The 144,179-nt window shown below is 44.7% G+C and overlaps 3 protein-coding genes across 13 annotated transcripts; 1 reads left to right on the top strand and 2 right to left on the bottom strand.

Moving 5' to 3' along the window:
• Positions 1-27,784: 27,784 nt before the first annotated feature.
• SUPT7L (SPT7 like, STAGA complex subunit gamma) lies at positions 27,785-43,044 on the bottom strand. Of its 5 annotated transcripts, XM_028724425.2 has the most exons (6): positions 42,790-42,889; positions 40,101-40,318; positions 37,689-38,207; positions 33,770-34,094; positions 31,688-31,925; positions 27,785-29,852 (listed from the first exon to the last, which is right to left on the bottom strand). In XM_028724425.2, exons 3-6 carry the CDS (start codon positions 38,099-38,101, stop codon positions 29,590-29,592), a joined length of 1,239 nt encoding a protein of 412 aa, XP_028580258.1. In that variant the 5' UTR covers positions 38,102-38,207; positions 40,101-40,318; positions 42,790-42,889; the 3' UTR covers positions 27,785-29,589. The 5 variants fall into 5 exon arrangements, with proteins under 5 accessions (XP_028580258.1, XP_028580259.1, XP_028580257.1 ...); XM_028724426.2 differs by lacking the exons at positions 40,101-40,318; positions 42,790-42,889 and adding an exon at positions 42,955-43,044; XM_028724424.2 differs by lacking the exon at positions 40,101-40,318 and having other exon boundaries at positions 42,790-42,927.
• Positions 42,601-61,700, top strand: SLC4A1AP (solute carrier family 4 member 1 adaptor protein). 2 transcript variants are annotated; one of them, XM_028724422.2, is made up of 14 exons: positions 42,601-43,209; positions 45,076-45,265; positions 45,597-45,719; positions 47,792-47,852; positions 50,544-50,683; positions 51,049-51,209; positions 52,514-52,583; positions 53,206-53,395; positions 53,893-54,004; positions 54,464-54,698; positions 56,213-56,302; positions 57,151-57,206; positions 58,910-58,979; positions 61,373-61,700. In XM_028724422.2, exons 1-14 carry the CDS (start codon positions 42,601-42,603, stop codon positions 61,420-61,422), a joined length of 2,157 nt encoding a protein of 718 aa, XP_028580255.2. In that variant the 3' UTR covers positions 61,423-61,700. The 2 variants fall into 2 exon arrangements, with proteins under 2 accessions (XP_028580255.2, XP_028580254.2); XM_028724421.2 differs by having other exon boundaries at positions 56,213-56,311.
• Positions 61,701-76,981: 15,281 nt separating this feature from the next.
• Positions 76,982-143,979, bottom strand: LOC114594572 (uncharacterized). 6 transcript variants are annotated; one of them, XR_013392169.1, is made up of 7 exons: positions 143,234-143,979; positions 134,490-134,568; positions 132,416-132,460; positions 131,604-132,094; positions 112,564-112,614; positions 77,603-82,060; positions 76,982-77,139 (listed from the first exon to the last, which is right to left on the bottom strand). XR_013392169.1 is itself a non-coding variant. In XM_028724428.2 (6 exons), the coding sequence occupies exons 1-6, from the start codon at positions 143,402-143,404 to the stop codon at positions 93,044-93,046; spliced, it is 966 nt and encodes a 321-aa protein (XP_028580261.2). In that variant the 5' UTR covers positions 143,405-143,974; the 3' UTR covers positions 90,394-93,043. The 6 variants fall into 6 exon arrangements, 4 of the variants coding, with proteins under 4 accessions (XP_028580261.2, XP_028580260.2, XP_028580263.2 ...); XR_013392168.1 differs by having other exon boundaries at positions 112,564-112,617; positions 143,234-143,978; XM_028724428.2 differs by lacking the exons at positions 76,982-77,139; positions 77,603-82,060 and adding an exon at positions 90,394-93,172 and having other exon boundaries at positions 143,234-143,974.
• Between the last annotated feature and the right edge of the window lie 200 nt (positions 143,980-144,179).

Here is a 144,179-nt window from a genome sequence, read left to right as displayed (position 1 = left end):
AAAGGTGTCAGATGTCACCAACAGTGTCATGTAGATATTGAACAGGATGGGAACAAAATGGATCCCTGTGGTATGCCATATTATAGCTTTCATGAAAAGAACCACTGGATGAGGTCTCCAGTACCCATCCCAAATAGCTGACCCAGAAGGACAGCAAAGCTAATAAGTAGTCCATGAAAATGGACTCTCCCTGTCCTTCTCCTGCTATCAGGGTGACCAAAACTTTGTGTGCCAAATCCCAGTCTGAAATGGATCCAGATAATCAGTGTCATCCAACTAATGCTTGTGTTGCCTGACCTATTTGAGTTCCTCATCCAAAAATGGAAAATTTGCAGTTGATAGGTAGCTGGAGAAGTTGTGAGGGCTTTAAAAGCCTTATTTAGTAGTGGCCACAACCACCCCCTCTTAAATGCAATAAGTAAGGAAGGGAAAGGGTCAAGTAAACACGCGGCAGATTGTTGAGCAATGATCCCCTTGTAGTTTTGACCCTCCTGTGCAGAACTTTCCCTTGTTTACCTCTAACCTTTCTGTGAACTTTTGTTCCTCCTGTACAGAAGAGCCTCTACAACAAAAAGCAACCATTTTACAATAATCAAACCAAACACTAAATGGTGGGACCATTTCATTCCTTCACGGGTAAATACTTCCAAAGAAAACTTTAGGTACAGGGCTCTGCACAAATGCTCTCTTGTCATGTGATAAATGAACAAAGAACTAAAGCTATTCCTCTCCCATTTGGGGAACAAGGAGGAAAACCATCTCCCATCTCCTGTCTCTCTCCTTTACCAAATATCTCCCCTCAGGACAAGTGGGTATACATCAGTACGGAATTGCTCTGTAAAGTGCACTGGCCTTATCCAAATGTTTTCACCGCTGGCAAGGCAGGCCTTTCTTCCCATTCTGCTTAAAATTCCGTCCCATCTCCACACAAGGGTGATGGGAGATTGAAAGAGGAAAGAGTTCTGCTCTACTTAACTGTGGTTTTCAGGGTTTGGTTTTGGCTTTTGAAGAAAAGATGATTGCTCACTTGGATACACAGAGGGGATTTTGCTGAGCGCTCACTGAAGACGGCGGACTTAGTTTACTTTGTGCTGCCAACTGGAGGCAATCCAATGGGTCGGGAGTCTCACATATTTGATTTCAGCCACACAGGGCCTGACAGAGTGCCAGGTATAAAATTCTGGAGAGATCCTAGCCTCTCCAGAAGACTAATCCAAGACCTTCATCAACTTTCAGTGCCTGCTTAGCAGAGAACCCTCTATGACGAAACAGACAGTGGTCAGATTTAGTTGGAAGTACAACCTGTACTGTCTGTCAAGCGACAGACCCATGTATGCTGGCTAAAGGAACTTCAAAACTATCTGTGACTGGTGCCTTCTCTGCCTCCCTCACACCTACCACTTTCCCCTCTTCACAACAAGGGAAGGGATTGAGTATTCAGACCTGCCTTCCTCATATTTGCATTTTGATTTCCCGCTTTTTTGTCCCCCCCCCCCCAATTTTCTCTTTCCCTCTGGCCTCTCCTCGCCTACATGAAATTAGGCTGAGGGGCACAAGTGTTCCTCAAGCTGCTCCAGAGCTAGTTGAAGGACGAAGCCCCCAACATGGTTCCCTTCTGTCCCTCCCTAACCCCATGCTCTCGCCCACCATATTTAGGGTTGCCGCCTTTTCCCAACAGGGCTCCAACACCTTTAACAGAACTGAATGTCAGACAAAAACGTAGGGAGCATCAAGCCTGGCCTACTGGGACAGAGCCACGTGAGAAGTAGTATTCATACAGCCCTCTTGTTTTTGTTGCTTTCCCCATTTGATCAGCTTGAGCAGGGATGCAGAACTGCCTGTCAAGGCGACAGCTGAATGCCAAGCAGAATGTAGAAGGTAAGGCAGACACATATAGGCTGATATGCCTGTCACTGGCTGTTACAGGAGACATTTAAACAAGTCCCCTACACTTTCATTAGCCTGAGGCGCTGTATGTACCATACACAGCTGCCCATGTAATGGACAAGCCTCAGATATTCCCAACATGCCGGCTGTCAGTCAAAAGGAAGCAGATGTCAGGATGCCACACAAACCTTCCTCTTGGCATAAATCGCTGCCTAGAGCGGAAGCATGCTTTCTCTCTGCCAATAGCTCAGCACTGCTTTCAATTAAGGAGCATCAGGATGTGTTCCACGCATAAAGACCTCTCCCACTGTTACCAGACCTTTGGTCTGTGGGTATATAGGGCAGGGGTTGCCAACCTCTTTAGGCCAGTAGGCATATTTGATTTTTTGAGCAAGTGCCCTCTGGTCACTTCTCTCCTTCTGCCCTGCCCCATCTTGTGGGGTGGGGGCTGGAGATATTGTTTTACAGCGATTCCTTTCCTAACTGCATGGTTCATCTCTAGGGATGGGCAAACATGTCAATTTTCATTTCTATTCGTTTCTCATTTTTCCAGTCTTCGCTTTGGCTCTTCACATTTCTGCAGCAATATCTGATTATTTAAGGTCCTTGTCACAATTTGTTACGCTTTTGGTGTGAATTTCTCCCGATAAACACATTATTGTATGCCGTTTTGATTACTATGCACATGCTTGCAAGCATCCCCCCTCCAATGTAATGTATTTTTCATTCACATATGCATTTTTAATGCAAACCTTATCTTAATATAAGGTATACATTTTTGGTTAGATCAGAGTACAACAGTATCATAAAATTTGGAGAATTGTGGGTTTTGAAGGAAAGCTATGTGTTGGGTTGTATATTGGTGTGAAGTACAAATGAGGCTTTCCTTATGGCTGCTTTGGAGGGTCATGTGGCCAGCATGACTAAGCCGCTTCTGGTGAACCAGAGCAGCGCACGGAAACACCGTTTACCTTCCCGCCGGAGCGGTACCTATTTATCTACTTGCACTTTGACGTGCTTTCAAACTGCTAGGTTGGCAGGAGCAGGGACCGAGCAACGGGAGCTCACCCCGTCGTGGGGATTTGAACCACCAACCTTCCTATAGGCAAGCCCTAGGCTCTGTGGCTTAACTTACATATAAATCCCTAAACAACTCTGGACCAAGTTAGCTGGAAGACCATTTTCCCCTCCTATGCCTGGTATGGACATAAATCAGCAATGGAACCTGGTTGGTTTTGCCTTGGTCTGATGATTTTTGGCTTGTGGTAACACAGAGGTGATCTTCACGGGTAGAACCAGTGTTGTGAACTGCTCTCACGGTTGAAATATGAGAGGCCTCATCAGCATTGGCAATCTGACAGTCCAGCTTTAGACAAACATTCCCCTGATCTGATTTGAACCTCCTGTTTTAATTGTTGTCTTAACTGCTTTAATTGTCATGCTATTTTAATGGTGTTGTCTTATTGTACATTTTCACTGTGGATGTTTATTTTAACGTTTCGATGCAATTGCTTTATTGTGTATTTAAATTGTGTGTGTGTGTGTGTGTGTGTGTGTGGTTTTATTCTTGTAATAAAAGAAGCCACTCTGGAAATTAAGCAGTATAAATGATGGCGGTAGTGAATGATGGATCACTGTAGCTAAGCTATATACATAAAGAAGCATATTTGCTGCCCAAACCCTTTTCGGCATGGTCTGTACCACCTGCTGCAGGCAGGAATGTAGGAACTATTTACCATCACATGAAATATTCCCGCGCCGGAAGCAGCTGCCCAGCAATATGTGACAAATGTGAAGCCTTCCACTTGATTCAGTGGAGGAATGTAGCAAACCATTTATACCTTTACAGCACTACGCCAAAGCAGGTTTTGGTAGCAGTCGCATCATTGCAGGTGTGTGTGAACTGGACCTCAAAGGGATCCTTCAGAATGAAGGGGGAAACAGTATTATGACGAATTGCTAATCTTAAATGAATTCAGTACATTACTGAAGGAAAGAAGGAACGCTTTGCTGAACAACATACATTAAGCACCTATCAGATGTATCAAGCGCTTTTTGCTAGCGCCCAGCTAGCATAACTTCAGTTCCAAATACCAACAGTGGAAGAAAAGGGGAGAGACCACGTTGCACCAGCAACATGCTGCAATGAACAGAAGAACTCTCCATCTAGCAGACATGAGGACATGGCTGTAAGCTCTGTTGCTGGAGCTCCTTTGTAACTTGCACTTTATCCCTGACCTTGTAGGTTATCACACTTCTTGTTCTGTATCTCTTCAATATCCCCACCTGACTTTGCAGTCTTTGCCGTTACTCTTGGGCACAGGTAGGCAACTTAAGGCCCGGGGGCCGGATGCAGCCCAATCGCCTTCTAAATCTGGCCTGCGGACGGTCCGGGAATCAGCGTGTTTTTACATGAGTAGAATGTGTGCTTTTATTTAAAATGCATCTCTGGGTTATTTGTTGGGCATAGGAATTCGCTCATTTTTTTTTCTTCAAAAGATAGTCTGGCCTACCACATGGTCTGAGGGATGGTGGACCAGCCCACGGCTGAAAAAGGTTGCTGACCCCTGCTCTTGGGGATGAAGTGAAACTGTGTCCCAACAACTAATGTATGCCATGGGCATCAGCACTCACTGATTTCATCCTGTTCAACAACAGCAGTGAAACTACACATTACACATGTGTATCCTAAAGCCCAGTGCCCACATGCAGTGTGTCTGGAAGCCCCCCACCCTAGACTGCAGGGTGTTGCAGAGGGAAAGGCAAGCTGAAGAAAAGTTTAATCCCCACCACACCTCAGCTGCTCTTTCTAGGTCCCCCTAATGGAAGAACTGGACATCAGGGCTCTAGCACACTAGCAGTTGTACCCTGTGCAGGAAATTATTGTGTGGAGTTCATTGCTCATTTAGACTCTTGAGCTATGGCATATCCATGACTGCTGATTTCGGGCCACGATCCAAATCATTCCTTACTTTGAAAAAAAATCTCACTGAAATCAGTGGAAGTTAATTCTGAGTAATCATGCTTCAGATTAAGTTGCAAACTTATTTTGTGGATGACTTTGTGTGTGTGTAGCCAGACATACTGAGGAGCTATTTGACAACGCAAATCCACATGGTGTAAAACCTTGAGTCATACCACAGAATTGCTGACAGGACTGATGATTTTTAATAGTGAGTAAAACATCTCACAAGTCACACTAGAGTAAAAAATAAATAAATTACAAGGTTGGAGAGCAACTCTTGACATGGCCTAATTTGAGCACTAGCACCAAACAAGTCTGCATTAGATTGGAAATTTTCTTCACAGTAAAGATCAATAAATGCAATTATTTGGCCTTAAACCTCATGAATTCTGAAGAGGCTCTTGGATTACTTAGAGAATAAATGCTGTTTTATTCTATGTCAAAGCTGATTGGAATAACAGTCACCTCAAGACCATATCAACAAGAATTAAACCTTTCACAAACGCTTCAGGGCTTTGATTTATTAAAAGGGTGCCTCAGAGACAGAAAAAAAGAGTGTTTCCTGAAATACAGTAGTGGGTTGTGCTATAACTAAAAGCTTTGTGTGTATGTCAAGAATGGATGGAGGGGGCTGCATGCACAAAATATTTCTTTTCTTTCTTTAAAAACACACACTGACAACATTTTAAAATAACATGGTCTGAAGGACTGGAAATGAGCCTTGTGCTTGTTTGCTCCCTTTTCTCTTGCCTGGCTTAATGAACCACTTCCCAGTTTGATCAAGCCATAGTTTATCATTATGTGAACTGTGGTTTGAGTGAGCCTTCCAAACCAAGATTGCAAAACCACAGTTCGATCCTAGTTTGCAATTTTTGATTTGGACAGATCCTTGAAACAATAGTTTGCTGACTCTGTTATAACAGTGAACTACAGTTTGAGCAAGCAAACATGGAAGTTATTCATTATGATGAACATGCAGGGGGAGCAGAGATGTGGAAAGTGCAGAGGGGAGAAAGGAGCACACAAAGGAAAAGGTGAATACGTACCTCCTTTGCTAGACTTTTGAATGTGAGGAGGTGTAATCTTTTTTTTTCCCCCAACAACTTTTTATTGAGTTTTATAAACAAGGATCATAGGAATAATAAATGATACAAATAAATAGACAAATAAGTCTTCTCGTGTCATTTGTATATCACAAACGTAGCATAATAAATTTGCAGTAATACCTACAGAATATGGTTCATTATTAGTGGTCAATGTATAAGTTCTTGGTTCGTGAAATGGTTTAAACAAAAACAAAAAAAGAGGATAGAACAAAGTTGACAGATAATATTCAACATCACATAGCTAAAAATTTAATCAGAGTTTAATCAGTTGTGCTTAGATTTTGCATGAGTGTGAGAAAGTGTAATCTGTCTGAGGTTAGTTTTGCTATTTTCGGTTTTATGTTTGTTTGTTTTAGTTTATACTATGTTTATTTTCTATTGATGTTTTAATCAGTTTTAGAATATGTATTGATATAAACTGATGTGTGGCATAGTGGTTAGTGTGCCAGACTAGGACTTAGAAGGCCAAGGTTCAAATTCCGAATTGGTCATGTAGCTGACTGGGTGACCTTGGGCCAATCACTGCCTTTGATCCTCACCTTACTCTCAGGGTTGTTGTGGAGATTAAATGAGGGGTAGAACCATGAATGCCACATTGTGTTCCTTGAAGGAAAGGGTGGGAGAGAGAGAGAGAGAGAGAGAGAGAGAGAGAGAGAGAAAGGAAGGAAGGAAGGAAGGAAGGAAGGAAGGAAGGAAGGAAGGAAGGAAGGAAGGTTGTACACCACTTCATGGTTGTATCATGAAGCTTGCTATAGAAATAACACCTGCCAATGATACAATATTATCTCATGAGCTAAAGCTGTGCCCAAGCTGACATTTTGAACGCATGTAGTTCAGCAGTCTCATAATAGGACATTTTTATGACTGTCAGTCAAAACTTGGGACAAGATGTTAACTCATAATACAAGGCAGTACTCCATCCCAGAGTAAAAAAAAAACAGAAGGATGGATGGATAGACTGATATTTTCATCAGCAATCAGCCATTTCAATTTGTGTACCAAGTACAAACATATAAACACAACTAAGCAGATAAAATTGTCACATTTAAAAGCGTACGAAGTAAAACTCACACAGCATGGTCATGGGCCTTATTTTAACAGCAGCTACTAAATGTTGTGCACAGTGGCGGAGCTTTATGCTCCGGCACTGGAGGACGGAGAGCAAGCAGGGGCATGACTGGCACGCGTCCTGGGGGCGTGGTGCCCAGCGTGGGGGGGGGGAGCAGCCGCGATAGCACCCCACCAGGATCGCGCTGCCGGGGGCTATGCGCTCCCCCCCACCCCCCTCTTCCTCTGCCAGTGGTTGTGCAGTCTTTGCTGCAGCCAGCTTATTTTGGTCAGCAGTAATCAGCTGAATGCACAGGATGAGGTAATAGTATTAATTAAACACCACACAATATATCCCTATACAATATATAGGGCTACTATATCAAGACTTAAACCAGATAGAAATGTTTTGTTTTGGTTTTTGTACTTTAGGACCTGCTTTTGGTAGGTCCAGGTTGGCTGAATCTATTTGTGAAAAGATAAAACCACCCGGAATTGCATATGAGGTCAAATGCTACTTCATTGCATGAACGGTGCCCTTTTAAGACTGCGTCAGCAAAATCTAGTCTTTTGCCTGTAGCCATTTTTCTCCCTCTGCCTGTTGCTTCCTGCCATGCATACGGTGATACAGAATGGACACTCTCATTGCTTATGGAAACAGACCCTTCAACTGGCACGTGCAAATTCCTCCCCTTTTGAAGTAACGGGATCAAAGCATTGACACATGACAGTGCAGAGAGGATGCAGGAGGAATGTAAAATAGGCTCAAGGCACCAGCATCAGGGAAATGGCTTTTAAATGGACACCAGCTCTACGGAAGGTTGTGCGACAGAGCCAGGATGTTACTGTTATCTCTGCTTGTTGTATTAACTCCCCCTCTCACTCAGTAGCATCTTGCCCCCAGATGCATCTGAGGAGTGAAATGTTTATAGATGCTCGGTTCACCTGATCCATTAAGAATGGGGGAAGATATGTCACTCTGGCTGCAGATACACTATGCATTTAAAGCACAAATACACCCAAAAAAGACCTGTAGCCAGTGGTGGAGCTTCATGCTCCAGCACCAGGGGATGGAGAGCAGGCGGGGGGGGGGCATGGCTGGTGCGTGTCCCGAGGGCATGGTGCATGTCTCGGGGGTGTGGCATGCCGCCCACAAGGGCATGGCACATGTCTCGGGGGCATGGCGCACCACCGCAGGGGCATGGCGCACATCCTGGGGGCATGGAGCGCCGCCTGCGGGGGTGTGGTGCCCAGCACAGGTGGGGGAGCTGCCACGATGGCACCCCACCGGGATCCCCTCCGCACCCCTCTTCCTCCGCCAGTGCCTGTAGTTCTGTGAGGGGTATACTACATCTTTGTGGGGAAACGTGTGGTTACACCACACAACAAATCTGTCATGCAACATTTGTTGTTGATTTACTTCTAAATTTTTGAGCAGGTAGCTGGATGCAGGGCAAATACTCCTGCTCGTGAAACGTAGCATGAAGAGACAAGGGATCACATCCTCCGGAAAGCTGGTCTTACCGTATCTATCACACAGGTCTTCCTGAAACATGTGTCTGGGCCACTTCACACATTACATTTTTAGTGTACAGTGGTACCTCAGGTTACAGATGCTTCAGGTTACAGAGGCTTCAGGTTGCAGACTCCTCTAACCCAGAAATAGTACCTTGGGTTAAGAACTTTGATTCAAGATGAGAACAGAAATCGTGCGGCAGCAGCAGGAGGCCCCATTAGCTAAAGTGGTAGCTAAGGTTAAGAACAGTCACAGGTTAAGAACGGACCTCTGGAACGAATTAAGTACTTAACCCGAGGTACCCCTGTATTCCCAGGAATGGGCATACAGAGCCATACTGTCTCTGACACTGGAAGCTGAACATAGCCATCCTGACTAGTTTTGTGGGAGCCTGTCAGGGACTGGGCAGAGGAGGAATGGTGGAGGCCACCTCCCCATACTGACCCTTCCAGGGAGGTGGAAGAGGAAGACAGTATAAATTTACAACAGGGGTTTGCGGGAGAGGCAGATGAGGCGAAAAGATGGGAAATAATGGGAGAGCCAGAGCAGCAGCTAGCTGACACATTGTCATTAGAAAATATTCCACACCCACCATCTCCCAGAACCTGGTAAGCCCATGAAGAAGGTGGTGATGATGACGAATAAGGAAGTAGGAGAGACGGGGGTTGGAGATTCACTCAGGATGCCATTATCCAAAAGGCTGGGTTCTATAGCCTCTCTCTGTAAAGTCTGAAATAAAAAAGGACTGTAAGAAACTTTACCTCGTCTTTATACTTTCCTGGGCAACCAGCCAGGAGCCGCTGAAAGCATCCTGATGGAACCCTTGGCATGGGGTCTTCTGGAGGTCCACTCATATCAGTGTCTCCCATATAGGGGGGGCAGCCCCTCCCCTTCTCATCCTAGTTATTGGAAGAAGGTAGGTGGGCAGGCTTTCCAGAGCAGGAGGGCAGTCGAAAGAATGGGACCTGTCTGAGGGGTGCCATTATAATAGAATTGCTCCAAGATATGGTATCCGATCACAATGGCAACCACTGAGCATACACTGAAACACCAGAAAAAGGTATTCAGTGCACTGGCATCACCAACAGTGGTCCTTAACAGCTGCCAAGAAGAACCACCTGGTAATATACAACTTGATTTGAGGGTTAAGGTTAGTGTCACAAGCTACCTGTCTAGCAAAATCATAGCCTCCCAAGAAGTACCTTTGGGCACCGTTCCTTTGGAATTTGCATGTAAACAGTATAAATTCCGATCAGTGTGTCCATTCTAGGGTCTAGGTGTATCTCCTCATGATTTAGACCTGCTTTTCACTGGCCACGAGTTTGGTGTCAGCGTCGCAGTGCCATATTTGCGTACACATTCACACGCGTAGTACTTCCATCTGTAAATGCAAGACATGGAAGGGGCTCAAGTGAAGCCCCCGTTATGATTTCACGCCTTTTCTGAGGAGAGAAATTACTCACTTTTATTCGCCCACAGAGACTGAAATCGGAATTCATTGTCTCTTCAGTACTACCCATGCTAGAAAATTGATTTTGCAAAAATCCTAAACTTTACAAGGTGCTCTGTTGTCTACAGTTACCAGCACTAGTGAAGAATGGCATCTGGGCAGAATATTTTCCCACACCCACCCTCCAAGGATTTTTCTCTATTCTTTTCATCATTTCATTTTTTTTTCCCCTTCCAAACACGTAAATTGAGTTTTCCAGCAAATAATGACAGAGCATCTTTGGGGGATAGATGTCAGATGCTTCTGTGTCTGCCTGTGTCGTCCTCTTTTTTCTATTATTCCTCCTCTACATCTTCTATTTCAACCTGTCTGCATTACAGACAGATATTGCTTTCTGTTCTATGGAGGTCATTATATTTGTAATTGGAAACCTCACCATTTCCCCCTCCTCCCACCCCCTCCAGATACAACCAACAATAGAAACTTCAGTGTCAGACTCAAACTTCAACGAAAGAAAAGAAGTTATAGTCACAAAGGAAAATGGGTTTTTCCTCCTTTCTCTAAATCTTTAAAATAAATTGAAATGCTGGCTAAAGGGGTTGAATTAGATGGCCTAGATGTTAAGACTCTGGTGCAATGAGTTATGAAACCAAAAAGAAGGGTGGGTGTCTTTTAATGCATTGTACCTTTAAAGTATAAAGAAGGTGGTCTTCCTGGGGGAAGGGAAAGCTGCTATCTTGTTTTTTCTTCCTTACTTTACATCTCTGAAATAAACTGAAATGCTGGTTAAAAGGGATGAATTATTTGGCTTGGACACTATGATTCTGGTGTCCACCAAGGACAGCTTCCATACGTGTGTGTGAGTGAACTTCTTCAACAGATGCTGAAAGGACAACAGAAATGTGTGGTATATCTCTTTAAATCAGTGTTTCTCAAGCGGTGGGCTAGTACCCGCCAGTGGGCCTTGGTCACTTCCAGGTGGGTCTTCATATCCTTGTCTGCTCCACCTTCTAGCTGTGCCATATATCCCTTTAGCTGGATCAATGCCAGCACTAGTAATTCCTTACATGCAAAGTGAAGGTGGCTGGGAGATAAAGAAGGAGAAGAGGGAGGGAATGAGAGGGAGAGAGAAAAGGGAGTCTTCTTCATCTACAGGGAAAGGGCCAGACGAGGAGTTGAAAGAAATTAGAAAGTGGTATAAAGGGATTATTATTATTATTATTATTATTATTATTATTATTCTCATCATCCATCAATTACAGTGGACGTTCGGGTTGCGAACATGATCCGTTCACAACCCGCAGCATTCACAACCCGCAGCAGCGCGTCTGCGCACGTGCGGGCTGCGATTCAGCGCTTCTGCGCATGCGCAAAGTGTAGTTTAGCGCTTCTGCGCATGCACGGCCGCCAAAACCTGGAAGTAATTTATTCCGGTACTTCCGGGTTTCGGCAGATGCGTAACCCGAAAAAACGCAACCTGAAGCAGCTGTAACCTGAGGTATGACTGTAATTAAAGGAAAGGCCCCCATTTTGTGACTGGCTCTCACCCTGTTGCTGTGACTGGTAGTAAGAAGTCTGAGAACCCCTGAGTGAAACTATAGTCATTATTTCTATATATGCACGTCTATATATCATAGAATCATAGCGTCATAGAGCTGGAAGGTTCCCCAAGGTTCATCGAGTCCAGCCCCCGGCATTGCAGGCATCTCAGCTAAGCATCCATGAAAGTTGGCCATCCAACCTCTGCTTAAAAAACCTCTATGGAAGGAGAGGAAGGTTGTGCTAATATAATACTAATATGATATGCTGATATATATGCTGATATAAATTAGCATCTGCAAATATTACACAAAACTGTGTATTTTCTGCTCCTTCTGGTAGCTTCTGAAAGCTACTATAGGCAATCTGCTTCTCCAAGAGGAAAGATGCCAGAAAAAACGAATCCCCATTCCAACAGGCAAGAGCACGTGGTTCTTTTCATTACGGCGGTTTATTTGCTGTAAAAGCAGGTGTTAACTTGGCGCAAAAAAATACACACGCATAAAAGCCAGGTTTGGCATTGTTTGCTCCTTGTTAAGATGATCCAGGCCCCTGTGGGCATCTGTTTCCTTAATATCCTGGTGCCGAGAAGCGCGACATTTTCATAATATAAGCTGTTGTAGGAAAGCAATTCCAGCCCCAGATAAAAAAAAGAAGATTACACTTGCCACTCGAGTTACGGCATTAGAACAACCGATTTTTATTTATTTTCATTTCATTTTCCCTGTCAGCCGCTGCTGCACTTCTGCAAAATGTTCTTGGGAGACGTTAATTGTATTTTGCATGCCTGGATCCCCCTAAGAAATGACAAACCTTTTCACTCACAAATTAGATGTCTCTTTTCATTTAAACTCCAGAAAGGGAAGCTATAATTTGGAAAAGGAGAAAGTTGGGGGCTACCGTCTTCGCAAGGGTCCTTTGCGTACAATGGGAACTGACAGATGGGTTTAAGCAGCAGAGCTGCACCCTCTCTGCCAATCTCTGAGATCTTCATTTAATTTGGCCCCCAGCTGATGAACTTATTAAAATAAAAGTCACAGCTCATGCCTGTGTGAAAAAGCAATATAACAGAAAGACGGGAATAACAATGACTAAGCTTGGGTTCACGGGGCGCTGACAGGCAGATCAGGACCAGAGTTTAAGGGGCTTAGATTTGTTAATGAAACTACCTGTACTTTCCATGAGTAATATAGTTATGGCTGGCTTCCTAAAAAGGAATGGGGGAAGAAGTTCGATTCAGTTTGCATTTAAAGGAGAACCCACCTGACTGGCACCTTCCGAAACAGGACGTGAATCAAAACATAAGCACCCTTTGAAATTTGCACTCCTCCAAATTTTGCAATGCAGTTATCCAGTCAAGTAATGCGCACAAAGATGTGTATACTAGGGTGAAATATGCAAAAATGCATACGATAGACAAATGCATTATATTAGGGAAAGTTGCCTTGCAAAAAAATGTGTACAATAGGCAAATTTGTATAGAAAATGTACGTATTAGGAAAAATTCATACTAAAATGCTGGTGAATTTTCATGGGGACTTGTTTTAAATGCAAACTGTTGTGGGAATGTGGAGAACTGAACTTAAGAGTTAAGGAAAAAATGAAAAACAGAGAGAAACCAAAATTCACAGATTCACCCCTCTCTAGTTTTCATTATTGTTCTTCGCTTTTCCCTACACGGTGATCTCTTCAAGGATCTTTAAAGTCAACCAGTGAGATGCATTGAACTATGTAACATGGGGTAATGTAGAGGTCGGTCCATGTCTTCCCCAGGATGCTTTGCTACCTGAGGTGAAAGACAAGATGATGCCCCTCCAACCGTTCCACTTACAGGAGACAATTCAACTGGCCGTTGAATCTTACTTCAATGCTGGTGGAAGGCCCACATCCTCCATTGCACCTGAGGGCAGCAGGCTAGCTTAGGCCAGGTCAAATCACTGGGCATGCACAACTCAGTCCTTCTACAACTCCCTGCCCTCAGCACCTGTGGTGGCTGCCTCACTACTGTAGCCCTGGATCAACCTGGTCTGAATTCAAGCTTAATAGCTAATATAAGGCTATTATTCTAACTTGGAGAGCCTGTGTGCAAGGTAGAAGAAACTACAGAGAAGGATGACTTGCCAATCAGAAGGTCATCGGTTCGAATCCCCACGACAGGGTGAGCTCCCGTTGCTCGGTCCCTGCTCCTGCCAACCTAGCAGTTCGTAAGAATGTCAAAGTGCAAGTAGATAAATAGGTACCTCTCCAGCGGGAAGGTAAACCATGTTTCCGTGCACTGCTCTGGTTCACCAGAAGCGGCTTAGTCATGCTGGCCACATGACCCGGAAGCTGTACGCCGGCTCCCTCGGCCAATAAAGCCAGATGAGTGCCGCAACCCCAGAGTCGGCCACGACTGGACCTAATGATCAGGGGTCCATTTACAATTTACATTTACTAGCTTTTGGGCTTCCCACAGGCATCTTGTTGGCCACTATGGAGAAGAGGAAGCTGGAATAGATAGACGTTGAGTGTAATCCAACATGATCTTATGGGACTTTTTCAGATAATGGATATGGTCTTTCTCAGGTGTAAGGCAAAAGGTAAAGGACCCCTGGACAGTTAAGTCCAGTCAAAGGTGAATATGGAGTTGCATGCATGACCGCCGAAACCCCGAAGTAACCCATTCCGGTAGTTCCGGGTTTCGGCGGTCCGCAACCCAAAAAAATGCAACCTGGAGCGTCTGTAACCCAAGGTATGACTGTACATTTAACTTTTCAGTGCTTTTGTGGATAGTCACCTTTCAATAACTCTCCTTTCTGAGTGTGTAAAAGTCCGTGACCAGGAACAGGCAGGTACTGTGTTCATCAACCAGCTTCACACTGTGAACTCCAAGATGCCGTTCTCAGGCAAGCTGTTCCTGCTTCAGTAACAGACAAATAACCTCACACTATACTTGTTGTGGGGCTCTTTGTATCAATCAAGGCCACCAGAAGGAAGAGCATCTGCTCAGGGGGCTTCCAGAAGGTTGCTACCTCACCCCCAGCATTCTGCTGTGCTAATGTAATAAAATGGAAAGCCAAAAGCTACACTGGGTCTCTGCAAAGATTCTCGCTAGTCCAAACAGCAGGCTAAGCATCCTGAATGCCTCTTACTGGAAACCACAGGAAGAGAAGTACTCTTGTGTTCAAATCTTGCTTGCGCAGGCATTTGGTTGGCCACCGTGCAAACAGGATGCTGGACTAGATGGGCCAGTGGCCTGATCCAGCAGACTCTTATATTCTTAGAGATAAAAGGGGGGCCATTCTCAAACAGTGGCACCAACTATAGGGGCAGAAGGGGCTTTGGCATTCTCAATATTTGTGAGGAGGGGGGCGAGCCCCCACAATATTGAGGGGGCCCCAAACAGATCAGCCTCCCACCTGCAAACATGCCCTCCACATTCCCCATCCCGCGCTGCTGGTGCACTGGGCAGGGGTGGGGCACAGAGTGTGATCTTTACTCTCTGTGCCCTCCAGCCCCTGCCACCACCAGGGTGCAATGGGGATCTCTGCAGGGGGTGCCTGGATCGCTAAACCACTCTGGGAATTGTAGCTCTGAGAGGGAAATGCTAAGGGGGGGCCTAAAAACTCTTAACGCTTGTGGCGATCACACAGGGTCCCCGGACGTTTGGCGGTCTATTGATCCCTGTGCCACCACTGATTGCTTTCCCGCTGCCACCAACCCGTTTCTCTCGGGTACACACGGAGTCCAGATAGTTGTTAACATTAACAAATAATCAAGTTTATTTTTATAAGCATGAACAAGTTTAAGGTTTCAGTTAATTTTTCTTGTCAGTTACTTAATCTTAGTTTCTTTACTGACCTATATGTTTTAACAACTTCAAACTGATTATCCCAACTATCTATCTGACTCCACCTAACAGTTCCTCTCACTCTCTCACAACACAACTCAACCAACCCACAGACTTATCCTCTCTCTTCCTTCTCCAACTCCCAACTCTCAACTCTCAACTGACTTCCACACAACACCAACTCTAACCCTAACTCCTCCCCTTGGGTTCCCACTGGCCAATCACATTACACTCATTTAACCCTTTCCTTATGACCCACCTAGGAGGCAAACGCCACAACGCTCTTATCAAACTACAGCTCCCAGAATTCTTTGGGGCTACCATGACTGATTAAAGTCACATCACACTGCTTTAAATGTATGGTGTGAACATGGCCCTAGAAGGCAGGGCGAACCCAAAATCTCACATCCACATACAAAGCTTCCCTTGCTTCCATCTCCCCATTTTCCCTCTTCCTGCAAATACCTGTAAATATAACAGCATTCTGCTCAGAATGCTGCCCAAGCTATTGGCATGCTTATTGGATGTATCCTTCCAATTTTTAAGTTAACCAGTAACTAAATTTTTTATATTACTCCAACCAGAGTAATACAATGCTTTTTTAAAAAAACAAGGAATGATGGCAGAATCAAACTTGGGTGTTGAAAAGTCTAGCAAAAGAGTTAATTGGTTCCTATCTGCATAAAAAATGCAAACATGTCAAAGAGGGAAGTAGCGTATTTGAGCAGAAATGTAAGTCATCACCATTACTATGAATACATTGTTATTATGTTTATTGTTGCTGAAATACATTATCATTATCTTTTTAAAGAAATTTACATATGCACAATGGGACCCTTTTGTATCTGCCAAGCCATAAAGTAGACCAATTTTAGAAGTGGATGCAAATTAGGTTGTTGGAGGAAATGATGAAATCTTAGCCAGCAAATGTAGCTGTGTGTAAAGCTGCAAACCTCTGCACACTTACATGGGACCAAGTCCCATTGAACTCAGTCAGGCTTATTTCTTTAGTTATTATTTAATTTATCATCACATTTTTATCCCACCTTTTCTTCAAGGGGCCTCAATGTGATATACACCACACTAGCTGCATGTGCATACATAGGATTGCACAAAAGTTGTTAATCAGAGGCGAATTTTGCATTTAAAAACAACACGTTTATTTTTGTTTATCATGTTTAATAAAAGAGGATGCTTAAAGTGTTTTCCCTTTCTAGCCTTCGCATGGCACATGCTGCCAATGGGAAGCCACCCTGGAGCTAATGAAGGGTTAGGGCAGTGGCATAGCGTGGGTTGTCAGCACCCGAGTGGGTTGTTTGCGCCCCCTAACCCGTGGATTTTAGCACCCGAGTGCGAGCAAGCGCCCCCCCATGTTGCGCCCGGTGCGGTCGGCAGCCTTGGCACCCCCCACGCTACGCCACTGTTCCAACGTTCAGCTTCACTGGATGCCCACGAGTTATATTGTACGGAGAGAGGGATAAAAACTTTCCTCTCTGTCCACTCTCTCCTTGCCATGCCTAGTTTTGCAGGCTTCTCTCCTGTCGCCTCTTGCTTGCCTTTTCTCTAAACTAAAAACAAACCCAATGCTGCCGCCTTTCCTCAGGGCACCGGCTCCATCCCCTTGCTTAGATTCCCTCTACCAAAGCTGAAAGCAGCCTGAAGTTCCTCCTGATCGTGAATGGGAAACAGCTGGCAAAGCCGGCGGCCTGCCAGGGAAGGGATCTCTTCCTAACTCCTGCTCCATGGAGCCCGTTCCTTGCAAGCGCTCCCTGTCCCTCGGATGGCGAGCGCCTTTGGAAACGCAGAGCAGGCGCTTGCCGGCGAGCAGCCCCCCCCCCCCCGCCCCTTCCCAAGCTAATCCTTTTAAAACCGAAAGCCCCTTAACCCGCTGGCGAGAGGCTTAGCTGGGCCTCGCCCGCCCACCGGCTTCCTCTCGGAGGTTTTTGGGGAGCGCAGGGCGCGGCGAGGCCCCTCGGAGCTCTCCTCCCTCCCAGTCGGCAGAAGCAGCCGCCGCCTGTGGCTGGGCCGAGGGGATGGCGGCGCGTTGGGGTGTGGAGGCTGCCCGTGCCCGGCCAGGCGTCGGTGGCGGCGTCGGCGCTGCTGCAGTGGCTGCTCCTCCTGCGAGCAGTGAGTGGAGCGCAGCCGCAGCGGCGGCGGGGGGCGCGCAAGGGCGCAAGGCTGGCGGTGGCGGCGGGGAGCCCGGCGGAGGAAGGAACTTGTCCCTTCCCTCTGGACTCGCGCCCCCCCCCAGATGTTGCGCCCGGTGCAGCCGGCACCCTTGGCACCCCCCACACTACGCCACTGGGTTAGGGAATGGGATTTTTGTAAGACCAGAGTGGGGGGGAGAGAATTTAAAAACCTCACGTGTCACAGTCTTACTGAAAATCAGGGGGGTTGCACCTACGAACAAATGAAAACAAACAAAAGCTGCAACAGCAGGTGACGCACCAGACATCATGACTAGCTTGGCGCTCAACGAGGCTTCAGGCCTAGTTTTAAGGCTGCTTTGGTGTCTCTGGCCAAAGATATGTGACAGAACATTTATTTACATAGATTATTAAAGTTTCATTTTACATATGATGACGATGGACAGATTTATTAGTTGCCCAATACAAAAACTAATAGATTCAAGTATTTTTGGAAAGAGAGAGGCAAAAGGCTGAATCTTTGCTGGTGGGTGCAGTGGCGTACCGTGGGTTGCCAGCACCCAGGGTTGCACAGAGGGGGTTGGTGGGAAAAGGATGGAGTATGCATGTGCATTCAACAGCCTAACAGCATCCATGTCACCCAGGAGACGGCAGCAGCAGCAGAGATAAAAAAAAAAGAGTTGTTCCGTTGTCTGTAGAGGGCACTTCCTGGTCTGCATGGAGAATATGTTTTCAACAGAGCCCAGTGACAGAAGTGCGCAGCTGTATTGAGGCAGCACCCAGTGTTGAAATTTTGCACCCCTAACAATTTTGCACCACTGGGTGGATGGCACCTCTATGGACAGCTTTGGGCTGAACACAAATTGACAATAGTGAATGCCTTGCTGTGTAATGTGCAAAGCAAGAACTGGCCAAAAATCATCCATCATGAGAAGCACCACTTACCTTTTCAATATGAGAGATATGTGACGCATGTCCTCAGTTCTTATTTATTACGCCATGTAAATAGCACTTTACAAAGAATTAGCATGCAGGTCCCTGTTCTGAGGGTTTGACAAGGGAGGCAAAAGCGGGAGATGAGGGGAAGAGAGGCAGATTAAACAGAGGAAGAATATTTGTCTCTTTCAGTTACATGTGCTTAGGTTTAGTGACAATAGGCTTTTGGGACTCTGTTGCCACCTGCTTGTAACATCTAAAGCCTCCGGATTTCTTGCTCAGAACTGAGGAGCAACCAGGCGTTAATTCAAAGGCGCTCAGCCCTAGAATCCTTTTGTCAATACCAAGACCACATGTGAAGTGGTAACAGAGTAATTCACAATACTAGACCGATGACACTAAAGGCTCTGTTTCTCGTTTTCAAGGGAACCTCGTCAACTTGCAGAACAACCCACAATGCACTGAGGGCCTCAGTGACTGAAGTGGAATATAGGGGTTCAGGTGATCCCTGAGGTACTCTGGACTTGAGTTGTTCAGGGCTCTGTAAATTCATGCAAGCACCTGTTTTAACTATGGTGTTGCATGTTGTTGGCCAGATTCCCCCATCAGCAGTCTGGCTGCTGCAATCTGCACTAGCTTGAGCTTCCAAACCAGACCCAAGGACAGCCCCACATAAAGTGCATTACAGTAATCCAGCCTTGAGGTTACCAACACTCCTTCTTTGGCGATCACTGGTAGCCAAGTAAGATTGTCTTCCATGAACACGGTATTTAAAAGTGAGTCCATAAGTGACTGTGGAGGCCAATTCTGGATCCACATGTCCTTCCACAGTGGAGACACAGGTTTCCGGGTGGGAGTTGATCACGGTGAGGGTTTGCCAAGTATGCCTTCCTCTTAGCACGTTTCTCCCTTTCGTCCTGCGTGTGAGTGTCTTCAAAACCCATGATACCTTTGGTAAAGGCTGTTCTCCAATTGGAGCACTCACAGGCCAGTGTTTCCCAGTTCTCGGTGTTTATACTACAGTGGTACCTCAGGTTACATACGCTTCAGGTTACAGACTCCGCTAACCCAGAAATAGTGCTTCAGGTTAAGAACTTTGCTTCAGGTTGAGAACAGAAACCGTGCTCCGGCAGCGCGGCGACAGCGGGAGGCCCCATTAGCAAAAGTGGTGCTTCAGGTTAAGAACAGTTTCAGGTTAATACGGACCTCCAGAATGAATTAAATACTTAACCCAAGGTACCACTGTACTTTTTTTTTTTTTTTACCAACACATAGACTGCAGTGGACAGGCTATCGCTGCCCAGGAATGGTCATACCAGACAAAGTTGGTAAAAGGCCCTAAGCCACTCTTCATTCTTTCTTTTTATTAAACAACGGTAGCACTACCCAGAGCTTAATCTTACCTCTGATATTTTTAACTTGCTTATTTTGAAATGAAAACACTTAACAACACTCTATGGGGTTGCTTCGGCAGTGAGGGCATGCCCTCGGGGTATGACATTCTACTCCTTTGTACCCACTTCACTTTTAAGATGAATGTCGGGAGCTAAAACATGTCACGGAGAGATTAATTTTTACAAATGACTCTGTGTTCACAATATGCGTGTGTTTCATTGCGAATTCCACCCAGCCGTCCTGGAAAACCTTTCGCTCAGTCGGAGAAAAATAAGGCACCAGAGGTGGGGAGGAGCGGGTAAGATGCGGTGAATCATCTGAGGCAATAATGCCAGAGTACACATTTCCGAGGTAACTAAAAATGCACATTAACTCAAAGGCGGGATGGAGAAGTTCATTTGCAGTCACAAGTAATAGCTTTTTCCTCCCACCTCACCCTACAAGCATTTATTTGATATCAAAGCAAAACCCGGTAAGTGACTCCCAAGGAAGACCAAAGCAATTGTGAAGCCTTTCCTCCACAGGAAGAATCCCTCAAAAGAAGCATTTACTAATCAGAGCAAAAGCAAATAAAATAACCCTGTCCCCTCTTCCCACTCCCTCTGGGATTCTGACTAACCTTGAGTTCAGAGACACTGTTTGGGATCCTGCTTATCCAATTGAGGAGGCAATTTGTTTGTTTTCTTCCATTATAGTGTGAACAATTGTCCTCGGGCCCAGGCAATGAAATTTCAAGGACTGCAGTCGTGACCTCTTCTTTCCTAAAGGATTTGCCAATAGGCTTCATGCTGTGCGCCTAGTTGGACTTGGGGAATCCCAATACGCAGTAATGCTGAAAAACAATAATCTCAGCCATCCTTGTTGCTGAGCAGTTCTGCGTTTTCTTTCCGTTTCTGGACTGTCATTTCCCATTATTTCTTTTTCTGACATCGTCTCCATCAATCAACTTTGGCAAATCTCTTAATGCAAGCCTTGTTTCAGATGCCTTAGCACAGTGGTTCTCAAACACCCCCCCCACACACACACATGGACCACTTGAAGAATTGGCCCCCTCCCCCGCCTGTTTTAGCAATTGTAATGCGCTATGCTAGATGCCGTATGATTTTTAATTATATTTTTATTGCTTCTTGTATTTTTTAATAGATTGTACTTTGTCGTATTCCATAGAATTCAGAATGCAATACAATAATAAACAAGAAATAAAAGAAGCAATAAAAATACAATTAAATATCAATAAGAATATTTAATGTGATGGATGTGATGGGTCCCATTTTCATAGCCTAAATGATGGTGGTCATGGAGCACTGGTGGTCCACGAACCGGAGTTTGAGAACCCCAGATTCGGCATGCATCATTCTGTGTTTTACTAAATTTGTGACCCCCCACTTTGCAAATTGTCACTGAGGTGAATAATGACCTCAGTGGGAGGGGCAGGATTTGCTTGCCGGAAAGGTACAGTACCATCATATTATAAAAGGGGAGGGGCGGTTTCAAAAACTCAAAGAAGCACCAACAGTAGGGCTGTCCTGTCCATGAGGTGCAGTGAGGTTGCATCAGGGCAGCAAGGGGTTGCAAGGGGGCCACCACCACACTGACCCTGTTGCATGCCCGCTGCTCAATACTGCCAGGTGCTTGTCACCACCTCCTGCCCCTCTGCTGCTGTGGGCACACACACCATCAAGGCCATGCCCCTCTGCTGTGGCCTGAACGCCACCATGCCTCCTCCACTGACACCTAGCAGCGGCCCAGGTACCCCAGTACACTGTTGATGGTGGAGGGGGGTATGTGGAGCAGACCGGGGCTCTGTAAGTGTGGCCATGGGTGGATTACAGTGGCAGAGGGCTTGGCTGCAGCAATGGAGAAACAAGAGGAGGTAACCGCCCAGTAGTGGCAAGCAGCGGGCACTGGGCAGTGAATGTCCGGCAGTGATCAGTGGGCATGTGGTAAGGAGCACGAGGGAGTGGCACTGCCAGGGGTTTTGCCTCAGGCAGCAAAATGTCCCAGGCCAGTTCTGACCAACATAACAATAAAAGTGGGGGGTGAGCCCTTACCGTCATTGCAACCCAAAGATGCAAGACCCTTGTGTTGTTGTTGTTTGTTTGTTTATATGCCACCCATCTGACTGGGTTTCCCCAGCCACTCTGGGCAGCTTCCAACAAATTATAAAACCACAGGAAAGCACCAAACATCAGAAACTTCCCTATACAGGGCTGCCTTCAGATGCCTTCTCAAAGTCAGGTGGTTGTTTATTTCCTTGACATCTGACGGGTGGGCATTCCACAGGGCGGGCGCGACTGCCTTGTTCCCTATAAGATCACTTCTTGCAGCAGGCTGGCCTTACATCTTCCCTTCTCCAGCACCAATGCAAGGTGAGCTGGTTTGAGGAATGCCCTGTACAGCTGCAGCTCTTAGAGGAAGCTGCTTTTCACAAGGCGGGCAGGGGCCTGATATTAATCAGCACCTCTCCTCCTCTTCCAGATAGCTGCCTCCCTTCAGTGTACCTCCTTCTGCTGCCGCCTGCCCAATTTGGTTGGTCACCGTGCCAAAAAAAAAAAAAAAAAAAAGGCCTTCTCATGGTGGCCTTGCTGTACAACTCCACTGTGAAGTGATCCCAAAATGATTCCTCTGGCAGATTGCACTTTCTCCTCATCAATGGTAATGATAGCAATCGAGTGCTGAGCAGCTATTGAAGGGGCCTCATCAATATGAGTAATAATAACAGGGCAGTTTTCTCATTCTATGGGGAGTTTCCATAGCAACAAATGGCACCACTTCTAATCTCCAGTTTTAAAAACCCCATCGAAAATCACTTCTTCTTTTTTGTAATTAAAAAAAAAAAGACATGTGAGAAATACCTGTTACAAACACTGGTTTCCATTTGTTTAAATCTGTGCAACCAGCACCACAGTGTGGTCATAGCGGATAATTTCACTCCAGCTTCACAAATAATAGCTCTTAAAAGTAGACATTCCTTGCATTTAAATATATGTATATATGGTCTAAGATTAAGGTTCTTTTTCAGGAAATTGAAGAGCTCGTGAGCATGTCCAAATAATAATGAAACCAATGGACATTTCTTATTTATTGCAGGACATATAAACAGATTTCTTGACAGTGGCCTCATTTGGGTGTCAGTTTAAACCAGGAGTAGGGATATTTTTTTCAGCCCAAGGGCCACATTGCCTCATGCACAACCTTATGGGGGCCATGTGACAGTGGCCGGTGTGTCACCAGATGGGACACTTACATTTGCACAGTAGGCCACAGCCCAACAACGCAAAAGTCACTGGTTTCTACATGTACATCTCTCCATACAGACAAGCTGGAGGTATGATTGCAGTCCAAGGATACATTCCAGTCAGACCAAAAGTAAGATAAAGTGGAGCAGGTCCAGGGAGAGATGTGACCCAAGGAAAGTACAGAAGGCCATAGAGAGAGACCTGGAGGGCAACATTTCACCCCTTGGGCCTCAGGTTACCCTGGTCTGCTTTAAACTATAGTTTAAGCTATGGTTTGAAGGTGAACATGGCAGTATGCTGTTGCACACTGCCAAAATCGCCAGCATTTTGCTCTTCCCTGCACCTGATGCTGTCGGAAGCTAAGTCATAGTGTAGCTTCTTGGCACGTCCACAAAGACAGTTTTCCGGGTCATGTGGCCAGCATGACTAAACTGCTACTGGCCTTACTCCATCGCAGGGATTTGAACCGCCAACCTTCCGATCAGCAAGCCCAAGAAGCTCGGTGGTTTAGACCACAGCACCACCCATATCTATCTATCTATCTATCTATCTATCTATCTATCTATCTATCTATCTATCTATCTCCTGCCTTTTCCCCTGAACCAGGACTCAAGGCTGCTCACAAAAATGAAAACAAACATGTATAAAACACAGAAAGCCACAAACATATAAAAGATGATAGTAAAAAAAAAGTACTTAAATGATACCAGAATTAAAACACTATAAAAACAAATCTATAAAATCTAGTAAATGATAAGGAATAGCAAACCCAAACGATCAGGGAGCTGGAGCACTTCCACCTACGAAGACAGTTTACATTTGTGATTTTTAAAATTTATTTTAAAAAGGTCAGGGGAGGCACAATAGAGGCATATAAATTTAGGCATAGTGTGGAGAAAGTAAATAGAGATTAATTTGTCTCTTTTGTTAAAGCTAGACTTCAATGGCATTCAGTGAAACTGATTGGCAGGAAATTAAGGACAGAGAAAAGGAGGAGACACCTGTGACTCTTACTGACTCATCTCTTCCAAGGACTCAGCTATACAGCTGCAAATAAAACATTTTAAGTGTGTTGTAAAGTGCAATATACAAATGTGACACTTGATGATGAAGTTGAGTTATGGCAAATTTAATACATTTTTCAAAACGTTTTTTTAAAAAAGCATTTTCACAGCGTTTTTTTATATGTGTGTAGATTCCACCTTCGCCTCCCTCCTTCCACTCTCCTGCTTCAGCTTCTGATTCCGGACTTCTCTCTGCCACAGACTCTACCAGCTCACTAAGCCCTGTTCTCTCTTCAGCATCTGACACCCCCTCTTCAGTCTTCTCCCTCTTCTCCTTCTGACCACTTACTGTTGTCCCACCATCACTCCCCAGGCTTTGAGCCTTCTTCCCTTGATGGTTCATCAGCTGGTTCCTCCCACCATTCCTCTGCGTCCAACCAGTCCATGATGGTTTGCAGATCCCACATCTTCCAGTTCATTCATGGGTTTTCAGCTCTTTCACAAAAATGGTAGGTGTCTAAAATTTTCGGCAGCATTCACCTAACCAGCCCCACCACCAAAACTGACAGGGGGTGGTTGTTCCAGAACAGCTTGTGAAGATGGAACACTTGGAAGAATGCAATGTACCACCCTTTCAATTACCTATATAAAGCCAGCTGCCCTGGCCAGTTTATGAAGGAGAAAGATTTCATTTTGATCCATGAGATTTTATAGGGTCTACTAAGTGAACTCTAGTTTGGTTTGAAAATTCATCCCCCTGTGACCTACTAAATCAGGCTTGAAATGTGACTTTTGCTTGGAAATGTATGGAACATTACAAGGAATGTTTGAAAGCTTCCCTGTCCAAACACAGAAGCAACACAAAGCAGCACTTAGCAGAGTGGGAGGGAGATTTTTACTTTGCCAGTATTTTAAACAACATACATGCACAGTTGATGCATTTCCACTCTCTCTGCATAAACAGCCCTCTGAAAAAGAGAATCGATATTGCATCTCCCACTTACACTTCTGCTACATTGTGGGATCAATAGAGGTTGAATTTCCCACTTTATTTAAATGTAAACTTTAAAGCATTTGCAGAGTATTGTATGGTGGAAGGAAACACACGCAGAAGAACTTGCCCTAGGTTATATCCACACTGCAGCCTGAAACCAGTGTGACCATCATTTCCTAGTTCCTAGAGAACTAATGGAATTGTAGTTAAGAACATAAGAGCCTCCCGATACAGCATCCTGTTCTCACACTGGCTATTCAGATACCTGTGGGAAACCTACAAGCAGAACCTGAGTGCAAGAACTCTCTTCTCTCCTGTGGTTTTTAGTAAATGGTATTCAGAACCATACTGACTCCAAGTCTGGATACAGTTATATGATGTCCATTATGGCTGAAAGCCATTGATAGCCTTATCTTCCATGAATTTCTCTAATTCTCTTCTAAAGCCATCCAAGTTGGTGGCCATCATTTCTTCCTGTGGCAGCGAGTTCCATAGTTTAGCTGCGTACTTCCTGAACAAGTCTTTCTTTCATCTGTCCTGAACCTTCCACCATTCCTACAGGACCGCCTCTCCTGGTATGTCCCACAGAGAAACTTACGGTCTTCAAATAAAAACATCTTGAAGGTCCCAGGCCACAGAGAGGTTAGGCTGGCCTCAACTAGAGCCAGGGCATTTTTGGCTGTGGCTCTGATCTGGTAGAACACTCTGTCACAAGAGACTAGGGCCCTGCGGGACTTGACATCTTTCCGCAGGGCCTGCAAGACAGAGCTGTTCTACCAGGCCTTTGGCCAGGGCACAGCCTGACTCCCTCCCTCGGCAATCTTCGCGGAGCTCTGACCCAATGGTTGCCAGTGGCTTGATTTGAATTAATTTTATAATGAGTGATTTTAGAGTGTTGTTTGTGTTGTACTTTTGTACTGTTTTATTGTTGTTAGCCGCCCTGAGCCCAGCTTCGGCTGGGGAGGGCGGGATATAAATAAAATTATTATTATTATTATTATTATTATTATTATTATTATTATTATTATTATTATTATTCAGCTTCATTGAATGTCCACAACTTCTTGGAACCTCCTGCTCATCTTGTCTTTAACCTAAAAGTCCCAGATACGGCAACCTTTCCTTATAAGGGGAGTTGATCATTTGGGTTGCCCTTTTCTGAACATTTTCCAACTCTACAATATCCTGTTTGAGATGAAACGTCCGGAACTGCACACAGTATTCCAAATGCCTTCACACCATAGATTTGTATAATGGCATTATAATATCGGCAGTTTTATTTTCAGCTCCTTTCCTAATGATCCCTAGCATGGGATTTGCCTTTTTCCACCGCTGCCGCACACTTCATTAAGCTACCCACTACGAACCCAAGGCCTTGTTCCTCATCAGTCACCACCAGTTCAGACGCTGAATGAAATGAAATTAAAGGGTTCTGCCCCAACATGCATCACTTTGTTTGCCTTGAATTGCATTTGCCATTTACAACCCATTCACTCAGGTTGGAGAGGTCCTTTTGGAGCTGCTCTTAATCTCAATCTCTCCCTCTCCCTCTCTCTCCCTCTCTCTCTCTCACACACACACACACAACACTGAACAATTTAGTATTGACAGCAAACTTTACCACTTCTTTGCTTACTGCTAAGCTAGGGCTTGCTGATCAGAAGGTTGGCGGTTCTAATCCCCGCGACGGGGTGAGCTCCCGTTGCTCAGTCCCAGCTCCTCCCAACCTTGCAGTTCGAAAGCACATCAAAGTGCAAGTAGATAAATAGGTACCGCTCCGGCGGGAAGGTAAACGGCGTTTCCGTGCGCTGCTCTGGTTCACCAGAAGCAGCTTAGTCATGCTGGCCACATGACCCGGAAGCTGTACGCCGGCTCACTCAGCCAATAAAGCGAGATGAGTGCCGCAACCCCAGTCGGTCATGACTGGACCTAATGGTCAGGGGTCCCTTTACCTTACCTTTAACTCTAGATCAGTTATGAACAAGTTAAAAAGCCCAGGTCCCAATACCTATCCTTGGGGGCTTCTGATATCTTCATCTTTCCATTCAGAGAACTGTGAGTTCTGTGAGCAGAGCCTGAGAATGACTAAACGAATTCTCAGCCAGTGATATATCTTATAAAACTAATTCCCAGAGTTATTTGGAGGACACTATGACAATTAAGTGGTATAAAACAGATCTAAGTTAGTAGTGTGGAGCATAGCAAGTGCTAGGTAAGAAGAGAAAACTCATCTTTTGGTTCCCACATCACAAGCCTTGGAACTCAGCATTCAATGAGCAAGTTCTCAATAGTCTATCCTTGCAGAAGAAGTGCCTGGGACACTAGAGCTTTATAATCCAGCCAAGTGGGCCCCATGGAGCTGATTGACCAGGTGTAAGAGAGAGTAATGCAGAATGGTCAAAGTAAATTTCAGAGAATGGGAGACTATGGAGGAGAGTTAGCAAGATCAAAGGCAAAGATATAACCAAACAAGGTTTAGCACAGTGGTTCCCAATTAGCCAATTACTGAGGACCCCCTATTTTTCAAAAGCCAAGTGATGCACCCCGTTTTTCAGGAATTCTGGAAACAACCAAAGATTAAAGCAGTGCAACATCATTATTATAAAGTTCCTATGGACTCCCTCTCTATGTCTGCACCTTAAATTCCACCTACCCCAGCTAGAGGACCACATTATGTTTGTATTCTAAGATTTCAAATTCAGTAAGGACATTAACACTGCACTCCTGGTATCACAGGGGAATATTTATTATTTTTATAAACTAAGTTTGCCAGTTCATTTTTTAAAAAATGCACAGCTAGAGAACATGATTACCATTTTTCAATTCTGTTTTTTAACACTAACCACATTTTAAAACGTAAGTAGGTAAATGATGGGTCATGTGAAATCTTTAAGGTAGCTTTCTGGAGTCCAAAGGAAGTTTTCTAGAGAACCCTATAATCACACCTCTTATTTAAAGGAAATCTGATGGTAATATATGTAAATGTTTCAGAGAAAGGAGATCTGATTTAAGTAAGGCCAATTACACCTGAACATAGCATGCCAATTTCTGAAGTCCTCCAAGTGTTTCATCTTACAAAGCCATGAACGAAGCTTTTAAATCTGCAGGGTACCATCTAAATTGGTTTTTAAAAGTTCAGGTTCCATTCAGTTGTAGCAGAGGTATGTGCAGGACTGGGTGAATTCTGCAATTCTATACAACTGCATAGGGCCCAAAGGTTAGGGCAGGGCTCCAGGCCTCAGCAATTTATTGTTCCTCCATATGACTAGCAAAAGACAAAGAAATATTTAAAAACAGTGTGAAAATTTACTTAACCTGCATAATTAATAGAGGTCACACAATTCAGCTTTTTCTGATGCAGAATTTAGGTTATGCTTGTACTCTTTTTTTAAAGGGGAAAGTATACAAAGGCCAGCATGTATCTACATCTTATTTATCCAGCTTCGGCACAATGAAATTGAAACACAATTAGGAATAACAAAAATATCAACAGAAATACAACATCTGGAACTTGTTCTTCCAAAAGATAAAGTTATGGTAGTCCAAAGAACTCCATAAATTCCACTTAGGTTGTGTTACAGATTATGGTTTCCACACAGATTCATACTGAACTCAAAACAAAAAAAAATCCTTCCAGTAGCACCTTAAAGACCAACTAAGTTAGTTCTTGGTATGAGCTTTCGTGTGCATGCACACTTCTTCAGATACACTGAAACAGAAGTTGCCAGATCCTTCTATATAGTGAGAAGGTGGGGAGGGGTATTACTCAGAAGGGTGGTGGGAATGGGTGATTGGCAGATAGCTGTGATGAGCCTGTTGACGACTCTTAACGACTGCAATAGGTCTTACAGGGAAAAGCAAGGGGTGAGAAGGTGAAAAATGCCATTCCCACCACCCTTCTGAGTAATACCCCTCCCCACCTTCTCACTATATAGAAGGATCTGGCAACTTCTGTCTCAGTGTATCTGAAGAAGTGTGCATGCACACGAAAGCTCATACCAAGAACTAACTTAGTTGGTCTTTAAGGTGCTACTGGAAGGAATTTTTTTTTGTTTTGACTATGGCAGACCAACACGGCTACCTATCTGATACTGAACTCAAGTTTCTTCCAAATTTTCCATTTCTTAGAAAAGTCCATCTCAGATTCAGTTTAAACATTCTGTCAACTATTTGTTGCAGGGTTTGTTTGGGGTGTTTTTTTTAAAAAAAAAACCAAAACCATTATTGTCACTATTCAAGTTATATCACAAATAAATGCAAGCACCAAACAGCTGTCTTGCTTTGTTTTATTTTGTTTTGTTTTTAAAAGACACTAGCTGGATCACAAATTTCCATTAGAATTCACTATGGAATGAACCAAATGTTATTGTACTGACACGATAAAAAACCCAGCTGCCCTTTTCTCTGCATCCAACCTTCTTTGCCAAACCATCCAATGACACCACAATTGAGTTCAGGCTGAGGCTGCTCAGAGTCCTATGTGGCTCCTGGTTCCAATTCAGCAGGTTGCGCTGCCATCGCTTTCAAGCACAAATTCACATCTTCTTCATCTTTTTCTTGCTGCGTTGGTTAAAGACCGGTGATGATCCCATTAGGCTGTCAGGGGAAGGAGAAGCATAGCTGCTTTCAGAACCATCTGGGCTCTGCGGCATACCAGCTTCACTCATGCCTGACATGGGCTCCTCAAACACGTCGCTGCCCAGGACCCCGTGGTGCCCATGGACGTGGCCCTCCTCACTCTCTTGTGGCTCTATTTTCACCGGAAGGTTCCAGAGAGGGGAAGTGTTCACTTCGCCACCTAAAAGGCAGTTGGGAGGGGGGTAGAGAAAGAGAGAGACTTTACTCATCAGATGAGCAAAAGATACAAAACATAGATATGATGAAAACAAGAGACCAGGTAGACTAGCTAGTCTGCATAAATAACATGTTACGGAATAGGGAGTTGGCATACAGTGGTGCCTCGCAAGACGAAATTAATTCGTTCCGCGAGTGTTTTCATCTTGCTATTTTTTCCGTCTTGCGAAGCACGGTTTCGGAAAAGTTTTGGAAAAGCTTCAAAAATCACCAAAGTCTTCAAAAACCTCAAAAAAGGCTACCACACCACGTGCTATGAGTTGCTCCTCGAAGTCAAGTCGCAACTGTATTAACGGTTTTAAGAAAAAGGAAACAAACTTGCAAGATGTTTCCGTCTTGCGAAGCAAGCCCATAGGGAAAATCGTCTTGCGAAGCAGCTCAAAAAACCAAAAACCCTTTTGTCTAGCGAGTTTTCCATCTTGCGAGGCATTCGTCTTGCGAGGTACCACTGTATAAAAACTGCTAACACTTTACTCATGAAGTCTTATTTTTATATCAGGATTAGGCAACGTGTGATTGGACTGCAAATCCCATCTTCCATTGACCATGCTGGCTGGGGATGGTGGGAGCCCCACAACCTCTGGAGGGCCATCGGTTCCCCAGGCCTGGTATATATGGAAGGTTTCAGAAGTTTTGGGAAATTCTGAGGAGAAAGTGAACTAAGTGCTGTGAACTGTGCTGTGAACTAAGAAGAGTGAACTGTGCTGAACAAATGTACTCAATGGAGGCTGGGCTGCTAATCCTGGAGATGAGGAAACGTCCAACAAGAAAGGACAACCTGTTAAAAAGCCATTTTATCATCCTAAGACAGTGTAGCTTTAAGGCTCTAGGCAACAGTACCCACTGGATGCCTGGTGGGACACTCTTCAGCAACTTGGTGAACAGCCTACAGAACTTGTCAGGGAAAGAGCAGAATAATGGCATTTTTAATTGATAAGCAACAATCCACCATCAGAGAACCACAAGGCATTTTGTATACTATTAGAATGTTAGCCTCTTCCCTCAAGCAGTAAAGCACTAACGTTGAACTTTTCAGTGGAATCATTTGCATCCCCAAATGACTTAGGGATCCCTGGCTGCATTTCACATTTGAGAGGCCATACACAAGAGCAATGAGCCCCAGCAGAACAAACAGACTTGTGTTTTCAAAGCCCAGTCTTCTTCTTCTATTAGAAGTTAAAACAGAGCGGGATATCTAGACTCCTTTAGCTACATATGCAGCTAAGATTAAAGTTAATAGGAGAAAAGACATGAAATGTTTTGAGGGGGTTCAATTGGGTTTCTTAATTGCATGGCACAATGGATTCACACCAATGAAATGAAATAGGCTTCACAACCATCAAAGATGAAAAATTATAAAGACTATTGCCCTTTGTTTGCTTAGCCTTTAGAATGGATTAACATTCCGTTTTCAAACTTTATTTTAACTACTGCTAGGAACTTCACTAAATTTTATTGCAAATTTGAAGGCAGAAGGGTCCAGTTCATCACCAACAGTTCCCTTGATTGTAGCAACATTTCCCCCCCCCCCAGCTTTATTCACCACTTTTTAAAAATCAAGAGGCTCAATAGACAACCAAAAATGTGAAAAATGATGGAACTTCTAAACTAATATCCAAGTATCTCCCTTCTACTAGCACTGTTACAAAGGCTCTGCCTTCAGATGAGCCACACTTTGTAGCATTTACCATTTCAAAACAAGGATCAACACAGCACTTAGAAGCATCTTGGTTTCTTCTTTTATGAGTCAAGGGTCTACCATGCAAAGGAACCATGTACCTGAAGTCTGTGGAGACACTTCTGCTTCCAGGTTGGCTGAGAAGCGCTCACTCTGAGCTCCAAGCACTCCCACAGGCAAAGACTGGTCCCCAGATGCCAGATCCCCCTCCAGCTCCTCACTCATGGGAAACGTGATGTCACTAACTGGCTCCTCTTTGATCTTCACAGGTTTCATGTCTTCTGCTGCCTTCTCAGGGTTCACAAGCTTCTCATACTCTTCAGAAAGTTGCTTGCTTACCTGTCGGTAACCACATGGCAGAGATAAGAAGGTGTGGTTTGTGACAGAGGTGCTTCGCATCCATCTCCTTCATGACCAGCTCACCCCTACCAAGGCAAGTTGTCTATGATGGAAGATGGAGCCTGGGCTGGGCTATGGTGGAGACAGAAGGCCTTATCTTTCTCCCAGCATGGGCTTGCCTCCATCTATGCTCCTGCCTGACTGGCTTGGATTGTGCAGAGTGGGGAGGCAATGTGTCTCTGTGCATGGAGTGCTTGGCTACATCTACACTATGCATTCAAAGCAGACTCATGCCTCATGCCACTTTAAACAGTCATGGCTTCCCTCAAAGAATCCACAGAACTGTGGTTTGTTAAGGGTGCCGAGTTACTCGGAGACCCCTATTCCTGTCTGAGAGCTAAAATACCCAGGCTTCCCTGGGAAAAAGGATTGACTGTTAAACTATTCTGAAAATTGTTGCCCTGTGAGTAGGTCTCTGAAGAACACTGAGCCCCTTAAAAACAATCAGATCCCAAAATTCTTTGAGGAATCCCCTTGCAGGAATCACATCTGAGAGGCGAGGCAAATGTCTTAAGTCTGTGTCCCAGCATTATCTCAGTAGACAAGAACATGTGAAGAATAACCATCTTCCACTCTGATGGCGCTGTGGTCTAAATCACTGAGCCTCTTGGGCTTTCCGATTGGAAGGTCGGCGGTTCGAATCCACACAACGGAGTGAGCTCCCAGCTCCCATTGCTCTGTCCCAGCTCCTAGCAGTTCAAAAGCATACCAGTACAAATAGATAAATAGGTACCGCTGTGGTGGGAAGGAAAACGGAATTTCTGTGCACTCTGGTTTCTGTCACAGTGTTCCATTGCCCCAGAAGCAGTTTAGTCATGCTGGCCACATGACCCAGAAAGCTGTCTGTGGACAAACACCGGCTCCTTCGACCTGAAAGTGAGATGAGCACCGCAACCCTATAGTCACCTTTGACTGGACTTAACCGTCCAGGGGTCCTTTACCTTTTACCACTAATATAAGAACACCAAGGTCACACCAGAGGTTCACTGGTGCTGACTGGAATGGTAAGGAGCTCCAAAACTGTGACCTTGAGGTTCTTACAGTGAGGAAGGAGCCTTGGCCCTGTGTACCTGAAGGAGTGTCTCTACCTCCATCATCCAGCCCAGGCAGCAAGGTGAGGACCTTCTGGAGGTTTCCTTACTGTGAGACATGATGCTACAGGGAACCAGGCAGAGGGCTTACTTGGTAGTGGTGCCCACCCCATGGAATACCCTCCCATCAGATGTCAAACAGATAAACTATTTGACTTTTAGAAGACCTCTGAAGGGAAGCTTTTAATGGTTGAGGTTGTTTGTATTTTTAATATTTTGTTGGGAGCCGCTCAGAGTGGCTGGGGCAACCCAGCCAAGATGGGCAGCATATAAATAATAAAATTATTGTTATTATTGTTATTATTAGCAATATTGCCATGGCTCCTGTAACCCTGGAGAATTATAGGAAGCAGCTTTCAAGCAGCTGTTATTTTCACTCTCCCATTGGCTTCATAAATCTACACCTCTTTAGGAGAACTCCAGGAATCTCTGCAAACAGATATATTGCAATCTGCAGGAACGTACCCATTTGAGATAAAGCAATGGGAAGCCCCTCCAGGCTAGACATTTTCCCCAACAGAGAGCAATTCTTGCAGGTGTGCAGTGCAATCTATCCCCCAAGCTCCCAGAGCAATGAACAGCTTCGCCTTTATCGATACAGAAAACACATTCACGATTTCCCTGTACTATGAGAACCATGGGAATTAGTTCTCTTGCCTTGCTGTGAGCATACTGCTTCCTTTCCCTTCTCACCTGCAGCATATAGCTATGATAATCCTTGATCCGGTGTTGCCAGAACTTCTGCAGAGAGAGCACACTGCCAATGCCCACTTCGTGGAAGACCTGCTCCATGACATCCGGGAAAGGGCTCTGCCCAAGCCGGGCTTCTCGGTCCACAGCAAAGCGCAGCAGCTTAGTGAACTTCAGGCAGTATTCGTGGGCGATGTCTGTCAAGGTTTCCAAGACACTCTCGTTGGCACACTCGAAGCCCGCGTGGGCCAAAATGGTGGCAATGGACTGGTAGAGAAGCTGGCGGCAAGAGGTCCAACTCAGCTCCATCACTGGCTCTCCTTTGCCTCTGAAAGCAGACAAGGCAGAACCCAAAAGACTTGGTGAAAATGGGGCTCCTCCTGCTAGCATCGCCTGGGACAATCATTTCAAGCATGCTTAACATTCTAGCTAGCTTGAGATGGCTGGCATAAGACAAAGGAAACTTTTCTCCCCTGAGAAAAACGGTTTGGTGCTACTTCACAGTTAGCTTCTTTGAAGTATATATATATATATATATATATATATATATATATATATATATATAGCAAAGAGAACACGGCTGCAAATTTCTCACGAGTTCAAAGTAAAGTGTTTGCTTTGAGGTATGATATGTAACTCCTGCAACTTTACCTCAAGGCAACACATTCATGTTAATTACAGTGAGGTTCAAAGCACCCTACTTTTTAAGGGGGTCTACACAGCTTAAGAATCTAGAGCTGAATTCTTTGTGCCATTTTAATCCATGGATGACTAAATGTTTTGGGGGCAAGGGCTGCATTCACCCGTGAGACACCCTCCATGAGCTGTTCGACAGCAATGCTACAGCCACCACACACTCTTACATGCAATCACACACCCACAGACAACACGCACCAAGCACACACAGGATACTGAGAAACACACACACCAAGCCACCATGAAAACACACCCAGTTCATCAAGTGATCAATTTTATGACTAGGGATGGGCTGATCTGCATCCCCAGCAGGGTGTTGGGATGGGCAGAAGTTTGAACAGTGTCTGCTTATTATTATTATTATTATTATTATTATTATTATTATTATTATTATTATTGTTATTATTATTATTATTTGCAACTGCTACACAAATCACAGGTGTCTTGGGAAGCCAGAAACAAATGCTGTTAGAAGGCCACATAGTCCCCCCAACTTAATCTGAAGTATTTCTAGACCAAACCTATTTTAGACTTTCAGCTCTAGTATCTTAACTATTTATTTATTTTATCTATTTATAGAAGTATTTCTATACTGCTATATCATAAAACAGCAGGGCAGTGCAAAGCAGTAAAGCCTTAAACACCATCAAAACAATACATGCAATCATTAAAGTGGCTGGTTCATCCATTTAAACACCAGCAAAGGCCCGTCAGGATTTTTTAAAAAGATTTCTTCAAAGAGACGCCTGAAAGTCAAAAGTGAGGATGCCTGCCAAATCTCTGCAGGAAGACTGAACCACAGCATGGAACCGGCAACACTAAATACCTGGCTTCTAGTGGAGACCAGCTGGACCTCTGTAACACATGGGACAACTAACAGCACTCCTCTGGATGATCTCAGCGGTCGAGCTGGGATGTAAGGGCTCATGCGGTCCTTAAGGTATCCTGGACCCAAGTTGCTCAGAGCTTTGTATATCAACACAATAACCTTCAATCTGGCCCAGTATTTATGTATTCCTCCATGTTTCCACACTAGTGTTGCCAATGATTACGACGCCTGGTCCAGATTTTTTGACATTTACGGCGTGGCAGAGGAAGCCTTCCTGCCTGGCTGAAGTCGGGTACGGACTATTACCTACTCAAGTATTTTTTAAAAAATTCTGTACCATGCAAGCTCATGATCTGAAATGAGTTGGGCATCATCCAGGTCTGGCACTAACACATGACATACTGGGGTTCATGACAGGGCCTACCCATTATGGGAGACAGGAAATGTGCTGATGGGAGCTGCATTCCATGTTCTTGAAATAGCCAGTTTCAAAAACCAATGGGGCTGGGTAACTGGGCACACAGCCCATAATTCCAGATCAGGCCTGCCACCATGCCAACCCTCCAATTCTTACTACGGGACACAGTGCCTGCAGCAAGGGCTTGGGGAAGGTGGTATATGATTGGCATGGACTGGATCCCCCTTGTACTGCCAGCTTAACTGTACCATCCCACGTAAGTATATTGGGGGAGTGCTGTAGCTCAGTGGTAGAGCATCTGCTTTGCATGCAGAAGGTCCAAAGTTCAATCCCCGGCATCTCCAGGTAAGGCTGGCAAAAAATCCCGTCCAAGACCCTGGAGAGCCACTGCAAAGTCTGGGTAGACCAGGGGGCTCCCAAACTGTGGTCCATGGACCACCAGTGGTCTGTGAGCTTCATTCAGGTGGTCTGCAACATGTCCATATTCATATTTGTATAGTATTGCTGTTGCTTCTCTTATTTTATACACTGTATTTTATGGTTTTGCCATTTGAATTCCATGTAAAGCATGTGCTCTATCACTGATCAAATTTTGGCTGGCTGGGGACATTACTGGATAATGGAATTCCGCCATCTTCTCATTCTCATCTGGTTCTAAGATGTATAGACTACCCCTCTCAATAGAGTACAGTGACAAATCTGCCAAGCCTTATAAATCAGAGTTCAGGTTAATGAAGTTTCAGGCATCATAAACTGGGTCATTTTCTGTTTCGATCGCTGAACATGACAGGCAGGCTATCTGTCAAATGCCCCCAGCTGAAGTGATGAGAAGCGTTATTTAACATGAGGCAAGGCCTTCCCTTTTCTAAATAGAGAGATCCTGTGGCCCATTTCCTGTTTAACCAGCATGTCAAGGTAAAAGAATTTGGTGCATCTGGAAGCGGTGGAGGTTCACTCACATAAAATAATGGGCTGAAATGATAGGCCTTTCCAAAGATGAGCAGAATGCTCAACTTAAGAAGGCGAAGATTGCCTTCTCGCAATTGCCCCAATTTTATGAAACATTACACTGCTGAGCTGCATTTTCTAACCAGTGAATTACTGCAGAATTCTGTTATATGACCAACGTGTCCTTCCAGGTAAAATAAAAGGTGGATGTTTGTGGATTTAAAGCAAGATTAAATTAGTTACTGATCCTGGTGGTGACGGGTGACCTCCAATGATTCAAAAAGATGGGGAGCTTTTTCTTTATTTCCCTTTTCTGATGTTGGCTCAGCTGTGCCAACTTCCCTCCTAATAATGCCTGAATTCTTCTCTGCATTGTGCCTCCCTTCCTTGGCCTGCCAGTGTAAAACAGCAGCAATGTCAGCTGGACCTTAACCATCAGCACTTGTGTAAAACTGACAGCCCCTATGAGCGAGTGGTCAACAAGCCTTGCCTTTAGCATTGCCAATTCACATCTGCAAAACAGGAGGGGTTTTCACATGCAAAACGGGAGGGGTGGTCACAGGATATAACTAACCACCTTCATATCTGAGGCCCTGGGGCTCTAGGTAGGAATGGAACTCTTGGCAGGAAATCTTAACCCAACCCGATTGCCCATACAGAAAATAACCAAGGCTAGATACTTCTGAATAAATGCCCAGGAATATTGTTAATTATTTATACCACGATGGGAAAGCTGTAGCATTCCATATATTTTTTAGCTGCAATTCCCATTACCCATGACCATTGGCATGTGTGCATGATGGGAGCTAGACTCTGACAACATCTGAGGAGTCACAGGTTGGCCATGGTTTAAAATGTGGTAACACCGAGGGCCTATTCCACTAAACAGAGGGCTCACTCAGCAGTTTAAAAGAAGAAAATATTGAGCAGTGTAGAACACAGTAACAAGAAAGAAACCTCACATTTGTGTGGCTCAAAGCCAAAGCTCACATGGCCAACCCCCAACCCCCCAAAGACCCCACATCACGCACCTGTAAAAGTCGCTTTCTGGATCGCTGTGCCGCAACTGAAACGGCATCTTGGGAATCTTGCTGTCGAGAGGCAGCAAGTCATCGGGGAGAGGTGGGGAGCCAGGGCAGGTGGGCAAAGGCTCGCTTTCTTCCATCTTGATGCCCTCCGCTTGCTGCTGGCTCTGACTCTGAGCCAGGGCAATGAGGCTGCGCAGCCGTCGGTTGTGCTGCATCAGCTGGATGGTGTGAATGGTGAGGCTGCATGGCTCCGAGGGGATGTCCAGCATGGTGGTGGGCTTGGGCTTGTTGGCAGAAGGCTGGTGCAGCAGGGGATCCTGGACCTCCACAGTGCGGAACTCTCGCTGGAGCAAGTCAAAGGAGCTGCGGTTGGCTTGGCTGGACGAGACGGGGATCTCGCCCCAGTAGCGCAGCATCTTGCTTGCTTCTTAGCACGAAAGCTGTTGAGATCACTTAAGGGACTCTCGCCGGAAGAGCAGCTACTCAGCAGGTCCTTTGCAGAAACAGGGTGGGCATTTTAACCTGGTTCGAAAGACAGGAAGAAAAATCCAAAGGTGTGTCATTAATAATAATAATAATAATTTATTATTTATCCCCCGCCCATCTGGCTGGGCTTCCCCAGCCACTCTGGGCGGCTTCCCAAAAAATATTAAAATACTGTAATACATCAAACATTAAAAGCTTCCCTAAACAGGGCTGCCTTCTGATGTCTTCTAAAAGTCTGGTAGTTGTTGTTCTCTTTGACATCTGGTGGGAGGACGTTCCACAGGGCGGGCACCACTACTGAGAAGGCCCTCTGCCTGGTTCCCTGTAACTTGGCTTCTCGCAGTGAGGGAACCGCCAGAAGGCCCTCGGTGCTGGACCTCAGTGTCCGGGTAGAACGATGAGGGTGGAGACGCTCCTTCAGGTATACTGGACCTCTAATGGGGTGCCTGCTTTTAACATTAAGAAAGTATTGGGTAACAAGCCCAAACCCTCTCTACACACGTTCTCTTTCACCATCCAAAAGCTCAACTGAGTAATAATGCAGCCTTCATCAGAAGCTGAGCAACATATTCTTTAGGAAGTTATATACATACCCTAGAAAAACATAAATTGCTGTGAAAGTAGCCTTGCAGAGGATCTATAGATTCCAATTAGTGCTAGAGAGGGAGTTGGTGGCAAAGGCTGGGATGAACTCAGGTTCCCCAATACTAGTGTGAGAACCAAATCATAACTGAAAAAGCCATGACTCTGGTCACATTTAAAACTCCGGGAGGTCTAATGGGGTGCCTGCTTTTAACATTAAGAAAGCTTTGGGTAAGAAGCCTAAACCCTCTCTACACACTGCTGTTTTAGGCACCATGGCTTCCTCCACCCACCTATTTTGATAGTAAAAACGCTCCTGGGGGGACATCAGACCCCCAGTACCTCCGAGCATCTCCTGCCAAGGAGTGTGGTGGAGTCTCCTTCTTTGGAGGTCTTTAAGCAGAGGCTTGACAACCATATGTCAGGAGTGCTCTGATGGTGTTTCCTGCTTGGCAGGGGGTTGGACTCGATGGCCCTTGTGGTCTATTCCAACTCTATGATTCTATGATTCTATGGTAGGCACGTCTCTAGAATGGAATGTCGCTTTACTCCAAAGTGCCCATCTGCAACACTTCTCTTATGAAAAGTGCACACAAATCTTCTGGCATCACGCAGCAAGAAGATAGAGAGATTCGTAGATCTAAACTACGTTTTATTCACAATATATACAGAGAGTCCATAATCATGTCTGTGCCCTCCAAACTCTGGCAGAAAACAGAAAGCACACAGCAAAAGCGAAAGTACAGTCGAATAACACTCTCAGACAGAAGAGGTAAGACAGTCTTCCATTCCCACACTCTTCTCAGACATCTCATGTGATTTATACTAATCACACTAACCAGCATGGGATTGGGGAAAGGGGTGGCAGGCTAAAAGCTTGGAGGTGGGATTTCCCCCCATTGTCCAAAATGCTGAGCTGAGTTTCCCCAAGACACTGAGGTGCTTGCAGGATGGAGAGGAGGAGGGGGGGAAAGAGGATTACAGACGCAGCAGCTTCCAAATCTATTGTGCAAATTAAATACTGCAAATCTCTTGTTTTTCAACAGAGTGCAAATTGGATTCAGGTTACACCATCCATGGCTCACAGACTAAAAAAAAGTCTCAAAACAATTGATATGACAGTAGATTTCAATTTATTCATGCTCTATGTAAACTATTCAATTCAAGACAGCTCCAAGATTAAGTCCCACAAACAGCTTCTGTTATTTAGGTTAAGGCAGAAAAGAACAGAAGAGGAATTTGATTGTGTGTAAATCATTCCTTGGGTGTAGTTACTGAATCCCTTTGGCAATTCCCCTTACAGGTTTCCCCTGCATGTAAGCCCCAAAGGAATACAGTAGGACTTACATCTGAATTACAAGGCATAGGATTTCACTGTTAGGCTATCATACAGAGGTTGGTATCAAACAGCTCAAACAAGGCAGAAGTAACTTCTAAGGGTTGTCTCAAGATTTGCAAGTAGTTTTTGTGGATAACTGCAGGATTCTATTGATTCAATTCCGTCACAGCAAACTTCAATCTCCTTTGTATCCAAATAGGGCTGTGGAAGACTCCTGCCTGAAACCCTGAAAAACCAAAGCCAATACAATACTGAGTTGGCTGGACCAGTAGTCAGACTCAGCATAAGCCAGCTTCCTATGTTCCTAGCTTTAATAAATGCTCACAAGCATCTGCTATGCAATGCAGCCGCTGCCAAAGCCATGCTAAATAGCTGAGAGGACGCTATTTCTATGTTTCATTGGTTTGGAATGTGGGTTTTGCCAAGGTTTTTTTTTTGGGGGGGGGGGCGGTTGGATGCATTTTTTGAGCATCACTTTTCCCCCCTGTGAAACTGACATTTCATTGTGCTTGATGTAAACAAAATCTGCCCTTTTTCCCTTATGGGGTATCCAAGAGCCCGTATGGAGTCCTCTATCGGTAGGAGAAAATAACAGAAGCCAACAAGAGAATATTGAGAAGCAAAGCAGCTAGTAAGCCTGATCTTTATTAAACTGTTGCAACAGGGTCCTCACTCACCAGATGCAGGGAGGAGGAACCCAGAACAATGGTGTGCAAGCCCTTATATGGACTTTTGAAAGTGCCAGCCTGTAGCCCAAGACCACCCCCAAAACATCAAACATATATCACAAAAAGAGGTGGTCCCCAGCAGAAATACATCACAGGGGGCAGTCTAGAGAAGAATCCTGTCTGGCAGGAAACCTGTTAATGGTCACTGATTGGATTACCTGGGCATCCATACTTCATTCCTGAGTCCAGGTCACAGCCTCACCCTATTCATATCTTAAATGTGCCCTTAAGGCAGGATTTGTGAGCACAGAGACAATGGGAAGGTTTTTCCATTTCCTCCCTCCGTGCAGAGAAACATTTGGTCAGTTGGGGAAAGTCAAAATGGTTTCAGGACTGTCTTCCTGTACTGTTTCAGACATGTGATTTATATATTTATGTACGTGTTTGCCTTGTACATTTAATTTATATATTTGAGACCTTAAACTCTTATAACATGCTCATTACCATTTCTTAGATTTCCAAATGTGTCCCCAGGCCCCAAAATGGTGGGGACCCCTGGTTTAGACTGCTTGGGGAACACCAGACAGAAAGAGTAGGTGGGGGCGCAGATTCTCCTCACTGGCACATTTACATTTGAAAATGTTGCTGTGTGGCAGCAGGGTGCGTCTTTATTCGAATAAAGGTAAAGGTAAAGGGACCCCTGACCATTAGGTCCAGTTGTGACAGACTCTGGGGTTGCAGCGCTCATCTTGCTTTATTGCCCGAGGGAGCCAGTGTACAGCTTCCGGGTGATGTGGGCAGCATGACTAAGCCACTTCCGGCGAACCAGAGCAGCGCACGGATTCAAACCGCCAACCTTCTGATCGGCAAGTCCTAGGCTCTGTGGTTTAACCCACAGCGCCACCTGCGTCCCTTTTTAGTCGGCTACATATGTACTAAAGGCAAATCGTTTTAAAAACTGCTTCACATATGAGAGCCGGTACGTAGGTATCTGCACACTTCAAGTATTCACCGTGTCCCTGTATTGCAAAAGTTGTGTCCTCAGCTGAACAACACACACTGAAGGAGGCTCAGAGGGAAAGTGGGCTGACTTTTAATATAGAGGCAGGCTGCAAGAACGTTGAGGGTTCAGACAAAATCAACAACACGTGCAAAGTGAAGCACACCTGCCCCATGGTGGGAGTTACTCCAGATGAAAAGGAGAGGTCGTTTGAGCGTGCCCAATAAATTTCCACACAGGTAAAGGGTGCACAGGTTTTCTGTACACAGAGAGAGACGGTCTTTCAAGGGCAGTCAGGAAAGCCTTCTGGCCCCTTCTCAGTCTCTCGGATGACCACCCTCCAAATCATAGAACTGCAGAGTTGGAAGCGGTCCTAACGGAGGGGCCATCTAGTCTGACCCCTGCCATGCAAGGAAACTGCTTTGACCGGGATGCCCACCACCTAGAGCCCTCCGCAAGAGCAGTAAGGAGCCCTGTTGAATCAAGTCAAAGGCCAGCGGCGAGCTGGATGCCCCCTAGGGTAGCCCACAAGGGCGACCTGAGTGAAGCGGCGGCGGAGCTCTCTCCCAGCAGCTGGCATCCAGAAGCATCTCGCTTCCGACCCTCCATCCTTCTCTCCCCCTCGCTTGTAATAATAAAAATGCCACATGGCTTTCCAGCCTTTAGGTAGCAGAGCGCGCACAGGCACACACGCGAACATGCAAACTCGGGACCCACTTACCCCCCCGGGAGGGCGCGTGCAAAGGCCGAGCCCTCGAGGACGGTGACTCCCTTCCCGGAACCAAGGTGCCAGGGCGGTGGTTTCCGCGGGGGGACGGTTTGAGAACCGGACGCGCTAAAATGGCGGATCCCGCAAAGGAGGGCTGCGAAGGGATGGGGGATTTCAAGAAGCCGACTCTGCCGCCTCCGTTGCCGCCGCCGCCGCTGCCGCCTCCAACTGGGGCAGAAGACCCCAAGAAGGCAGCGGTTCCCAAAACCCCGCGAGGCCCCGCTCCTCGCCCTTGCCCCCCTCCCGACCTCCCGCAGTACCAGGAGCCTCCGTGGGGAGGGTGCCCTGCCAAGGAAGAGGAGGCCTCGTCCGGCTACAGCCTGGAGGTGGTGAAAGGCGGCTCCGTGCTGGAAAGCGTCCGCTTGGCGGGCCGCAGCTGGCTGCTGGTGGGCCGCGCGCCGGGCTGCGACCTCTCCCTGGCTCACCCGTGTGTGTCCCGCCACCACGCCGTGCTTCAGCGCCGCCCGCCTCCCGCCGGGGATGAGGAGGAGGAGGAGCGAGGCCAGGTCGGGGAGGAAGGGGAAGAGCAGGGCCCCGAGCCCGGGCTCTACGTCTACGACCTGGACAGCGCGCACGGCACCTTCCTCAACAAAGCTCGGATCCCGCCACGCACCTACTGCCGGGTTCGGGTGGGCCACGTCCTGCGCTTCGGGGGCAGCAGCCGCCTCTTCGTCTTGCAGGTAAGGAGAGGGTAATCATGATGATTTATAAGAATAATTTACTATTTATACTCCGCCTGGTTTCCCCAGCCACTCTGGGCGGCTTCCATCAAAATATTAATAACAATAAAACATCAAACATGAAAAACTTCTCTAAACAGGGCTGCCTTCAGATGACTTCTAAAAGTCCGATAATTATTTCCTTGGCATCTGATGGGAGGGCGTTCCACAAAGCGGGCGCCACTACCAAGAAGGCCCTCTACGCCCACCTGTACCTTTGGGTGCAGGTTGTGGTGTTAGTTTCTGTACTGGCCAAGGTGGTGTCTGCGGTGCAATCCTACACACTTTTACCCAGAAGTCCCGACTGCATTCAGGAAGACTTAGAATTGTGGAGCTGGAAGAGTCCACAAGGGTCATCTAGTCCAACCCCATCTTTTGCCCAACATGGGGCACTTACCCACAACCCTGAGATTAAGAGTCCCATGCTCTACCAAGAGTCCCATGCTCTGTCCACTGCCTGGACAGCCTTTCATAAGGGAAAGTGAGGGTAGCATGCCAGATTTAAGATGCTGTGAGCACCTTCAAGCAGGGCATCCAACACCTAATTCCTGCCTGTGGTCCTCCTTCTCAAGGGAAAGAATGGCTGGTGGAGCACCTTCAGACATGGACAAATAACACACACACTGCCTCAGCTTGCTATGGCAAGCAGAATTATTGAAGGCTGGATATAACAAGAGAGTTCTCTGATCAACTAACACAGAAAATAAGAGTGTCTCTCTAGATCAAATGTATTTGCTGTCTTGGTTTGTATTTGGAATTGGAGTTGTTTTTAAGATGTATTCCTTGTTTTATCACTTGCTGTTTGCCACCCTGGGCTCATTGTGGACAAAAGGCAGGATATAAATTTAATAATTGAACAGGTGGCTGCATATTCAAAGAGCAATGCTGTTCACTGTCTATTATACTTGTAACAGGTAATGATGCTGAACTGCACTTGCAGATGTCCCAATTCAAAGTGATGCTTTTGACCTATAAAACCTTAAATGGCTCAGCACCACAATACCTCAAGGACCACCTCTCCCCATATGAACCGACCCAGACCTGTGATAATCATTGGAGGCCCTTCTTTATGTGCCTCCTCCATGAGAGGTCTAGAGGGTGGCAACATGAGAATGGGCCTTTTGTCTGTGGCTCACCTTATGTGAAATGCTCTCCCCAGAGAGACTCGCATTTTCTAGCTGTTTCACCTTATGGTGTAGAAATGTTCTTGGTTCTTCCTTTTAGCGAAGGGAGAGGCTCTGTGTTTCACAGCAACCAATTTAAAGATGAATTAAGAATCTACCTAGCAGCTCATTTATACATATCGCCGAAAAATTGATGCTTTTGAATTATGGTGCTGGAGGAGACTCTTGAGAGTCCCATAGACTACAAGATCTATCCATTCTTAAGGAAATCAGCCCTGAGTGCTCACTGGAAGGACAGATCCTGAAGCTGAGGCTCCAATACTTTGGCCACCTCATGAGAAGAGAAGACTCCCTGGAAAAGACCCTGATGTTGGGAAAGATGGAGGGCACAAGGAGAAGGGGACGACAGAGGACGAGATGGTTGGACAGTGTTCTCGAAGCTACTGCGGGAAGCAGTGGAAGACAGGAGTGCCTGGCGTGCTCTGGTCCATGGGGTCACGAAGAGTCAGACACGACTAAACGACTAAACAACAACACCATTCTATAATAGTTAAGAAACTTGAACTTTAATCCTAACTACATTTGTTAGAGAGTAAATCCCACTGAACTCAATGGGACTTATTTCTGGTAAAGAAACTAAGGTTATAGCTATCATAACTTTTTAACTGGCATTCAGTTTTGTATGTTGTAACTTAATCTGCAGGGACCAGAGGAGGATCAAGAACCGGAATCAGAGCTGACTGTAACCCAGTTGAAAGAACTCCGTAAGCAGCAGCAGGCCAAGTTAGAGAAGACCATGCTGGGTGATGATTCTGATGAAGATCAAAAGGAAAAGGATGAACACAGAAATGAAAATAGTCGGAGTACTGATTTCACTTGTTCCTGGGGACTGGGTAAGTTACAGTATATTGCTGGTAGACTCTTAACACTTACCTATGCTTCATCTTCCACCACTGAAACTTGTGCGGTGTTAGTTCATGGAGCTTGTTTCTGTCTTCTGTTTTCATTGCAATAAAATTATATGTGAATTCCATGTTTACTGAGGACTGGGATTATTTCCTACCAAAAAGGCTGTTCAAAGGCTTTGTACATGTGGCTTTCTTCCACCTGTAGGTATCTGGGCAAGGTTTATCTTGCCACACTCCTAGATCATAAAATGAGACTGTATTTTATTCTCTTCTATACCTACTCTCATTTATAATTTTATTTGCATTTGTTTTTCAGGGGAAGATGCAGAGGAAGAGGAGGGTGAAGAAAACCCTATCGCCATCGAGTTTCAGGAAGATCAAGAAGCCTTTTATTTGAAAGATCCCAAGAAGGCATTGCAAGGTTTTTTTGACAGAGAAGGTATGTGTGTTACCTGTCATGCTTGTCTACTAGTGGTAGGTCTGCTTAGCAGAGCCACTCAAGAAGTTAGTGTGTATACATATAATGCACTGCTTTTAGCATAAAAGCCCTCAAAGCAGCTCTCAACAAAACCATTAAAGCCACAACATATAGAAGAGTGGCAAAAATACTGTACTTCAGATTAAGAAATGAGGAAGTAAGTAATTTCTGGGTGATCCGAAAGGGCAAGCAGGTCATTCTTTAAATATCCTCACCCCAGACCAGCAGTTTGAATTGGTCCCAGAAACAAATGGGGAGCCAATGTAGAGAGGCCAGCTGTTGTGTAAAATATTTCAAATGAGAGGCCCCAGTCAGCAGCCTGGCTACAACCTTCTGCAGCAGCTGCAGTTTCCAGGCACTCTTCAAAGGCAGGCTACTCTGAACTTGTTGCAGTAGTCTGATTAGAATACACCTAAGTCATTTGATTTTGACAAAATCTGTATTTTCAAGTAAAGGTCACAGCTGGTTCACAGGTCAAAAGCTGATTCTTCAGAGGGAGAACTACACTCCCCCAAACAGCATTCCTACTGTCTAAAAGTACTTTTGTCTCAATTTGTTAGCCCAGTCAGCTACATATCCTAGACTCTGGTTCAGGTGTTCCATTTCCTCTCTGGAATCAGATGGAGTTATAAGCCCCATTAAATGTTCCTCACCTGAGGAAAAGGTGGGTACAAAGCAGCTATGGGCCCATCCCTCCAGACCTGCCTTTGCCAACACAAAGTTCCTGCACATTAGCATGGACATTTGAGATAGAGAAGCCTTTTGCCAAATCCCTCTGTGCATCCAAGAATCATGCACAACCCAGGGTTCAGGGTAGGCTATGCATATAGAGGTCTACAACCAAAAGGGTCCCCCTCTCAAATGCCCATGAGTTAGGCCACAGGCAGAGCAGTACAGACCTTTAGGCATTAAATTCAGGAGTAGAGGGCTGGCACACTCCTGCACCCTCTACACAGTCTCCCCCCCCCCCCCCCCCGGTTCAGCTGAACACCTGAATAGAGCTTTACTTTGCTTCTTGATCTTTTAACCTCTTCTGTGTTGCTTACAGTCATCCTGCTTTCTGCAGGAGAAATAAGAAAGAAGCAGATTGGACAGATCTGTCTAGTTATATCCTGGTTTAACTTGAAAGTATTAGTCCCTCCATGGCAATTCTGCTTTGCTCTTGGGGGGTTTTCCACACACACCTTTGTAACCTAGAGTGGTACTAGAAACAAATTAAAGTGATCAACCTATTGTGCTGAAGAACTTCAGGGTGCAGAAGAGGATGGCTGCAGTCCCAAACAAACTTACTAGGAATAAGCCCCATGGAACACAGTGGGACTTATTTCTCAGTAAAAATGAATAGGTTTGTGCTGGCTATTTGGTTTTAGGCTGAGCATGGGATATTATACTTTAATGAAATTCTACTTATTCTATGAGCTACTGCAGCTCATAAAAAAATGTGAGTGCCAATTCATCTTCGGCATTGGTGGGAGACCACTAATTTCCAACATTTAAATTACTTTGTCAGCTTAAGCTCCTTTATGGAAATGAAGCTTAACTGCAGCATTATCTTTGATCTGTACAAAGAAATGTCTGAGAAGTTTGTTAAAGCTTTGATCTAGCAGTGATATATTCACCAGTCTAGATTTCTCTAAATGTGTCTGATTATAGATGTGTCTGAACCACTTACAGATGCAGGAATATCTGTGGAGTTAGAGTGATGGATCATTTTAAGACCCTATTGCTAATTGATAAATGAATCAATATTAAATATAGCATTGCCTTAGGAAGGATTTTTACAGATACTGTGCAGTTAAATTTTAATCCATGTAATTAAACTGCTCCAATTGCTGAAATAACAATGATTCCAAATACTTAGCCAGTTAATAGTTTAATACTGTTACCATTCATAAAAAATTAAAATAATTACAAAGGAGTAAAGAGCAAGAATTTAGGTTAAATGTAATTCAGGCTATCTATTTCACTACAAAACAAAGCTGCTGATAATGTATGCAAGTAAATCAGCTCCTCTCCCTCTCTTTTCTTCCTAGGTGAAGAGTTAGAGTATGAATTTGATGCACAAGGAACTGGCACTTGGCTCTGTAGGGTGAAGTATGTATGTAATAATTTTGTATAGTTATGTCTTTCTGTATGTCAGAGAGGCAAAGAAAGCTGTTATGTCTTGTACATCTAGAATTGGTTTAGAGCAGTTAAATGGAAATGTAAAAATATTGATTCCAATCTCATTTATTGTCTACACCAGAGCTTTCTAAACTGTGTGCCGCCACATGTTAGTGTGTCGGCTGCAATGTGTAGATGCATTGCACAAATGCACCCCAAGCTCCTTTTGGGTCTGGAAAGGGGTTAGTTTAACCTCTGGTTTGCTAGTAAAACTGACTTACTGTGTCACAAAATGATGCATGTCTAAAAAGTGCGTCACCAACATGAAAAGTTTAGAAAGCTCTGGTCTACACTGTATTCTTGTCAAACGATGAGTGGTGTCCAACATCAGTCATACTTAGAGTTGACCTATTGAAATGAATGGATTTAAGTGACTTAACTCAATGGATCTACTCTATGACTAATGTTGGAGGTTGCCAAATGCCTGTTGATTGCAATGGCTCTTACGTTGCCTCTATACTGAGTGTGCTAGAATGGGGGAAATAACTCTGAAAGAAATGAGTGCTTTGTCTTTCAAATAAGCATAGAAGGGATTTGTCATACTATTTTCACTAAAATATTTGATTGTGGTGATAGAGTTCAGGTGTCAACCCCACGAATATTCAAATGCCTTTTTTCCAAAGGTTCACTTGGTTGTATTGGGAAACAAGGATGGCAATAGTCACACAAGGGTTGGCTGAAGAGGTCCGTGCCCTCAACTGGAGTACCCTTTCCAGTTCTGTGCACCATACTTAGAAAGGATGCAGGCAAATTGCAAAGGGCAGCAAAGGCAGTCAGTGTTGTGGAAAACAGATCCAATAAGAAAGGTGGATGGGGAAACCCAGCTAGATGGGTGGGGTATAAATATTAGTAGTAGTAGTAGTAGTAGTACAACTACTACTACTACTACAATAACTGGGTATTATTATCCTGGAAGAAAGAATCCTGAAAAGGGGCATGATAGCACTTGTCAAATCCTCAATGGGCTGTCACAAAAAAAGAGGCCAAAAACATGTTCTGCTACCTGAGATGGCGAGACTAGATCTGATGGCCAAGCCCCAGGAGGGTAGATTTTAGTTAAATTATGAGAAAAAATTGTAAGAGCAAGTCAACAATACAGTCGTACCTTGGTTTTCGAACAGCTAAGTTCTCAGATGTTGTGGCTCCCAAACGCTGCAAACCCAGAAGTGACTGTGCTTCCACGGCTTCTGATTGGCTGCAGGAGCTTCCTGAAGCCAAGCAGAAGCCACGCTTTGGTTTCTGAACGTTTTGGAAGTCGAATGGACTTCTGAAACGGACTCCGTTCGACTTCTGTGGTACGACTGTACTGCCATTTACTTAGAGGTGTGGTAGGTTCCCACTTCCTAGAGGTCTTCAAGTTACACGAGAGTAGATTTCAAGGTGAACATTAAGAAAAGCTCCTTAATAAAAATAGCAGTGTAGGTGATGGAAACAAGCTGGGGGGGGGGGCTTAAACTCACTGCAGGTTTCCAGAAAGAGGCTGAGCAGCCAGCTCTGGATTTCCTGTATTGAGAAGTGAGTTGGACTAGCTGCTGTACAAGGCCGCATCTATGATTCTTTATTTATGGCACTTGATAAGGTTATGTGGCCTTCACCTTATGAAAGCAACGTGCTTCAAATAGCTGGGAAGATTGCTGTCTTTTAGAAAACTGTTTAAAGGATGAAAATTGGGAGTGGCTGCCTGGACCATATAACACCGGTCCTAAAAGATCTTCACAATTCAAAGTGTTGTTGCTGACGATTAAAGCATAGCTGTCAGCTTTTCCCTTTTCTTGCGAGGAATCCTATTTGGAATGAGGGAATTTCCCTTTAAAAAAGGGAAACGTTGACAGCTATGGATTAAAGCCCTAATGGCTCAGCCCAGTATACCTGAAGGAGTGTCTCTACCCCCATTGTTCAGTCTGGACACTGAGGTCCTCGTCTGAGGGTCTTCTGCTGGTTCCCTCACTGCGAGAAGCAAAGTTACAGGTAACCAGGCAGAGGGCCTTCTTGGTAGCGGCACCCTCCCTATGGAATGCCCTTCCTTCAGATATCAAGCTGATTAAGAACTACATAACTTTTAGAAGACATCTGAAGGCAGCCCTGTATCAGGAAGTTTTTAATGTTTGATATTTTATTATGTTTTATATATGCTGTAAGCTGCCCAGCATGGCTGGGACAGGGTATAAATAATAAAATTATTATTGTTACTGTTGTTAAGGAAAAGAGATGAGGCAATGAGATTTCAGTTGAGATTAATAGAAATTGTTACCCATTATCTTCCCGCGAGTGCTCAGTTGATTATATAGTCTACTTCCTATTTTACTATGGGAAGGTCTCCACTGCAACCTGCATGCTTGGCCTTCTCAAGCTGAAAGTTTAAGGCCTAAAGCACTGAAACAGAATGCGTCCAACTTTCGAAAATTCTCCCTCCAGACTGAGACATAATAAGTGGCCGTGGGTGGAAGGCCGTCTCCAACTCCGATTCTAAACCTTGTATAATTAATGTTGAGGTGTTTTATAACCAAAGAGGCCAAGGTTATTTGAAAGAACAGTTCTGAGCAGTACACAAGCTGACACTGAGCAGACATGTCAGGCCATTTGTTGATCTTTCCTTGAACTGCAACCTTCTGAATTCAATAGGCTGCCTATAGATGATGCTTCAGGGAAGCAACTTGTGGCAGAGGCTATTCATACAGGGAAGAAAAAGGAAGCAATGATCCAATGTTCATTGGAAGCCTGCAGGATACTGGATGCAAGGGGTGTGTTGCGGCAAGAGGCAGGTAGGTGGACTAGCCAGAGGCTTTGGCCGCGCAGAATTCTTTTTGGAAATAGTCTTATTGACAAAAGCTTTGAAAGAATTTATTTCTGTAAAATGTGGTGTAACCCTAAGCATTTTTATCTTACTAACTTACTGTACCTCTTATTACCGTGCTTGTATCTTGCTCACCTACAAGGATTGCTGGCATGCCACTGTTTGCATTTTATTTTCACAACTATTGGATGTGGTAACTTCACCATTTGCATACTTGCTTGTTTTTTGAAATGTGCATTAGATCACCTGTCACTAAATCAGAAGTACAGGTGCATAACTGGCTTCAAGCTTTTCTAGTTTTCTTTATGTGTTTTTGTCTTCATTCTTTCTTAGTATCCAGAAAAAGAAAAGCGAAGAATTGGGAAGAGGAAGACTTTTACGATAGTGATGATGACACATTCCTTGATCGGACAGGAGTTATTGAACAGAAACGTCTGAGCAGAATGAAGAAAGCAGGAAAGATCAATGAGAAGCCAGAAACCTTTGATTCATTGGTAGGAACAACTTCAGCCAGGGATTCGTGGTAGTTAGTCGAAATTTGTGCCTGCTGCTGACCCTGTCCCTCCAGGCCAAGATATGGGATATTGACTGATGTTACTGTTGACTTTTGGAGGTTCCCTGAGCGTCTTCAGGGTTCAGAACAAGTGCAGGGGCAAGCTTCCCCCCTCCACCTCAATTTTGAGCTGGGGGCAGGGAAGGTGGAGCTGAGAAATCAGAGGGTCATCTTGCTGTTTCTCTAATATCTCTTAAATCCCAGTGGAAGGCCACCTAGATTCCTCACCTGAGAAGAGAAGATCTTATGCAGAGGCATGGAAGACACCTTTTTGCTTTCTGATTTTTTCCAAAGTCAGTGCAAAGTCTAATAGATTCCTCAGCATTTTCCCACGCTCAGGAGAAGGGATTGTAGCCAACTCGACCACTGTTCACGCGGAATGACTTCCATGAGCACAACGGCATTTGACCTCTCCCCTGCACTTACCTCAGATCTGCTCCAAAGGATTAGGGGAATCCCCAGTGCAGATTTGGAGGAGTGCAAGGGTAAGTCCCATTGCACTTTCAGAAATCGTCTGGTGTGCACAGTGATTTAGTTGGATAGAACCCAAAGCATCTTGCCAGAATTTTAAAAATGCTGCCACCTGAATTATGCTCTCATAAATAATCATTCCTAAGAGTGCTGCTGCAGAGGAATATAAACCACTTTCCACTATCATGTTACTTGTCTGGTATCAAATTTCAGAGGGGTAGCCATGTTGGCATGTTTATTTGTCCAGAAGGAATCATTTTTTGGTCTTCTAAACTGAAGTAGCACAGAAGGAAAACACTTGATTCAGTGTAACAAAAGAACTTAATAATGAGCCAGTGGTGATTATTTAAAATGCTTTCATACCACTGTATAGCCAAAGATTTCTAGGCATTTTACATAAGTTCTCTCTCTCTCTCTCTCTCTCTCTCTCTCTCTCTCACACACACACACACACACACACCCCAATTGCAGGTGGAAAAGTGACAGATAAAAAGCGAAGTTAAAAGACTGAGTTAAAAGTTTCAAGATATTTTGAATGTCTGGTTAAATTTCTTTTAATGGTTTTGTCTGACTTCCATAAGACAAGAAAGTTGCAGCTGGGTCAACCTCCCTTGGGAGAGCATTCCACAATTGGGTTGTTGCTACACTTCCTTGTATTTCTAGGCATTTCACTTTGCCAGCATTTGGGAACACAAAAGGTTGCTACATTTTTATTTTAAAGTTTTGTAAAGCTATTACAGATGCTCATCACTTTTCAATTGTCTCTCTCTGTAGAGTGCAAAATTAGCCGCAACTGAAAGAGAGCTCTCTGAGATAGCAGAGAAGCTGAAATCTTCAAAGACAAGTAAGGCCACATACTTTATTCAAATGTTGGGGTTGTCTGCGTGAGAATAAGGCATAATTAATTTGTCATATTAAGGGTATTTTGTTTCTGTCTTCCACAAATGAAAGACTAAGCCAAGTGTAACAGCATGTTTAAAATTATTTAAAATGCCTAATACCTGCCTTTCTAAAGAAGCTGATCAAGTTAAAACTCTCAAATTCAGTTCTGTGGAAACCATGTTACATTTAGTGGAAGGAAAACAAATTTCATTCTGGGATAAGGAACTTCAATATGGGCAAGTGATAACACACTTTTGGCATAACCTTCAACCTTCTTGCAAGTCCTTTTCCGATCAGCAGTCCTCAAGATGTCCTTGAAAGTTAGTTATACATGCCTAGCAGTATGCCAAAGGAACCAACTGGATCAGGCCCTTCATTTCTTTGTTTAATAGTAAGTCAATTTTTGCACAGATAAACCCTGCATTTTCCCAAATACAGTTACTAGATCAAAGAATTCGAGCACATCTGTAGTCAGAAAGTTGTATTGGGCATCTGTTCCGTGTCGGCTACTAATATTTGGGACCACTACTACCCATAACTATATTGTGATGGCATGATTTTTTCTGTATTTGTATTTCCTTTAGCACAATCGCATTCAGCAGCACAAGATTCTTTGGACGAATTCATGACGGAAATAAAATCAGGATGTGCTTTAGACAGTGTGGCACGCAGAAAGCTTCATTTGCGGACTTTTGAGCTGAGGAAAGAGCAGCAGCGATTGAAAGGATTGATTAAGATTGTTACACCGGCTTCATTGCCGGAGCTGAAATCCCAGTGAGTCTTCATTTTATGGCGTGGTAATCATTTTATATTTTCCTTGTTGAGCTATAGTTCTCTGATGACTACCCAAATGTACATGCAGAGAAGTATGGAGATAGTGGGAGGCAGGTTTTGGCACTGGAACTTCCCAAAGAACTGGTTTCCAAGTCTATTTTGATGTACAACCCTGGTGAGCATTAATTGTGATTAATGGCAGTGCCAACACATAACCTTCAGTCCCCATGGATAGCGGCAGGGGAGAAAGGAATTCTTGTTTGAGAAGGGAGCCTGCAATTCTGTTATCTGTCCCTGATGGGCTTCATTGTCTCTGCACGAGCCCAAGGCCACACCGTGAGGTTTGCAATGAGAAGGAACTTTTTAATGTGGAATCTCCACATGAGAGAGAGAGAGCGCACACAGCAATAGTTCTAGTGCTGGCCCTTCAGAATTTGATACTAAAGCTGTGTGTACGCTACTTATTCTCTTCCCCTCCCTCCCCAAATGTTCTGTAGGCTTGAGAGTCAAGATTCGGAAACTCAGAACAAACCCAAAAAGCTGACTTTACCCATGTTTGGTGCCATGAAAGGAGGAAGCAAGTTCAGACTGAAAACTGGTACTGTGGGGGTAAGTAAAGAAAGCAGAAGCTATGGGTTGTATCAAAACGGGTCCTTCAGCTGACAGGAAGGCTTCTTAGCAGAACAGGAAGGGAAGCCATTTTGACCATGTTCCATCTCCCCTGCTGGATATTGCTTCCCTCCCCATTTTGCTGATTTTATTTATTTATTTTGTCTAGTCAAAGCCAGTGCAAAAGATAGGCTCTATTTAGAAGTTGGATCCATTAGGATGGGCATTCAAAGATAGCTGGATCACATCACTTCTGTGGGCACTAGGAGAAACTATTGTAGAAACAGTTCAGCTTTGGACTTGCTTAGTGAGCTTGTTTATGTTTCGACAAATCTCAGTAAGTACTTAATAACTGCTGTTCAAAGGCACTTTGCCTCATAGCATGGCATATTCTGTTCCACATATCAGTGGCAGATGATATAACAACTACGTTCATGGCAATTTTTGTTTGCCCCACAGAAGTTGCCTGTCAAGCGTCCAGATATACCTGTAAACCTACTAAAGATGAAAGATGAGGGGCCAGAGGAGGAGGAAGAGGAGGAGGAGGAAGAAGAAGAAGAAGAAATGAAGACTGTAAATCAAGGAACACAAAATCCAATGATGCAGATACCAGCACAAGAAACAGTTAGACAGCATAAACGGCCTACCAGTTCTTATGATTGCAGCAGTGAGGAAATGGAATTTGTTCATGGAGGTTAGTCTACTTCTGTTCCCCTTCATTTTGAGGCTCTTAAGAGCAGTAGCGGGGACTGCTGGAATGCTGCTGGAATGCAGTTAGGTTCAGCTATGTTCATTTCCTTAAGTGCCTCTGAAAACCCTGCCCTGAATTCTTTTGAAGAAGTATGGACGTCAAGAGCTTGGTACAGAAGTGCACATTGATGGGGTAAATTTCTTCCTTTGGGCTAAATGGTCTTAAGGCCTTGGGATAAATTGTTCTAGAGAACCTGTGGGACACTGCTGTCTTGGAGTGTTGGGTGCAGGTCTTTCGGACCAGCTCCCTTTCTCCTCAGCTGGCCAGGAGCTAGCATTTGTATGCTAACCACTGCTGTTGGGACTGTACCCTGTGACTTGCACCTAGTGCACATATCTGTGCGGCTGGTTGCAAAAATGGCTGCCCCCATCTCAACATTTCAGGCCATTTCAGAGGACTCTAGTGATGATAGAAAGCATAGGCTGCTCTATTCAGTCTCTCAAATAGTTGCTAATGGTATGTGTAGGCCAGGCTTCCTCAACCTCGGCCCTCCAGATGTTTTTGAGACTACAATTCCCATCATCCCTGACCACTGGTCCTGCTAGCAAGGGATCGTGGGAGTTGTAGGCCAAAAACATCTGGAGGGCCGAGGTTGATGAAGCCTGGTGTAGGCTATGAAGAACTCAGAGATATATTAGTAGCATTGCTATTTTATAAATGTTAGGTTCATTTTGAATAGGAATATTTTCCTTGCAAGGGTCTCTTTAAATTCAAAGTAATAAATTTCACAGGCATCTCCAAAGACAGGAATAATTATTGCATAAATTTCAAGGTAAATTTTCTTAGGTGATGGGGATTTTAGGTTCAGTCTAGTGGGCACAGCACCTTCACACACCAAAATATTGTCCTGAGGCTTTACAGAGCCCTTACGTTCCCACCTTAATCCCTCACCCTTTGGGGAATGCACAGATCCTGCATTAGTTGATTTTGGGAGAAAGGATGAGAAACATGGACAGATCTTCCATTTTGCTTAATGGCCTGATACAGTGCCTGTGCTCAGAAGGTAGCAGGGTTGCTGTGGGTACTGTGTTTTTACTTGACTGGCTCAAACTTTCTGTGTTTTTGTGTAGCACAGTATACCTTCTTTGATAGCTCAAAGCAAGTGAAGTAGCAGGACTCTGAACATTTCTGATCCTCTGGCATTTTGCAGCATCGTTGCTGTGTAAGCCTGTTTTTAGATAGATGATAGATAGATAGATAGATAGATAGATAGATAGATAGATAGATAGATGATACACACATACATACATACATACCTACATAGATACATAGATAGATATGAAAACTAATTTCATTGGATAAAAGCTATTATAGTATAGCATTGCTCAGCTTTTTAAAAGAAATAAAGGCAGTTTAATTGTAAGTTGTTAGAATTTGTTAAGATTTAATCTGCTAGTTCTGTGTTCATTAAAGAATCTGGTTGGCTAAGTCTGCGGGGTTCCATTTTTCTTTTACAGGAGCTCAGCCACAATCACAGCCTTTGAGCAAAGATACAGTGACGCCAGAGTGCAGCTCCCCACTGAATAAATCACAGAAGAAGCCACAAGGTGAGCCAGGTGAGCACGAGAGAAAAATGGATGACAGCACTGGTAGATACAATCATATTCTGTTGGTTTGTACAATTGGAGTGGGAAAATATATTTTAATACTTGGAACATCTTGCAATATAAGATAGCAGTTCCTTCGGCTTGTTTTCTGAACATCTAATCTGTTGTAACAAATAAAGCCACAATGCTTAAATAAAATAATAATCCTGATGAGATACTTTCTTTTTGGCAAAATGCATAAAGGAATTATTTAAATGATCATTGTGTGAAGTTTCCTAGTGTGTTAAAAAAGTTGAGAAAAAGGTTTTTTTAATAGTAATCATATTTTTAAAGGATGAATACTTTTCATTTAAAAACAAGTAACAACAAAATTTAGAAGCATTAAATTTAGAAGGATTAAAATGTATTAAATTTAAATAAGTTGGATGGAATTGTTAAAATTTGGAAAACTAAATATATTTTTAAAAATTAGAAGGAGAATGGAGGAACAGCGCATTTGGAATGTCTCCTTTGTAGTGCTAGGCACATAACTAAAATATTCAGGATTTTCTGGAGAAAGGGGGGAAATAGCAAGCAATACTTGGTTTAATATAGCACTGCTACAGGTATCAAAATTGCTAACCTTTACTTTGTGAGATGCACCCCAAAAGCAGTTTTGCAGTCCTGGCTCTGGCTTGTGTGCATTTTGTTGGTGGGGCCTAAGGAGCCGCGGTGCTTGGTTTTTACAGCTCCCAGGCCCCTTTTTTTTTTTTTTTACACAGGGGATTTATTTGTCTGAAATTTGTTCTGAATAATTTCTCTAAATAGAGTCGGCAGCATTAACATAGTTTTTCTTATTTTTTTCCTAGCACCTGAGACATCTGCAGGAAAGTCCAAGAATAAGAAAACGAACATTGCAAATACGGTGAGTTGGAGGAACTAAAGCATATAGTGTGCACTGTAAGATACTGCATTCCCTACCTGGTGCATTCACAGAATTGCTTGATGCCGGCATTTATGGGAGATGGCGTCCATAAGAGGATAAGGAAAAGATAAGACAGTGCTAGTGCTGTGTTGTCTGGCACCCGTGCAGTCCTCCTGACTTGGCAGAAGGAACTGCTGTCTTCTTGTGCACGGTAGCTGGCCCTTGTGTGGCATAAGTATTCAGGCTGCTAGTAGTGTGGGTGGGCACTGTTGCCTTCTTGTGCTATTGCTGGGCGGGGGGGCAGGTCAACCGCCAAGTCAAAAGCAGCTTGGAGGACCGTTCTCTGTTCCCACTGGCCACGTGCAGCAGCGGTTCAGTTCATTGGTGAGGCCGTGATCGTATAGTGGTTAGTACTCTCTCTGCATTGTGTCTCATGTCAGGCTGATAGATACTGTGCTAGTACAGGGGCGTCCAACTCCCAAGAGACTGTGATCTCCTAGAATAAAAAGCTGGCAGTGATCTACTCTTTTTTGGGGGGACCAAAGATGTTGACCTTTCTTTAGGGGGGCAAGTCAGAGTTGTTGAGCTTTTGGGGGGGGGCAGGTCGAAATTGTTTAGCTTTTTGGGGGTGGCAGGTCAAAAAGTCTCTCACCGGAAGATAGCTCCATCTGCTGCTTTTGCGATCGTATGCAAATGAAGGAGGGGGCAGGGCCAGATGTTGCAGCCGCCGCCCCCCCCCCCCCCGCACACGGAGGAAATAGAGCCCGCAATCAACCGCTAGCTGCTGGGGATCAACCAGTCAATCGCAGTCTACCGGATGGACATCCCTGTGCTAGTATTACCGCTAGATAAGACACAGTTGTGAAAAGATATAGCTGCTGATTATTTTGGAATGGTAGCACAACTCAAGTTGCAGGAAGCTACGCCACTTAATTATAATGCAAATAATTTTGAGTTTTCTTAATACTAAACTGGCAGTGCTTTAACTTTCTCATCTAATAGAAATCATTGGCAGGGCATTGCAGCCAACAAGACTATATGCAGCCGGGCAACAACTGTTGTAGGGGGAGCAGGCTTGTCAACCCCAATTTGCAATGCTGCAATAATGCTTTTTTCTAGCAGCTTATACCTCCCAGTACTTTGTGCCAACAGTATCGTTCTGTTTTATTGTAAGTAACATTAGATTCTCCGCTATAGCATCAAGTATAACCATATGGTGTTTATGTTTGTTAAACTCTTGTTTGTCTTTTGTCACAAACTATGCTCTTTAGAAAGTCTAAGAAAACCCTCTTTGCATAAAGAAAGTGGGGGAAATGGTTTCAAACTTAACACGTCATTCTTTGGCCTAAATAGCCCCTCAAAGCAGTTTACAATCCAATCATAAAATAGAATCTGTCTAAAGCAATTTGAGTTCATGTTCTCAAGATATTCACATTAAGATATTTCCCCAAGTTTAATAATAATAATAATTAATTAATAATTTATTATTTATACCCTACCCATCTGACTGGGTTTCCCCAGCCACTCTGGGCAAAATATTAAAATACATTAATTCATCAAATATTAAAAGCTAGTAGTAATAATAATTTATTATTCAAACAAGTGCTGGTAGAACCTTTTTAAGGGGGTGCATGAAGTTGTGCAGCAGAAAGGGAAGGGAAATGTTAGAATTACAAAGCATCTTTTTTTAATCTATTCTGCAGTCTCAACGCACTCTGTCCTCAGAATATCCAGAAGATGACCCAGACTACTGTGTGTGGATGCCACCTGAAGGTAATTTATAATTTTCCAAAATCATATTTGACCTGATCTATTGGACCTGATCATATTTGACCTGATCTATTGGAAGACAATGCAAAATAGGGGACTTGGGTTGCTGAGAATCAGAAGGGGGTGCATGAAGCTGTGCAGCTGAGCAGAAGGCAGCATAGAGACAGCCACTGGAAATGTCTTGCGTATGGAGTAGTCTAAATAATTTTGCACGACAGAGTCTCTAAATCTGCTCACCTTTGTCTTGCTGAAGTATAGGGCAAGCAGGACAACATCAGGACTAGTCTTGTACACTGATACTACAGTTTCTTTGCTATCCTATGTAATGAGGACGTGGAAGAGCAAGCACAAGCAAATAAAGGATCTAAGCTTGCTCTGTCTGAAGGAAGATTGACATTAGACCTCAGTTCTCCAGATCCCAGAACATTTCCGACTATGTTATTGCTGTTTCTCCCTGCCTGCCTTCCCACCATCCTACTCGGGTCATGCTTTTGCCCTTGTCCCAGCTTGGCCAGAGATAAAGGCAGCAGCGGTGGCACCTGAGGTTTAGGGAGGACACAAGTGTACAAAGGTATCCAGTGTGCCGGCAGAGTACCCTGTGCAAATATGTGCTGCAAAGTTCTATCCTTAAGTCATGCTGATGTACCTGCTGGTGGTAGATGTTCCTCAAGCATAGAACGTCCTCTGTCAGGGCTTGAAGTACTGTTTTGGGGGGACAGGGGGTGGGCTGGTGTGGATGACCACCTGGTCCTGAATGTGGTAACTGTGCCCCTGAAGGACCAGGTTCACAGCCTGGGAGTCATTTTGGACTCACAGCTGTCCATAGAGTCAGGTTAATTCTGTGTCCAGGGCTTCTGTCTACCAGCTCCATCTGGTATGCAAGCTGAGACCCTACCTGCCTGCAGACTGTCTCGCCAGAGTGGTGCATGCTCTAGGTATCTCCCGCTCTACGTGGGGCTACCTTTGAAGGTGACCCGGAAACTACAATTAATCCAGAATGCGGCAGCTAGACTGGTGACTGGGAGTGGCCACCAAGACCATATAACACCAGTCCTGAAAGACCTACATTGGCTCCCAGTATGTTTCTGTGCACAATTCAAAGTGTTGGTGCTGACCTTTAAAGCCCTAAATGGCCTCGGCCCAGTATACCTGAAGGAGCGTCTCCACCTCCATCATTCAGCCCGGATGCTGAGGTCCAGCGCCGAGGACCTTCTGGCAGTTCCCTCACTGCAAGAAGTGAGGTTACAGGGAACCAGGCAGAGGGCCTTCTTGGTAGTGGCGCCCGCCCTGTGGAACGCCCTCCCATCAGATGTCAAAGAGATAAACAATTACCTGACATTCAGAAGACATCTTAAGGCAGCCCTGTTCAGGGAAGTTTTTAATGTTGATGCTTTGTTGCTTTTTTATTCTGTTGGGAGCCACCCAGAGTGGCTAGGGAAGCCCAGCCAAATGGGCAGGGTATAAATAATAATAATTATTATTATTATTATTATTATTATTATTATTATTATTATTACTTAGAATGACTTAAGCGGTCAGGTAGAAAGAGAGGGGAGTTTGTATGTTCCAAGGTCTCCAACTGGAATGCATAGTTATCAAGAATGCTCATCAATCAATTGAAGTAAACAAATGAAACTTAGAATCGTTACAAACTGTTATGGTTTCTTAATCAGCAAAACTCTCTTGTCCCATCTCCCCCCACATCTAAAGGGGGACTCGCTATTGCCTTTATCCACAGGTCCAGCCAACCATTTCACTCCCTTTTTTGGCTTTGCAAATGTCCTTTTGCTTCTCACATACTTGCTCTGTGTCCCCATGAATATTCCTACACCTTTAGTTACTTCCAACCTCTGCAGAATAATGTAAAAAAACAAAAACAAGCCATCGACCATTAGTGGAGGTCACACCTGGATGATGTCTAATATAAGTCCCTATCTCCCTCTCCTTGAAATGGACATTGACCTGTTGCATAACCAAAATATTGCACCTCTGCTGAATCCCATGTCAGGAAAGCTTTTCCAGTGGTACCTTGGGTTAAGAACTTAATTCGTTCTGGAGGTCCATTCTTAACATGAAACTGTTCTTAACCTGAGGTGCCACTTTAGCTAATGGGGCCTCCCGCTGCCGTGCGATTTCTGTTCTCACCCTGAAGCAAAGTTCTTAACCTGAGGTATTATTTCTGGGTTATTGGAGTCTGTAACCTGAAGTGTCTGTAACCCGAGGTACCACTGTACACTGCTTGTGATTCACTTAACACACTGCCCAGTATGTAGGGTCTAGGTGACTGTGACTTGCCGACTATTTCTGTTTCTCTGTATATTGTTTTTACTCCTGGGCACAAGGGAGTTTTTTGAAAAGGGAAAAAGAAACGCTCTAATCTTCCTCTTTTGATGCAGGTCAAAGTGGTGATGGTAGAACTCATCTGAATGCAAAATACGGCTATTAAACTTCAGGTGTTGGCTTTGAGAAGTGAAGGACTATAGTACCACAATCACTACAGAGTAGAAGACTCCATTTACATGGCAAGCAACAAACTTTTGCTCATTGTGTTTAAATTCCTTTTAATGATTCCTGAGCCTTGCCACACATGCTTCTTCCCCCACTGAACGTGAATTTGTGTATATTGTGCATCAAAGTGTGTATATAGTAGTGAAAGCTATGTATTTACAAAGCAAACTTGTCTATAACAAGGCTGGCTTTTTACAATAAAAACTAAGAATCCAAGTGCTTTTCTTTCCATTGCAAGTATTGGGGTGGGAAGAAAGAAATCACACACTGGAGAGATCCAGGCTCAAACTTCTGTTTAGCCAAGAAACTCACTATAGGACTGCTTTATTTATTATGAGTTTCCTATGCAGAAGGCAGTCAAGTGACGCTCATTTTGTTGTGTATGGCAATCCTGCATATGTGTATTTTGTTACATGTACATAGCTGATTTTAGGAGGGTTTCTCCCTTTTTATTCCAACATAGACCTCTGCTCCGCTTCCCGATTCCCTCAAAAATACAATTGCAAACAGTAGCCTCCAGATGGAGCTGCTCAAAGCCAAGCTATGTTTAGTTTTATTCTCCCTTTTATAACTTTGGTGTTGGGTTTCTGTGAAGGTTTCTCCCTTTCGCCTCTCATCACCAAGTGAAATGCGAACACATTCATATAATATAACTTTATTATATTCACAACCTGCAAGGAAGAAATGCCTTCATCATTAGAAGTTTAGACAATTTCAATCCTACCGTTTACCATTTATAAAATGCTCTTTCTTGTTCAGAAGTATATAATTTTCGTATAGTCCACTTTATACACATGTGCACCTATGCTCTTTTTAACTTCTAGTTGCCTGGGAAATGCACTCTTTTTTGCAGAGCTCTTGCGTTTCCCCTAGGGGTAGAGCAGCAAAGATCGTGTCTTAGGATATGTAAGTTGAGAGTGTGTGGCTCAGAAAGAGTATATGCCTTTCTGTATAATGTATAATGTCACAGCTTCAATCTTCAGCACATCTAGTAAAATAATAATATTGATAACCTGGGTGTAGGAGGGATGAGGAAGATATCTGTACGTTTAGGGGTACTCTCATTTTCCTACTCATATTGAAATACTGCCCCTCAATGAGGCCAAACTTAGATTCACAAAATGTTTAGGGGTATGAGTACCCCCAGAAAAAAAAGCATTGTGTGACATATGAGTCACTGTGAAAGATGCCTTATCAGTTCTTAAAGGTATAATCTTGGTACTGTTAGCAGTGGAACTTAGCTGAAGGGAGCTTTCACAAATACATATTTGTCCATCCCCAACTAACCAGTCCAGACCAGTTAAGATTTACAAGATCACTCGCATAGTTTATAGTAACATGCTTCAACCACCTTAAATGGTAAATACATATCACATGACCTTGACCAACCCATATATTGGCGGCAGTGCATCTGAATTTCGCACAATATTGGGAATTCCATGTGGTCAGAAATCTTAAGACCTAAGTTAAAAGAACATTCAAAATACGTTGCTTTAGCTTTCCCTCCCCAGTTCCAGTCAAAGCACGGTATGAACATGGCTCACAGAAGATACTCTAGCACTGGTTTAGCTCATAGTATTGAAGCAGTTACAATGTGTAGGTGTGATTTGGTATGGGGAAACTGGCTTCAGGTGAAGCACGTCCTCTCGGCCCAATTCTTTAAGTTAGAGGTGAGACAATCGCAGCAATCCAGACATTGGGCTCCAACTCCATCTGACCCAGCCAGCATGACCAATTGCCAGTGCGGACAGGAGTTGTAGTTCAGCAGCATTTGGAAGGCCCAAGATTCCCTGCTTCTGCACTAAGTGAATATCAGACACTGTCTTTTCGGTGCCTACTGAAGACCCTGTTCTTTCAATAAACCTTGTAAGTCGAGATCTTTGCCTGCCTTTGTCTGTATTGGAATTGTTTTTGAGAAGTTTGATTACTTCTTGTGTGCTGCCCTGGACTCATTTGGGAGGAAGGGTGGGATGCAAATGTAATGACTAAATAACACATCCCATTCCTGGATGGCTTAGCATTCTGTTATCCTCCTGCTTCACTTACACAACAGGGGCTGCCAGATACCTTTGTCTTTCTGCCTTCTGTGAGCTCTGCTTCTGCTAACTCGCCCACTTCCAGGCCACAATTGTAGCCGGAAGCTGTGTAACGAGAGCACAGAGTTAAATGAAAAGGAGACGGAGCTCCTGGTCGCCTATAGCTCAACTCTGCACAGTATTACTCAGCAACCTCATCCATCAGGAAGGAAATGGAAGCCACCTGGAGCCCCACAGTAGAGGAGGAGGAGAAAAAGTTAGTGGCTGAACATTAACATGGGGTAAGAGGACCAGGACTGAGATTAATCCAGACAGCAGTGTCCCTGGGTTAAATAATACCCACTGATCATTCCAGACTTTGTTTACTTAAATATTTATAAAATACTATCCTGTACCAAAGATGATAGATTAGAACTGTGCTTTTGGAAGGGTCCTTTTTAAAATGAGTACTGGGGAAATTCATGTTTAGGAAAGAAGATACTTGTCTCGAGCCAGAAGGGTTGGATCATTAAAGGCAGAGCAAGCAGGAACAGACAAATGTAGCAGACCCCTTTATTTGTGAAGGTACTTAAGTCAATAATGTGTAATATCTTGCCTGTTAGTGGCAAATTGCCATCCAGACACTTTTCAGGCCTATTGATACTCTGCTGTAAGTAAAATGGTACTTTGCTGTTCATACTAACTGCTACCCATTAAACTCAGATCACATGGGCTTTGTTTGTCCTTTTGCATACAAACTTCTGAAATCTTCTGAAACCTAAAAGTGTGTGTTTCATAGCTCTGCTTTTTCCTCCCATGTGAGTGGGTGGGAAGCTGTTATTTCAGAACCCTTTAAACAACCAGTGTGAATTTCACCCTCATAAATTTTCATCTCCCTCTGTTAATAAAATAAGCATATATTTTTCTTAAAAACAATTTGGCTTTACTGCTTTGACCTTTCCACAAACCATGAAGGATTTATCGTTGACTCAAAACACATCTCCCCAACCCAGAAGGGAAGCTAACTTCTAAAATGCTGTTTTTGTAAGGCTAGGTTTGGAAATGTCAAGTGGGCAACCAAATAGCATGAATCACAGGAACCAGTTCAGCAAGCAGAGAGCAATGTGTGTGCAATTAACACTAAAAGAGGTAGAATTTCATTGTATACTGAACAAATCCTTTTATCAGCTGGCATCTGATCTTCAGTTTAGCTTAGTGTTATTAGGCTTTTATACGTCTGAGTTTAATTCTGCCCTTCCTGTTAAAACTCTGCTGTTCAAAGTATGAAACATATTTGCTACAGCAGTGTGAAGGGCAACTAGGAGATGCATGAGCTCATGGCTGACCAGCAACCCTGCCCTCCTGAAGCTCATGTTTGGTGTAAGTCTTGATAGGCTAGTTTTACCTTCCCTTGTCCAAATAGAAAGGGCTGCATGCATTTCCATCTTTACAGACTGATGGGGTAGTTCAACAATTCCCTGTATGCTAAGGGTATATCCCCTCTCCCCATCAAAGTCACACTTGTGAAACAGTGAAGCACTATAATTGACCCAAACAACTCCTTTTCCTAAAATAAAAATTTGGTACAAAACTACAAAAATGGAGAGAAAATAATTATCCATAATGTAATCAGGTTCAAAGTTGTATGGAAAGTTCATCAATTGACCTTCATTCAACCCAGAATACACGGCCACAGTTCTCTGTATGTGACCAGAGGATTTCTAGCATTCCCTTCTTCAGTAGTGTATATATAAAGGTAAAACATGGGTGGTGCTGTGGTCTAAACCACTGAGCCTCTTGGGCTTGTCGACAGGGTGAGCTCCTGTTGCTCTGCCCCAGCACCTTCCAACCTAGCAGTTCAAAAGCATGCCAGTGCAAGTAGATAAATAAGTATTGTAGTGGGAAGGTAAACGGCGTTTCCGTGCGCTTTGGCACTCGTTGCGCCAGAAGCAGTTTAGTCATGCTAGCCACATGATCCGGAAAGCTGTCTGTGGACAAACGCCGGCTCCCTCAGCCTGAAAGCAACATGAGCGCTGATTCCCATAGTCGCCTTTGACTAGACTTAACCGTCCAGGGGTCCTTTACCTTTTTTATAATAAAGGTATGTCACGAATCCTGGAAATCCAGGAATTTGTCTTGATTCAGATCCTTTCTTTAGTGCCTTGATTCTGTGTGCTCGCTTTTCCATGAGTGCTAGATTCCAAACCTCATGATACCAGCAATGGAAGAAACTGACTGCAGGAGATCTCCAGTTCTTGGTGATCCCAAGTCATGGAGCAACAAAAAGAAAGGCTGCAAGATCTTTATAAATTACTGATTTAGGCTGCCCGTCAAAGATGAGCAGCGGTGCCATCTATGGGTCAGAGAGTAGGAGTTGGCAGGTCATTTTATCGATTTCTTGGAAGACATCCATCCAAAATGGAGACGTATCTTCACACAACCACCACATGGGACAAATGGGTCCCACTCCCCACAGTCCCTCCAGCATCATGGTGAGAGCGTACTATTTTTTCTGTGGAGGGCGAGGAGATTGATGTGATGGCAGTACTTCTTGATAAGGGTGGCTGTTCTTCAATTAATAAGAAAGCAACCGTAGAACTGTGCAGGAGAAAAACTGTGACTTGACAAACACACACAGCTGCTGTGTTGAAACATCAATCCATAGGATCAAATATATGGAGCCCAAGTTGTCCTCCCGTGCAGAATCTGACATCTGGCCACTCCAGAGCAACCATTGGTGCTACTTCATATGCATCCCAGATCATGTGTGGTTCTGCTGATGAACTGCACAAAGAACTTTTCCAGCAGAAAGCTAATGGTGGCATATCCATATGGCATCCTGTTGGTTAACCCTGTAGCTAGCAGTCCCGGTGCAACTGTGTAGAGGGAATATATGGGACTGAACTGGATACCTTTGCCTGCATTCTGCAAGCAGAATGGCCTGCTTTAGTTACTACAGCGCAGATGAAACTGATTGTCCCTGAAGTAGCTAAAGTCAGTTGACAAGGATCAGGGTGCCGAGCTATGGGCTGAAAAATGAGTTGTTAGAGACCGCAAGATAGGACTGCCATATGTCTGGATTTTCCCAGACATTACTGGTATTACTGGGGGGAATTTCCGAAAGGCGGCGCTTTGTCCTGGACTTAGGCAAGTCAATCAAAAAATCACGATTGCTCAATAACTTTTGGGTTTTCCTTTAAAAAGCTCAACACATGGCTTGCTTCTCTTAGGAGAGCACATTCCTGCTACCTCCAGATAATCTGCCCTGTGTCTGAAGGCTGCCACAAATAAATAACCATGTCAATGTGACATGACAAGAAATTTACAAAAGGCTGATTTTAAAAAGGCATGTATTACAGAGCCAATGATTCGCACAGGGTATTTATATCGGGATTCTGAACATGCTTACAGAGAATAAGTTCCATGGATTCCAAAAGAGCAAAGAGCCATCTACCAGAAGCACACAATGTCCCACTGGTTTGTGCAAAACACCTTCATGAAGCAGTGAAGTCTGAGTAAGGGAAAGAATTTAGAGTTTGTTGAGAGAGTGAGAGGTGGCAGCTGGGCAGTTAAGGAGACAGTTGAGGATAGGCGTTGCAGAAAGTAAAACCTAGTGAGCCAGGAATGTGGGGATTTTCCTCATAAATGAATTTAATGAGAAATAATGGGTTTGTATAGCTGATGAATAGAAAGGATGCAAGTTACCTCTGCGAGAACAACTGGATGACCAGTTGATGGAAAAGACTAGTAGGCAACATCCTGTCCACCTGTGGATATAAATTTCATCTGACTGCTAATTTCCTGGGCTTTCAGACCTTTGGTAGAGAAAACCAAAAAGAGAAGCTCAGACTTAGAATGTCTGTATAATACTGGGTTGTGGGAAACTGGGTTGTTGTAAACTTACACTGCAGGGTCTGTTATTTTTCACAATGGAGAGATATCAAATTCTGCATCCAAAATGGCAGAATTTTGCGGCATGTGTATCTTGCACGTTTGTAAGCCTAGGAAACTTATTTAACCCTCATGTTAAATCCTGCAGAGAGCTCTCCGAGGTCTCAGGCGGAGAAGGGATTTTGAGATCCTTTTCACTGGGATGGCAGGGCTAGAACTGGAAATCTTCTCCCATGCAAAACATGAGCTCTTCCTCTACCACTGAGACCTTTCCCGTATGTTAACCCTTCATCATCTGTTTTGTTGCTGTTGTCCAATTAGAAAGGGACAAGTCATAAGGGATGATACTGAACCCCTCGACCACAAACCCTCACAGCTAGAAATCCTAAGCATCCATTCCTGTCTACACTGAGATTTATTTCTTACAGCTCACTAGCAGTTCTCTGTTGGTGCACTGTTTAGGGATTCCTGGCCTAGCAAAAAGTTTATTTGGCCAGCAACTGGGACAGAAATAGGGCACTGAACATTTCCTGCCAATCAGGTGAGCAATGAAGGAATCCTGAGTCCTCCATGTCAGCCCAATGATAAGCTCAGAATGTGTTAAAGGAAGGGGAAATTCAGAAGGTTTCTACAACAAGCAGAAGCTGTTGGAGCTGCAAGACTGTTAGCATTTTGCAAAAGCCCCAAAAGGAGCAGCTTGTTGTAAACCAGCTGGTTCCACAACATAACACTCATAGACAAGATGAACACAATCTCTTCTGCTGGGCCTATAAAATACTTAGGACTCAGCTATACAACTGCAAATAAAACATTTTAAATGTGTTGGAAACACATTAAAAAAAATTTTCACAGCGTTTTTTATTATGTGTGCAGATTCCACCTTAGAATCTACTCTGTGTCAAAGTTTTCAGGTTTATCGTACTCAGGCAAACGTATTCCTTTCATAGTCTTTTTGCCCATACTCCTTGCTAGAATAGATACACTGTTTTGGATTGAAAGCTTGAACCTTTTAAGCCTCTAATCACTCCTTAGGTGTGTAAACAAATGCAGAGGTTGGAGCAAGGTCAGTGGGGTTGTTGGGAATCTCCGAACAGACTCAAATAAAATCCGCTAATCAAGGAATAAAAATAGAGATGGTCAAGGTAGCAATTGGGGCATATTGCTCCAAGCGTATTTGCTGTTTCTCTATCCCACTCCTGCCCACTTAGCCCACAATGGCTAAGGTGATACACGAGGTGTACAAGAAGAAGGGTTGGGGAGGGAGTTAATTTCATGCAATCAAAGGTCAGGCAGAGTAGAAATGAAGGGAGTTTGAGGAGGCAAGAGATAAAGGCAATAGCGAGTCCCCCTTTAGATGTGGGGGGAGATGGGACAAGAGAGTTTTGCTGATTAAGAAACCATAACAGTTTGTAACGATCTCCAGCTGCAGGAATGAAAGGGCTGCTCTGGGATTCATTAATATGAGGAAAGGCCTCCAGTCCTTTCACGGAAAGCACAGACAAATGCGGAGATCAATTAAAAACCGGGGAGAGGGCACAAGCAGAGGAGATTATTTTAACATCTGGCCTGTGTGAAATACATTCTTTGGAACAATGGCTGGCCCCATCTGACAGCACATGCTCATCGTCTGAGCCTTCTCCACGCCCTGGTTGCTATGTCAGAGGCCGAGTTCTTAGAGAGGTAGCAAACCTGTGTCGTACTGCTCAAAACTCTACACGTGTAACTGAGTGCCTCCAATCTGCCAGTATTTTGTGAGAGGTGTTCAAGAGCATACCAGAAGTTTTGATTTGCACGATTAGAGTCGATTATGAAGGAACATTCCCTTCTCTGAATCCCCCCCCCCCCCCGGCAGTCTGATGTGGTACAGTCCAGACACAGGTTTTGCTGCCGCAGAAAGAGCCACTTGCTCCTATACAGGGGAGCTGATGTGTAAAGATCCATGTCAGTGGCCTTGCTCTCAATGCTATCTAGAGATATTTGGTGGGTTCTGATCTACCTGTAGTTCCTGATCTACCTTTTCCTCACTCCTGGTCTGAGGGGACTGAATTTGAAGCCTAGTCTCAGCCATGAAGTTCACTAGGTAGTCATCACGGTGTCCTATTGCTCCAGAAGCGGTTTAGTCATGCTGGCCACATGACCCGGAAAGCTGTCTGTGGACAAACGCCGGCTCCCTTGGCCTGAAAGCGAGATGAGCACCACAACCCCATAGTCGCCTTTGACTGGACTTAACCATCCAGGGGTCATTTACCTTTTATTCTCAAATTAATCTACCTTAAAGATGTTGTGAGAATAAAATTGAATGGTCCCACATATGCTACCCAAGAACTCCTTTCAGGAACTGTAGGATACAGATGTGTTGACTGAATTTCTGATGTCAGCCTAGATGGTGTGGTTCAAGCTTATGAAAGTTCCGGATTGTCTCCATGCCTATAAGGTTTGCATGCATACAATTCAACAAAGCCCCCCAAGGTTTGAAAGGTAGGGCTCGATAAGAGCTCAGAGGAGCCTTAACAAGAAAGCTGGGGGTCTCAGCACTTTGAAAAGGGCCACATAATTCTCCGGGAACTCCCTTGTTGTCATTTGTACATTCAAGATGCCAAGTGAGTTCATCCGAAGACTTCCTGGAGCCTTGTAGCTGGGTTCAGAACCTCTGCCTGCAGGAATCCTGGCAGATCTCAAGATAGCCCCAAGAAGGGAATGTTAATGCAACTTCGACTGAAATATTTCAAAGGGGAGTTGGCTAAAGAAACATGTATCCGCTAAGTTGCCTGGGTTTATCGTTTGCATCTCTCATATCTCTGGCCAGAGAGGAAGTTTCCTCTATTTTCTTCACAAACACATATAGCGGTGCCCAGTCTTCATCCGATTACAAGGCCCCTCACAGTTTATGAGTTGGATCCAGAATCACCCTTCAGTTTGCAGGAGGGACTGACTTCTAGCAGAGGAAGGGGGAGATTGTTTTTATTTTACTGATTCCTCTTTCTCCTTGGGCTGCTTCCCATGTTGCGCAAGAGGATTCCTCCAACTCTCTGGATGAACTTTGCAGGGACCTGCAGAAGGAAGGAGCAATCAGCAAAAATCACCTCCTCTCCCTCCCTCTTTCCTCCATGAGGAACATCCCATGGGCATCTATGTATGGAATGGGGGGAGTTTTTCTGAAGCCTGGGAAAGAAAAGCAATGAATCCAATTATCTCCCGCTGCTGATGGAAAGCTCTGTGATCCACCAGAGGCTTCCATAAGGACTAAGTGGGGGAGAGTGATGTTTGCCAAGTCCCTCCTTCTGCAGCCTCTTGCAGACCCAAAAAATCTGCTGCAGGGGGTGGTGAGATTCTTTGGAGCAGAATGGGAAGTGGTCATAATGGTATGTTTAAACTAAGCCTAAGATACATGAAGCCTGAAAGATGCAAGTAATAGAACCAACACATCCTTGTGGTTATAACTAAATTATAACTACTTTCAAGACATGGTAGGGAGATGAAGTTTGGCATGTTTAACTTATATATAGGTACACTGCTGATGGGATTGGTAGGTGGAAGATATAGAATGCCTGAATTTCTAAAGCAGGAAGTGGAAGAAAAGTCCACGTTCTTCCTCTTAAAAAGAAGGACGCTGCTGGGTCAGAGCCAAAACCCCATCTCCACTAGCATCCTTTTCTCCCAGGGGCCAATCAGATGTCTATGGGAAGCTTGCAAGCAGGACCTGAATGCAACTGTGCTCTCCCCTGCTGTGTTTTCCAGCAACTGGTATTCAGAAGCAGAGTACTTGGAAGGTGGATTATAAACATCGTTGCTGCTTTAGAAGGAAATGGTAAATATTTAGCAGCTATGGTGCGTGTTATGTTTTAAACCGATATATGATTTTTATATTGCATACGTGTATTGATGGCTGATGTGTTTTGCTTTGTGTTTGTTGTCTGTGTTCCTTTGGAAGAAGTATGGTCCAGTATACCTGAAGGAGTGTCTCCACCCCCATTGTTCTGCCTGGACACTAAGGTCCAGCACTGAGGGCCTTCTGGCGGTTCCCTCATTGCGAGAAGCAAAGCTACAGGGAACCAGGCAGAGGGCCTTCTCGGTAGTGGCGCCCGTCCTGTGGAACGCCCTTCCAGCAGATGTCAGGGCGATAAACAACTACCTGACATTCAGAAGACATCTTAAGGCAGCCCTGTTCAGGGAAGTTTTTAATGTGTGACATTTTAGTGCATTTTTGGTCTCTGTGGAAGCCGCCCAGAGTGGCTGGGGAAACCCAGCCAGATGGGCGGGGTACAAATAATAAATTTAGTAGTAGTAGTAGTAGTAGTAGTAGTAGTAGTAGTAGTAGTAGTAGTATCCCAAATAAAAAAGTAGATTGTGGTTATTAGTAGCTGTCAATAGCCTTCTCCTCCATATATCGCTTCTCATCCTGCATCTTAAAAGAACCCATAGCAGAGGTTCCTCCAATGAGCTCAAAGTCCAAGGAGGTGCTTTTGTCTGTACCAGACCATTTGAGATATTAAAGGTCAAGAAGACCACTACTGTGAACTTTAAAGAATCAGTGATTATTATTTTTTAATGGCCAAAGATCAGTGACAGTATCTGCTCTGCATGTGGGCCGTCTCAGGTTCAATCTTCAGCATCTCATGATAGAGGTTAAAGAGATCCTGCCTGAAAACCCAGAGAGATGCTGCCAGCCAGTGTAGGCAATACTGACCAATGGTCTGATTCAGCTTCCTGTGTTCCACTGCATTCCATTGTCTGCCGGGTCTTGTTGAAAGCAGTTGTATTTTGTGCCTGTTGCAGTTCCTTTTGAAAGGCAGCTCTGCTTCCACTAATCCCATCTAGAGGTCACCAAGGAATGTATCATGTTGGGCCATGCAGTGCGCTCTGGTTAACAAATGCTACTTGGGTATCCAGGAGCCCAAGTTTAGAGGCACTCTCCAATATTCTTACTTCACATATTCCAAGGTTGATCCCAGGCTAAGCTCTGATGATCCGCAGGACTCAAATTAAAACCTGGGTGGAGTCCCTTTCAGCTGCAAAGAAACAAACCGCTTGGTGTACTTTTCAAAACTTGATCTTCTCAGTCTTTGGTCTTGGCTCCGGGTTTCAGTAGTTGTTGCTCCCTGAGCATTAAATAATACCAGGGCTTTATTAAAAGCATATTTGCCAAGGTTTTGCAGCAATTGGACACACATGCCTCCCCCACGTGGGAGCTCAGCCTTGATGAATATGGTTTCAATAAATGAGCAGCATTTCATTTACAAGCTATTACTGTGTTGTTAAATTTAAGATGAAAAAGAAACAAAGAATACCTCACTTGGAACGGTCATTCCACACGAAGCGATTACCTTGATAGAAATCGGAAGGTCGAGGCAGAGCAAGAAAGAGCAGTTGCAATGGAGAAGTGCACTTCTCAAACAAAACACTTTTGGTTTCACTGAACATCATATTGACCCACACAGGAACCAGCGTAAGAAGCTGCAGAGTTGGAAGATCTCTCCTCAATGTTTGTTAGCCAGGCCGTCCCCTCAAAGTGTTTATAAGGTAGAGTAGGGGAGACTCAAGGCTCTCCAGTATTGGATTTAAAATTAAATTCAAAAGGGATGCCAGCTATACTGAAAAGTGCATGAATATTTGCACAGTAGCAGAAGCTGTTGAAGGCTAGACCTCTTTACTCTCAATTTCTGCTGTCTCTCCCTCCCATACATGCACAATCACTCGGCTCAGCAATTCCCCCATTCAAAGCTATGGAATGTTCCAAGGCACAGGAAGCAAGATGGTGCAGCTGGTTGCTGGTTCCTAGAAAATGAACTGCAACTCTTCATCTTATTGATCAGTCAGCCTTGACTACAATACCAGTCTTTTTTGGCTGACCATCCCACGGCTACATATGGATTTGTACTCAGAGAATGGGTTTGCAGGGATGGGAAACCTGTAGTCCTACAGCAGTTGCTAGACTGCAGCTTCCATCGTTCCTGGTATTAGCCATGACGACTGGGGCTGATGAGATTTGGAGTCCAAAAACACCTGGAAGGCCACAGGTCCCCCAGCCCTGTGATATACAAGTACAGTCTCTTCCCCTCCACACCCAGTCACCATGCCCCTTTGTGACCTCCTAGGTGGTCTGCTGTCAGGAATGAGTTCCTAGTGGAACTTTACAGCCAGCTGCAGAACAGACAGGGTTAGATCTGACGCAGACTGAACAGCGGCCAGTGCCCAGTGCGACTCCCTCAGACATTGGAATGCCGGTTGCCAAGGGAACGACTGAGAGCGGGCTGGAACACAGCCAAAGCTCTCAGAAACCTCAAACAGGCGTGAACAGACACCAAGACAGTTTTTCAGAACAGAGAGAGGCTAGAGCTGATTCAATAAGTCTGAAGAGTCAGCGAATGGGAGGGCTGCTAGACAGGAAGGAAAACAAGAGACGTAAGGGGCGACGGTTCAATATATTCTGTAGGAACCGGAAGCAGTCTTCAGAAGGGTCATCTTGAATGATAATGTCGGTGGCTTCCTTAGAGCTGCCCAAAGCTATCTGTTTGTTTTTGCAATAAATCCTCCTTTTTAATTACCTACGCTTACCGTGTTATCAAGCTGGGAACCTGGACATCTGCAGCCAAAGGTAATAGCTGGAGAGGCATCAGCACAGCTTTCCGGTTTCATCTGTTCATGAATATCCACCAGTTTCCTTTCAGACATCACAGTCATGCATATGCATACACCATTCACAGTGACCACATTTGAAACCCACCCCCCACAAGCATATGCCAGCCAACATCCATGAAGAACGCCAACATACATATTCACTGATAATTCACTCTCCATTCAGGCCTCGGCTTCAACCCACAAATACCCACCAGCTGATGTCAACCAGCTTCAGCCATTTTACATCCACAAATATCAGCCTGCTTCAGCCTTGTGGCATCCACTGATTTTCAAATACAAATTCCACCTACCAGCATCCAGCATCTTCCATCTTCCACTAGGTCCATCTCTAGATACCATCCAGCTTCTGACCATGGATATCAGCTGCATTCAGGCTGCAATCCTGCTCAGCAGGTGAACTTGCCTTATTAGTGCTCCATAGCATTCCACAACCAGATAGCCTCCATTCATCTGCGAATGGGCCTCCTACAGATAGAAGACTGGGCATCTGGATATCACAGCTGTTGCCCACTGTACATTGTTGTTAGGGAAGAGGAAAAGGCCCTTTTATATCCACTCATCTGCCATTATCTATTGTGACATCAGAGGTAGTCTCTAGCCAATGGTTGCTAAGTTTAGTAATTTAGTTCACTGAAATTGTAAATGCTTGTATGTGCTTAAATCTGATTGGCTGGCAACTGAATTCTAGAAAGTTCTCTCCAGTAGTTCTCATGTGGCTGGCTAACATTGGTCACATGGGAAGTATCTAGTGAAAGAGAGGCTCCATTTTATGTGAAGCAAGGTTTTAGAATCCACTGTAAACACTGCTAAGTTTACATGCCGTATGAAATTTACGGCATGTAATGCCTTGAAAGAAAACATTATGAAAATGATATACAGGTGGTACATGACCCCAGTCAAGCTTGCTAAGATATACCATTTGTCTGATAACAAATGTTGGAAGTGTAAGGAGGCTGAAGGAACATTCTTTCACCTTTGGTGGACTTGCCCAAGAGTGAAGGTCTTCTGGGAAATGATCTACAACGAGTTAAAAAAGGTGTTCTACAACGAGTTAAAAAAGGTGTTTAAGTACACCTTCCCTAAAAAACCGGAGGCCTTCCTCTTGGGTATTGTCGGCCAAAAGGTGTTAAAGAAGGATAGAACGTTTTTTATGTATGCTACTACAGCAGCAAGAATTTTGATCGCCAAATATTGGAAGATTCAAGATTTGCCCACGCTGGAAGAGTGGCAAACGCAACTGATTGACTATATGGAGTTGGCCGAAATGACTGCCAGAATCCGAGACCTGGGAGAAGAAGCAATGGAGGAGGACTGGAAAAAATTCAAGAATTACTTGCAAAAATTTTATAAGTTATATGAACTATAAAATGATGTATAATTTGAAGTGCTAGCCCCAGTAATGAGAGTGCAACATTTACGAAATTGGATAACATTATTGAAAGAATCAATGTTTAAATGTTAAAAATGATAATATGTTCTGTTTTTAGAGTAAATGGACAACAAGGGATTTAAACTTAAACTGCAATTGAAAGTACAAAAGAAACACATGAAACAAGGTTATAATTTGCTGATAAATTTATTGTTAAGAATGCATTGTGCGGGAGATGCGGGGAAGCTCGATAGAAATAAGTTGTTGAAAGGTTATGATTTTTTGTATCTTCTTTTTGTTTCTTTTTTTCTCTGTCTATGTTTGGAAAAATGCAATAAAAACTTTTTAAAAAAAAAAAAATAAACACTGCTAAGTTCCATAGAGTGTTAGAGTGCTTCTTTGCTTGAAAGAGAGCAAAGCTGCAGGAGAAGGTAAAAGCAGTTATCTCTCAAAGGAGCTGCAAGGCACAGCCTAATTGTGATACAGAACGCTCAGTGCTGAGCTCTGGAAAAAGAGGAAAATACAGTTGTTTGGAAGTTAGAAAAAGAGACTGTAAACCCATGCTTGACTGTAAATATGTTTTGATTTATCTAACTATATGTTTCTGTAAGTAAAGTTTTTGAATGCTAAAGTCTGGACATTGGTTTAATTTCCAAAGAAGGGTTTCAGTCATATACAGTGGACCGTTCTGGGAGTCCGTCTGCAACCCGAAAAGTCCGTAGGCAGAGGCGCCGCTTCTGCACATGTGCAGTATACACTTCCGGGTTTGCCACGTTCGTAACCTGAAAGTTACGTATCCAGAGCGGTACGTAACTAGAGGGTCAGCTGTATATCATTTGAGCTTCTTAACTGCGATTGACTGCCCTTACTTCAACAATGGTAACAGTTTGTGACACCTCACAATTGTGGATGTACCTCAGCAGTGATTTATTTGCACACTTGCTTATTCTTGAAAATATTTATTATAGCCCACTCTCCATCTGTACTGATACCAAGGGGGACCAACCCATAAAACTGTTGTAGGGGACCTTTCCAGCACAAGGGCCGCATTTCCTTGCAGGGAACCTGCCAGGGGCCAGTGCAAGGTAGCAGTCAGAGGCAAAGGGGAGAGGAGCAGCACATGTAGCTCTTGTGTTTGTCCTGTGGGCTCCATTGCAGCTGCACAAAAGCCAGTGGTTTCTACGCTGCTGCCACCCATCAATCAATCAAGTTCCGCAAGAAGCATCATCACAGTTCACAAAAACATTCCAACCGGAGAAAATGAGGGAAGTGTGGAGCAAGGCTAGTGAGGGGCATGGTGTGGGGAGCATCCTGGGGTTCAGAGAGAATGGCCTGGAGGGCTGGATTTGGCCAGCAGGCCAAGTCTTCCTTCGAAGAAGGTTGCAAAGATTAGTACTATGTGCTAAGTCCCATTGCACCGAGTGAGGTTTAGTTCCAAGTAAACATGCATATAGCACATTGACCGGACAATTTTGGCTTCTCCATAAGGCGGCAAAACAGGTGTTGGATTTCAACAGAGAGGCAAGGAAAGAAACCACAGCATTTCTGAATCAGGCGAAATAAAAACACAACACATATACCCAGCCGTTGACTGCATCCTTAGATATTTAGTCCACTGTGTCCATCCTTTGTTAATGCATCCTTTGTTAATCCACTACAAACAACTCCAGATTTCTGCTGAGACAATGAGTCTGAGGCCCTTTGAAGAGAATGGGCGCTGGTGAAGCAAGCAATATATTTCCTAAAATAAACAGATCAAAGCATCATTCTTCCTTTCATATGTGGCACGAACCCTTTCCCCCAAGAAATTCTTCCTTCCTTGCCACCATCACACACTTTAATTAACACATTACAACCTGCTGACCCATGGAGGAGTTAACGCAGTACAGTTCTGGTATGGCACAGGTAAATATCTAACCACATACCAAATAGTAGGCCTGGTAAACATTATTTCACTTGGAATGTCAAGCGCTTGGGAGTTGCAAAATGCCCATATTTATACAACTTTTAACCCTGTTCTTTGATTCATCCTCCTCCCTATCCACTGAATGAAGAATTTCTCACACAAATAAAACAATCCAGTAATTAAATCCCAGAGGAATTGCTGTGTCAGGGGGTGCTTTTGCCTGCAGAAGCATGAATGGGAAAAGAGATGCTGTATTGCCTTGCTTGCTTTTTAATTTCTTATTACTTTTTTATCCTACCTTCTCTTCCAAGGAGCTCAAGCTGCTGTATATGGTTCCCCCATCACTGACTGACAGAGGCTCTCCAGGGTTTCAGACAGGGCTCTCTGGAGATGCTGGGACTGAACTCAGCATCTCAGCAAAGCAGATGCTCAACCACTGAGCTACCCTTCCCCTAAGGCTGTGGGACAGAGATCCCTACATGCCTTCCCTTTCCTCCCAGTTTCCCTGTCTCGGCCTACTGGATCCCAAAACCAAATAAACTTTCTAGCACAAGTCAATTTCATACGACTATCTCTGAGGGAGTTTTAAAAACAAACCATGAAACCCAACGCAGGCCAAGTCCTAGCGAGACAGTTTGACAAGTGGAATCCGGAGTGTTCTAATCTGTAGGCCTCAGTGTGAGCTGGAAACGATCATTGCTGAGCTGTTGTTGATTCGTCTCAGCAAGCAAAGGAAGGGGGTCTGTGTTTGGACAGATGTAGGTTGTATATCACAGACAGGAGACCTAAACAGTATGCTGAATCCCCAGCTGTCTATTATGGATTGTTTTTACCTCCCCCATTCTCCATAACAGTTTTTCACGCTCCTTTTCAACATCTCCAAAGCTCTTTTATTCCAGTTGATGCTCAATGAACACTTTGACTCGCTGAAAGCTGCGTGGATTGAAAATTGTGGTTATAGCCATGCCAGGAAGCCAAAACTGCTGCATCCCATCACGTAACCTTTCCCTTCAGAGTCACATCAAAATACCATTTTTTTTAATGCAGCTTGATCAGACTCACTTGTTGCCATGCACAAATATATAAATATATGATCCTAAGGATGTCATCCATGGAGAGGCAAAGTAGGTGAAACTGGACTTAAACCAGTAGGTTAGACTGCTTTCAATTTCAGTTGGTCAGGACTCTCAGGGACTCAATGAAAGCTGTGTCCTGGCATGGGGTCCAACTCAGGTTCTCCCATTAACATGGGTGCACAGCCTTGAAGCCATTCTGGTGAGACTGCGATCACCTGACACTACCTTGATGTCAGGTAACCCATCTTCAAAAGAAAAAATCTGGAGCGCACTCTTAAGTGCACACTTTCAAGTCCTGAGCCATTTCTGATGAGGCGGCCTTTGCGTGGAAGCTGACGACACCCAGGACAATCATCCAGCGGGTCCTCAGCACCTGATCCAAGGCCAGCTTGGTGATTTCAGGGAGACAGTTTGGTGGGATGGGATGGGCACACCACCAACAGTATTCCCAACTTGTCCCACTAGAGCCAAGTGCAATTTCCAGAGTGGTAGCCATGATAGTCCATTACACCAAAAGCACCTTAAAGACTCACAGATGAAAGACTCACAGATTTATTTATTGTAGAATAAGCTTTTGTGGACTGAGGCCCACTTTGTCAGTTATGTATGAAGGAACATATTGCAGACTGACCTGGCATTCCATAGCAGCACCACAAGGCCAGAAGCCACACTGACACAAGGCACCTCAGATTTCCAGGGTAGAGGGAGATTACCAGATGTAACACAATTCAAAACCAGGCAGGGAGGAGCTCCCTTGAAATTTGGGATTCATTAAACACCAAGGACTATGTTCTGGCATATGCCTTAAAACTTCCAAAAGACATTGCCATGTTGGTAATACAGTGGGATTCAGATAGAGCTTATTTCGAAATGAAAGCTCACAATTCTTAATGCACCAAGATGACAACAGCAACGACAAATTCAACTCAATATTGCATAGATGCAAAAGCCTACGCCAGATGAGCAGTGAAATGAAGGAAAATGTGCCAAGGTCCCTCCAGCTTGCCTCCTCCCATGACCAGCTGTAAATATTTATCTGGCAGCCTTTAATGAAAGACATAGGCCGAAACAATGATAGTTTCAACATGGCTGCCCTCCAGGGCTCCAAACTCGAGGGAGTTTGTTCTTCGCCACAGCTTTCTCAGCCGATGGTGCTGTAGGTTCCTGGGCAGTCAAGTGGATGCTTTTGGGGATGGAGGAGGGGTGGGTGGGGATTGCGGGAGACCCATATAAAACCGCAAACTCTGAAAGAAAAAGTGTGAGACTGCAATGGAAGCCTGGCTGCCCTGCCTTTTAATGAGCTGGTGCTGTTTTGAAGCTGGAGAAACCTTCCAGGGGCGGGGAAGGAGCTTGCTTGGCGAAGGGGTTTTAGAAATCTTTCCCTGCAGCAACAGATTTAATGGTAAATAACTTGCATTCTTTTCCTTCTGAAATGCCTGATTATGTACACCCTCCAGATAAGTTGTCGCCTCTCTAGGGCAGCATGTTTGCTCATTTGTACCGTGTGCTATATAAACTGTTCGGAACAAGAGCTTGGAAAGAACACTTACTTAACACTTTCGGAGGCAGTTGTTAACAGAGTGGGAACACCGGCAGCTGACTTTCACCGAGTTAGCTGGGTGTTACTACAGTGCTCTCTACATTTGACTCAGTACTGTCTACACTAAATGGCCGTGGCTCTCCAGGTTTTCCGACGGATGCCTTCCCCAGACGTACCTGGAGATGCCGGTGTCATAGACTGGCTGGATGCAGACGAGTGGAGGGAGGCAGTTGGGGAACTCCTGAGGGAACCTCCAACGGAAGAAGGCTCAGAGCCAGGGATTGGTGGTGGGATGGCGATGAGTGGTCAGAGGGAGAAGGGGAGGCAGGCAGACTGGGAGCAGGAGCACAGCTGTCAACTTTTCCCCTTTTTAAGGGAAATTCCCTTATTCCGAATAGGATTCCTCACAAGAAAAGGGGAAAGTGTTGGAGGTGTTGGATGCTGAAGAGGCAACAGGGTTTAGTGAGCAGGAAGAGGCTATGGTAGACAACAGTCCAGACTCAGAGGCAGAAGTGGAGCAGGGGGAAGGGGGGAGAAGCAGAGATGAGGCAGGTTGCTGAAGAATTCAAGGAGTTTCTCCTTCCTGCTGTGACCATCTCCCCTCCTCCCCTCAGTCTCCCAGAGGTGTGTGTGTCATAGCTTCCCCATCTTTGCTCAGTTTTTGCTTTTATGCGCTCCCCACCCCTGCCCTTCAGACATGTGTCTGCATCATTGTCCCCAGGCACTGATGCACCAGTAGGCTTTTTCTTCTTTGATAAGCCCCTCTGCTCTTTCATCTCCTGCTGATGCAGTTTCCTCCTTTTTTTTTTTTACAAGACCAAGGGCAGTTTCAGACAGGTGATTATTGTGGGATGGGTGCTACTCATCTACGCAAGGTGTTTTGTTTTTTGTTTTGCAGAGGCCACATGATGTCCTTGCCATCAAAACACCAGCCTATATTCCAATCCACTCCAAATCCAATCCAGATTTACCCTGAAAGAAACGCAAAAAGTGCTTTTTAAAAACTGCTGCCAATGATCCATGTGTGATACCTGAATGGTCTATTTACAATGCCCTGTTTAGGCAGCCCTGTTTAGGGAAGCTTTTAATGTTTAATAGGTTGTTGTATTTTAGTGTTTTGTTGGAAGTTGTCCAGAGTGGCTGGGGAAACCCAGTCAGATGGGTGGGGTATAATAATGAATTATTATTATTATTATTATATTATTATTATTATTAAGCCCTCACCTGGAAGTGCGTCAGATCTACATCTCAGTGGTGCTTTTTGTACTCAGGTTCTAAAGCAACCTAGCTAAAGCTCTGATCCTCAACTTTTAGAAATGAGTATCTTCAGAGGGAAGAATGGCACTCTGCTTTTGCTCAAAGGAACCTTTCCCCATTATGCCAGACTGTTATTGGAGCAAGAGCTGATCATGGCATTGCAATCTACAAACAGGGGAAGTAAAAGCAGTGTGTATCTCATGACATGAAGGAAAGCCGCAATGGGTTTGCCCACATCATAACCCCAGAAGTGGAGTGCATAGCAGAAATATGTGTTGGGGTTATGCACAGGGAGATAACCAAAGGGCTGGATTTATTTCCCTTGTCTGCTAGGAATGTGCCCTGCCCACGCCCTGCAGAGTCAAGGCTTGCTCAGCTGTAATTTTCTCATCATTCATTTTGCAACCTCACCTCCAGCAGGTGAGCACAAGGTAGATGGCCCATCTATCATTCTAATGTCCTTTAGGGCCGCCTGTTACCACAGTGATCCCATAGACAAGACAGGGTGCACTTAGCCTGGCTGCTGCTTTCATTTCATTTCATTACCTTGCATATCCCGCCTTTCTCTCAGTGCAGGACCTAAGGCAGCTTACAGCATTGCTCCCTTCACAGTAATGTGAGAAACGGCTGCCAATCTGACAGCAGCCAGTTGGAGGCTGGTTTTTTCCCATGATCCCTTTCCTCTCTCCCACAGCCAAGTGGGTGAAATGCCAGCTTGAGCCGTCACCACTCACACTTGCGGCAGTTCAAGGGCAGCATGCAAGGGGAGACACTGCTATGGCTTTCCGAAGCCAGACGTTGCGCACAATGCCAGCTGAGTGATGCAAACTGCAAATTTCAACAAAGAGGCTGGCTGTTTTGAATCTTCTCTTAAGCACTGGGCCTGCAAGAGAAACAAAGCGGATATTTTAATGCACGCTTTTCTAGAACACAGATGAATGATGGAGACTCCTGTGGAATTTGAAAGCTTGTGTTTTTCTGCACATGGAGGCTATCATATTGCCACGGTTCTCAATGGTTTCAGCCAGGGGATAGTCTCAATTTTATCTGGAGATGTAGTGCATCTGCCTTGCATGCAGAATGTTCCTGGTTCAATCCAGGACATCTCCAGCTAAAACTGAGAATGTCCCCTGGCTGAAACCATGGAGAGCCATTGCCAGTCAAAGTAGACAGTACTGAACTAGATGGACTGGTGATCAGACTTCATATAAGACAGCTCTTATATTCCTATCTTCCGTGATTGCAACGAACAGGGGTCCTGAATTTGGCTACCACATACCCCCAGCAAACAAGCTTGATTCAAGTTGTAATATATATTGTGTTATACTGTTGATGGATTGAAGCAGTTAATTTAAGCATGCTTGAGATACCTGTTTTCAAGGATCATAAAGAAATAACTCTGTCACAGGAGTAGTCAATGAAGGCTAAGGCCATCTTCATGAGCAATTTTTGTGGCCATTCAAATACACCAGGCATAGACAAACTCGGCCCTCCAGATGTTTTGGAACTACAACTCCCATCATCCCTGACCACTGGGTCCTGTTGGCTAAGGAAGATGGGAGTTGTAGTCTCAAAACATCTGGAGGGCCAAGTTTGCCTATGCCTGAAATACACCTTTGGCCTTTCCAGCAATCGTCATCATCATCATCATTATTCTTATTATTAGCACCTTGCCTATTTATCCATCTAAATTGAGGTTAATAAATTTGTGCCCTTCCAGAAGCACTTGGACTCCAACTCCCATCATCCCTAATTAGGCTAGCAAATGATCAAGGAGGATGGGAGTTGGAGTCCATCAACATTGAGGACTGCCGGCTGCGTAACCCTGATTTATGCCATCAATTCCACTGCAGGGGTATGAATGGCAACTGCTAGACACAGCAACCTTCCAGACTGAACACAACACTGGAAAGAAGAGGACAGACAGCTAGAGATCTCTCTGGTATGCATATCTCTGAATCCCAATACTCCTTTGTGGTTGTTAAGAGGTTTCTATTGTTTCTGTCAGCAGTTAACAAAGACAACTGGCTCCAGCGATCTGTCTGTGTTGTGGATCTGTGCAAGCACGGAATTCTGTGCCGGATACAAAATTCTGCATGCTAAGAATGCCAGCTTTTGCTCTTTCAAGCAAGTTTGAGTTTCTGCAAATATAAGCTTGAAGATATGTGAGCAGTGGATGGTGATATATCAAAAGTTGGTCATGGATGAGATCAGAGTCGTACTTCCTGTGGGTGAGTGGTGAGACTGAGGTTCAATATTTTTCCTATCAATAGCAGGATGCATTATGCACACTGAGGGCTCAGCTATACTCCCGCTTGTCCTGGGCCTACAAAGCATGGCTCTAAGCAGTTTTGCCTCTGTCTTGCCGCTTTCCCCTAGAAAAAACTGCTCTTTAGCACCAAACTGGAACAAACAGCAAACTGCAGAAAACCCGATTGCCATTTGTTTCCTGGGGGAAAGTGGCAAGGCAATTGGAAGTTGCTCTGAATATTTTCAATTTTGCTTGATGGCAGTGATTTATTCAGATTACAGAAGCTGGATGAAGAATTCAAATACAGAACCTGTTTCTTTCCATCCTTTTCCAAAGCATGGAATGTACACAACTTGGGCTATGGGGAATCTAGATATTTTACTGTACTTTCTACATACCGGTAAGTGTTATACGTCAAATATGAACTCCACAGTGCTGCTTTTAACAGTCTACATTGACAAATACATGCTTGATAAACTAGATTTGAACCCAGCCAGCAATAGGAAGCCTACTGAATCCTTGCTGGCCCAATCTGATTCCTACATAACCATCAACACATGTTTTGAAGCAGATGTGAACCTGAAGGAAAGAAACAGACAGGTCAACAATAATTCAGTTGCACAATTGTCTGAACTGCTCTTGAGAAACTTTGAGGAATTGGAAGGGGGAAAAAGAACCTTCAGTGATCCAAATCAGGGTGTAGGTGGCTGGGACTCTTTCTTTGGCCCAAATGTCAACCATTGTAATGTTGCAAGTTTCCTAGGCCTGAATCATTTGGTTAGTTTTCATAACACTGAGGTTTTCTTTTAATTTCCCAACATCTCATTCAGAGTTTCCATTGCTACAATATCTAAATGCCACAGCTGGCCCAGCCATTGGGCAAGTGGAGCACTTGCTTCCAAGTGCTAGCTCTACAGAGGACCTGAGCAGAGGGCTGAAGAAAGCAAATGAAGATTGCTTCCAAGAAGCACCCGGCAACTGGAAGAGACTAATCTGGACTTCAATGGATCTTCAGTGATGGTTGCAGCAGTGCTAAGAAGACTACAGAGTTCAGGGATGAAGACTCAACAGCCAAAGACAGAATGGAACTCCATTCAGGGCATCTCAAAGGCTGGCCCAAACTGCACTTTGATATATACAGCTTCAAATATAGGATACCTCATGAAGTCAATGGGATCCAAGTACCGTAGATTCTGTGGTGTGAAGCTTACCTGGCACCAATTTTGTTGTCTTTCCAATGCCAGGCAAATACATGCTTTTAATACTGAGCATTTTGAAAGTGCCAATGGTTTGGCTTTTGACTTGTTGTTGTTGCTGCTGTTGTTGCTGTTGTTATTTACTATTGAATAAGAACTACAATACGGGACGCGGGTGGCGCTGTGGGTAAAAGCCTCAGCGCCTAGGGCTTGCCGATCGAAAGGTCGGCGGTTCGAATCCCCGCAGCGGGGTGCGCTCCCGTTGCTCGGTCCCAGCGCCTGCCAACCTAGCAGTTCGAAAGCACCCCCGAGTGCAAGTAGATAAATAGGGACCGCTTACTAGCGGGAAGGTAAACGGCGTTTCCGTGTGCGGCTCTGGCTCGCCAGAGCAGCGATGTCACGCTGGCCACGTGACCCGGAAGTGTCTCCGGACAGCGCTGGTCCCCGGCCTCTAGAGTGAGATGGGCGCACAACCCTAGAGTCTGTCAAGACTGGCCCGTACGGGCAGGGGTACCTTTACCTTTACCTTTAAGAACTACAATATTATGCCACCAATCTGACTGGGTTTCCCCTGCCACTCTGGGCACCTTCCAACATATATATAATCATAATAAAGCATTATACATTAAAAAGCTTCCCTATACAGGGCTGCCTTCAGATGTCTTCTAAAGGTTATATAGTTACTCATCTCCTTGGCATCTGGTGGGAGGGTGTTCCACAGGGTGGGTGCCACTACTGAGAAGGCCCTCTGCCTGGTTCCCTGTAGCTTCACTTCTCGTAGTGTGAGAACCACCAAAAGGCCCTTGATGCTGGACCTCAGTGTCAGGGCTGAACAATGTTTAAATTACAGTAATTACATTGAAATATGCATGTATATATTAGCACATGCAAATCTTCCCCTCTTTTGTCCTCTTTTACCAGGAACAAATTCTCCTTTTTGGCAATGTGATGGTGGTCACCCTGTGCAGAAGAAAGAGACAATTTGACCAACCTGAGTCCAGAAGAAAGTTCAAGAGCTCCTGAAATTTAAGAGGAAGCCACCCTTTCTGGACTTGTTGACAACGCTCCAAAGGTTCATTTTCCTTACAGAGACTAAATGGGCCTTCAGTATTCCCTACAACTTCACTGGCCTCATACTCGGAATGGGGTTGCAAGGAACTTCACGTAGCAGACAGATGGCTGCCCAGCCAATTCAGTAATTAGAATACTAAATTAGGCAAATCACAGGCTAAACAGCAACTCCCCAAGTAGCAGGAGCGGATTGGAGGGCTCCAATTGAAAATTAACAGCGTCTCCGAGGAGGGAGAAGCCATTGTGGCTGGGAAGCTGGCACAGCTGGGAAGCTGCAATGCGGCGGGCAATGCATTTGGACGGGACTATTACTGCACGTCAAAGCAGGAGAACACAATGTCTGGGACACGCTAATGACACCAGGGGGAAAAAAACAGTAGCATTTTATTGTTCTTGGGTAGTAATTGCTGAAATGATTTGCTGTCGAGTCTAGGAGCGTAAGTGGCTTGATTAGCGGCATTGGATGCAAGAGAGAAAACAGGGGCTGCAAGTAGCTGTTGAGTTGTTCAGCGAGTGCAAGGAGGGAGCTCATTAAGAGAGAACACGACAACAAGGAAAGAAATAGAAATGCACTCGCCCCTTTGAAACGTTCGCAAAAGATGTCGATTCTCAGCAACTCTATGGCTGTAAAACCATTCAAGGTATTAAGCCAGGGCTCACTGGAGGTTATCCCTGAGCCTGTTAAGAATGATGTTTATAGTGCTGCGTTTAATCCAGTTTTTTTAGGGGAGGCCTTAAAACAAAATCTTATGCCACTTGGTAGTCAGGCTCCCTGGCTTCCCACATTTCAGAGTAAAGCTTAGGAGAAGATGTTGTGGGCTAAGTCCTCCTGTGGTGCTTTTGCAGATCAGGAGGTACAGAGAGTTGCTTCCAAAAGCTTCCAAAAAGGACAAGCAAAATTATCAAGTGGGTGGAGTAACCCCCTTATGAAGACAAGTTGCAGCATTCGAAGCTTTTTTAGTTTAAAGCAGGGGTTGGCAAACTTTTTCAACAGTCCACTGTCCCTCAGACCTTGTGGGGGGCCAGACTATATTTTGAAAAATATATCAACCAATTCCTATGACCCACAAATAACCCAGAGATGCATTTTAAATAAAAGCACACATTCAACTCATGTAAAAACACGCTGATACCCGGACCGTTCACGGGCCAGATTTAGAAGGCGATTGGGCCGGATTCGGCCCCCAGGCCTTAGTTTGCCTACCTATGGTTTAAAGAAAAGGTGAGGAAGAGGCAACATGATAACAGTTTGTAAAATTATGCACAGCATGGAGGAAAGGGATAAAGGAAAGTTTTTCTCCTGCTCTCATTAACACTAAAACTGGTAAAACATCCAAGACTGCAAGATTCAGGACAGAGGAAATAAATTACTTCTGCACACGACACTTAAACTATAGGACTCGCTTAGTGAAGTCCACCATCTTGGATGGCTTTAACAGAGGCCTGGACAAATACATGGCAAATAAGGCTACTTATATCTACTAGCCATGATAGTTGTGTTCTGCCTCAACAGCCAGGAGTGAGCTCCCGTTGCTCTCTCCCAGCTCCTGCCAACCTAGCAGTTTGAAAGCATGCCACTGCAAGTAGATAAATAGGTATCGCTGTGGCGGAAAGGTAAATGGCGTTTCCATGTGCTCTGGTTTCCATCATGGTGTGCCGTTGTGCCAGAAGCGGTTTAGTCATGCTGGCCACATGACCCAGAAAGCTGTCTGTGGACAAACGCCTGCTCCCTAGGCCTGAAAGCGAGATGAGCACCACATCCCCATAGTCGCTTTTGACTGGACTTAGCGTTTCTGTGCGCTGCTCTGGTTCACCAGAAGCGGCTTAGTCATGCTGGCCACATGACCTGGAAGCTGTACGCCAGCTCCCTTGGCCAATAAAGCGAGATGAGCGTCGCAACCCCAGAGTCAGTCACGACTGGACCTAATGGTCAGGGGTCCCTTTACCTTTAATAATTGTCCAGGGGTCCTTTACCTCCCCCTCTCCCAGGAAAATCAACAGCTTTATTGGGACCAACTAACGCTCACAATACCATGTGCAAACTTCTGAGTTATACAGAACTCATCCCCAGGCTGGGTGCTGAAGATTTTTTTTAAGGGAAAACATATGCTTCTCAGTGTGGTGTTAACCGCTAGGGTCCTTTACCTTTTTACCTTTTACCTTGATGTCTACTAGCCATGATAGTCATGTTCTGCCTCAACAGTCAGGAGGCAGTAATACTTCTGAATACCAGTTGCTGGAAACAGGAGAGGAGAGCGCTCTTACGCCGTGGTCCTGCTTGTAGGTTGACCCTTCTGAGAACAGGATGCTGCACTCGATGGGCCATTGGCCTGATCCAGGAGCCTCTGTTTATGTTCTGAGTATCCATCCCCTTTTTGGAATCTAAATAAGCTGCTTTCACCTTTGAAGGGAAACACCTGCACGCCGAGGCAACAGGATGAGGGCTGGGACTCAAATGTTACTGGAAGTGCTCTGGCTGTTAACCGCAAGCTCAACCGCCGACCAGCTGTGCTCAGTTTACATCATGGAGCAACCTCTCTGAACAAAAGAGAAGGCATTTAAAACAACTGTCATCCTTTGGGCACACGCAGTAGATTTCATACGTATGAGCAGCTGCACAAATTCACTGAACTACAGCTCCTATGTTAGTACCACCCGGACTTCATTCATCCTCTAGCAGTGCAACATTAACAGAGGACTTGCTCAACCCCAACCCAAAGTTGGCATATGAACCAGCAGCCTTGCACAAGACCTCTTGGGAAACTGACATAGGCCACCTTGAGTTCCATCATAGATGGAAGTCAGGAGATGAGCAATACCTTAAATGCCATCATAGCGAATCACAGTGGGAAAGGTAATTCAAAACTGCTGCCAGCACAACTAGCCTTTAAAATAAATCCCAATTTGTTCTTTTTTAAAATTTAGCCTTTTCCAAAAAGCTACCACATTAATTTGGCATTAAAATGATCATGCAGGTTCAGGCCAGATTTTCATGTAGTCCAGCATTCTCTCCAGGAACAGCCATTCAGCTATACTTGGGACACTCTGACAAAACTATATGTTATTCATGCTTTTTAGAAAGTGTGCTTAACTGGGGCACTTTTATTTTAAAGAAAATAGTTGTTGGCAGTCCAGCCTGGGAAGAGTTTCCTATTCCTTTCGATAATGCCCCTCCAGCTGCAAACAGCACCTTGGGGGTAAATAGCAGCTACTGGGGGGATTTTTGGTGGGATCCTTGTGGTGGGTGGGAAAATCAGGAATCTGGTGCTCTCCAAACGCTGCTGGATGACAACTCCAATTATCCCAGATCCTGACCATTAGCCATGCTGGTTGAGGCTGATGGGAACTGAAGACCAACAACATTTAGAGGGCTATAACTTCCTTATGCCTTCTGTAATATATAGTTTGGCGCTCAGATACAGATCATGGGTACAGGTGATCATGGGTGCAATTCTCGCTGATGGCATGCACTACTTCTGGACACAAAGGACTTGGCTAACAATGATAGCGCTATTCTCCTGAAAAAGTGAGTAATATATGTATATGAAGAGCTTTCATAACTGTTCAAAGATGTTCACCAAATTTCACAATTGAGGCTTTCAGCTGCCGAGTAGTCAAGGACTGATCAACTCCAGGCCAAACTTCTCATGCCTCAGACTGCTTCTGTGTGAACAGGATGGATAATTGTCTCTTGAGTATGAATGGTTGGATCCGGGGATGGATGATGAAGGGGGGAGAGGGAAAGAGAGAAGAGGGGTGGCCCACCCAACTTTTGGTTTTGGCCTCGTCCACCCTCAGAGTCACTTCTGCCCAACTCTGGTACATGATCTCCGATTCCTGTCCTCTCACCAAGGGAGTAGAGCCCAGACTGCCACCCTGGCCTATAGACCATAATTCTATTCTCACAGCAATGTCTCTTCTAACTTTCAACAGCAAACTGTTGGCAAACAGCTAATCTTTTCTAAGTATCAGCTGCAGGGAGTCACATTCTCAGTGCTGTGTGAACCAGTCCTTGCACACACACCCCCCCCCCAAATTCCTCACTGCAGGGCAGTGTCCATTCACACAGCCCCCAATTCCTCACTGCAGGGCAGTGTCCAGTCACACAGCCCTCAATTCCTCACTGCAGAGCAGTGTCCAGTCACACAGCCCCCAATTCCTCACTGCAGGGCAGTGTCCAGTCACGCAGCCCCCAATTCCTCACTGCAGGGCAGTGTCCAGTCACACAGCCCCCAATTCCTCACTGCAGGGCAGTGTCCAGTCACACAGCCCCCAATTCCTCACTGCAGGGCAGTGTCCAGTCATTTCAGGTGTTGCTACGTGCATGCGAGATGTGTAACCTACTTGCTCACACTGACCTCACAACGCTGTGGAAATACCAAATCTGCTGTTGCATATAGGGTTGATGACTCCCTCTGGGGGCAGGGCAGAATTGTTGCTCATCAAGGCTGACCAGTAAAACGTTGCAAAAGCAGCCTTTTCTTTTATTACAGCAAAAACTGCAAAGGTCAAGCCTGTGCAACTTCCCTGAACTTGCGTGACTGATTCCAGTCAAGCTGCTCGGGTTCCCTTGTTGTGGGATGAGGAATATTTTAAACATGGGAGTCCCGGGGGCCCTGTCTAATTTGAAATACTGTAGTAAACTAAAACCCTGCTTTTCATGTCCTCAGAGACAAAAAAACCAGCAGTGAATATAGCAGCAGTTAAAATGTAACTTTATTGTTCTGATTGAAAAACCACAGAGAGAGAAATGTTACAAAAGTACTAAAGAAAGGCAACATTAACAGAGGTTCGTCTCCCCTCCATTCCTTCATCCTGGAGCATCATCTGGGACGGCATATTCTGGGCCAATCAGAAATAGTCATCCTGCTTAGCAAGGGGGGGGGGGGAGCGCTCTGTAGTGTCTGTGGGACAAGCAGTTGGCTCTAGGCAGGGGAAGTAAGCACCCCAAACCTTTCCTGACCACGATTCATGCTGGCTGTTTGTAGGCCAAACCTAACTTGCAGAAACGGCAAACTAGGTTACATTTGCCCTTGTCATATAGGGAGGCTAAAGCCCATAAAGATTACAAATCCCACCATGCATTGTTGACCATAGAGCCTGCAAAAATAGCAATAAAAGACAAGGAAGCAAATTTCCCCTCTTTTTAACTGGAAATGTTTCCAAAAAAAGACCTGCCTTATTTCATTCCTCGTTGATTTTGTTCTTATCAGAGCAAGCCAGCGGACAAAAAGCAGCCTGCTTTTTATTTCATTGATGCTGGTGAAAAGAAGGCTGTGCACACCACCAAATTTTTCTTTCATGGGATGGGGCAGTAAAAAAAACAACCCAAAGCATTATCACAAACATTCCATCCACTGCCACCTATGTGCAGGGAGGACTTAAGGCAGCAGAGTCAACTCATACTCTTGGAAATTCTGGACTTGGGATTCCAAAGGAAACATGAGCAACTGAGGTTGGCTTTTTCTATACAGAATATGTTCTATGGACAAGATTAAGATCTAAGGCCCAGATTCAATTAACCCAGCATGCTAGCATGAGCTAGTGCAAAGGCAGTGCAATGGGGCTCCCCCCCCTCCTCTCCCCCAAATCTGCTCTGGGGGGTCAGGAGGAGAACAGTGTGTGGGGTGAAGGGGGCAATTTTGTCTGGCAAGCAGAAAAGCTTGCGCTGATGGAATGATCAGAACAGCACGGCACTTAATTCCTCCCCAAGTTTCAGAGAAGTTGTTCATGCTATGGGAGACTCACATTTCCCAAATATTGTTTTGCATATATGTTTTTCAAAATTAAAAATGGTGATTACACATCAGAAATGGTTGCTCGATTGTACACCTTATTATTATAGTACACCGATAAGACAGATGTCTGAATACACATCTTTGAAATCACAGAACTAGAGAAAACAGTGTAGGCCCAAGAGACACTGTAGATTTCATCTGATTTGAAGAGTACCCTGTAAATAGAGGCAGCAAATTCTGTGGCCCTCCAGATCTGGCTGGACCACAACTCCCATCACCCCCTAACCATTAGCCATGCTGGCTGGGACTGGTGGCAGTCCAACATCACCTGGAGAATCATAGGTTCCCCATCCCTGCTGTAAAATCTGGGCCATTTAACAGCACCAAAAACTAGCCCCTCTTACGTCAATGCAGACAAGCAAGAAGAAAGATCATCAATGTGGAGCAGAGGGGGCTGCAGTCGTGTTAAAGCAGCATTCCGGCCCCCATAAAGATGCTGTTAGTAAAATACATTTTGTCTTCCTCTTTCTCCCTCACTCAGATCTACAAAGAGTCAACTGAACAGCCGGCTGAGAGCCGATGTTTGCTCCCAGTGCCTATTATATCTCAACTAGTGCAGTGAATATAAATCAAAGGCAACCCAAGCACACATTATTCTATCCCCTGCAGTGCTAACCCATGCAGCTGCAGGATGTGAGCAGTGTGATCACATGGATGGAGCCAGACACATGGTTGGGAACCCAACCATGCACTTATGGTTTTCATACATATTCCCCAGCCAGATGGGGACGGCGCCCAAGGAAGTGGTGCTCTCATGGCTCAATAAGGGGTTTTCTAGCCAAAGTGAGAGGAAATTGTGCCTCTTCCAGCCCCATCTTCTTTCCTGAGTACCTTCTGGCTAACATCTGCCCAGACATAGAACATCCTGGGGCTCCATGGCATATTCTAGACTGCACGGGGCAAGAACATGTGACGTTAGTGAACTCGACAGATGAGAAAATCCTTTGGGACGTACTCTAGAAGTGTGTGTTTGTGCTGTGTCTCAAGGCGACCCTGGGGCTGCACAACCTCAATGTGCTCCTTGTTCCAGCCTTGTAATATGGTTGCACAAAGATCTGGTCCACCCTCCAGGGGCAGCTCAGCCAGATCCACCTTGACCTTTAGTTAATGAGACCAGAGAGCATTCTAATCCTTGGCAAGGTTCACTGGGCTACAGAGAACAACTCCCATTAGATTTGGGGAGGGAAATGATAGAACCCTGCTTATTCTTCACATTCCACCACATGGATGACTGCTCATTCATTAGGGCAAGATGCCAACTTTTAATTGTAAGAAAAACAGCTTTCTGCGTTATCAGACACCATCTTGATAATTGTACTATGGCTTATGAGCTGAGCTTGCTCAATGCACAGACATTCCCTTTCTGCAAATCTTCAGAAGTTACGACGGCATGAAAAACAGGCAAGAGAAAAGCCACCCATCTCCTGTTACCAACAATCTTGGTGGTTATTGCAAAACAAAAAAACAAACAAAAACATGCCCTCCCACGCCCAGTCCCTTCTGGGAAGTCGGTTGGAATGAGGATTCCTGAGAGTTTGGCGTTATCTCCTTCAGTAGGCACATGATGGTTCTTCAACTGGAGCTATCGGGCTCAGAGGCTTCAAGGTGCTCAGGGATCGGAAGGCGAAGGCCGAGGGGTCGTACACAAAGTGAGGTGATGGTCGGCTCCCATGGATGTGCTGCGCGGAAACGATAAAGGTGAGAAGGACAGGTATCAGAGCACGTGAGACTAGCGTGCACAAGGGAAGCTGGCAGTGAGCACCCTATTTATTTAAACAAGCACAGAAGAATCAAGGTGGCCCGCCCCCTTCATAATACAAAAGAAAACCAGCAAAGCAGCAATCATAAAAGAGTAAAAATGAAAAAGCAGGGAAGTGCTGAACACCAGCCATAAAACTGGCTGATACTCAGGCAGCACCACTGAAAAATACATCTAAACAAAGGTGCTTTAAACAAAATGTCTATAGGCATAGACAGGGGTTTGGCTGTATTTCCTGTTGCAAGGAGTTCCATAGCCTGAATGCCACCACCAAGAAGGCATCGACCCTCCTTCGATTCCCTTCTGCCACATATTATCTAGGTATAATCTTCACTGTTTTTTTAGGAGCCTACCAGAGACCTTCCTCTTCCAACAAGCCTTTTAAGTGGAGATGTTCATCCCAGTCTGCATCTGTACTGAAATTATTTTAAACTGTTCTTATATGTGGAGTGGGTCTTAAATGTTTGTACTGTTTTTAATATAAAGGCATTGTTTTCCATTGTTTCTACCAAGTTGTTTTTTTCCAGCCGGAACTTCCCAAAACTCAGTTCCAGCACCTCTATCCTAAGAGAACAAGGGAGGCGTTCATGGTGAGTTCCGGCACCTCTTTTTCTAGAAAAGCAGCGCTGGTTACTACACTAGTGTTTTGGTTGTAACTGTTTCGTTTGTTTTATAACTGCATGTTTTATTTTTGTGGTGAAAGGCGGGCAAGAAATCTTACGGAACTAAATAACCAAATAAATAAATGTGTTGCCATTAGCTGGCATGAGCTCTGCCAAGAAAAGGTGGGTTATGCATATTTCAAAATGGAAATTGGAACATAAATGAAAAGGGAAGTGAAGACAACACGAAGGGCTATGCAAGGCACAGCTTCATCCTCATCTTAATTGTATGCTGCCTTTCCACAAAAAGGATCGTGCTTAGAGCAGTTTACAATTTACAGGTTACAATGAAGAAAAAAAGTAGTACATCTCCAAATCAACAGTCACAAGAACGATTCCATAATAATGTGATAAAACAACAACATAAAAGCAAATACAGAAGCATACAGAAAACAACATTTCAGTACTATAAATGCAACATCACCACCTTTCCTGGAAACAGCAAAAATAGCAAGGGCGCTTGAGTTTCCCCTTGGTCTTAGAAACACCTTTCCCGTGATGTTGCTCATAGCCCCACTCCTGCAACAGCTTCTTATAAGGATTCCAAGATGGAGAGGGGGGTAAGGCAACTGGAAACACCTATCCCATAATGTTGCTGCCGTGATGTTGACTCTAGACACCCTGCTGTTTCTTTTCCTGCTTGCTTGCTTCCCTTCCACACACCAGTGTTCCTAAACGCTAGCGTTTACTCAACCAACTTGAAGAGACGGCCCTTTTTGCTAAGCATTGGGATTTTTCTTTCCTTTTCCGTAGCACCAACTAGCAGGTCTTTTATCCCAAAGTGACCTCTGACACTTCATGGCCATGTCTGTCAAGAGGTGGTCACTGTATCCGGAACCCCAGTCTTTGATCCATGCATCTTCCCTAATGGATTCTGACTTACAATCAAACAGTGAAAAGGTCACAGACAGAAAGGTCTTCTCTGTTGCTGACCCTGCCAATAGGGTGAAATCCCTTTGTCAGCAGGGGAAAGGGTCCATTAGATTATCTGGTTCATTCCCTGGTTCTTAACATAGGAAACGGGAGAGGCCGTTCGCTCAATGGAAGACAAAGATTCAGCCTTCTGACAGCACTGCTGTATTCTGCCTCACTGATCTAAACATTCAGATTTCTGCATAGGCATTGAGTTAAGAGTTATGAGTCCAGATTTTGTTGCATACACTTTTGGGGGGACCTTTAAGGAAAGAATATTGGTTAATATCCAATGTGAGTCATTCTCAGAATAGACAAAGGGGACTTCAGTTGGTCCATTTTGAAAATGACTTACATTAGATGAGACCCATATCACATTTTATTTTTTCACTTGTACAGACTACATTAATAAGCAAAATCAAATAGGTAACATCTTGGCATAGTATAAGAACAGGGGCAAGTAAAAATATATGTAAGAAGCAATGTCCAGGTGTACTTACCTATACAATCATGCATGATACACCAATTTTGAAAAAAAACCAGGGGGTTTTCAACACCAATTTTGAAAAAACAGAGGTTTTGCCCAAAGCTATGCATTTATATGGTTTTGATGCCTTCTCTAGCTCAGGGGTGGCAGTTTGGACTAAAACTCCCATTAGCTCCAGACAGCATAGCCAATGGCCAGGGATGATGGGAATTGTAGTCCATAACAACGAGAAGGCACCACATTGGCTACTCCTACTGCAGCATCTCCTATAGATTCAATATAGCTATTTTATCCATTCCTTTTTGATAATGCATAAAACAAATTGCCAGGACAGAGTTGTTATGTGAAGTTGGGCAAAGCAACCATCTTTCTATCTTCCCTGCTCCCCATATCAAAGGGGGGAAAGGACAAACATGTACTTTCTCAATGTATCTTCAGCAACCTGGTTAATGGTATTTTCATTTCTTCCCATATATTTTGGCGCATGAAACAAGCAAAGACGAGGGTCCTTGCCAGAGTTCAGAAAATTATCCTGCTCAATGAGATGCAATGAGTAAACTTTGGATCTTCACCACATTTATATAAAATCTGAAATCCCAATAATCTTATGCTATTGGGCACTCACAGTAGGTATGAAAAGGGGCCCATATGTCCACACACTACGCAGCATTTTCAGGTTATGCTGCTTGTGAATTCTATGTAACATAATGAGGTTTGTATAACAAGGATTAAAACGATTTCTAAAGCGTTTCCTGCAGGTTTGTGTGGATAGTTGAGGCATTTTGCTGTATTTTTCTTCACTGATCCTCTTCCAAGTGGTCTCTGAAATCTGTAACCTTCAAGCTGGTGCAAGTAAAAATAATGTACAGATTCAAGGGAGTAAACCCTTGGAGTTTATAGCTGCAGATTAAGACTTTTTCAGTGGATATTAAATCTGAAGTAAAAGGGGGTTGTGTGTGAAACTGCACCAGCAGGTGGCGCAATTGCAGTAAAGCTCACAGTGACTTGAGCACATATGCTTTTAGTGTTGTGGCATAGGTCTCTGGAATTCTGGTCACCACAAGAGAAGTCAGCACAACATCGTAAAAATTTTATGTTTGTTGAAAACTTTTTGTCCCTCCCCTCAAGTCTTCCCAACTTGGCCCATTTTATTTCTGCAGCTTTTAATACTTATTGGCTTTGTTTTATGATTTACACTATGACTCACTTTCTCTTTTTGTGCACCACTTGAGTATTTTTAAAAAATATGTACAACGAAATAAATAAATTGAATATATTGATTAAACAGTAACAGTCTCCATTTCTCTCTGTTAGAACTTGTGGGGGTGGAAATAACCTGTTCTTGCTCTGAGAGTCAAAGATGTGCTGCATTTCCTCCCCATTAACTAAAACTCAGTCTAAGTTTTCAATCAATGCAATTCAATGGGAACTATTAAACAGAGTCTAGGAATTAGTCTATTTCTCTGTAGCACAGGGGTAGCTAACATGGCGCCCTTCAAATGTTATTAACTACAATTCCCATCATCCCTGTCCTTTAGCTATGATGGCTTGGGCTGATGGGAGTTGCAGTAAAAAAGTAAAAAATTGGAGGGCCCCACTTTAGTTACCAGCTGCAGCCACCGAAAACTGGTAATCGCAAGATGGTTGAAAGACGTTGTAAGTATTTCCTTCATTCTGTACTGCAGCATTCAATAACATCCAGTGGGAGGGTGTTCCTCTTGTACCATTCATCTCTACTATGGCTGTACAAACATTTGCAAATAAAAAGGTAAAGGTAAAGGGGCCCCTGACCATTAGGTCCAGTCGTGACCGACTCTGGGGTTGCGGCACTCATCTAGCTTTATTGGCCGAGGGAGCCAGCGTACAGCTTCCAGGTCGTCTAAGCTGCTTCTGGTGAACCAGAGCAGCGCACGGAAACGCCGTTTACCTTCCCGCTGGAGCGGTACCTATTTATTTACTTGCACTTTGATGTGCTTTCGAACTGCTAGGTTGGCAGGAGCAGGGACCGAGAAATGGGAGCTCACCCCATCGTGGGGATTCAAACCGCTGACCTTCTGAGACCTAGGCAAGTCCTAGGCTCTGTGGTTTAACCCACAGCGCCACCCGCGTCCCTTGCAAATAATCAACTATAATTAAAATTTGGGAAGCTGTATAATAACCCAGTTTGATGGGACAGGCTGACCAACCTTAGATATAGAAGGTTGTAATGAACTTTTCTTCCCCCCCCCCCAGGCATAACCAATGTGATGTTGCCAAACATCATTGGCTGATGGTAGCTGGAGTCCGACAATATCTGAAAGCCATTGCATAAGTTACCCCAGGTTCTATGTGATTCATCTGCCCATACATATAAAGGTGCTGTTATTCTAAGTTCCAGTTGGACAGGTAGTTCTGCAATGCTTGAAAAAACAACAAAAGTTTTTCCTCTTTTGCAGTTATGTGGTCTCAGAAAGAGATTCAAGTGACCAGCCTTTTGAATCCTTCTCTACTGTGAGAGCAGCCAGTCGTTAAAATTATCAATATCTCTGAACTTTGAGGAAGTCTGACCCTAGGTGCCTCTGGTTAAACAGTGAAAGCGTCAGGAAACTTCTCTGAACAGGTGCCATGAATTTAAACCAGCAGTAGTGGTTTTGCAATCCAAAATATTTCCAATTCAAAGATGTTCCTATTTCTGTACCGGGAGGGCAGTAATGGAATAATACTGAATGTGACCCTGCACACTTCTTGGTCCATCTAACTAACGTCTAGGACTCTGAGGTTAGCATTGTCAGAGAGCTATGACTGAAGATTGCAGCCACAATGGACTATTTCACCTGTAGAATTCAACTGGCAAAGATCACTGGTGATTAAACACCACCAAACACCCAATCAGGGATAGGGAAGCTGAGGCCCTTCAAATGTGGGACTCCAACTCCCATCAGCCTCAGCCTAGTAGGGACAATGGTCATGGGAACTGCAGTCCAACAAGGTCTTGTAGTCCAACAAGCTCTATATGCAGAATGCCTTGCTTCAGCTGCTCTGAAAAAGCTCTGACCAAACACCAAATTCAAACGATAACAACTCCAACTATCATCATTCAGTCCGACAAAAGGTTATCCTAGCATTCACTGACACAATAGCCAGTGGGTGGGTGGATAGATCTACACACAGGGGGGAATGCTAAAAATTAGTCATAAATTAAATTGTTATAACAAACTCAAAATGCTGGTTTTTTGACTAATGTAGCTGAGTCCGGTGTCTGGAGCCTTCAGCCCAATGGATCACATCTCATGTTCGCTTCCAGTATTGGCAACCAAACATGAATCTACAACTACACTAAACCTGATTTATTAGAGACTGCAAAAATTTAGATGACTTGAAAGCATAGTAGTAAATGTCTTTGAATCCTGATTGACAGGGGAATTTGACCTGTAAGTTGATGGATGCATGGAAATCTTCCTCCAGCTTTAGAATCACCATAGGTTTGCACATACAGCAGAAGGAGATGGTTGAATGACTAGAGCAGGGGTCTGTAACCTTTAAGACAAAAAGAGCCACTTGGACCCGTTTCCGAAGGGGAAAAAAACCTGGGAGCCGCAAAACCGGGAAGGTGACGTCGGGACGGTGCGTGACTAACGCACGCACCGCCCCCATGCGACATCACAGCCAGAACCGTGCCTGCCACAGTGGGGAGTGTCGGGGCACACAATGCGCCTCCTCCCCTTGCTAGTATCCGCCCCGGAGCCGTGGCAAAGGTGTAAAAGAGCCACATGCGGCTCTGGAGCCGCGGGTTGCAGACCCCTGGACTAGAGCACTTCAGGTAGCATGGAGTGGTGTGCAATTTTTGGAGCGCTCCTCCACATAGAAACCTCCCTGCAAGCAAAAATCTAGCACTACAAAGATAACCTTTTTGGCTCAGCTACTTCCCTATTGTCTTTTCACTTGTGACGAGGTCTTCTTTTGTTCTGCTATTAATTTACAGCTTATCTTTTTTAATCATCATCATCATCATCCCATTCTGCATTCCAAATCAGTATCACCCATTCTACTGGCAGCCCCAGCTAGCACAGCCAATGGTGAGAGATGTTCTGGGGGCTCACAGGTCCCTGCTTTCAGAAACTAGCGATATCAGTGAGGGTGGCAGTGGGCATCTGGCCTGCTCTTGTCCCCTACTGAGCCTGGTCAAGCAGCAGCTTTTCATTATAAGGATTCCGATATGAAACCCGCTTTGAGAGAGATCCTCCCAAGCTGGTGCTTTTATGAAGGAAAATCCTAGTGCTGCAATGTCTGACTATCCATAGCTCTGCCCCCCCAAAGTCATGCCCAACACCCCCATGCACACACCCTGTAACCTTGGCGAACAGCAAGAACACAGCAGGAGAGGCACATTTCGAGAGCACTCACCAGCTGCCTGCTGTGGCATTATGGATGGTTGTATGCACTGGCAGGCCTCAGAGTGGGAGGGTAACATAGCAACCTTTATTCAGAGCTAAAGGGGCAGAATTAATCAGACAGATTTGTCCCTCTTCTGAGCAATGAAGCTGCCTGCCAGTACAGAGAGAGAGAGAGAGAGAGAGAGAGAGAGAGAGAGAGAGATGGAAATGGACAAAGAGGCTGGCACTGCCCTCCATTTTGAAATGCCAACCAATCAGGATCAGTGAACATGCAGCAGCTGGATGTGGGGGGTTTTGTGCTTTTTTTCGTAGTATGTGGGGTTTTTTTTTTAAAGTTGCAGGTAGACAATGTAGCTGACAGGCGAGGGAAGGATGACACTTGTTAACTACTCAAAACTCCAAGACGTAAGGCAGAATAAGATCTGGAAGCTCTCATGGGGTCCCAATAACGGGAAACAAGTCTTCACAGCAGGAAATCTAATTAGGCAAAGATAATAATAAAAAATAATAATACATACTGTGGTAAAAAGGAATGGCAAAAGCAAAGGAGAGGCTTCAGCAGATGTTGGCCTGCAATGATAGCCACTTATCAGGCCTCTACAGTTTCAACTATTTATTTATTTGTTTTTGCCAATTATCACTTCGCCAAGGGCATCACATTGAAGGTTACCAGGTCTCTCCAGTCTTCAAAACATGGCCACCTGTTCTAACACACCACAATCCCCAGAGGATTTCAAAGGGTATCCCGAACAGGCCATAATAAGATGAAAAACGGACAGAACCTACGCGAGCCAGGAATCCACAGATTCCCAGATTTCAATTTATTTATTTTTAAGAGTAGGTTTCAATCATTTGTAGACCCTGACATATATAGCAAAATGCACAGGCACTATTTTACTCCGTTTTGTGCTGTTTTGTAAGGAACTAGCCTGCTCTCCCAGTTTGTGTTTTACTTTGCTACCACCCCCACTCCCAGAGGGGGGTGCAACCCTGCATTTTTGTCTGGCAACTACAGCCACAACCAAGTACACAAACAGGCATTGTGGTGTGTGGTTTTGAAGAGAAGGGCTGTGGCCCCAGGCAAGTGTTTTAGAAAGAAATTCTAGGCTCAGTGACCAATGAAGAAGAGTAAATGGAATCATTTGGGTAGCATAACATCCTAGCTCTCCTAGCCCTCATGCTCTCATTATTGACATTATGCATATTATTCTCCAGCTTACTCTTCCTTTCCCTTCTTGTTTTATCTTCTTTGTGATTACACTGCAAGCCCTCTTAACAGAGACCTGTCCTCTCATACTGCAAAGTGCCATACACGCTGAAGGTACTGTTAGCAAAACCACTTGCATAACACAGACAGAGTCCACGGAGAAACGAAATCATGATAAACACTATACTGAGCAAGAATGAACCAAAGCGGTATATAATTTGAGGAACAGGGAGGTTTTGTCTTTCTTACTTTAGGCCTTGTATATAGCAGGGAGACATTCAACCAAATGTACAGAGGAAAGACTCCCTCAGAACCACACAGCCAATGAGGGCATGTGCTACCTCAGCAAGCAGCATGCCACTCTGGTTGCTAAGCAACACATCCACCTGTCACCCCCTAGGCTAGTACAACTTTGAAACTAGTAGAATTAATCCTTAAATTACAAACCAAATTATGCATGCTGCACCACTTGCAACAGATACAATAAAATTATTATTAATGAAATAGGAATTGGAAGAATGAATGTAAGTAGCAGGGATATAAATAAGAAAACAAGCAGCAAGACTATAGGCTTTAAATGTAAGAACCAGGGATTTGTGCTAGATGCAGAAGGGAACAAGGAGCTAGGAATGCCAAACTGTGAAGGACCACAAAGTCTAAGCAACAACTAGTTTATTTTTTTTTAGAAAGCCAGTATTTCAAAGCAACGCCGTACAAAACTAACAGCTGTTTATTTACATATACATACTACTTTTAAAGATCAAAAAGAAAGTAAAACAATGCCAATTTTTCCCCTTAGTAGTTCTCCCTATTAAGGCGTCTCTGTACAAAGTGTCCCATTTTCTTATTCAGCCTTTCATAACCACATTTAGAAAGTTTTGTATGCTGTCAAGTCCACCACTTGTAGTACCTCCCAGACCTTTGGTAGCCCATTCAGTTTTTAGAGGGTTTAGATGCCTTTCCCCCAATGTCTTGCAAATACTATTCTCACTGTTGACTATTAAAATCAAAACCACAAGTTGGTCATTATCAAGTGGGCATTGTCTTATGTGAAAGTCCCATTTAACTCAGGACTTATTTCCAAGGTAACACGAATGAATGAGATTGTGCTCCACATTAAGTCTATGCAAGACTGCAGCCGTAGAGAACGGATCAGTTGCACATACAACTCTTAACATTTCTTCATCACATTGAGTGTGTTAGTGAAGCAATACTCAAAGCATTTTTGCAATTTCCACAAAGATTGGACCAATTCCCTTTCTTTTAATGACAACAGCCATTGCTGGTCCAGAATATCTTCTGTAGTATCTAAAGAGTTGGGTGCCATTATGTGGCCATGCTAAGGTTTTCTTAGACTGGAATACAGAGAATCTCAGCTTCTTATTAAAACAAAAGTCAAACTCCTTTACACCCTCTTTGCTTCTCATTTGCACCTCTGCACTTATCACTGATAAACTTATTTATTTTTCAAAACTGAAGCAGGTGCCTTCAAATACCTGGCTAGTTAAAAATAATAATAAAACAAAACAGTGAAACTATTGGTGAAACAGAAGAAAAACACGGTATGGCAGGGATAAGGAACCTGTGCTCATTCTGATATTGAAGACCAGGGTTTCCCAAACTTAGGTCTCCAGCTGCTTTTAGAGTACAACTCCCATCATCCCTAGCTAGTGGTCAGGGATGATGGGAATTGTAGTCCAAAAACAGCTGCCAACCCAAGTTTGGGAAACCCTGTTGTAGGCTCTGAATTCCCATCTGCCCACGGCTGGCATGTCCAGTAACCTCTGTAGGACCACATGGGCTCCCTATGCACGAGATAAGGTAAAACTTGAACACTCTGAGCAACAGCTCAGTAGGTTTGTCCTGGATGTGCAATATAAGCCCACAAGAAAAGCCTGCTGGATCAGACCAATGGCCCATTTAGTCCAGCATCCTGTTCTCACATTGGCCAACCAGACGCCTGCAGGAAACCTGAAAGGAGAATTCAAGCAGAACTACACACTCCTCTCCTGTGGCTTCCAGCAGCTGGTATTCAGGAACTTTACTGCTGTCGTGGGTCAGCTTTGCCTGCTGAACAGCAGCCTGGAGAAGGCGAACTGATACCACCTGCAGCTGATCAGCCTTCAAGGACACAGAGAAGGCACTGATGACAACCAGCTGGCTCTGGCCTTCTTAAACAGAGCTCCCAGCAGTCATCAATGCTCGAAACAATGCCTGTGGTTCCTGGCCCTACCTTGCTGTATCCTGCTCTTCCACTGGACCCTTGGCTCTGTGATCATCTGGATTCCCTGACCTCTGGATTCCCTGATTATGCCGATTGCTGCCTGCCCAACCCTCAGAATGGACTTGATTTCGGATGTGGATTCTGCTCTCAGGCCAGTGTTCCTCAGAGACTCCTAGCCCCTGCTTAGTCAGAAACGGGACTACGACAGTAGCCATGGTGGCTAGTAGCCACTGGTAGCCCTCTCCTTCGTGAATTTGTCTAATCCTCTATTAAAGCCATCTAGGTTGGTGGCCATCACTGCCTACCGGGGGACTGAGTTCCATTGTTTAAAGATACACTCTGTGAAAAAGTATTTTCTTTCAACTGTCCCGAATCTTCCAACCATCAGCTTCTTTGAACGTCCACAAATTCTAGTGTTATGAGGCGGGAGACTTCTCTCTATCCCATTTTCTCCATGCCATGCTTAATTTTATAATCTGCTATCATGTCACCTCTTACTTGCTTTTTCTCTATTCTAAGAAGTCCCACATGCTGCCACCTTTCTACACAGGGAGTCATTCCACCTCCTCGATCATCTTGGTTGCCCTTTTCTGAACCTTTTCCAATTCTATAATATCCTCTTTGAGGTGAGGCAGCTAGAACTGGATGAGATGAAAGCCTGCAGGAAATGGCATAAATGGGAATCATTAGGAGGGAGCTTTTATGCTGTGACTTTTGTATGCCTTATCACCTTCAGTTCTGGGAGCGTTGACAAGTGATGACTACTCTTGATGTACGTACTTGTCCATTTATAATCGACCCGTTTAAGATCAGTTAATTTTAAGCAGATTCAATTTCTGGAAACTCATGTGCATGAGGAAATAGTCTGAAAGAAAGCATTGCTGTCAGATGATGCACACATGTGTAGTGGCAAGCACAATCTGAGATGAGACGATCCTCGCAAATGCAAGTAGGAATGTTCTTAAGATGGTGTAGTTTTTATAAGTACTAAAACAATCAAAATATATAGACTGCTGACTTCAGAGCCACATTATTATTATTATTATTATTATTATTATTATTAAAAACGATCAACTAATCAGCTAGTCAAAAAATTAACAAAAATCCAATACTGTACAAATTGAGAAAATGCTACCAAGGATGATTACGTTTTACGTACTTTTCTGTATCTGAAACCCCCAATCCATTGATTGGTACTCAATTTCTGCCATAGCTGTTTTAGCGTCTTATGACTACTTTTACTGGATTGTCATTAATGTTCCCTTAGAATATTATTTGTTTTAACTTCCACCCTGAGCTTGCCTGAGGAATGGGAAGGTATAAAGTAGGTCTAGTAAGCCGAAATTTATTCCATCCCTAAACTGCACTCGTTGAATGTTCCACAGAGTGCTTTGCCTCCCTTTCCTGTGGGCAATCTGCGTACCTGCTAATATCGTGGCCCTTCAACTTATTCCTTATCTGAACACTTTCTAAACATTGGCACGCATATTTAAGCTACAACCCAACTCTTCTGGCTCATCCTAGAGTTTAGCATCCCAAGGTCTTTCTGTTCTCGGGTTTGACACCCTAGTGTCTTTTCCCCCTGCTGCCACCTTTAGAAAATTGTTGAAGCCAATGCCATAAGCAGAGAACAAATTGCTGCTCAACTCCCCCTTTGTATTTCTGCAATGTTGCTAGGGGGTGGCGCCATCTGAAAAGGTCAAGTAAACATACCAGTGTCCTCGCTATAAGGGGGTGGGGGGGAGAGACGCACAAGCGTGTTTACAAAGTTGTCAGGTGGCCACTGGCAACTGTACAAAGGGGCAACCAGACAATGTTCAAGCTTCTTTGAAAAGCTCTTCAAAGAGAAGCATTATGCTCAGTTGCACATAACCAGGCATAGTAGGAAATTAGCCAGATCTGGGTTCTCACTGACGCCAACTCATGATAGTCTCATTTCAACCCCTAATGCCCTTTTTCTGGCATGGTGCTTGCATTAATAAAGCATTTCCACTGTCCTATGATGCAAAAGAAGCTTTTCAAAAGGCCATTTTTTACATGTTTCAGCTAAATAAACCCCATGTGCTGAGCATTTGAAGGCTTACACGCAATAAAAACTGTTTACTTATCTACAGAGCATAGCAGTATAGGTGAAGAACACCATTCTAAAAAGTAATTTAGTCATGAATTACTCTGGCTGTTGATAAACAATTTTTCATGCATTGACTTGCATGGAAATCAGAAGGGTTGTGGCCTATCCACTTTCTGGTTTTTCCTTACTTGGGGAACGGAGATATTGCTCCTGAAAATAGGCTACACCATCCCTACAGCACTGACCTTTCTTATTTTGTCTCTCCATCTGGCAACTCTTTATAGATCTCTCAGAAAGCAAGCTCTTGGTACTTGCGCACTGGTAGAACGCACAACAATATGGAAGAGCCATAGCTCAGTGGCAGGGCATAAGCTTTGTGTGCAGAAGGCCCTGGGTTCAAACCCCAGCATCTTCAAGTAATACTGGGAGAGGCACCTGCCGGAAAGCCACTGCCAGTCAGAGGAGACAGTACTGAGGTAGATGGACCAATAATCTGACTTAGAAAAAGCACCACTCAATGTTCCTAAGCTTAAAAAGGTAAAGGGACCCCTGACCATTAGGTCCAGTCGTGGCCGACTCTGGGGTTGTGGCGCTCATCTCGCTTTATTGGCCGAGGAAGCCGGCGTACAGCTTCCGGGTCATGTGGCCAGCATGACTAAGCCGCTTCTGGCAAACCAGAGCAGCGCACGGAAACGCCATTTACCTTCCTGCCAGAGCGGTACCTATTTATCTACTTGCACTTTGATGTGCTTTCAAACTGCTAGGTGGGCAGGAGCAGGGACCAAGCAACGGGAGATCACCCCGTCAAGGAGATTCGAACTGCCGACCTTCTGATCGGCAAGCCCTAAGCTCTGTGGTTTAACCCACAGCACCACTCGCGTCCCTTGTTCCTAAGCTTATTGTGCTTTAATTGATCAATTCCCCTTCAAAGACTTGAGCATATGCAACTGGGGCTGCAGTCTTTCTCTCTGTCTTCCTTTCTCCCAACAATATTTTTTTAGTAAAAACACAATACAACATCAAACACCAAAAAAAATTTCCCTGAACAGGACTGCCTTCAGATGTCTTTTAAAAATCACATAGTTGTTTATCTCTTTGACATCTGCTGGGAGGGCATTCCACAGGGCGGGTGCCACTACCGAGAAGGCCCTCTGCCTGGTTCCCTGTAACCTCACCTCTTGCAATGAGGGAACCACCAGAAGGACCTTGGAACTGGATCTCAGGGTCTTGGGCTGGAGACACCCTTTCAGGTGTACAGGGCCAAAGCCTTTTAGAGTTTTAAAGGTCAGTGCCAACACTTTGAATTGTTCTGGGAGCCAATGTAGTCTTAAAAGGACGGGTGTTAATGGTCCCAGCGGCCACTCCCAGTCACCAATCTAGTTGCCACATTCTGGATTAGTTGTAGTTTTCCAGCCACCTTCAAATGTAGATCCACACAGAGTGCATTGCAGAAGAAGAAGAAGAAGAAGAAGAAGAAGAAGAAGAGGAAGAGGAGTTGGAGTTTGGATTTGATATCCCACTTTATCACTACCTGAAGGAGTCTCAAAGCGGCTAACATTCTCCTTTCCCTTCCTCCCCCACAACAAACACTCTGTGAGGTGAGTGGGGCTGAGAGACTTCAGAGAAGTGTGACTAGCCCAAGGTCACCCAGCAGCTGCATGTGGAGGAGTGGAGACGTGAACCCGGTTCACCAGAATACGAGACTACCGCTCTTAACCACAACACCACACTGGCTCTCAGGAGATAACCAGGGCATGTATAACCCTGGTGAGAGAATGCACAGGCAGGTAGGGTGTCAGCCGGTGTACCAGATGGAGCTGCCTTGGATATAGAGCATAGGAACATAGGAAGCTGCCTTACAACAAGTCAAGCCATCTGGCTCTGAACCATCTGTAGGGAGTGGCAGCAATGGGAGAGTTGTCGCTCGGTGGCAGAACACATGCAAATCGTCCCCATTTCCATCCCCGGAACCTCCAAGCAGGGCTGGGAAATACTTCTGTTGAAATGCTGGAGATAATCTGCCAGTCATCAGAATGACCTTGATCAGTAGTTTGTCTCCCTTAATCTCCAGTTAGGGCTGGAAAAGATCCTGGAGCGTTGAAATACAGACCATCAGCATGTGCCCTCTGCATCTAAGCTACGGCATCTTTGGAACACCAGTACTCTGCCAACACAGGCACATGTCGCTTTGAACGGGTACTGCTGGTACATGTGCTTGTAAGACTTTATAGCCTTTATGTCTAATGCAAATCAGATGCTAGCCTCGGGATCTGCAATACACGGAATGAATGGCTGCCTTATGGAGTAAATGTGCGGGGGGGGGGGGGAGAGAATATATGCAAGCACCCTGTATACACCCTGCAATTTGCATTAGGCTCCAGGCACTGCAGTTGCTCACAGCTAACAAACCCAACACAGGCAATATTATGCATGTAGAAAGAATCAAAACTGAAAAGAACAAAGTGCATCTTTATCATCTTTTTCTAACCAAGGCTGTTGGCACAGGGACTACACATGCCGACACTAGGCCCTTGCCTCTGGATAAATCACTTCCCTTGGCAGAGGCCAAGGATGAGAATCATGGGCACAATGTACAGCAGAAGAATTAATGAAAAGGAGATCCAGGTTCCCACACTCATCAGAAAGAAAGGCAAATATAAGAGATCTGTTGACAGACTATGGTGTGGAAAACTATAACCTCCCTGCAACCCAGTTTTTGGGAAGGGGGACCCAAAAAAATTTCATATATATGAATGAGAGCCATTGATTTGACCTACATCTCCTCCTTCCACTCCTACAGCAGCATGACCTTAACTTTTTTACTCTATTCCTACATTTAATTTAATTGTTAACAAGGCCCCAAATGGGACAAATTTCAAAAAGCCTCTGGGCTGACAGATAATGCCAAAATTAAAATAGAAGACAAGATTCAACTCCCACCCTCCACCCACATAATGAAATGATCAAAGTCTGATTACTACCTTCCTAGAGAAATAAGCTTCAAACTCGGAAGAGCAAAGAAGGACACCCAAATATTTCCCCCTTCCATGGAGCATTATCTGATACTGATGTATCTGCTAGCAAGAGCATTTCAGCTCTTGTACATAAAGTTTCTGCCTCGTATCTAACTTAGCCAGTTGGCTTGTTTGGAGGACTAAGGATTCCATGCTTAGTTAAAGTTGCCCTCTATTCGGAACAGAAAGAACTAGAGCTGGTGCTGAAGAACTATCATTTGCAAAGGCAACCCATGGAACTGCAGGAAACAGATTGCTATTCTGTGAGAATGAAGAGCTTGAAAGTGAGTGCAGGTCTACAAAACAGGATCCAGGGAAGATGAAATGAGTTGCAATAATCTACATCAACACTCACCAGAGATTGGGCTCATTTTCAGGAAATCCATCAAGGAGATGGCGCTTCTCTTCCTATTTTGCATCCTTCTTGTTCTTGCTTTCAAGCCTCCTCATCTCTTGCCTTATTCATTTGGTCATTTCCAATAACTTTGCTATTTCAACTCAAACCTGGAATTTTATGGATTACTCAAAATGGCATCACCTGTTCTCCCTTCCTCCTGCCCAAGGCTAGAGCTCCCATCTTGCTACACTATTTTTTCTCCCACGTGTGGGTAGTGAAGCCGATGAATTTGTACTGGTATACATTCTGGATAAAAGAATACTATGAAAATGTTACATAGATGGTACTATACCCTTTTGCACGTAGAAGAAGTCTCACTAATTTTTTGGAAAGGGTGTGGGGTGGGGAAGGAGACCTATCTATATATATTTGGTTAGAATGTCAACGAGATAGAAGAAGGGTGCTGAATAGAGTGTTATGTGAAACATCTAAAACATAAAGCATATGATTGATTTCTGTGAAGATAGCACCATACCAGAAGAGTTGGTAAAGTAGCAAAGAAGCTTACCTACCAGATATGTATGATCAAAGGGATCACAAAACCAGAGTAATATTTTGCTGTGTGGAAGGACTTTATTTCTTACAGGAAAAAAAGAACAATGAAGCACATGCTTCAATTTGGAAAAATCAAGTGGGATCAACATTATAATTTGCAGATCTTGGTGTCTGCAACAAGGGGCTGGAAAAAGGACCTCTGTTGTTTTTAAACAAGAGATAAAATGCTATTTTGTTGTTAAACTGTTGTCCATTTAGAATTCTGCACTGGAAAGTTTCTTAAAGAAATAATAATCACTTCCTCTCAGGGGATCCTTTGAAACTGCCAAAGATCGTGTACTAAGTTATACTGTTTTAGTTTGCTTAGTGGTTATCAGCCACTTTACAGCTTTATGATCTTTCAGATTATGCCCACAAGCTGTTTAGAGATGAGATTTACACAAACAAGCCACAAACTTCCTGTTTATTTGTCTTGGAGACTTAGGTCATATCAATCACCTTCCTTCTTTTTGTGCTTCAGTGCATATGCAGAGTTAAGAAATTATTTTCTGGTGCCATTTGTGAAAGGGATGCCCACCGCCACCCCCCCACAATAAGCAGGAGGTACATGCTGGCTAGAACTCCATGAAAAATTACCAAGCTGAAACCTTTTGCCTGGAGAACTCAGCAAAATCAGGGGAATGTTTTGCAAAGTAGCAAATGGGATTTTAAGTTAACTCTTCTCAAAAGCGAGTCAATTACTAAGAAGAATGCTTACAAAATTTAAGGAGGGCTTTACCACACATTGAGAAGATAAAAGAAGCAAAAATCACCAGGTGCAGGAAATAATCTATTGCCAAATCGATTCCCAGCACATTTCAAACATTCATGCTCTTCCTCTTGGGAAAGTGCATGGGAGAAGATTACTTTCACATCTTAGCTCGCGCTTCCCCGCCCTTATCACAATAGGAGGATATTATGTGATGAAAGAAGCATTCCAAGAACACAGCTCTGCTGTGGCATTGCTGGCCACAAAAATGCTACCTCTATAACAAATTATTGTTTTAGTTAACTGGAAGGGGCTGCAGAGAATATTCTTGCCATCATGACCAACCCCATCTAGTACTTTTTTTTTTAAAGACACTTTTGTGCTTCAGTGAAGGACTTGAAGTAATTCTCTGCTCCTCAGCTATTCTCTTCTTTCCTTCTTACCTGCTCTCACGCAGGTATCCACACTGCCTTGAAGAAATGTGTATTAGCTTCCCAACTTCCCTCTCTAACTTACCCTAGCATCCACATGTCCACCCGGCCCTTGCCACCCCCTCCTCTCCATTTTTGGAATTAGATCCCTCCTTCTACCACAGGGGTGAGGAACTGGTCCATGTTGGGGGGGGGGAGATAGTTATCTCCCCCACCCCTCAAAGGCCAAGCATGTCAGGTGGGCAAGGTCTCCCACTACCAATCACCTGACATCAGACTAGCATCAGGTGACCCATTTTTGCCCGCTTGGTTCTATGTCAGACTCTGTGGGTAAAAGCACAGCCCACGAAGCACCAACGATAGGCCAATCAACACTCGCAGAGTGATAAAATGGAGCTTCCCAAGACCTGCTGATCAGTGCACAGAGCTTTAGAGGCACTGTCAATCAGCTGACCAGCAGTGGCTGCAAATCCCATTTCAGTTGAGCTAGGTGAGTGTGGCTTGGCTGAAATGGAAGCTGCATGGTACCATTTCAGATGATTTGTCCATCTAGTTCAGTATTGTCCACATTGGATGAGAGCAGCTCTCCAAAGTTTCAGAATGGGGACATTCCTAGCCCAGCCTAGAGATGTCAGGGATTGAATGTGAGGCCTTCTCTGCATGTGAATCAGATACTCTACCAACGACCAATTATCCTTATTACTGAATGAAGTGATAATCATCTATTTCAGTTCTTCCTAATGGGCACAACTAATGCGTAACTGATTGTATACACCACATATCTACATATTAAGCATGCATCCAACAATGAAATGATTAGCACTAATGCTGTGATTAATGCAAACCACCATCTAAGGATATTCAGATGTTATTCCCAACTGGCAATAATAGTAATAGAGTGGCCACATGTTCTTCCATTTGAAGGGCTGTCAAAGCCAAGTATGGGTTAAAGGCAAAAAGCCACAATAAGGGACAGCTGGGGCCATGGAAGTTGCCAGTCAGGCGTCAGCAGAACAAACTGAGCAGGCACACAGGTCACCTTGTTACAGTCCTCTTCCTAGCTGCAATGAGAGGTGTTGTGCTTCCATTTAAAATTATAGTCAGTATTTCCCTCTAGTCTCAATAGCTAGCAGTGCGTTTTATCAGCTAGAGCTAGGGTGCCAACTATGTCCATTCTTGGACAGGGATAGCCTGTCGGTGGTGATTCATGCACTTGTGACCACAATGCAATGTGATCTATGTGGGGCTACCTTTGCACCTTCATTTGGAAGCTTCACTTGGTGCAACATACTACAGTTACAGTGTTGATAGGGCCAGCCTATCACCAGCACATTGCTCTGGGGCTCAAATGCTTGCAGTGGCTGCCTATACTCTACCGGGCCAGTTTGAAGGTTCTTGTATTTACAAGGACTTTAACAACATGGGCCCAGAATATTTTAAAGACTGCCTAATCCCTTATATCCCAGCCCAATCACTTCGGACTTGGGGGAAGTCTCTGTTGGCGGTCCTCCATGGTTCATAACTACTAGATGCAGTGCATTCGGCCTAGTTGGCCCAAAAGGGTTAATAGATAAAAGAAAGAAACCAAATTATATGAAAGTACAGGCAAGCCCTTTCTTCCACAGAGATACATCACAGCCCTTAACCCAGCTCCCTTCTCTCAATCTCACACAAAATTCTGTTGGGACAGGGAAAGGCTGGCAATGGTGATTCATGCATCAGAAACTTCAGGATTCCTGCACATGGCTCAGAATATACAGATGAACTCCCTGATGCTCAAGTTGAGGAGTGTCTAGTTTCCGTCTCTGCCTGCAGTCCTCACCCGATCTTCACCCTCGCCTCTAAACACAACCCCTTTTCTGGAGAAAAAACCATGAAAGTTCTTCTGAGGCAACTGCAACCGATTGAAGATGAAGTTCTCTGCTATTCCAGAAGTGGACCCAGGTGGGGGGCACAACATTTTGGATGTCTCCAGCCTGCCAGTGTTTTGTGGGAGTGATTCAGCTGCCTGCCAGGACTTTAGGTTTGCACAACTGAAGTGGATTGAATGGCCCCCATCACCCGAGCACAAGAAATCCACTTTAAAATACACAAGACTTTTTGCAGTTTGGAAAGTGTCATGGAAATATAATGAAAAGTGTGAGTTAAGTGAAAGACGTGTAAGGAAATCAGGATGAATGCAAGACGAAGGTTCATTGCTATATTACCATCCCACAAGCAAGGAAACTTCATTGCCCAACCCCAGGAGGAAGAAGAGAAAAATGAGAACTATCAAGCAATAGCCACTTACCCGAATTTTGATGATTCTCGTCTTTGTGCCACAATTCTTCTTAAACAGCATCTTCTGAAAAAGAAGCAGAATCATAGGGTAAGAGTGAGCAGATATGCAAGATATAAGCAGTGTATCTGCACAATTAATTTGGGTGTTAAATAATGCTGCAGTGCTAAAGTGAGTTGGAAGTTCAAACAAACATTTAAGAACCACTACTGAGGCCCATGGTACCAAATGGGGTTTTCTTCCTATTAATAGGTGGTGGCATCCAATCAGAACAAAGGCTTTTAAAAAATCCTCCCCCTCTTTCTTATGGGGCTTGGTGGGGGCACACTGGCTATTTTATTCTGCTTTTTAATGAGTTTTGCAACAGCAAAGGTAAAGGTAAAGGTACCCCTGCCCGTACGGGCTAGTCTTGCCAGACTCTAGGGTTGTGTGCTCATCTCACTCTATAGGCCGGGAGCCAGCGCTGTCTGCAGACACTTCCAGGTCACGTGGCCAGCGTGACATCGCTGCTCTGGCGAGCCAGCGCAGCACACGGAAACGCCGTTTACCTTCCCGCTGGTAAGCGGTCCCTATTTATCTACTTGCTCCCGGGGGTGCTTTCGAACTGCTAGGTTGGCAGGCGCTGGGACTGAACGATGGGAGCGCACCCCGCCGCGGGGATTCGAACCGCCGACCATACGATCGGCAAGTCCTAGGCACTGAGGTTTTACCCACAGCGCCACCCGCGTCCGCAACAGCAAACCAGCCCTTAAATACTTTGCTCTTAAAGGAAGTTCCTGTTTTCAGAGCAACTGCAGGGCAGGCAGTCATTCCACAGGACGAACTTGCATCACTGCTAAATCTGATGGGGGTGAGTTGGGGAGAGAATGCATTTGCTTAATTTCTCCTAGCCATTAACTGTAAGAGGCACAAAGGTTAAGAACCTTGCTTGAGAGTTTCTGAGAAACCTCCTAACAGAGAGTTATGGAACAGCAGGCCACCAGGGACAGGTCCCTTCATTACCAGCCAACAGTGGTGTCTTTACGAGAGATTAAGCTACAATTTCCATTTTCATAATCTGGAGGTGGACTGGAATAAAGATGGGTTCTTCAAAGAGTCAAAAATAAGACAATCCCCAAAAATATGCAATCTCTGTGTATATATAAAGCAGGGGTCAATATGGCACTCTCCAGAAATTGCTTGATTACAACTCACATTATCCCTGACCATCAGCCATGCTAGCTGAGGCCAATGGAAGTTGTGGTCCATCAACACTTTGAGGGCGCCATGTTGTTACAGAAACTGCATGACATGTACTAGGCTCACAAATGCAGCTTCTCCCATAAGAGTGATGCACAGGGCCTGGAAAGCACCTGATCTATACCTTCAATACCCACCACCCAGAGGCACGACACGTTTTAAAAGTGTATTAAAAACTGACATATAGGGTAACTGTATTGGTTTCTCCCAAAGAATCCCTGAGAATTTTACTTGGGCAAATGCTGATATTTTTTAACCTAAGGGCTGAACAAGCACCATGGATACTCGAGGCACAGATTGTTCCTTCCCTAGAGCAGGGAACTTGTCTGTTTGATCTGTGGAACCCTAAATGCAGTGTGATCTTGTCTTTTTCATTCTTTGGGACCAACAGAACTGCAAGTTCCACTATTGTGAAGTATTCTAATGTAACTTTTGGAACAGCATAATGGACTGCAAGTGAAACTGAGATGTGTTTAAAACGATGGACACCGATTCTGCAGTGCCGCAATGTGTGAGTAAAATACAGAGCTTGTGGTTATGTTGATCCCATAATGAGAAAGAGAAAAGAAACTCGAGAGATACAAGAAGGGACCAGCAAAACCGCAAACTCTGCTATTAAGAGGTTAACCTACATCTGTCTTTTACCCACACGTTGCCTCTGCTCAGTGTAGCATTACAGAAACAATGAATATATATCCTTTTCAGTTTTATTCTGAGCCCATTACAAAATGGCAGCCCTATTCCAAAAGTGACATCATAACATTTCAGCATGAAACAGAACAGTTTAGTACTGTTCAGCAAAACACTCCAGTACAAATGAGATCCTTCAGAAGCGGCACGCCCAAAACATCCCTACCCAATTAGGATCAAAGCGAGCTGAGCACAAGAGAAAACTCCACAGCCAGAAACCATCAAGTTGTCAAAAGACTCTACTTCAAACTTAAGCAATTCAGCGTTCAGAAGTCTCTTTAATTAGAAGTCTGATCAAGCAAGATTTCTCGAACCAAAACAACAACACTGACAGCCAGAAATGCGAACCACCCAGTATGAATCCCATATTGCATTGCAAAACCAATTATCAGTGTGAACCAAATTAACGAGCATTTGGAACTTTGCCCATCAGTTCTCAAACTTATATCAAGTTATTACCTTAGCAGTGTTCTAAAAGACAGGGAAGGGTAGATGACAGATTATAGCTCACAAGGCAATTTCCAGTAAACCACTTACTACTAGCACAAAACATGCGCTCTACCAGTTAGCTCCACCTCCTGATCACCCAATGGAGCCTCTCTCCACAAACTCACCAAAACATAGCTTGCTCCTGGACCCAAGCAGGACTGCCAGCTTAATACATCCTTGGCTCTTGTGCCCTTAACAGCAGCTTAATGTGTATGTACAAGCGGCACATGATAATCCCTCTTGCCATACTGTGCAGTGTTTCACCTACTGATTTTTGCAAATTAAACTTATGTGAAAGGCACTGGAGCAAGAACACAGTGGCTTCTCCCCCCTCATCCCAACTTGAGTTCCAAGCCTGTGGGCTAAATTCGTCCCCAGAGATTCCAGCACTAGAAGGGGTTCCCAGGCAAAATACGCCAAGCGGTTGGAGTGCTGTCCCAACCCAGGCATGCAACCAGCCAACTCTGAACATAATTTTCCTGGAAATGCCTGTATAAAACAAACTCGGGCTTTGTTTCCAGCGCTGCTGTGAAAAGTATCATCAAGCTGGTATTTACTGGGCAAGCTCAGCGAAAGGAGGGGTTTGTGGGCACAGAGAGCAGGGGCAGAGGCCCTAGTGTAATAAACAAATAAATAAATAAATAAATAAATTATTTATACCCTGCCCATCTGGCTGGGTTTCCCCAGCTACTCTGGGCGGCTTACAGCACATAAAAAATTGTTGTGTGTGTGTTTATATCTATATGTCTATGTAGTGTACACACACACACACACACACACACACACACACACACACACACACACAGTGGAAAGGCGGGTGATTATACAGAATGGAAGAAACTTGACGTTGGCATGTACTGTCTATAGCTGTTCGATGTAAATAAATAAAAACCTCCCTCAGTATTAATTCGACGAGATTCTGAAGAGTCGGAAGCAGATTTCCCCTTACAAAAATGCCAGGACTAATACTATCATCGGGAGAAAAGGTCATCAGGTTTACAATGTGTTTTTTTTTCTCCTTGCCACAAAACCACGGGCTTGTTTTGAAATTCCCCGGATGAGAAGGCAATTTTGTCACTCAAGGGCAAGGCCCAGCTCTCACTCCTGCTTGGCATCTCAAACTCCAGGTGGACACCAGAGGCCTAGGCGATGGGGAGAGAGAGAGAGAGAGAAACACCTGCATGGCAGTTTCAAGCGTGGGACTCTGAAAGCAAGACAAAATGTTGCTTTTTTGAGAGGGGGGGGGGAGAGAGAGAGAGAGAGAGAGAGAGGAAACAGCTGCTGGGATCCCTTTACTCGCTCTTGAATGGAGCTCATCAAGCAGCAGCTTCTTCCTCCAGCACCTGGCCTTTGGGTCAGTGTCTAGACAGCGTTGCCAAAAGGTGTGTGTGTTTCAACAGAGGTGAGGGGGAAGAGCCAATAAACAACTCTTGCAGCTTTTCAGTTTAGAAAACAGACGAGTAAGTGGGGATATGATAGAGCGGGAAGGGGATGTTCTGCCCCTCTCTGGAACTCAGGATCATCCAATGAAGCTAATCCACCAACATGGATGTCATTAGATGAGGTGACAAATTCAAGGCTATCTATAGCCATTAGCCACAATGGCTATGGTTCTGCGTCCACAGCTGGAGCCAGTGGCCGAGACTCACAAGTGGGGATTGCTTGGGGGCTTCCCACAGTCATCTGGTTGGCCACTGCGAGAACAGGATACCGGGCTTTTGGTCTGATCCAGCAGAGCTCTTCTTGTGTTCTTATCCACAAATTCTTGTGTGCAACAGCATGATGCACGCTGCCTAGGGTTGCAGTATCTCCAAGTCCCTCAGATCTGGGCAGGTTTTAGGCACATTGCTTTCTACTCGATGCAAATCAACTTGCTACCCAAATTAGCACATATGCTCTCTTTTTCTCATCTGAGCAATAAACCAATCTTTCCTACTTCCTGGTGTGATGTGTTCTTTACCAGCTCTGAAGGTGAATTGGGGTGCATTTATTTTAAATGGGCACAAGTTCCGACACGTTTCCATTCCTCTCAGGGTGTAGGTTGGATTCATGTGCATGGTGGACATGTATGTGGATTCTGACATACACCGCCTAACATCCTGCTGTTATCACTGCTTCAACTCCATTTGCCAAACTCACTGTTAGCATCTACATTAATTAACTGGCTTATAATTTACCCAGAGAGTATGATCTTTACAAGACTTAGGAGAAACAGAAATATATGCAACATACTTTGAACTTGACATTTGGCCCCTGCAATTTCCCAATCTTCATTATATAAATGGCATTCTTAATTTCTTCCATCTGTAATGGTTTTGCAAGAATTTCCTTTTGCTGTGTATTTAAGATGTAGGAGAACCAACTGGGGAAAAAATGCTTTCAAACTCACACATCATGTAGGATCATTATCCTTCCTATGTAATTTGGAGTAATACTTCTGAAACTCTGAATTTATTTCATTTGGTACTGAACGGACCATATTACACTCACCTCTAACCAACAACATATCGTTCTGACTTTTAAAAAATGAAAAGTCCATTATCTGATCCAGTCTCTCACCCCTTTCCCAATATATTTGGTGCATACATGTAAATCCAAATTCTGCCCTAATTTAATTCATAATTAGCGTGTTGCAGATGTTTTCTATAAAGACCTGAGAAAAAGGATGTTACAAATTGATTTAGAAGAGAGACTTCGCTGTTTTCTGAAAATTCTCTTCCTGCAATGTTCTAATGCATTCCTTATGGAAGGCATATGCTATAATCCTGCTTTGAATGTAGCCCTTACACGCTTCCCATTCAATGTCACGTGAAGAAGTTACAGCCCCATTAAGTTCAAAACATTCCTGAAGTCCAACACCTATCTGTATTTTACAATTTTCATCATTCAAAAGTCAAATATTTAAACACCGCAAACCATAATTTCAAACCCCATCTGTTAGCTACGTTGTCAAAAGATACTGGAGCATGATGTGGAACAACAATTGTATCACCACACACTATTACTCACTGGGCAAAGAAACAACCAAATTGTGAACCGAAAGCAAATTTGGTGTACTAATGAGGAAAATGTCATGTTCTTTGGGATTACCGGTATGCCTTCTACCCATGATTTGCATTTGCCCCCAGACCTACACCACAAAAGTTGAAGGTGGCAGCAGAAAGTTCTGACCAGTTGCTCATGTCAGGGAAGAGCTGTCCTTCTCATGTGTCCTGCATGCCTTTCTTCTCCAAGTCTCATAAACAGGCTGCTAGGTCCCACCAGTTGTGCGTCTGGTGTTCCAGAATGTAAAAAGAGCCCTGCTCAATCAGAACAAATGCCCATCTAGGCCACATTCTCACCAGATATTTAAATCACTAAGGTACCACTTTAAACAGTCCTGGCTTCCCCCAAGGTATTATGGGAGCTGTGGTTTTTTAAGGGTGCTGAGAGTTGTCAGGAGACCCCTATTCCCCACCCAGAGCTACAATTCTCAGATTGTAGTTTAACAATCAATCCCTCTTCTGGGAACTGCAGTTCTGGGAAGGTAACTGGGCTCTCCTAACCCTCAGCACCCTTCACAAACTACAGCCCCTAGAATTCCTTGGGGGAATTTAAAGTGGTGTCATCATGGTGCATTAAATATATGGTGCCCTTTATGTGGCCCTAAGTCCCAGCATCCTGTTCTCATGGTCGCCAACCAAATGCCCATGTGAAGCCTGTGAGCAAAACCCAAGCACAACAGGACTCTTCCGACCTGTGATTCACAGAAAGTAGTATTTCAAGGCATGTTGCCTTCAACAGCGGAGGCAGACCTCCCCGTCCTGGCTAATAGCTATCCTATAAGTTGGAAAGTTAAGAAGGGTTTCTCTCCCAGCTCCTCAGTTCAGTTTCCCCCCAAACCATTTCGCCACACTGGTTTCCCCCAGCAAATTCTGAAAACAATAGCCCGAAGTCAGGCTGAAAACAAAGCCTGAGGTTTCCCTCATCCATCCTCGTTGTGCTGTTAACAGTTTCTATTTTAAACCAGGTGCTGGAACTGAGTTTTCGACGTTCTGCTCCTGGCGCTGCCACAAGGGCATGTCATTGACGGTTCTACAGGATCCCCGCTGCTATTTCTCCACACGCAAGTCAGGCCGCAACCAAGTTTCCAAGTGCGAGAAATTCCAGAAGCCCACAGGCCTCAGCCACAAATAAGTTTAGGGGAGCAACCCTAAGAACACTTAATCTGGCAATAAACCCCTTCGAAACGCAGCCAACTTACCTTCCAAGTAAACGCATAGGTTCTACAGGTCTTAATGCTTAACCAAATTGAGGCTTTTCCAAGGCCTGCAAGGCTGCATCATAAATCTTTCTGCTGCCAAAGCAGGTTCTTGTCTGAATTTGCATTCACTTCCCGCCTCTACTTGGACTGGAGATAACTTAAAGACCCCATTCATTTTTAGTGCATTACAAACCTGCCAAGAGCCCTGGGGGGAAAAGGGATGTCCCTTTTTTCCAGACAAGATCGTGGTGGCCATTTTGGGTGATGCGCTCTTGCCCTGAAAAAAACATTTTTTTCTGGGCCAGAGGGAGGCATAGGTCATGCGACTCACCCAGAAGTGCACCCTGGAAGACACACATCCTGGTTTTGTGTCTCCAAAAGTTGGGCAGAATGCTGTGTGAGGAGCCTGCAACTCAGATTGGAGCAAATATGGGAAGGGAGGCACAAGAGTAGTTTTGCACCTCAAAACCAGCAGACACAAGTTTTTGCTGGCAAAAATGGTCCCCGGGGAAACCCTCTTGGGCCAAGATGCACTAAGTGCGGCCCTTTACAAACTAGATTCAACTACATTGACATAGATTTGCATCCCTTCCCCTAAGCCATTTCAACCCCCAGACAGAGTATTGCCTTATACAGATTAGAAGTGAGAAGCACACACAGCTTGCCTTGCAAACTCTGAAGGGCCGCTGCATCTTGTTCTCTCTTGCCTTCCCAGAGTTTTCTTCAGGTGCTTCCTCCACTTCTCAGGGAAGCAGCACAACATTAGTTTATGTGCATGCACACAAATGGCAGAGCTGAAACAATATGTATCTCGCAAACTGTGGCACTATATAACTTTTAGAAGGCAGATTTAAGGTTTAATGTTTTATTACGTTTTAAAATATGTTGGAAGCCCCGCAGAGTGACTGGAGCAAGCCACGCAGATGGGCAGGGTACAAATAATAAGTTACTATTATTTATTATTATTAGCTGCAGATGTGGGTAGGAGTTGCATTCTTCAACCTGAGTCGCTGAGCTGGCAAGTCTAATACAGTTTTGATCCTACCATGAATTCTTAGTGAGAAGTACACAGACAGGCGTTATGCCTGAACTGGGAATTCCAGTAATGAGCAGAAGGTGTGGGGAGCTCAGCACCCTGGCTGCCGATGTCCCTGTGGGCAGAAGCTCCAGCTGTTCCCAGGGAAAGGGGAGAAATTAGGGACATTTTAAAATGTGAACCAAACTCCTTTGCACTTCCCAAAACAACGCCAAAACCAAAACACAGGCTGTTTCTGAAATTTACACTTCCAACTATTGCAAAGCAAGCTCCTGACCCAAATGTGTACATTTGTGTCAACGTGTGAAAAATGCATGTATTGGTGAACATAACAAATATACATTTTATTAGAGAAAACAGCATATTGGCAGAAATGCACACCAGACATTTTTGTGAGGATTTTTTTAAAAAAAATGAAACAGAAGTGTGGCAAGCTGAATTTAAGATTGAAAGAGAAATTGACAGAATTCTCCATGCCCAACAACTCTACCCACAGCCTTCCCAGACTGAACGAAACACAATTTCAACCCCACTTCAGACCTTCCCACAGCAGCACTGCCCTCTTCCCACAGTTGAAATGAACACGTGAAGAGAGCTTAGGAGAGGCAGCATTCTATTAGAGTTGCCAACTTTTTTTGTGGCATGGCTCTTCAGCTTTTTAACAGGTACAGAAATGCGGCAGGCAAAAAAAAAAAAAATCTGACAAAGAGATGCTATAATGCGAAAAGCCACATCTCAGAATTACGGTAGTAATAGCCGCTAGAAAGAACTGCAGCCCTGTTACAGACCAAAAAGTGAAAAAAAGGACAGGAACCCGCAGTTCTGTTCTGCAAGCTCAGTAAGTCAAGCCTAAGTCCATCTCCCGCTTCTAAAATAAAAAGCACACAGCACTGAGACGATTTTACGCTAGCACACTTTTAAATTGCTCCCACAGGCTTTTTCTGTTCACATGAGGAATCTGCTGCCTGGTTATCTTCACACCTGCTGCTACGGCAGCTGCACAGGGCATAGAACATGGAAACCAAGCAAGGGAAATTTTGCCATGCGAGGTGGAAACAGCCTGACTGCCTGTTCACTGTTTTAGAACCTTACCAATTTGTTAAAGCAAAGTTTTTCAGTAAAACCAACCTGCAGCAGTCACTGCCTTTTGTGCAGGAAACCCTGATCCCAACCTCATCGGAGCAAGTTTTACACTCTGAAGATACGCTGCTGCTGCTGCTGCTGCACAGGCAGAATGGCTGCAGAATCCAATGGAGGGAAACATAAAGCAGAAAAGGCAAAAAAATAATAATAAAGGTGAGCAATCAGGGATTGCCACCACCCATGGAGGGAAACAATGAACTTCACTGATGGGGGCATCTCCCCAGCTCTACATACAATGCTGGGACACCCCAGTTCTCTAGTCCCAGTGGTACAGCCTGCCAGAGAGACAGGGGTTCGAATCTGCCCCCCCATGTTATTCACACACTGTTTCAGAGCACATCACACACAAAGGATGGGGAAGACACAGTGTGGCACCAACATAGGGGCAAGAAGCCTACAGAGAGAACGCAAGTCGACGTCTGCTGTACTTGTGCATCAGAAGTCCTCCCCATGACACACTTTTCTCAGCAGCACTGAGAATGTTCTCTCACAGCAATAAGCAGATCTGCCAAGAGGAGAGAGGGAGGAGGCGGGACTCGCAAACTAAGCAAGACTTTTCTGTGTTTCCAGGAGCTCTCAACTTAGTCTTAGGAACAGAACACAGAGCTAAGCAGTAACACATCCAACCCAAGAAAGGAGGGCCAGTGAAGAACAATAGGAAATGCCTCCTGCCCACCACTCTCTCTGTCCCTGTTAAATGTTGTGTCTGGCACACAGCATGCCGGGGGTTAATGCCTGGCTAGGAATGGGAGCAGCTGCAGCGTGGTGGGCAAATGAGGTCAGGCCACCAGACAAAGTGGCTATTGTGAGGCCAGAGGCTTCTGTTTGATGGCCTCCCACCTACCATCTCACCACGTGGCAAACTGGAGCAGGCCAGGGAGGGTGTGTGCAAATATTTGTGTGTCTGTGCACACACACACACACACACACATATGCATGCACATGCACACGCATGCTCAAAGAGAAAGGGGGCCAAATACATATTATTTGCCTGCAAGCAATTGGCTCAAAGAGGAGAATTCTTTGCTGAGTTCCTCTCTCCCTCCCCATAGCCAATCCTAAACACAGAAGAACAGGCTCCCCACTGTCAGATCCTTTTGCTCCCAGTTACAATTTATGACAGGCATAAGTTGCACAACCTGTTAAGATGTGACAGGAGAGCTCCTCCCTCTGATTTTTTTTTAACCTACATTTCCACCCCACCTTTCCTTCAAGTCAATCAAGGTGGTGTAAACAGAGCACCACACACCCCCAGCAACCTTGTGGGGCATGTTGGAGACAGCAAATGACCCACGGTCACCAAAAGAACTGCATGGCTGAGTGGTGATTCGAACCCTGGTCTCTCAACTCTTTAGTCCAGCACTCTGGCCACTATGCCATGCAGAGAGGGCACTTTTTGTGGGTTTGCATTAGTGGAAGTCAGATTTTTTATTTTATTTTTTTACAAATGTGCATCTTTTCTTCAAACTGTATGAAATCCACAACAGCAAAACACGCATCTCACGGACAGCCAGCCCCAATGCCAGTGAACTAGAGCCCTCTATTTTCTGATTTCTTTTCCTCTAACAGCTGTGTTTGCCACTGAATGTTCATGTACCAGATTAGGACTGGCTGAACCCTACTGCCATCATCATAATCATCACAATTTCCTGCTCTTAAAGCAGCTTTAAGTCAACAGTCAATGAAATACACATTAATAAAACAATAAAACAGATACACACAAGGCAGCTGCCATTAAGCAATGTTTCTAAAGGTAAGCAGATTTTTAAGGTACATTACGGGGCAGGAAATGCGTTCCCCAGGTGGTGAACTGGATCTGGCTGAGGTGGCCAATTCCTTATCTCTCCCCCATCCCACGGGGCTAAGCTCGACAGGTGGGCAGGGCAATCTACCTGCCAGACCGCTGACATCACAATGGCATCAGGTGACCCATTTCTTCCCCAAGTCTGTGAAATCAAACAGTGCGGGCAAAGGTATCATGCTTTGCAAACCCTGATAAGCAATCAACGGTTGGGGCTTGCAAAGCACCATGCAAGTGCTGCCAATCAGCTGTGCCTGCAAATCCCCTTTTGGCCCAACCATGTCTTATTTTAATAAATTGCATTTCTATCCCACCTTTTTCTACATGGAGCTCAAGGTGGGCTGTTGTTTTGCTTTTGGTTTAGCTATTTATTTTGTGCTTTTATCCTGTATTTTTATCTTGGCGAAGCTCCCCGAGATCTTCAGCTGAAGGGCGGTAAATTTAAAGAAAGGAAGAAAATGTTCTCTCCCCTTCTCATTTAATCCCCACAACAACCCTGTGAGGTAGGTTAGGCTGAGTGTGAGCGATTGGCCCAATGTCACCCTTCATGGTGGAGTGGGGATTCAAATCCTGGCCTTCCTGGCCCTCGTCCGGCACTCTAACCACTACACCACACTGGCTTTAGCTTTACAGTGGTTTCCTTTGAAGTGATGGGGGCGCTAGAAGTCTCTTAAATGCTATAACAAGCCTTGAGCTGAGCTATCTATACCTATCTCATATTAAGAGGCCTGTCTCTCAGCATCAGGGCCCAGCTCCAGCTTTCGAGGGACCCTGGGCAAAGTGTCTTCTCAGTGCCCTGTCCCCTTCTCTGTCAGTGGGTGCTGGTGGGCAATGAAAATCTCTTAAGGAAAATTTATTATCCACAGTGGTAAAAATGTAGTCTTCCCAAAGTTAAGTGATGTCATTTCATTCATAGGGAACCCTAGTGGTCCCTACCAGAAGATCCTCCCTACAACAGCTACTGCAAAGGGGGATTTTGAACCTTTGCGAGTACTAGCCCGTGGCGCTGTGGGTTAAACCAGAGAGCCTAGGACTTGCCGATCAGAAGGTCGGCGGTTCGAATACTCATGACGCAGTGAGCTCCCATTGCTCGGTCCCTGCTCCTGCCAACCTAGCAGTTTGAAAGCACGTCAAAGTGCAAGTAGATAAATAGGTGGGAAGGTAAACGGCGTTTCCATGTGCTGCTCTGGTTCGCCAGAAGTGGCTTAGTCATGCTGGCCACATGACCCGGAAGCTGTACGCCGGCTCCCTCGACCAATAAAGCGAGATGAGCATCGCAACCCCAGAGTCGGCCACAACTGGACCCTTTACCTTTAATTATTTCCTAGAGCCTCTACCATAAATAATGCAAGTAAATGCTCTTATTCAACAATAATTAAATTGTGTAAAAAAGTGGGGGGGGGGTACCCTCCAGCAAGCATTTCTCCCACACAGATTAAATTTATCACTCCTATTTCAGGCCACACCATTGCTATGCTGGCTGGGGATGATGGGGAATTATAGTCCAAAACAGCTGGAGGGCACCAGGTTGGGAAAGGTTGATCCTACAGCACAGCAGCATAAATGGCTGAGAGTCAGTAAATCTTCACATGCCGCTATGTTTATTTTTGCCGTATTAGACTCATTTGTATAATATGCAAACAAGTCAGGTTTTTGCATCAATAAGCAGCGTTGTTTGGAACCATCAGCAAAGACGACAAACGGGGTGAAGAGTCTGTTTAATATCATTAGGAGCTTCCTGAGGATGACAGCAGAATAATAATTAATTAGAAAGAGGAAACATCATGGACCATCCCGCCGTTCTCCAGTTTCCATCGCTGCTATCCTGTTCCCACTGAGCATCACGTACATATCAAATGACACACAGGGGCCCACGGGAGCCATAGAGGGGCTAATGGGATAAAGGGATCTCGCTCTCCAGTGATTTGATCCACTGACGCAACATATAATTAAACGGCTGCGATTGGAGAGGGTTTTCTCCCTGATGCTCACCAGCTAATTGCTTGACTGCCTGTACTATGCTTGATGCCAGGTAGTGGGGTCTGCTACATACAGTGGTACCTTGGTTTAAGAACAGCCCTGTTTACGAACTGTTCAGTTTACAAACTCCGCAAAACCGGAAGTAGTGTCCCAGTTTGTGAACTTTACCTCAGTCTAAGAACGGAAGCCGAACGGTGGAAGGGCACTGGCGGCGGGAGCCCTCGTTAGGGAAAGCGCGCCTCGGTTTAAGAACGGTTTTGGTTTAAGAATTGACTTCCGGAACGATTAAGTTCGTAAACCCAGGTACCACTGTATTCAGAGTGTGTTTTACTAGGCCTTAAAAACAGCTTTGGTGTAGCGCTGTGCTTCTCAAAGGAGACGAACTCTAGAAGCTCCTTCAACGGGAGAGTCTGCTGTCACAAATAGATGTGGACTCAATTCAAACTAGGTTTGGCCTTAGCAAGCAACTGCAGAGAACCATCATAAGGAAGCACTTCTTCTCTTAAAGAGTGCCCATATTTGTTTCCCCCATGAGCTCCGAACCTCTTCAAATGGCTGCATTTTCCTCCCTCCAATGATGGGTTTGTGTATGTGCAAGGGATGTTTCAGTCTCCCCCCACCCCCAAAAAGGGCTTCTTATTCCCAAGTCACATTTCGTGTACCGTGGACAAAGGAGAGAGATAAAGCGCATCTTTCAGGGGGAGGAAGGCAGAGCTCGCCCTCCAGCCACTGGCTGCAAGGTTAATTAGAGTAAGTTCTTATATGGCTTGGGTTAAAAATCAGAATCAAAGAGGAACTTAGGGTCATAATGTTCCTCGCACATCAAAGGTAAGCATTACGGGTTCTCAAGAATAATAGTCAAACTTGTGATTTATGCACTTCAGTGTCATCTCAACCCCAAATGCTGGGATGGGTGAGCTATGACAGGGTATACCAGGAGAGAATCTCTGTCAATGAAACACAGCGGGCATTATAAATTCTGAAGGAAACTGTGCCCCTGAGAGAGGTGAATGGAAATTTTGCCTTCAACATCAGCAGATCATAGCACTCTTACCAACAATGTTTAGCTGCTCTCACTCTGCGTTTTTTATTTCCCTGTGACGACGGCATCTTCACAAAAGGCTGTATGCTTGGGAAAATAAATGGAAATCTTGCAATGTCTTCAGCACCATCTCCTCTCACACAGAAGTCAGTCATTCAGTGGTAAGTCGACTGCCAAACGCTTGAGGAAATCCCTACACACACACACACACACACACACACACACACACGCCTGCCAAAGTTTCTGTATGTAAATATAAGGAGTCCATTCATTAATTCACATCCACCCAAACTCCTGATGATTTCTACAACAAACACTATAGACGAGCATATTGGAGCCAGATTTCCAGTGTATAAATAGGTTCTTCAACAGACAACAGAAACTTTCCATAGCTGGGTTCAATTCCGTATTAAATATTCCACTCATTTGTAAAGGACCATCTCATTTTAAGTTGTGCCTCTTTATCTCAGCTAGCAGGGCAGTTCATAGCATTACAAAACAGCAACTAGATATAGAACACAACATAATTAAAGACTGGCTCACACTTGACAGGAGCCTTCACACAAACACATTTGAAGTACATAGACTTCACCAGACAGATACATAGGCACCATTGTAGGAATCTATCCTGTCTTATGGGGAGGTTCTGAGAAATGCATCTAGGGCAGGGATGGGGCACCTATGTCCCTCCAAATGTTGCTGAACTACAACACCCATCAACCCTGACATTGGCCATGTTGGCTGTGGCTGATAGGAGTTGTAGTCCAGCAACATTTGGAGGGCCACAGGTTCCCCTCCTTGATTTAGGGGCCACCACCGGGTATTATTTGATCCCAAAGTAAGCAGAGTATTGCCATCAGCCCTGGAAGAAGCTCAGGATCATGGAGACATCCACAACAAAGCTTATCCTTCATGGGTACATCATGAAGGTGCAAACTGTTTTGCATAGGTTTTTGTCACATCTTTCTCACTTCCTACATTGACTGATCACAGGAAAACAGAATGGGAAAACTTGCAGGTATATTAAAAAACTAAGCCGAACACCATCTGCCAAGGAAAAAGGGTTTCCTGTTTTTTAAAATAATAATAAAAGTAGTCCTGGAACACTTCTGTAGGATTGCCCTGAAGGTCTGGGTTCTGCAGTTGGATGCATATGAAATATTAGACCTAACATGCCAGAGTGAACATACTACACCAGCCCTACTGGCCCAACTGGGTTGGCCACCAGTAAGATTTAGGAGAGGAAGCTGGGACTCTCACAAGAATTCATTTGCCAACATTTGCTTGAATGATGAAGCAGCCGTTCCCAATTTCTGAAGTCATCGAGATAACCCAATCTCTAGCTGCGTTCCCCGTGGCTTTAACAAACAGAGCTAACAGCTTGTTTGGCACACAAGCGCACATTCAGTCTAACCCAAGCAGTTGTGGATACTGACATACAAGCACTCCAAAGAATGGGCGCATTGTTTACGTGGATTAAAACAAGGAGCACTGTGTGTGGAGTGGCTTGAGTGAATTGCAGAGCAGGTTGGAGAGTGTTCACACCCTCAAAGTACTGAGGACACACCACTCTGGCACCACCCGGATGCCAGAGTAGGTGCAACAAGGGCCGTCAGTGTGACCTTTCCTTCTGGATGACAGCCAGAGCAGCAGCCCAAAACTAATAACCTCTTACCAGGCTGCTGAGCTCAAGAGTCAAAAGGTGGCCACAAAGCTGGGAAAGGTTCCAGTGAGCAGGCCAATTCCATTAAGAACAAAACAAAAACAAAACCCCGATGGCTTCAGCTTCAGAAGTATTATTTATTGCCAGATGCTGGGATCTCTTACAGGACAGAGCTAGCGAGACAAGACTGCTTTCCTCAGAAATTTCCAGTTGTATCATTTTCATGCAATTAACCAATAATTTCCTTCCATCTGAAGGGACATCCTTAAAAGTCCCAATTGTTCAGGCCAAAAGCCAATCCAGACCAGCACTATGTTCTCACAGCGGCCAACCAGATCCCCAAAGGAGGCCCACAAGCAGCACCCAAGCACTAGAGCACTTTCCCCACACCTCTGAGTCCTAGCTGGAGATATATATAGATGCATTCGATCCATAAGAAGGTTGTGGGCTCCCTCCCTCCAATTTCCTGACCTCCCATGATCCGCTCCTTCAAAATTAAACAGTTCTGTTATGATCTGTGGGCCTAACCTTTTCTCTTCCTCCTCAACCAACCTAGAAGAGCTCAAGCCAGGCCTGACCTAGGCATGCAGGAGAATGAGGTGGGAAAATACCATTTTTGGATGTTCCTGTTGGAGGAAAGTGAACACAAGTTCCTACCACTAAAGTCTTGCACATTAAGTAGTAAACAGGCCAGGCAGACTAGAACTTCTTTGCTTTTTGTTTGTTTGTTTAAACACATTCAGCTGTTTTCTGTATTAATAATAATAGAAATGTACAGTTGGAAGGGACCTCGAGTCATCTAGTCCAACTTTCTAAAGGATCCATGACAGATGGCCATCCAACCTCTGCTTAAAAACCTCCAAGAAATGAGAGGCCACCACTTTCTGAGGTGGTCTGTTCCATTGCTCTTGCCATAAGAAAGATATTCCTAATGTTTAGTCACAATCTCCATTCTTGTTATTTGAATCCATTGGTTTGGTTGGGTCCTACCCGCTTGCTCCAGCTTTTAAGAGTAACCCTGCTGCTGCTCCTGTTAAAAATATGACTGGTATGGGGAGTGTTACAACTCTCTGTTAATCTGGCTGTGCTACAGCTACCTGTTACAGGCCCTTGAATCTAACTCTTCTGGCTCCTCTTCATCTGTTTATACTGCAAGATCAGCACCAGCCTACTTCATCTGTTAAGAGCAAGAGCAAGCGCTCACCAGGGCTTCTGTTGAATTTCTGGAATTTTGCTCCTTCCTCTCCCCACTGACCAGATGCCAAGGAGACCGGCCTCTTGCAATTTTGAAGAGAGTTGTAACAGCAAAGAGAAATTCCAGCAGGTTGACAAAGTTTCTCTTCCCCTGCGTCACAAGTTGTGGCTTTCAAAACGTCATCTTCTACACAATTTATTACTTCTTTATTTTTGTTATTATTGATTCCCTTTAATCCCCACTCTCCACCATCAGGTTCCAGGATGGGTAACTTACACCCATTTAAAATCGAATATTAAAAACATTAAAAACAAATGACAGTCACAGGAATGGGCTGGGTCCTTAAAAAATCTCTCTCTCAGGTGTCAAAGCCCAAAGCAAAGAGGTGCATCTTTGGCATATGGTGGAAACTATATACAGTCATACCTTGGCTCCCAAACGCCTTGGGAGTCGAATGTTCTGGCTCCCGAATGATCGGAAACCGGAAGTCATTGTTCCGATTTTCGAATGTTCTTTTGGAAGTCAAACGTCCAACGGGGCTTCCGATTGGCTGCAGGAGCTTCCTGCAGCCAATCAGAAGCCACGGTTTCAATTCCAAACATTTCGGAAGTTGAATGGACTTCTGGAATGGATTCCGTTTGACTTCCGAGGTACAACTGTACTGAAGCTGTAAGATGCATCTCTGTCGAGAGGGAATTGCACAGCCTAGAAGCTGCCACAGAGAATGCTCTCTGCCACCACAACCTGAACTTTTGAGGGTGGTGGAACTACCAAGAGAGCCCCCTCTGCCAATACCAACACTTGAGAGGGTCTATAGGGAAGGAAATGGTTTTTCGGGTGTTTGAGGCCTACACAGTTTAGGACTTTAAACGTTAATGTGAGTACCTTGAATTGGGCCTGGAAGGAAACTGGCAACTATGACAACTACAGGTGCTCTTCCGCCCCTTTGCAACAGCCATCACCTCAAGTCAACCAAAACAAGTTGTCTGATCTCTCTCTCACACACACACACACCATCTGCCTCCTGTCCTACAGTACTTCCCCACAGGCTCCCCTGAAAAGAAGAGTCTGCCCCCTCCATCCAGAGGCAAGCAGCGGCCCTGGGCTTTCTGGGACACGAACACAAAGGCCTCATTAAAATGCATGCGGCTGGCAGCATGTCCCGGGTATAATTAGGACGTTGCCCAAGGACAGCGATCAAGGGGTGGAAGAGAGACCACTGAATACGCTGTAGATGTATCAGTGCCTTTGTACGCAAGCCAAGCTGTTTCAGCCCCATTTAAACAAAAACAAAATGGAAAGGGACCCGAGGTGGGAAGAAAGCCAAATGCAAAGGAACATGCACACTGAAGCAAACGCTCCTCTGCAAAGGCACTACAAGCAGCCTAGCATGACAAGCAGATGGGGCAGCTGCTTTCTCCAACTGATTACAGGCAAACAATACACCACCAAGCCCAATGAGCGAGTCAATGGGACACCGGTGGCCTCAGCCAATGAAACCAACAGGCTGAGAACATGAAGCGTTTCCAGAAAGGAGAGAAGGCCAGAAAAAAAACAGAACCCCCGGCAAGTGAACACAGGAAGTCAGATTCCATGAAGTGCAGAGGGTAGTTACTAGACCACCAGGAGCTAGAGTAGGGATGGAGAACTTCTGGAGCTCCTCAGATGTTCTTGAGCTCCTCAATTCCCATGAGCCCCAGCTTCCACATCCAAGGATGAGGAACGATGGGATATCTAGTGAAGCTACATCTGGTGAGCCAGAGGTTCCCCATCCCTGGGAATAAAGGCTATTGGGTTCCTGGGAGCAAGGGAGCTCAGGGTAATCAAACCAGTTCCAATTGTGCCTCATTCCAGGAGGGAAAGTCTGAGCAATTATTCTACCACATAATTTGTGAGACTACTGGCAGAGAAACTCTGTGTGCCATCTGGGAGTGGCTCTTCCCACCTGCCTCATCCCACCTCCCAGATCCAGGAGCCTTCCTAAGGGAGCCTCAGCCAGAAGGAGGACTGCAAGTGGCCTCCCAGATCTGTTGGGTTTAGGTACAGAATAAGAAAGTACATATTATGGTTGATTGGCCTATTTGTAAGCTTTTAACGTTCATTTTTTAACGTAAATGTAAATTTTAAACAAGAAGTCTTAACGGTTGAATTGCCAGTGGTGTTTCATTTTCTTTTCATTTTGCTTTTCATTTGTATACTTTTCTATATGTGTTACTGTCACAACAGGCTGCTTTATTTTCGTGAACTGTGAACTGACTACAAATGGAATCAAATCAGGTGGAACTTTCTGGAGGAAAGAGCTGTTCAGCAGTGGAACGGACTCCCTCCAAAGATGGTGGACTATCCTTCACTGGAGGTTTTCAAGCAAAGGTTGGACGGCCATCTCTTATGGAAGCTTTAGTTGAGATTCCTCAGCCCAAAGGGTTGGGTTGGACGGCTCTCAGAGGCGCTTCCAGCTCTGCAGATTCTAAATGCATTTGTAGAATATTTCGTAGATCAACCAACCAACTATCAACGCAACATGGCCTTACCTGCTGCATTTTTTCCAGGTCAAGGCTGGGCCTTCCGACTTTGTCTCCATAACCTTGCCGGTGCCGCTTACAAGGCATCGCTTGCTCATAGCTGGCTCCGACACTCGTGAAGATGAGAGGCCGGGACGTCGGGGTCCGTACCAAAGGCTGGAGTCTCTTGGGAGGGGAGGCACTGAAAAGCACTGGGCTAGGGGTGGCATGCAAGCCGTCCGCCGCTTCCACCACCGGCCGGAACGACATGCCGCACAAGTTCTTCACCTCCTCGTCGCTGGAGGAGGTATTGCAGCTGTCGCCGCAGCAGGAGAGCCTGTTGACCTGGGACCACTTTCGCTTCTCGGCAGCAAATTCACAGCTAATACGTTCCAGCTCCTCTTCAGAGCTGTGGCGGTCCAGCCCAGGAGGGAAATGGGCTCGTACTTTGCAGCACTGGTTTTCTTGGTTCTGCAGCTGATTGGTTGCCAGGGGGGTCAAGGTGCAATTCCGTCTTCTCTCTGCAGAAGTAGATTTTTTAAAAAAGTGACTGAAGGGATCTCGGTCATGGCTGTCACATGATGGGAAACTGACCACGCCAGTATCCCTCCTTCCCATCAAATGACTACTTCACCAGGGACCCTGGAAGGGGAGGTGGGGAAAGATTATTTATTAGCTGAATAAATAATAATAATGTCCACACACACCCCACTTTGGCCAGAGAGTCCAAGAACCCACTGGTGATGCTCCTACAAAAGCAACAGCTGTTGAAATCAAGGCTCATTTGTGGAGAAGGAAAGGTCCAGCTGGTTTTCTAGGACCCAGCAACTTGATCACTATACCTTCAGAGCAGAGCTTTGCAGAGGTAGAAGAAAGTGAGCTGAGCACTAATACAATGAGAGAGAAGAGACAAGAGTTGTGGGTGTTATTGAAGACACCAAGCCTTTTGAATACTGAGCTTCGACCATTCAGTAATTACGAACCTTAGACTATTCCTTTGGGATCCCTTTTGAATATAATTTTTAATTTAATATTGAGGTTCCCCAAGGCTCTCCACCCACCCACCCAATATACATACAACAGACACATTCTTGTTGCCCCTAAACTTCACTACCCTTACCCATAACCAGGGTGCCTGCAGGGTCCTCATACATTGTTTGAGCTCCTATTTCCCACGGTACATTTAAAGAGCATGGCTGATTCTTGAAAACCACATGCATATCTAAAGTGGAGAGAGAGGTTGGGTAGAGGAAGAAGTCAAGTAGAAACTTGAACACAAGATGGTTAGCTATTTGTTTTATTTTAGAACTTACATCCTGCCTTCTTTTTACCAACTGAACTTGCAAAATAGCGTAACATTTCAAGCAACCGCAACCATAAAGGAAACGGTATGAAAAGAATGGCAAATGAAAGGTTCAGTCAAATGCCATTTTGAACAGTAATGCAACATTCCCCAACTTGGCAGAAGTGCATACAGCACAGAATTATTGTTAGAAGAAACTTGGCATTTTATATTTTTTACACGGTGCCAACAAGCGGTACCAGATGTTTTGCATCTACCTTGCATTTCCAACATACGGTGCTACAAGGACTCTTCGTACAATGTATTTCCCCTACAAAGTGGCAAAGTACGTGGACTTATATTTCGTAACACATGGTTGGGCCATCAGTATCTCATGGCCAAGTATCTGCATCAAAGCCATTGCACTATGGGTTGTCGATCACAGACAATATATTCTTGCCACCTTTGATAGATACCTTACAAAGGTAAGTAAAGGTAAAGGACCCCTGGACAGTTAAGTCCAGTCAAAGCTGACTGTGGGGATGTGTCTTTCATCTCGCTTTCAGGCTGAGGGAGCTGTCATTTGTTCACAGACAGCTTTCCAAGTCATGTGGCCAGCATGACTAAACCACTTCTGGTGCAACAGAACACTGTGACAGAAACCAGAGCGCATGGAAACACTGTTTACCTTCCTGTCGCAGGGGTACCTATTTATCTACTTGCACTGGCATGCTTTCAAACTGCTATATTGGCAGAAGCTGGGACAGAGCAACAGGAGCTCACCCCATCATGGGGATTCAAACCGCCAACCTTCTGGTCGGCAAGCCCAAGGGGCTGAGTGGTTTGGACCACAGCACCACCTCCGTCCCATGTGATACCTTACAAAACATCACACTGTTCCCTGTACAGAAATTCAAGCTCCACATATGAAAGAGTAAAGGAATCAGCTCATCAGCCAGAAGAATCTAAACAAAAAGTATAAAGTATACTAGAGTGGTAATGCAGATAGAAGTCTACCATGGTGTGAATATTCTGGCTTCAGGAGAGCAGATCCCAGCTGCTTCGCTCCTCCTTGCTCATTTTACTGCTGCACTGCACTGAACCAAGCCACAGTTTGGCTTGGTGTGTCGTCTGAACCCCCACTTAGGGTTTACCTCTCCCAGATGAAGCACGGGCTGTAAGCCATGGGACAAACCTTGGTCACCGCTCATGATTAGCCTGGAGACAGCTAAACTGCAAGCCTTGATGACACGCTAAGCCAAACCAGCTTAGCTCAGTGCAGCATTGCAGCAAAATGAGCGAGGAGAACATGAAGCTCCACCCAACTATGCAGTTCACTGGGTGGGCCTTGGTCCAACCACCATCATACAGCCCAGGCTACCTCCATTGTTACAAAGATAAAAATGGAGTTAGTGCCCCGAGAAATCTACGGAGGTAATAAACAAGCCATACTTTATGTGTTCTTGGCGCATTTTGCAGTCTCAGAGCTACCAAACTTGGGAAAAGTTCTGTGTAGTAAGGGGTCAATGGAAGGAGTATATGGTGGAAGTTACATATAACAGAGTTGATAGAGCATGCAGGCATTGCAGATCAATAGTGGATAAGCCCTGCACCCTACGGGCTTCCCAGTTTACCTTTGTCAATCTGAGCAAGTTCCTGGTTCTCTCCCTCAGAGTCATCACTGTCTTCCTCATCACTCGGGGGATAGGATATCTAGGAGAGAAACACATTAGGAAATAGTTTAATATAAAACAGGCATGCACAGATCAGTGTCATTCTGACCCTGGTCCCTTTCGCATGCATTCTGTCCTCTTTCAGCAGTTTTTTGATGTGTTTTTAAGGCATGCATCACATTTATATTTGACTTTTTCCCCCCTTAGAACTTTATTAAGCAATCGAAATAGTTTGCAATGAAGCAAAACAAAGAATCAGGTGGCAACTTGCTATTATTGGTTGGATATGACAATGGAACATGAAGTGGTTCAATCTAAAGTCAGACAAGGAAATAGGATTATTTTTCTTGAAGGAACAACGAGGGCTAGTAATAGTGGATATGTGTATGTAATCAACACCAAATTAAATCAATGAAAATGTCTCACCCTTAAGCATAACAGCTTTCAACCTGCTGTTAACAGTATTTCTCTATGCTCTTTGCCTTTGGTTTATTTTGATTATTAATAAAAAATAAAATAACTTTCAAAAACCGCTCACCCACCCAAGCATTTTAAATAACTGTTTTATTTCTGCCACTGCTGCTTCAGTTTTGCAAGTCACTTTTATCTATTTTCTCATTCTTGTGCTGTTGTTTTTATTATGTCATGTCAGCAGCTTGGCAGGGGGTGGAATTTGAAGGGCAAGATTTAACATTTGCTTGAACTAAATAATATCTATGCCATCTCCCTGGAGAGTCATGGGAACTGTATGACCTGGGGATAGCCAAGAATTCTATCACCTTCACCAGAATGAAACCCCCTAGAGTCTATAGACAGCCATAAAACAAATAAAACTGCCATAGTGTAATATAGATAAGCTCTTAGCTAAGCTGAATGATTACACCAGAACCCAGAGAATAGTGGTTTTCCAAACAGAGATGCTATTTCAAGAGCTCGGGTCCCCTTAGATCTCACACAATCTATGTCTGAAAACTGCTGCACTGGACACACGTTCATTTCTGGGCCCAATTCAAGGTGCTCTCGTAAATGTCTAAAGCCCAAAGTGATAAAGTCCCCAAATATCTGAAAGGCGGCCTTCTTCACTGCAGACCCCCTCAGGTGTTCAGGTCTATTGGGTGGATAAAAAATTAGTATTACTCTTATACAAAGGCACCCAGAAACTTTAAATAAACATTGCTCAAAGTAGAGTGTGCATGCAATTGCTTATATGTGGCTTAGTCAAAGAAAACCAATATATTAAGTGTGCAGACGTACACACTTTTGCACAGAAATGGGAAAGGGGAAAAAAATAGGATGGAGGATGCTATCCAGAAGCACGCATGTGCTGGATCAGGGATATGCTACTACTGTTCACAGGATTCCCTGAGCTATCGGCTTTGTCTCAGCAGAAAGCTGCAGCTGTGTTTATTTAAGGAAGAAACTTGGACTGTAGCTGGAGGGCTTTGCTGCTGCAGCCTCGTTCACTCCTTGTCTCTGCTCAAGGCTGGAAATTTCCCAAGTTTCCTCCAATCACAATTTGGGGGTGCCATTTCCCCATAAAAGTGCATGCTGGAAAGCCTAGAGGGAAAAAAGGAGTTACAAGCCTAGGGAAGCCGAGTTAATTTAAATGCTTAGATCTGGGGTAGCCAAGATGGTACCCTCCAGATGTTACAGACAACAACTCCCATCAGCCCCAGGCAACATAGCCAATGATCAGGGATTATGGGAATTGTAGTCCACAACAGCTGTGAATCTCTGACTGTGTGGCCCGGGCGGGGCCAGATTTAGGTTTGATGAGGCCCTAAGCTACTGAAGGTAATGGGGCCCTTTATATGTCCGGCTGTCCTTTGTCAACAACAAATTGTCACTATTTTTTGTGTTGAATATATGCTATATGGTAATTTATGGACCTAATAGGTATGTAAAGCCATTTGCACATAACAAAATATGTTTTTTATCACAGTAACTGTTGAACTGAAATACAATTAAGAAGATGTATATTAATAGTGAAATACAATTAAGTATATTAATAGTAAAATAATTATTAAGCTCTGACTGTATGTAAGTTTGATTTTATTTGTTTTTTATATTATATTTAGGAAATGTACATCCAGTGGTTTTTTTCCTTTAAATTTTTTTGGGGCCCCCAAGGGAGTGGGGCCATAAGCTATAGCTTGTTTAGCTTATACAGTGGTACCTCAGGTTACATACGCTTCAGGTTACAGACTCCGCTAACCCAGAAATAGTGCTTCAGGTTAAGAACTTTGCTTCAGGATGAGAACCGAAATCGTGCTGCGGCGGCACGGCAGCAGCAGCAGGAGGCCCCATTAGCTAAAGTGGTACTTCAGGTTAAGAACAGTTTCAGGTTAAGTACGGGCCTCCGGAACAAATTAAGTACTTAACCTGAGGTACCACTGTACGTAAATCCAGCACTGGGCCCAGGGAACAGTGGGAAGTCGCTGAAAACCGTTGGAAGAGCTGGCCTCTTGCCAAGGGAACATGCCGAGCACAAATATTTATTGAGCAGGTTAAGCTGGTGGCAAGGGTCCTGGGGAGTTCTTGTTTAAGATGCCAGCACCATTGTTTTCTCATGACCAGGCCTCCAATGTAATAAAAACAGCCCTAAGATAACTATCTGGGGCAATTATATTGGCTCTATTGGTTGGGTGGAGCAAATAAAGGTTGTTGTTTTTTATTTTCATATTAGTTTTTCCGCTAACAAATCTTGCACATGTGCACTTGGCCTAACCTGTGAATCAAGGCTGCCCATGTAGGATCTTTCGTGAGTTATGCTCAGATTGTGTGGATGGAGCACTGGCGGATGGGGAACAGCAGTTGGTTGGACTATATGACCCTCGTGGTCCCTTCCACCGCTACCATTCTCTGATTCTCTTATTCTATATCCCCTACTTTACATAAGTTACTACAGACTGAAAAGCAGAACACTAAATGCTCGATGCAGCCATAGACAACTTCTACATATTGCCCAACCAGGGCAATGTGCTCAAAGCACAATGGACTGTCAAAACAGTCAAACAGACAGAGTAAATAAAAGTTATAATCACTGCCGTTTAACACCAACCGTTCAACAGTTAACGGTGTGTGAACTGGGCCTTGCCTCCAGTACTGTTTACAGGTAGTGCAATACTAAAATTAGTCCCCAAGTTCATCCAACAGAAGCAAAGAGGGAGGAAGTTTTCCTCTTAAGGGAACTCGTTTTCTGAACAGGAGGGGGTGAGAATAAACTAGAAGACAGATGAAGAGCAAAAGGAAGAGGGTGAGAGAAATAGCCTCTCTGGGAGATGGGAGGATGGAAACAAATCCTGTTGAGCAAGACTTTCATCAGCTGAGTGAGAAAGCTGCCTAGAGCCCAGCGGAAAGATCAAGCAACAACTGCACAACCGACCACAAGAAAATTCTGAATACTCTTGCTTCTCCAAACAATACTCCCAAGCATCCTGTTCAACTCTGCAAATGAACCAAGTAACAAACTGCACAGGAAGGATCGTTCAGCAGACTGGGAATTGGGAGAGACAGGGAGCCAAACTGCTGTAAATGGTTAGAAAGGTCACAGTTTACAGCAAGGGAGTCTCCAAGCTAAGATGTTAACCTTGAAAGTGCTGCCTTCCAAGCTTGTGTCCAGTTAGTATGTGGGCAGGAGCCAGTGTTCCAATCATTCCTGACAAAACTATTCCAAATTACGGAGTAGGCCAGGGGTGGCTGACATGGTGCTCTCTGGATGTTGTTGGGATTCTGACTCCCATCAGCCCCAGCCAGGATGGTCAACGATCAGGAATGATGGGTGTTGTGGTCAAAGGACATCTAGAAGGCACCATGTTTGCTATTCAAGTCATGGAACATGCACCTAGTTTCCCACAGGCGGCAGTCACGGCCACCAACTTGGATGGCTTCAAAAGAGGAATGGACAGATTCGTTAGAGAAGGCTATCAATGGCTACTAGCAGAAATGTTTCTGAATACCAGTTGCTGGAAACTACAGGAAGGCGAGTGTTCATTCTCTGGTCCTGCTTGCAAATTTTCCTACAGGGATCTGGTTGTTCACAGACGGAATAGGATGCTGGACTAGATGGGCCACTGGTCTGATCCAGCACTGCTCCTCTTATGGTCATAGACCATAATTCTCAACTGCTGTCATGGTGAGTTTTATCTGGGTCACCGTGCCGGTGGTGGAAGACACCCTTTCTGAAGGACTGTCATACATGCATATGGCCAGCAGAGCCAATTGAGAAGAAAGTGAAGAGAGATCAGACAAAGGAAGAAAAAGTAAAGGAAGATAAAGGAGTGTGTGTTTTTTAATGGGTACAGACCAAGAAAACAGATCGTCATGGGAAGTTCTTTTCTGTCACATATTCAACTGTGGATTGGCACTGGATTTCTTCCTTGTTTGTTCACTCTCATAATTGTAAATTTGCTGTTACTTGCCTATATCCGTAGCATGGAGAAATATTGTTAAACATCTGTAAGACTAAAGAGCGGCTGCCAATCTGTCACTCCCTGTCTACAGCTGAGGTCTGTGCCCATTTGGTCTGGGTGGATTTAACCAGCCAACTTCTGCATTTACACAGGGTGGTTGTAGCAACGGTTGCATGTATGATCCCTATCTTGAGAAAAACAAGCACTTGAACTGCACCAAGTACAATTAGACAACAGGCAGCACCCAGAACTCCTGCTTCAGAACTCAGAGGTGGAACCATGCAAGGTTAAAAAAAGGAGGAGCTGTGTCTAGCTCAATAATGTTTGCTCACTGGTCCTCAACCCAACAGTTGACACAAGGGCAGAGGAACATTCTTCCTTCTTGCAAGGATAAGGAAACAGGCTGTCTTCTGGCGCAGTCATGTCACGGATAAGAGTTTGCAACTACCCTGGCAACTCTCCCTCCACCTCTTCTCAGGAAAACTCCCTTTACACTGTGATAAACCAGAGCCCTAGGATCAAGGAATCAAACATCCACACCTTAAGATAGCGTAGAGATCCAATTATGCCGCTTAAGTTCACACAAGGATAACATGGCTGCAGAATGACCTCGCAGGAATGGAGGCACAGATTAATGGGGGTGCTATCTTTAATAAAACCTAAGCCCTCTTAAGGGGTTGCAAGGAGAGCAATGGGATTATGTGAGGGGGGTGGTCTGGATGAGTGCTAGCTCCACCCCTTCCACCACCAACCTTCGTCACCTTCCAACTTGTGAACATGAGTGTCTGAGATGGAGAGTGTTCTGGATCCATGGAAAATTGGGGTGCTAAAACATGCAGGGAGCCACTACAGACACAGAAGGCTCTCTACTGCGATGGAAAGTGGAAAAGCAGTAAGAACATTTATACATATTTCCCCCCTCAAATGCTCTCATTGTCCTCTTTTCAACTCTTGGAAGAGGGCTGTATCCTGATGTTTTTAGACTACAGCTCCCAGGGCCAACAGAAATTGTAGTCCAAAACATCTGGACCGTACCAAGTTGGAGAAAGGTAACCTAGATGATTCTAACCACCATTCTGACTGAAAGGGAGCGGCTTTCCTAACACCACCAGCAAGTTTATGGCCAAGTGGAGATTTGGACCACACTTCCAAGCTCACATTTTGCACTTTTGGGGATCACACAGTCACCAATGCTTTCTGTTTAAGCAGTTGTCTATTAGGACAGAGAAAGAACGAATATACAAAGACAAACATGACTTCAAAACACGAATGCAGGGAAACTTACCTATGGAATTAACTGCTCCAGGATGAGGTTTTGGCCAAGTATATAAACATGAATTTCTAAAGAGAGATTTTGAACCATGCATACTTTCTCATGGCTCATGCTTATTATATTTTTCTTTCCCCTATGCGAATACAAGCATGTATTCCCAGGTGTTAGGAGAGGATGGTGGAAGTCTACCCGCCCTCAAGGTTTCAGATTACATGAGATTATTCCTCGGAGGCACACTTCTCTCTCCGGGTATTGGTTTATAGAAAGTTAGTCAAGACATGTTCCTAATATCTATTACTTTTTTGCAGGTTACATCTTGGAGATATCCAAGACCAGCTTGAGGTTGGACAACCAGAAGTGTGTAACAGGCATCAAATAGTCTATCCTCTTCTTGCACAGCAATCAGGTAGCAATACAGCTGCCCCCATGCAAATATACCAGTTGATTCAAGGGTCCTGTCTTTATTTTAAAACATCACGTTGTCAAAAGTTCAGTGTTTCTATAGTTGGGTGTGAAGGAGCACCAATCTTTCTACTCCTCTGGCCATTCTGACGACTGCAAACCATTCACTTTTGCAGCTGCTAACAACAAAGTCTGCAACATCATAGCCTAGGCTATGATTCTTTGTGTGATGCTCAGGTGAGAGACAACCCTATAAACTGACTTTTGTGTACAACTGTAGTTACTTTGGGGCACACCTCCATGAAACAGACCCAATAGAGATTATAGATTCTGTCCCATAACTTATATTTTTTCAAAATTGTATTTAGGTAAAGGTAAAGGGACCCCTGACCATTAGGTCCAGTCGTGGCCGACTCTGGAGTTGCGGTGCTCATCTTGCTTTATTGGCCGAGGGAGCTGGCCAGCGTGACTAAGCCGCTTCTGGCGAACCAGAGCAGTGCACAGAAATGCCGTTTACCTTTCCGCCGGAGCAGTACCTATTTATCTACTTGTACTGGCGTGCTTTTGAACTGCTAGGTTGGCAGGAGCAGGGACCGAGCAACGGGAGCTCACCCCGTTGCAGGGATTCGAACCGCCAACCTTCTGATCAGCAAGTCCTAGGCTCTGTGGTTTAACCCACAGCGCCACCCGTGTCCCTTTTGTAAATACAAAATTGTATTTACTACCAGCTAAATCCTTTATCCAAGCGAAACAAAACATATTAATATGCCAGCTAGCCCACAACCACTGGATATGAAGAGACATTTGAACATCAGGCACCATTTTGTTCTCAGAAGTGCATACTTTACTGTGTCCCTTTATGAAGTGGGCAGCATCATTATTTCCATCTGCCTTTTTTTTTTAAGCAAAAGTTACAAATTTCTAGTTGCCTATGTTCAGAAGTTTGTTTCAACACTCCAAGCCCGACTCAGTGCTATTAACTAGAAGCTATACTAAGAACCAGAGGCCTACTGTATATATTCCCCATTCCAAGACATATTTATCTGGAGGGGAGAGGGGAGAGGGGAAAGAAATCAAGTTTGAACAAATGCTGAACTTTTTCTGTTCTCCAGCTTGTGCAAGTCTCCAACGCCTTTTCCTCTCCAACTGTGTTCTTTTGAGAAGAAGCAGTGGCAGCTTTACAAGAACTTGTGCTAATTCCTTCAGGACAGCTGCTTAAAACCAAAGCTTGGCACAAAAACTTGACAGACGCTGGGTCTAGAAAGCCAATCTAGACCCACACATGCAAGGTATAAGGGCGGACCTCAATACTGCTCAGAATAGGCAGTCACAATTCCACCCCCAGCTAGCTCCCACCCAGACACTGCTCTCCTAGAGATGCCTGGAAACCCCTTTGACTTCAGATAGCATGGCCAAGGTCACTGTGGAGTCTGGAAGAACTTCCCCAACATGGTGCCCTCCAAATGCTTTGGACTACATCTCTCAGCACACCTATGATGGCTGAGGGTTATCTAGAGCACCCACAGCTCACTGGGCCCTAATCAAATGTTATATTGGGGGGGAGGCAGGAAAAGAAGTCTGGCCCTGCAGACAGGAGGGAGGCCACATTTGAAGAACATGGTCTCCAAAGATTCCTGGGAACTGTCATTTGTTAAGAGTGCTGGGAGTTGTGGCTCTGTGAAGACTAAACTACACTTTCCAGGAATCTTTGGGAGAAGCTTTTGAATAAATGTGCGTGCAATGTGCTACAAGCATATGGTGCAGATGTGTCTGGAGTCCCTAGCCTTTATGAACTCACTGACAATATCCAGACAAACACAGGCAAGTCCATAAAAATGAATTAACATGCTTAGTAATTTGCCAACAAAGAGAGCCGTAAGGGGCAGGTAAGAGGTACGGCCTGATCCACTCATGTTTACTCAGAAGTCAGTCCTGCAGAGTTCAGAGGCTTACTCTTAATCGAGCACCAGACTGTCACTATACCATGCAATCCTAAACATGTTCATTCACAACAAGTAATTTCCACTATTTGCTATGTTTTATTTTATTTTAGGGGGGGGGGGAGAGATATGATTACTCTCAAGTAATTTGGAAATATCTACAGACTTAGAACAGACAAGTGCAGTCAAAACCCGTGCCTAGCAAAGCACTTCACCAACTTCTAAATATTGCCCAAATGTTTTATTTATTTATTTTCATAGTAGCACAGCCCCCTCCCTTTGCATGAGCCTCTCTCGACATCAAAAAAATGTCTCCCTTCAGATATAATCCGCAACACACAAAATATGCACTTTGCTAAGAACCCTTGCATCCACACAGTGCACTTTTCGAGGCTCGAGGCTGTCCAAGGAAGTGCAAGGCCTCCTCCATCCCTTGAGCTGCTGTGTGGACAAAGACAACCTGGCCCTCGAAAGGAACAGGCCTTATTCAAGTGCATACGCAGCTCTCACGGTTAACTCGTGCCACGACCAGGATGCGAAAGGGAGAAAACGAGCCCTGGCCATGCTAACAAGAACAGTATAGAGTTTCTGCAATCAGTACAGCTCAACGCAAAAATAAAAAATGAGACGTGCTTTGGAATATACAACCAACTCCGCGCTCCCTTTTTTTTTTTTTACCTTTAACTGGAAGGGCTGGATCTCATTCAAACTCTGATTCCTGAGCTTCTTCGTGAGGATCTTGAGCATGGTACAAATCCAGAGAGCCGGGAAAGAGTTAAGCACCCACGCACATCTAGATCGGCTGCCGCCGCCGCCGCCACGCTTGGAGGCACTCAGAATAGCTTGCATTCAGCAACTTCAGGTACACACAACTTGTAGCTTGGAGAGGGCAGGATCTGCAGAGAGAAATTCGATCTTGCGCCCCTTTCCTTCCAGACAACAGCCTGGATGGGTCTGGGTTTTGCTGATGAAAAATACTGCCACGCACAGTCTTTGGTTGTTGTGTCCCCCCCCCTTCCTTTTCTTCCAACACGTATAGATATTACACAGCAAATCCTTTCATTTGCTTCGCAGGCTGCGGAGGCAGCCGAGGTAAAGGAGCCGCTATAGCGGAGCTCAGCAAGAGAGGCAAAAGGGGAGCAGCAGCAAGAACTTAGGAAGAGATGAGCGAGCTCTCCCAGCAGAGGCCCGGGGCTCCGCTCATGGCAGCGGGTCTAACGTGCCATGCTGCTCACTCGCTTCCCCGTCGCCGGCAGCCCCTGGCCAGCATCGCTCCTCCTGGGCACACGCGCTCTTCCTCCCTCGCGCACCCGGCCCGGCTCCTTTTTCTGTCTTCCACGCTCCCTTCTCGCTGCCTTCGAGCTGTGTGAAACTTGTAACAAACAGAACACGCTTCCGAGGCGCCCATTGGCCCGGCCGAGGAGGACTGTGTCAATTTCAGTGGGCGGGGCTTCCATTTAAAGGGAAACCAAAAGGAAGAAGGGGAAAGTCGCCTTTCGCGCGCGCGCGCACCCTCCCTCCGGGCTGGGAGATCCAGAGACGCCGGATGCCATAAGCCCTGGCAGCTGCAGATCCTTAAATCCGAAAGGATCCCCCACCACTCTTGAGACGAGGGCTGGGGATC

Source organism: Podarcis muralis, chromosome 3, assembly GCF_964188315.1.
Source record: "Podarcis muralis chromosome 3, rPodMur119.hap1.1, whole genome shotgun sequence".
Classification (NCBI taxonomy): Eukaryota; Metazoa; Chordata; class Lepidosauria; order Squamata; family Lacertidae; genus Podarcis; species Podarcis muralis.
Note: the sequence above shows the minus strand (reverse complement) of the source record. Positions and strands in the feature narration are given on the sequence as shown.

What these genes read in the sequence shown, in the direction of transcription:
- SUPT7L (XM_028724426.2), bottom strand. Translation starts at nt 38,101, where the DNA reads ATGCTGCGCTACTGGGGCGAGATCCCCGTCTCGTCCAGCCAAGCCAAC. An exon ending in CCAGAAAGCGACTTTTACAG is followed by an intron (nt 34,095 to 37,688) that starts GTGCGTGATGTG and finishes GTCTGCTTTCAG; the next exon opens with AGGCAAAGGAGAGCCAGTGA. An exon ending in ATCATAGCTATATGCTGCAG is followed by an intron (nt 31,926 to 33,769) that starts GTGAGAAGGGAA and finishes GGTTACCGACAG; the next exon opens with GTAAGCAAGCAACTTTCTGA.
- SLC4A1AP (XM_028724421.2), top strand. Translation starts at nt 42,601, where the DNA reads ATGGCGGATCCCGCAAAGGAGGGCTGCGAAGGGATGGGGGATTTCAAG. An exon ending in GCCGCCTCTTCGTCTTGCAG is followed by an intron (nt 43,210 to 45,075) that starts GTAAGGAGAGGG and finishes CTTAATCTGCAG; the next exon opens with GGACCAGAGGAGGATCAAGA. An exon ending in AATGGAATTTGTTCATGGAG is followed by an intron (nt 54,699 to 56,212) that starts GTTAGTCTACTT and finishes TTTCTTTTACAG; the next exon opens with GAGCTCAGCCACAATCACAG.
- LOC114594572 (XM_028724427.2), bottom strand. Translation starts at nt 143,404, where the DNA reads ATGCAAGCTATTCTGAGTGCCTCCAAGCGTGGCGGCGGCGGCGGCAGC. An exon ending in ACTTGCTCAGATTGACAAAG is followed by an intron (nt 132,461 to 134,489) that starts GTAAACTGGGAA and finishes TCATTGTATTAG; the next exon opens with TGCTCAGCTCACTTTCTTCT. An exon ending in CGAGAATCATCAAAATTCGG is followed by an intron (nt 93,173 to 112,563) that starts GTAAGTGGCTAT and finishes GTTTCCGCGCAG; the next exon opens with CACATCCATGGGAGCCGACC.